A 144,179-nucleotide genomic window follows, 5' to 3' on the forward strand; every position below is an offset into this window, starting at 1 on the left:
TGTATTAAACACTCAAGCTGCAGGAAGGACTTAATTAATATAATTCTAATACTTCGCAGATTCAATTAAAATAATTTGAAAGTTAAAATTAATTTAAAATCTCAATCACAATTTAAGGATCTTTTCTGAAATATCCCACTTTTTACTAAATATTAATCCAAGAAGCAACCTTTTCTTTTTCCTGTTTTGCCCATAATATCCTCAGGAGTCCCAAAATAGTAAGGAAGCAAAATTGTAAATATAACATAAGTGAATGGCATTTTCCAAACATAAAAGATCGTATTTTCTACATATTGTACTACACAAACGAACTTTAAAATATAGTACAGTACAGTTCGTTCAAAGGTGTAACCTTTATTTATTTATTTTTAACCTAAATTCTCCATCTTTAATCAATTAAGTTCCATTTTTTTTAATTCTCTGGAAATAGAAAGATTCAATTCAATCAAAATGATGCATATGACCTTTTACTGGAGCCGGCAGGTAACTCTCCTCTTCAGCTCATGGCGGACCGATTCATGGCCGAGTTACGCGTTGACTCTTCTCGCTTGTGTTTTGGCTTCCGTTTTTTACCAGTATTTGGAGCACGTAAGGTACCGTGTAAGGCGATCTAGGAAGCCGGCGGGAGAACCGTTGTTGTCGCAGCCGAATCGAGCCGCAGGTAAGTGGTCGGCGAAGAAGATCGCCGGTGGGTTACTATTTGGGTTGAGTTCGGGTTTGGGTTATTTGTTGATGCTGGCGGTTATGTCGTTCAACGGAGGCGTGTTTTTGGCGATCGTGTTGGGGTTAACGATTGGGTTTTTGTGGTTGAGGAGTGAGGATGAAGATGAAATTGCTGGTGTTAATAGCACTTGTGCTTGTGCTTGAAGGAAATTGATTGATGATTTGAGTTTTTTTTTTGTTGTTTTCGGGGTTGGGGAATTTAGGGATTGAATTTGATGATTGTATGTGTTTATATGGAAACCACTGTAATTGTTTCAAGCATTATTCTGGGTTTTTCTTGAAATTGGTTTGTTTTTTTTGTTGGTTTATATATTTAGCTCATATTCTGCTTGATTTGATGATATAATTCAACCTGGAATTGAACTGTTAGTTATTCATGCCCAGTCACTTAGAATTGACAGAATTAAAGCAGAGATTGATTAGTTTTGGGGTTTAATTAAAATTTTTAAGGAGATTAATAATAATTTTTTAAAAAAAATCAGAGGATCTAATTAAATTTTTTACAAGGCTCAATTAAATAAGATCTAATTAAAATTTTCAAAACTTTGCAAGAAAGATATTAAATTTAAAAAATATTTGAAATATAATATAATATTTTTTTTTTTGCTTTTATATCGAATACTTAATTTGAGTAAGATATAAATTACATAATCCATGAAAAAGGTAAAATAAAATATATTATAAATTTTTAATAAAAGAAATTTTTTTCTCATTCTCTATTGTCAATAATTATCAACCAATCAAGATATCGATTCATTGATCTGACCAGTTTAATTAAATAAATCATTTTAAAAAGTCATAAAAGAATTGATTGAATTAATTAATTTAGCTCTGTTCAACCAGTCCGTGCTGGTTTGATGCATCCCTTCGGACCAATTCCTGATCTAACAGATTTGACCAACTGGTTCAAACAACCATATTGTTAATGATCTTACCGGAAAGCTATCTATTCCGCCTAGTGATGGTGGTGGAAGGGAAATAAGAAAAGTCTAGCATCGAAAAAAAGAGTTGTCGACCATGGGTGATGTAAACATAGATTCACAAGTGGCGGAATGCAGTTCCTTCAAAGATAAGTTGTTATAGTCATTCGGAATCCCTTATTTGGTCGATGAAGGAATGGAGGAAGAGAATCTCAATCCACTAGATGGAGATGTCCATTAATGGTTACATTGATGGAATTACTTCTATCAAAATTTTGAATCATATTCATCATCTAATTGAGCAGAGTATGGCATAAGTTGTGATCATTAAATTGTTCGGTAGGAGGACCGACTTTAGTATTCTTATGATAACTATACAAACCATATGAAAGACGTTAGCCAAATGGCATTTGATGGACTTAGAAAACAACGATTATTTACTCAAATCCCAATCCATGGAAGATTATACTAAAGTTCTTTCGGAGGGACCATGAGTGGTGCTTGGCTAATATTTAAAGTTCTAATTGTGGGGATCTTCCTTCCCGACACTACAAGATCATCTTAATGGAGTTATGGTTTGGACTCGCCTTCCGGTTCTTTCAGGAGCAATGTGCAAGAGAAGTATACTAAGAGCTGTGGGAGGTGCTATCGGAAAAGTAATGAATATAGATTACAATATTGGGCGTTTTGCTAGGATGGTGCGATGTATTCATTTAAAAAACCCTTTGATTTCTAAAATCATGGTTGATGATCAATTACAAAGGATAAAAAGACAGAGATTATCTTTTCTATAAAGGTTGATGAGTTTTGTATCTTGCATCAACAGTAGATTGAGGTTTGAAAGAGTCTTGGAATTAGTATCCCTCTTTTTCATAGAAGGGTCATGGAGGATACACATAATTTCTATATTGATAAAGTTCAACATCTTAATGAATGGGATGGAAGGATGCTATCTAAGAATAACCAGATAACACTCGCTAAACTGACACTATTATCTTATACCTAATTGCTTCATGCAATTTGCCTTGATTCTTATAGGGATTTTGTGATGAAATTAAAAAGAGTGCAAGTCTTCTTATTAAATTAAGATTTGATCTTATTACTAATACTGAAGTGAGATAAATGTTGCCAATTGATCAAGCATGGGGGGTGGACATGAGGCACCTTAAAGATCAAAACAAGTCTTCTTATTAAATTAAGATTTGATCTTATTACTAATACTGAAGCTTTTACGGTACAAGTGTTGAGGAATAAATATAATGTGCATAAGAATTTTGTGTGAGCATCGATTGTAGCAATTGCTCTTTTGTGTGGAGGTTACTTTTAAAATTATGTAGTTATCCGTCTTAGACTGAGTTACATTAAGTTGTTAGAGAAATGGTGGATGATCATGATAATTGGAAATGTGAGGCTTTTTAAAGAGCTCGACTGCAAGACATATATACTTCTGCACATAGCGGGTACATGTCCCTTAAAGGACACAACAGGGCAAGACACTTTACATATGGCATTCCCTACATGCAATTTTTCACTATTCAGTGCTCACAAAGCATTAGTACATGATATGAGGTCCACAAAAGACAAAATGTGGGCTAATGCTTGGAAATCTACCCTTTCACCAATGGATATTTTGCAGCCCAAACAATGACTCTGATTATTACAAATTACTCTCCCAAATATCTCCTTTTACATTCAATAAAACTCTTTAAACAATACCTAAAAGTGTCACAAAATTACCCAATAACATAGCAAACTACAAAAGATAAAGACACTCATTTACAAGTGTAGCACAAACAACCTATTTATAAGCCTCTTCAAGTGATCAACCAACAGTATTTTGATAGGCTTGAAACACTCATTTATAAGTTGATTTTGTCCCATTAATTATCTCTGAGTATTTATCACATAAAAGCCTTTATAAACAAATTCCCCAACAACTTCAAATCCTTTGAAAGATAAGTATAAAGATGGGTATCCACCAAGTTCAAATTCCTCTCCTTCCTCTTCAAGGCTAATCGAGTGGATGATGATCATATTTTAATTTACCACGAAATTTTCTTATCATTTGTTGTTAGCTAATGTTAAAACATAAGCCATTAAATGTCAAATATGCCAACACCAAAAACTTTGATTGTTCCAAACAACACGTCCTAACTGTTATTCGAATAAGGTAATCAAAGTTTCCAACAGGTTCCTCATAGATTATTAGCCACAGTTTCGCATGGGCGAGACACATCAATGTTGCCATCACAAAAAAAAAACACTACACCTAATATTACTAAATTATTAATAAATTTATATTTTGCTCATTCAACTTCAAAAAATTACAAAATGATCATTGAACTAATAGTGAGCTTTCATTTAACAATCGAAAGACTTAAACGTAAACTTTTAAATAATTCAATGACTATTTTGTAACTTTTTGAAATTAAATGACTAAAATATAAATTTATTGATAATTTAATGACCTTTAAGTGAAATTTAAAAAAAATACTAAAAAGTGCACCTCAAGAACCAAAACAACATGCATGAAAATATCCAAAGACATGGTGGATAAAACTGAACACCTAAACTTTATAAAATACAACAGGAATTTGTTTAGTTTTTTTTTTTTTTGGTCTTAATCCAAGACCACCCACACTAGATGCTGCAATGACGTGATGAAATTGAAGATGGCCAACAAATTTATTTCATAAGTCAGCCTTCTTAAAACACGTAGACATCCATTGTTAATCCAGAATTGCATGAAGCATGCTGCAGGCATATTTTGAGGTGAAGTTCTTGTATCAACGTACGTTTATATTTTTGTTAATTTGAAATTTATATATATTTTTAAGTTAAATTTAGTCATTAGGTTTTTTAATGAAAATGTTGATTAAAACATTAATTTTTTAACAATATTGGTGTGGCAGCCCACATGATGGTTTATGTGTACTTCATACTAGTATGATACTATTTGTCTTATATGTCACATCAACAAATAATTTTAAATTATATATTCAAAAATTCGAGATAAAAAAACTCAAAAATAATTAATATGAATTATACGTGGATTGCCGAATTCAACTTAAAAAAGAATAAGAGTATAATTTATTTTATGCCTTAATATTAATATCACATATGGTTATTTAAGCTTTTCTTGGTCTAAAATATGGGTTTATTTTTAGTATTTAGTATTATATAATTATTTATATTATATTAATTTTTACAAGATTAAATAAATTACATATTAGAAAATTTTCCAAAAAATTAAGAAGATCTAATTAAAATCTATTAAAATGATATAAAGTATTATAGAGTTTTGTAACTTGCAAATTAAAATTTAAAAATAGTAATAAAATTAAAAAATATATAATTTGATAAAATTTTCACAGCAAGATAAATGAATTTAGATCAAATCCATCTCCATCCAAACTTGATAATTTTATTAAAAAATTGTAATCCCTTAAAAACCCAATTTCTTTTAAAAAATTTATAGTATTATTAATGAATATAAAAATATATATTTTTAATAATTTTTAATCTAAGTTTTAAAATTTTTTAATAAATTAAATATAAACGAATTGGTTGGATCTGATTTTATATATATATATATATATATAAATCAGATTTAAATATAATAAAAAAATCAGATTTGAAAAAGAAGAAGAAAAAAACATTAACTTCTCTAATCATGAACTCATAATGAAGAAAAATGGGGTTTTGCTTGTCCATGAAGTTTAACATGTGTAGAAGTAGATTAAGACTGTATTTGTGAAGCAATCATTTGATTGTTAATTAATCACTAATTATCATTGATAAATGATGATTACGACCCACTAACTTACTGCAAATCAAATTATTAGTTCCATTAGTCAAGTCCAAATTCCCATCTTCGTTAACAAAAATTTGGCAACCAATTTTCAAATTTCAGCCCCTCCAAAAAATAATAAATAATTTTTTTAAAAATTAAGTCCTTTTCAATAAGATTCAAATTTAAATCAAGATATTGATGTATGTTTCTTTTTCTATTTTTTTTAATATATGGATATGATAATATTTAAATATATTTATGAACTTTTTAGGGTAAATTACGTCAATAGTCACTAAATTATGGGTAAGTTTCCGTTTTGATCACTTAACTAAAAAATGTTACAATTTGGTCATTAAACTATTCAAGAGTTTTTATTTAAATTACTAGGTTGTTAATTTTTTTTTTAAAGTTCTACCAACAAGATCCAAGCAACGATCGGTATGGTGGATTAGTACCCATCGATTAGTAGAAAAACATACCTTAGATCTAAGTCAATCTGACAGCCAGCGTCGGAGATCGGAGAGAAAAGATGTTTGAATTTTGGTTCGCAAATTTGTGACGTTTAAAGTTGTTTCATGACTTAATGACTTAAAGAAAAAAATTCGAATAATTCAATGACCAAACTGTAACATTTTTTTAATTAAATGACCAAAATGAAAATTTATTTAGTGATCTACTAATAATAAACAGAATAATAATTTTTTTAAAAAGAATGTGAAAATTTATTAATAAAAAAGAAATAGTTTAGAGGGTGGGCGGGTGAGTGGTTGTTGAAAATTCTAATATTCTTTTATTGTAACTGCAATTTTCTTTACTATTACTATGCTACTGCTGAAAATTTTCTCTCTTATATTCTTTTAAATTATTGGTTAGGTTTTTGTCTATTCTCAAGCTCTGAACAATTAATATGAAATTTACGTGTTAGGTTGTTTTGATTTTTTCTTCTTCTTTTTTATTAGTTGTATTAAATGTCCTATCACTTCAATTTTAAATTATTTTAATTGTGTATATTTATCAATAAATTCTTTTATCAATCTTATCATTAACTCCGGCATCTAATGGCAACTCAAATTTACGTGAAACATATTTAAAATACATGAATTAAATTGCAAACATGTTCGCACTTATTACTGGTTTGGATTTGACATGTTAAAAAAAAGGCTTATATAACATTTGGTTCCTGAACATGACATTTTTTTCTAATCTGGCACCTAAACTTTTTTGGCTAATTTGGTACTGAAATCATTTTTGGTCCAAGTTGGTACCTAAACTTGTTAATACAAATTACCCAAAACACTAGTGACGTTAAAAAATTCATGTTATGCTACAAAAATATCATCAGTATTAGAGAAAAATTGAGATATACTTAGCAAATTAATATAATAAGAGTTTTAAAATCCTAAAATACAAATTTCATTATGTTGAATTAATAAAATGAAATAAATACATTAAACTAAAAGTATTCGAGCATTTAAACAAAAAAAGGAATACCATATCATGTACCACATGTCGATCATAAATTAATTATTTTTGCTACCTCATAAAAAATAACATTGCTAATATATTGAAATAATTTGTATAAGTTCAGATACCAAATCTCACACACACAAAAGAAAATTAGATACCAAATTGTGAAAATAAGTCAAGATTACATACCAAATTAAGAAAAAAATGTCAAGTTCAAGTACCAAATTAGATAAAAGTGTCATATTCAAGTATCAAATGTTATATTAAGCCTAAAAAATAACCCTTCTAAGTTTTAATTACATTGTCTTCTTCTTTTTTGTTTTTTCAATATGTTATATTCAAGTGATTTAAACAATAGGTACACACGTGTTTACAATTTTATCCAGTGTCATGATATATCCAGAAAGATTTTCAAGGACTAAATTGATACGTATAGTAATAAAAGGACGTGATTGATACAATATTGATACTTCAAATATTCAATTAAAATATTTTAAAATTTATTAAACAATTTAAAATCTGGATGATAATTTTGAAGATGCTTGATACAATTAACTCGAATTCTTTGGAATCTTAGAAAAATGATTACCAAAGAACATTTGGTTTGTTTCAAAGTACCCTCTTCAGCTATTATTTTCAAAATACTAGATAAGTTGATGCTGTTTCAACTCAATTTTCTACTTGTGTTTTTCCTCTAGATGTTTTCCTTTGACAATATTTACAACCATATATATAGGTAAATTTCAACCAACTATATTATGTCTCAAATTCTCATATACTACATGGAGATTCGGCATTAGCTACCGAAGAAGGCGGCAACTTGATCCGATTTCTCCAACCACGAAGAGGCGAATCGTGTTCGTTTTCCCCTTTCTTGGCGAGAAATTCGTTGCTATCATCGGCTTCATTAGGCACCACATACACAAATGGTCCCACAAATTCATCTTCAAACCCTTGCACTGATTCCAAGACTATGACCACATCCCCCATTGTAGGCCTTGGTTTGGGGTAATGGCTCAAGCATTTGTAAGCCAATGCAGCCACTTTTTGAGCCCCTTTGTTGGAATATTGTCCCTCAAGCCTAGGGTCTATTACCCTGTCAAGCCTCTTAGGGTCCCTCAATAATGGCCTTGCCCATTCCACAAGGCTCTGCTCTCGACTCGGGCGGGTGTTATCCATCGATCGTTTCCCTGTTAATAGCTCCAAGAGAACGACCCCGAAGCTGTAAACATCACTCATTGTTGTCAAGTGGCCTGAAAATAGCATATGAAATTTTGGGTTAGGTACATCACATGGTTTTTGACTTTCCAACCAATAACATTTGATTCGGCTTACCGGTCATGATATACTCCGGCGCAGCATATCCTTGCGTGCCCATCACTCGGGTCGTTACGTGCGTTTCTCCCCCTTCTGGACCGTCTTTTGCTAACCCGAAATCCGATAACTTGCAATTATAATCCTGAAACCAACATTGTTCTCTCAGTAATTTCATCAAACACTTCAATAAAATATTAAGAACATTGAACTGAAACTTTTAAGTCCTTACAGAATCTAACAAAATGTTTGATGATTTAAAATCTCTATATATCACTGGTTTATCAGCTTCATGCAGGAAAGCTAATCCCTTTGCTGCTCCTAAAGCAATTTTCATCCTAGTTGACCATGGCAAAGTAGCTGAATACCCTGCAAATTGAACCAAAAAAATATATCAGAATATGCATATAGCCGATAAAATAACCATGGAGGACTCTGTACTAAGAGTCAAATTGTATTTTGCCTTCTCTATTTAAAAAAGGGACAAATTAGTCCCTGTGCTTCAGATAAAGAGAAAATTGCTCCTTCCTATTAAAAATTTCTATCCACTTGTACTGTCTTTTAGCAGAGAGGACAAAATATAATTGACTCCTAGTACATGAGCCTCCATGTTATGGAACGAACTTATAATCACGGTTACATACTTCTAAAAAGTTGATTCTCCAAGCTGCCTCTCGGCATATACTCGTAGACGAGAAGCCGGTTCTCGTCTTCATAACAATAACCAATCAATTTAACCAAATGAGGGTGCCTAAGTTGTCCAAGGAAGATAATTTCAGCCTGCAAATAAACACAAATTTTCAGCACATAATAAAACCATAAATGGAGACCAATAAGACTAAGAGGCCAAAAACTAACCAGCCATTCTCTATGACCTTGCAAGCCATCCAAATCAAGTGTTTTAACAGCTACAGGTTGAGCCTTTAAACCAGGTCTAAGCTTATCATCAACAAACCCTTTGTACACTGGTCCGAACCCTCCTTCACCAAGCAAGTTACACCGTGCAAAATTGTGGGTTATTAGCCTTAACTCGGCTAATGTGAAGACATAAAGATTTGAACCAAAGAATGATGTTGAGATCACAATGTGATATCCCACATCTTGGAACTGGCATGGTTCAATTCAATCTGTTCCCCCGAATCTGATAAGTCTTTGCTTTTGTAACAGCTTGGCATTAGTGATTTCCATGTGATCTTCTTCTTCACTGTCATTTTCTACTTTAAAACAAAAGAGAAAATTTTGGGTTTTCCTTTTTTTCTCAGGAAACAAACACAAACAGTCCCTTTTATCCAAGAAAATGAGGGAAAATTTTCCAGGGTGTTAAGGACTTTGGTGAAGGCTTATGGGACTCTTTATAGTACTTCCATTGATTCTTTCAGTTACCTACCACTCTCATATCCTACACGTATAAAAGTCTCCAATCATTTCTTTTTCTTTGGTCTAATTGTGTCTTCATCCCTGTACTCTTTATGCTTTTAAAATTTAATCCCTCTATTTTTAATTCCTCTACTTGTTTGATTTATAAATTAAAGTCCAATTGGGTTCTATCAAATTTGAATATAATTATACCTTTGAGTATTAAAATACAACATATTTAAATTCATTAAAGATTCGAGGACTATATATCAAAAGTAGGAAGAGTAGAGGGATCGGAGGCAGAATTAAATGTTTTTCCCACCTCATATCTTGGATTATAAACATTAAAGATTTGATGTTTATAATTTATATGAAAAATTAAAAGATAAATATATTCTGAATACAAAGCCTGTCTTCGTATGTTTCCGCACCAGAATACCTCTTGACATTCAACTTCAATTAAAAAGAAAAATTCTATTTTTTTTAATAATTAGGCCTCAATCAAAAATGTTTTCCAGAATTTAGAATGTATGCATGAATCTCAATTAAATAATACATCTCTTTTAATTTTAAGCTTTGTAAATCATTCTCAGGTACATTGAAAAAGAAGGTTAAAAAACGTCATTTTTCACTTTTGGGTCTCAAAAGTGGCACTGTAAAGAAAATGTAGTTTTTGTCTGCATGTTGTTGGGTAAAACTTATTCATCAATCTCAAATTTTAGTGAAGATGGAGGTTTCTGAAGTGGAAATCCATCCGGTATGAGTGAGATTGTTTTTTTGTTTTTTTAAATAAGTAAATTAGTTATTCTACATTAAACTAAAGAACAAATCGGTTTTTTTTGTTAAAAAATTCATCCATTTCTACTGTTAAAAATAGGGTTGACAGAATAATCTGACAATTACACGTGGCATGCCATATGTATATACTTCATATTGACATACAGGGACTAATTTTTAATAGTTAAAATGGATGAAAATTTTAACACAACAATTTGCTCTTTAATCTAACGTATAAAGACTAATTTGCCCATTTTATGAGGAAAAAGGACAAAATACAAGGACTTCCATGATACTTTTACTACACAGTTAAATGTATAGTTCTCCAAATCCTATTATGAATTATTAGTTTGAAAAAATAATCCAAAAATTCCGAACCTAATGTTTTCAAAAAAGCACATACAGTACTTTTGTGTTTACGAGCAAAAGTTTTAACTCAAGAAAATTGAAGATAATGAGAAAGATTTTTATATATACGCATAAATCGGTCAATAATATCATAATCGTGGGAACCAGCCCACATTGACTTACTAATGGGATGTCCTAACGTGTTACAAAATTTCACCTTAGACAATGATCCAATGACCGAAATAATTGGAATTATTGTATTCAATACCGGGCTCCAATTACCCAAATCTAAAATTACTAAAACACTAAATTCTAAACTTAAAATAATTTAAATTTGAATTAAGATAAATATGTATCATAATTAGATTTTTCCAATAATTGAGATTATTCATTCCATCCAACAAGTGTGTATATATATATATATATATATAATTATTCGTGTTTATTTCTTCATTTAATAATAATAACAATAAAGAATAAATAAATAAATTGATCGGTGCCTAAAACGTATTGGATTATGGTGACCAACCGGACAGGCAAGAAATTCCAAGAATATGATTATATCACACAATTGTTCCAAAATTAATTCTAGAACATTTTGACCATTTCATTATTCGCCTAATTAATTTTAAAACAAATCATGTAATTTAATTTATACAATAAAAGGGTCCTGTGACATGCATCAATGGGTTCATGTTGATAAACATAAAATTAAAATTATTGAATAAACATGTTTGACATGACTAACTTGTTTATTTAGCTAAGTACTTTGATTAATGCAAATTATTTCATGATCAATGGCATTGTTTGATTATAATAATAATGAGTTTAGTTTGATTAAAAAAAACCCAAATTAACAATGATGTATTATTAATATTATGCCACGTCATCTCTAAAAACTTAAAAATATATATATAATCTAATAAATACAATAAAATTATAAAAAGATTAAAAAAATTCGATGATGACGTGGTATACTTTTAGAGTTCCACATCAAACCTTAAAAGAATTTAAGTTTAGGGACCAAATTAAAAAAATTTGTCAAATTCAAAAGTTAATGTGAATAAAATAAATTAAAGGATCAAGAAAAAAAATACCAAATTTAAAGACTAATATTTTCAACACATGTTATCTTAATAATCCACTTGTAAAAAGTTACACTAATATTATATGTAAAGCCCAAAATCTGCCCGGGCCCATACTAGCAAAATAGACCCAAATAATAAAAACAAAAGCAGCCCATTTTCAGCCAATTTAAACCCAAAAACTACAAACCCAAATGCCAAATATTAATAAAAACCCTAGAGGCCCAAATGACCCAAAACTACACCAACTTTCAAACACAAAAAGAAACCCCAGCCGCATGTTGCTGCCACCTCTTGCGCACGCCCACCGCCGCTACTCGCCAATCGCTGGCTTCGCGTGTCCACGCGTCTGACACCATCTGCCGCTGCATGCTCTTCCTCCACTACCAGCACCTCCATGCCCTGCAAGATCAAGACAAAAAAACAGGATAGAATAATAGAAAAAGGATGTAAAAAGGGGTTATAAAACCCGAAATGAAGGACTGAACGGGGGGAACCTTTGAATATACAAAAATCGTATCAAACGAACATTGGAAATAAAAGAAAAAACACGAAAGGTTGATCTCTTATTCTACTTTCTTTATTTCCATTTCGTTTTTCATCTCTCTAATATTTCCTTTTTATTTTAACACGAATCTATTAAATAAGAGTAGCCATAAAATAAAAAGAAAAGGAAGAGAAGAACCTTACCGGAACCGCCTGTGGTTGCTTCGCGGGAGGTCTCTCCTCCATCGTCGGGGCTAAAAGAGGGGTGAGGGCCCTTTCTTTCGGTTCTTTTCGACTCAAGAAGGCTAGGCCTTCAAACTCTTTTGGAACAAGGCCGAATGGCCTATTCTTGTGCATTGCCGGCCACCGAGTATGGTGGTGGTGCGGCGGTCAGACGATGGCAGCGAGGATGGGTCTCGAAACCCTATCTGCAAGGGAGGAAAAATAGAGAAGGGAGAGAGAGAGTAGGAAGACTCTCTGTTTTTTTTTTGAAAGAAAATGAAGTTAAAAATGAAAAAATTTGGGGCTTTAATGGCCATGCAAAACATTGCCGTTTTGCACCCTCACACACACACCCCCACGCCCCAAAACGGCGCAGTCTAGGGGGAACCTGTGTGTTTTGAACCTTTGGGCTATTCGCTCCCATGGTCCCTTCAATTTTGGGCTTGTTTACCTCGGGCCCCTTTTATTATTTTATCTTTTCATAGATTTAACGGTTTAATTTTCTTTTGTTTTTTGATTAAGCCCTCGGTTCTCTGGTGCTTCGAAATTCGACATACATCTTCAGAGTTGGGGAATAATTGCATGTTTAACCCCTGTTCTTTCACGTGTGCCTTATTTTAGGCCCTGCGTCCCTTTTTATTTTATTTTAGATAGGACCCTTGATTTTAATCTTTTCTAATTCGATACTTAATCTTATAACATTAATCTTTTTATATTTTATTGATTTTTCATATACATATACTTTTATTTATTCATTTATCTTAAACAGTTTCACATGTTATTTATTTTAGATTTTATTAATTCTTTAAGCTGACTTATGTATTATGCATTTAAGATTGCTTTACAAATTCGTTTTACCTTAAACTTAGCCCTTTTTTAAGGAACTTGTCTCATTTCTATTTTAATGCTTTCATGTGTTGTTTGTTAACTTTCTACACGTTGTTTACTTTATATGTTTTTATATAAATTATTTATATTAAACTATTACATATTTTATATTCATATATAACTTTTAATTCAAGCTATTCTGTAGGTTATTCATTTTAAATTTTCTTTTATTTTTTGTAATACCTATTTTAATCCATTTATATATATATATGTATATATATGTATATATATCTATTCTTTTTTCTTTTATACATCATTCATTTGAAATTATTTTTACCGTAACTACCTTAAGTCGTGTTATTTATCATCCATTTTAAATCCTTTTTATTTATTTAAATGATTCTATTATTATTTATTTTAGGTTTGTTTGCATATGGTTTTTTTTACACTTTTGCATATATATATATATTTTTTGAAGGACAGAAATTATTCATATATATCATCTTTTTAATTTGCCTCGTGTATTACGGATTTTAAAATTCTTTTCTACATTATTTATTTTAAATTCATTTATTATCATTCTAAAGTTTGTTTACATTTTATTTGTTTTAATTTACTTTATATCTTCCTTATTTTTAAAGATTGTTATATATGATTAAATTCATTGGTTATTTGTCGATGTTATTATTTAAATGATGTATTGTCGTGATGTTTATTTTAATTTGTTTACTTGATAAATCCATGTATATTTGTTTCATGCTCATTGTTATCTTTTTTCATATCATCGCCTCACGAATCAAGCCTCGGTGCATTTATCCAATAAATCGTTTTTTAAATCCAAACAAATAATCAACGTTGTTTAAATATCGGATTCGCTATTATTCCAAAGCAAAAGTTTCTAAATAAGGCAATATTTCGCGTTTAGAAACTCGAGAAAACGTGCCCTAACGTGCTGGGTTTCAATTTCTCGTTTGACTAAATAGCCAAATATCCTCTTAAAGCTTCAAAGTATGGTTTCATTAAACTATAAGGTGATCTTGGTTCGATGGTTTAGAGTATCGGGTCCTAACGTGCTGGATGTGATATTCCTTAAGAACAAGAGAATCTTATATTTCAATTCACGTTATCAGAGTTTCTTTTAAGGATCGTATTTTTAAATTCTTTTCGAGTTTTTATTTTTGACATCAAGACACTAAGTAATCAACTAGGTACCAATTTTGGGCGTATCGAGGGTGCTAATCCTTCCTCGTGCGTAACCGACTCCCGAACTCATTTTTCTAAATTTCGTAGACCAAACTCATTGTTTTAATAAAATTAAATTGTTTATTAAAAACAGCTGCTTTTAAAGGTGACCCGATCACACCTCATCAAAAAATATTGGTGGCGACTCCTATTTTTCGTTTTATTTTCAAAATTCAAGTTGACCCCGTTTTCATCCAAAAAAATGGTGTCAACATTATATATTTTCTACTTAACATTAAATCCAAAAAAAGAAAAAAACATGTTTTTCTCATTTTATTTTTGAAAAAAAAAAGGTCAAAAGAAAAAATCGACCGACCAGCAACTACCTAAAAATTATTACATGATTAACACTCACTTTTACTAAAAACTATTGAATTATATTTATTAATAATATTTTTAGTAAATTTAATGTTAGGAGTCAAGTAATATTAGTTTAATTAGAATAAAGAATGGAACTCAAATCCTAAAATAAATAATAAACATTAGATAAGCTATACTAATAATACAATTTTTAAATAAAAATTTTAATTTTTTTTAAAGTTGTACATTAAGTTATCTGAATTTATGCAGTGAAAATTATTGCCCTAAAATTTCCTATTGGAATGGCAAACATTGTGTTGAAATAAATGTTAACATTAATATTAAGGTTAAAATACGTTATAAGTTTTGTATTTTTTGAAAATTTGAAATTTAGTTTATATATTTTTATTTTTATGAATTTAGTCTTTCTATTTTTTAAATTTTAAAATTCAAATCTAACTGTTAATACTATTATTTTTTTTTAAATTCAGGTTATTTCAATGTCATTTTTATTAATTACATTGTCACCAAGTGAATATTTTTTTTTATTTCAAAATGTCATACTTACAAATTTAACAAAAAAACTTAATAGTGCTAATAGTTGGCAGAGGCGAATCTTCATCAAGTCCCCCTAATTTTTTTAAAATTATTATTAAACCTTTGAAAAATTTTAAAAATTTCAATTAGGCTCTTCAATTTTATTTTTTTGTAAATTTTCGTAAAAACATCTAAAATTTTTTAGTCTTAATTAAACCGACCAACATTTTTGAAAAACCTCACTAAAACCCTCAAAATTTTTAAAAATTTTAGTTGAGCTTATTCAAATGCCAAGATTCATCACGTACAGTTGAACTTGAATTTTTTTAATTTAAAAAATAAAAACACTAAATTCCTGAAATTAAAGTACAAAAATTAATGGCATATTTTTAACATAATATTATGTTGAAATCAATGCTAATATTAATAAACAAAATAATTCCTCAGGAGCCAAGATGGAAGCGCCTGTTACCAAAGAGGAAAACAATAACACATTAACATGTTCTATTAAAAACTTTTTCTTCTTTTCTTTTTTAGTGGTTTCGTATTAGTTTAATAAAAAATCTGTAAGAGACATTGTTATAAAAATAACCACAAATTCTAAAATGATTAGTCTCTATGGATCGTAAGACGAACATGGAGGATATTTTGATTTAACCACAAAAAGAAAAACATTTGTTGCTATTGGTTAATATTAAGCATGAGACTTATTGATACTAAGTAGCAGCAAGGGAAGAGATAATAAGGAGAAGGTGATGGTATAAAGAAAGGTCGGTTCACCTAATCAAGCGAAGAGCCAAAAAAGTATAACGACGTAGAAAATGAGGCTATATGCTAAGGAAGACATAGGATGAGGGCTAGTAAGAGAGTCTAGGATTTGATCCCTTCTTCCTCGTTCTTCAGGGTATTTATAGGAGGTTATTTATCCATTTATGCCATGTCACTGACAATCTCGAGGTGATGGTGAATGTGTGGTCAACTAGGTGGATACATATTGATTGTCATCAAGCGCGATACTACTCGGACACTCTCCTTGTTGGGGATCACCACTGAAGCATAACAACCTTGTACTATCTTAACAAGGAGAATGTTAGAGCAACCTGTCACCTAGCCGATCACATGTTCACCCTCACTCTGAGATTGTCGGTGATGTGGCATAAATGGACAAAGAACCCCCCTTCCCCCAACACCTATAAATACGCCGAAGAATGAGGAAGAACGGATCGAATCCTGGATGCTCTTACTATCCCTCATCCTCTGTCATCCTCAACACATATAGCCTCATTCTCTACCTCCTTAATACTTTTTCAGCTCTCCGCCTAAGTAGATGAACCAACATCTTTCGCACCATCACCTTCTTTTCCTTATCTCTTCCCTAATTCAACAAGATTAATGATTGATTAATATTTAACATTAGATTAAGGATTGAGGTGAAAAAAAAACCATTTATACGTGTTTATTAAAAGTATCTCACTTATGTATGATAAACATTTATTATAGCAAAATTTTTGCATGACACGTTTTAAAAACCCTAAATTTTAGGACATGCGTTATTTCTTACACATCCCTTTCTTTTCTTAAAACAGAAAACTAATAACAGACTTTGCATAGCTAAATACTCTTTGTTATCTATTTCTTACAAAAGAAAAAAAAAATTTCTTTGTTATCGTTTTAAATTACATACAATATTTTTTAATATCGTTTTTTGTTTTGATATATCAGTAGACATGATTGAAGGCACATTATCGTTTTAAATTATTTATACATTTATATATATATATATTCTCTTATTATTATTTATCCCCAAAGATCGAAAGACACTATGGTTAGGTAGTTAGCTAAGGTTGTTGAGTTTCTAAATTCAGTGAATGGAGAGATTCAAAGAACATGTTTCATGTGTTAATCATTGAGATCTTGTTGTTGCTGCATGGGCAAGAAATGAATGTATGTCATGTTTTGTCTTGGCAGACTTATTTTGGTCTAATTCTTTTCTCAATCCTTGTATGTTTTGTACATTTGAAATTTAGTCCATTTACTTTTAATTTCAAGAATTTAGTTCCACTATTCTTTTGATTTAATAATGGAAATCCAATTGATAATGATGGCAAGGAACTTCATTAAAATAATTCATGTGGCATTTTGAAAATTAAAAAAAAATACATGATCAATATGGAAATATCTAATCTAGGGTTCAACACTATTTCAAAGAATTTGATTTTTTTTTCTTTTTTTTAGCTTTCATGAATTGCAGGACTTTAAATTGATGGTGTGAACTTTTTTTCAAGAATACCATATATAATCCAATTTAACAAAATCCTTTTGACGGAGTTATCAATCATACTTTAATTATTAAAGAGGAATTAAATTCATGAAATTAAAAGTAGGGGACTAAATTTTAAATGTACAATAAATATAATGACTGAGAGCATAATTAGACCTTAAATGAACAAATAAAAAAAAGTGTTCATTGTTCCTTATATGTCAAGCAAGACAAGCTGTCCTGCCTACCCAAAACTATTGCTAATTTGACCTACAATATCTCACTTGTGTGTTTTGGTGATTATATTTTTCTTATTTGACCTCTTTCCCCTACACACTATGTGACAAAATCAAAATGATAATGTATTTTTTATTTTTTTTTAAATAGGTTGACGAATTTTAGAAAATATGAAAAATTTTAATTTTTTAAAATATGGAGTTTCAATTTTAATTTTTTTAAATTATTAATAAATAGATGAAATAATATTTAAATATGATCCCTAAGTTTCTTTGGTTTACTTCATGCACGTTTTAACAAATATCTCACTAGTTTTCCTAAACGTAAGGATGTTGTCTTATTTTGAAAACTAATTAAAGCATTTAAACCAAATACACTTGCATTAGTGTTATGAAATTATACTACTCTAAAGATGTCCTTTTCGATTATAGAATTAATTGAGTTGATGAGTATTATATTATCATTTTAGTTTAATTTGAAGTTTTCTCGAATTAAATCAAGTGAAATAAAATTAAAATCGAATTGAGTAAAATTAGAAGAAGAAAAAACAGGTCAAATTAAATTATTGTTCACAATATGATTAATACCAAGAGCACATAAATTGAGACCAAAAACTATTTGAAAGCAAAATAAGAGGAAAAAAAACAATATTTTGCATCGTAAACTTAATTTGATAATTTGTTTGTTTAAGGCCTTAAATTTATCGTTTTGGATTTTAAATTTTAAATTTTATATGATTTTTAGAATTTTATTAAATTTTTAATATATTTTTTATTTTCTGTAATTTGTTATAAATATTTTGATTTTTTTTATAATTATCTCGAAAGGGACCAATTTGTTTATTTTCAAAATTTATAGAGACATAAGGGGTATTTACACTAATTTTTTATTCGAGTTATTCAAATTATTTGAGTTGTAAAATTCAACTCAACTCAAACTTAAAAACCAAATTACTTATTCGAGTTGATTCAAAAAAACCGAAGAACTAAATTCTATTAACTTGAAATTCAAAAAAATCGAGTCAATTTGAGTTTCGAAACTATTTTTTAATATTTTAATAAAAGAAAACTTGACTTGAATAAAATATTGAGTTAAACTCAATACCAACTCGACTTGAATAAAATATGATTACGATAAATGTTTTAATAAAAGAAAACTTGGAGTAGTATAAGTGTAGCGGATTAAGTTGTGACAAAGCTGAGTTTGACGAAGTTAGAGAATTAACAATCAAGGACAACTAAAAATTTAGTATTGGGAGTTAAGATAAATTTATAAAATTTCTAGTTTGACTAAAGGATAAAATATTTTAAATTAAATTATTAATTTTTATAAAGAATTAATGAAATTGTTTTTTTTTGAGAGACTAAAATTAAGGACAAAACTTCTCCCTCCCTTGATTAGAAAATAGCCATTGGGCTAAAGCCCAATAAATATGTAATTGGGCCTTCTCAAAAATTGATAAGTAAATTAGCAAAACATTAACAAAAGTCAAAAACAAACTTAATTGAATTTTGAGTTTAATTTAGATGATTCAATTTTTTTAATGGTATTTAACGAATTCGGTAAGATACAAAATAATAATATTATTAATATTAATATTACATTAATTTTTTTAGGAATAAATCAACTTTGATTTAATGTGTAATTTTATATAAAAAATTTAAATTTTTTTTTAATTTTAATATTTTATACATGAAATTTGAATTTAATAACTTTTTTTATTAAATAAATACCTCTAAAGTTTTTTTTAAAAGGTAAACTCATTAATTTATTCAATGAAACCATACAATTCAGAAAAAAAAATAGTAAACACTCGTCCTAAATGGTGAAGGATGAACTCTATCAACCCAACAAATGTTTTAGCCTCAACATCAATAGAACATTAAGATATGTTGACAATTGGCTTTATCACAACTCAAGCACTTCATATTTGGAGTGATTGCAAGCACTTAATACGATAAGAAAATCGACAAAAAAAAAATTAACCATTCACCAAACTAGAGAGGATGACAACAAAATCATCCCTAAAATTACTTGTAAAACTAAGATTACTAAAAAAAGTGTTATAAGAGCAAACAAAAGCTTCTAAAACTGAATATTTATTAAACAATAGAAAAAATAAACAAAAAAAATATAAAACTTTAAGACAACACGGGCCTAAATCGACACGTGAAATAATTTATTATTCCAAAATACTCTCAAAATATAAATAAATTATGTAGTTTTAAATTTTCTAAAATACTCTCAAAACCAGACAACAAGGGTCCAAATTGACAGCTGAATTCATTTATTATTCTGAAATCCTCTCGAAACCACTTAATTTTCCAATTTTGTTCCTCAAGTAGCTTTGAATCATTCAACATGTTCTTTCTCCATCGTCCATTACAGAGTCTCAGAGCATAATATTTTCCCTGAATCTATTAATAGTAATAATAATTAAAAAAAAACTCAAACTTCCATTTTGTATTTCGAATCTCTTGATATCGACGTGCAAGTTTTTTCCACGTAATTTCTGGGGGTTTTTTGTTTGCTTTGTTTCTGTAGTTGAATTGATCTTTTTCATGAAATTTTTATTTTCTAATTGTTTTTATCGCATTCTATTAATGTAATGTTAAGCTTGTTTTTTGATGATTAGCTTTATTTTACATCTTCATGACTACATTTTATTTTATTTTTGTTTTGTTTTAATTATAAGAAGGAAATAATTAGCTTTTCATTTGCATCGAATGATAACAATGGTTAATTGCAAGGATCAATTAATTTCTGAATAACTTTCAATATCATTTCAGTTCTTCTCATCAATTACTGTTTTTCTGTACTTATATGGATCATGAATTGAATATCAAATTTTCTTTGTAGGTACATTATATCAATTTGGGTGGTAAAATGGAACCCCCAATTTCCCTAGTTCAGGAAAAGGTAAAAAGGTTCCTGAATTAGGCATTTTGTTTTCGAAATGGGGGAAATAGTTGGTTGTTTTTCATGGATTTAGATGGAGAATCTACATGTATTTTTCCAATGGAGTCCTTTGTATCTAATGGTTTGGGAACTCATTTGTTTTCACATTTTAGTTCATTTGTTGATGGCTCTTTGTACTATTCTAGACACTTGTATTTACCTGGTAGTCTTGCATTTCGACAAGGATTTAGTTGCGTGTCGAAGTTCGCCGGTTCACTGCTTTTTGGTTCTCTAGTATGTCGACTTCCAATTTGAGTAGGGATATATTGGCTAATAATCAACATGGTTTGAAATCTGGAAGTTGTAAATCTTCAGCTCAGGTTAAGCACATTGCTTCTTATAAGAATAACCTTATGGGATTTCATTTCGCTTGCGAATCGAAAGGTCGATCTGCCACCACACATGTATCATTACACTTCTTCGGAGAAGCGGAAGTGCTCCGTTCGTTTCCTCTGCTTTCATTATCTGTTGCTCTTATACCGCCATTTGATAACTTGTAAGGTTCTTTTATCTTCCATATTGCATAGTCGTTTACCTTTCTGATCGTGTTGTGTAATCGCAGAGTTTGTCTATGATTAAACCATTTGGTTTATTGTGATCAGATGTTCAAAGGTACTACCTGTTCCTCGGGAAAACACGGATGTTCAAATGCAAGAACACAAGGATCGAAGGGCTTGTGAAGTTGGACATCAAGGATATGGTAGTCCATCTTTTCTAGATTTAAATTGGACACAACATGCTGTTGAGCCCCGAACCGGCATTGAGTTCCCAACAACATTGGACAACGTATTCGATAGACAGATTAATTCCAGTTTAGCTTCTGAGGTAAAACATTGTGCACTCACTGCTTATACACCTCTATCTGTTCGCCTTTATTCCTTTAGCAGCTTATTTATGTTTTGAATATTCACGATGTAGTTCGATATGCTTACACATACAACATTATTAGGCCAAACTTGAAAAGGGAACATCCGTCACTTCAAAATAATCCCACCTTTTTTTTAACATTGTTGGGGTGTTCGGGGGTTATTTTTCAGTAACAGTGTTTAATGCTCTCAGGTGCTTGTTGGTACCGGATCAATTGCCATAACGATAATCAAAATCAAGTCTCTAGAGGTGTATGCATTTGGTTTTTGTAAGTACTTGTTGATTTTGCATCGTTCCTCTTACCTTATTGTTATTAGTAATGTGGTTTTCCTAATGCTTCATTTACTCATGCTTGATTTTTCTTCTTCCCCTTATAGATATTCATCCATTCTCCGTATGCCAGAAACTGGGACCAAAGTATGCTTCTATTCCTGTGAATGAACCGAACAAACACAATGACTTTTATCAGGATCTTCTTAGGTACTTGAGAATTTTCATGCTGCTAGCAATTTATTTAGAAATTTTACTTACCACCAAATGCTAGTCGGGTATGAGTGGATGGACTTTAGTTTCTGTCTTCTGTTCTTGTTTTTGCAGACTTTCATGTCTTTTCTTGTCTATTTTCTTACAAATCTTTTCTTATATGAGTGTGCAGAGAGGACATTGGCATGACTGTTAGGCTAGTGGTTAACTGCAATGGGATGAAAGCCAGTGCAGTAAGAGAGTAAGTTCTTTTTCCCATCTATTACACCCTTGAAAATTTTGTCAACTTGATTGTCCCGATTGAACCATTCCTTTGAAACTGCGTCTGATGAGAGTCATACGCTTGATTAGGTGCTTGGCTCTTTTGGATAGGCTGCATTTTGGTTTTCTCATTAACTGGCTTAATTGTGTATGTTTCAGTGACTTTGAAAATTCCCTTCGTGCACGGTTAGTAAAGGTAAGTGGTCGAAGTTAGCAGGTCCCCTGCAGCTCTTGTTCATTTCTTCATTATCTGCTGAACTTGTGACAAAGTTCTTAACTTCTTGTAGACTAATCCCGATACCGATTATCATTGCCTAAGTACATTTGGCTCCTTATTCACTCAAGATATCGCATTGCCTGCGGTAACCCCCTGTATCTCTTTGTATGATTATGATCTAACCTAGCGGCAACTCTCTTTAACTCTGTTGCATATGCAGGGAACAGTGATCGACTTTCGGCGGACAGCTGACGGACAACTAGTTACCAAAAGTAAGTTCTCTCTCGTTTTGTGTATCCCTTCTGCAACAGTAACAGCTATTTTTAATCATACTACTATCTTTGGTTTTCTGTTCCATGCAAAATGAGTTTTAAAAAGTGATCCGACTCGTATCTTCTTTTTCTTTGTGAGGTACAAATTTGAAGTTTGTTGATTAGCTCTGTACCGTAGACATACACCTTATTGTGAAAGAAATATTTGTGCAGTTGGAGGTAACCACATTGGAGTGGTTCAAAGCAAGGATTTGTGCAGTAAGTAAATGTCTCTGTGTTAGAACTTTCATTACACTTATGAAGCGTGTCGATTAGTTCTATACCATAAACTATGATTTTAACAGCAAAAGCTCGAGATCCTAACCCTTGGTTTCCACTCCAGGGGCCTTCTTCGGTATGTACATCGGAGATGTCCCAGTATCGGAACAAGCTAAAGAAAACATTGGGCAAAATGTTGCAAACATTATAAGGAGATGCTGAGATGGCTCTGTTTACCACAGCCATTGTCTCAAAATCCTTTAAAATGAGCAAATAGCTACTACCATGAGCACAACGGGACAGTGAAAAATTCCGTGCGAACCACGCAATGGGTTTGCTCGAGAATTATACGAAACATATTCTTTGTAGCTTTTAGGATAATCATCAATTAGATATGTATATCCCCATTCTCTTCTTTATACACAGTCATGTTGTTATTATTAAGTTGCTAGCTTAAACCCGAAAGCTAGGTCGAAATTTATGACAGTTTAGATAAAAATATTAGGTTTGAGAGGGTTTAAGCAAAAAATTTAAATCCATTTAAAATATGGATCGGTTTTGAGCTCAAGCATGACTCCGTCTATTTTTGAAGTTTGTAATATATTATAGTGTGTTATATTATGTTACTTTCATATATTGTAATATTTATAACACGAGATTAAATTTATAGTAATGTATAATAATAAAATATAAACATATTAAAAAAATGTTAAAGTTGCTTGTTTAATAAATGAGAAAAATAAATTATTAAATATTAAATTAAAATAATATAAATACTTTTCAAAAAATAATGTGAGTTTATTTAAAATAGACTAGCGTTAATCATTTACAAATATTAGCGGGTTTTGATAAAATATTAGATTTATATTTAAGGTTGGGTTTAGACAAACATAATGTGTGTTATTATTACATATAAGTCTAGCCCGAACCCAATTCCACCCATGAATACCTCAAATCTAGATATTAACCCATAGAGGAGTTTCAAATCTACTTTACTTGCATTCTTTCATTAAAGTGTTAAACTATTTGGATTTTTATAATTTTGAAATTAACTTGTGTAGCAAATGTGTATGAATTGTACCATCTATTCATTCAAGTCTCAAAGTCATTCGATATTTCATTTTGAGAAGATTTTGGTCAAATTATTAGATCTATTAATCGAAGCCTAAGTCAATCTTTTAAATTTACTTTTTTATTTTATATTGGGTAAATTTATCTAAAATCACTAAATTATTAATAAGTTTATGTTTTGACTATTTTAACTTCAAAAAGTTACAAAATAGTTACTAAACTACTTGAAAGCTGAGTCAATGGGTTGTTGAAATCATTGTTATATGACATTCTCTATCCTTACACTAATCGAAAGCTCTTCTTCCCCTTTTCTTCCACAGATTATTTTTTTCATGAGACAGTTTTGAACATCACAAATTTGTGAATCAAAATCCAAGTAAATTTCTTATCCGATCTTCGACATTGATCGTCAAATCAACTTCGGTCTAAGATATATTCTTCTACTCGTTGATGAAGACTTGATCCACTATACGGATTGTCGAATCGTTGCTTAAAGCTCGCTAGCTAATTTTTTTTTTAACGGAACTCAACCCAATAATTTTAAAAAAATATATCCTAATAATTCAACGACTTAAATAATCGAATAATTCAATAAATATTTTTTAACTTTATAAAATAAAGTAATTAAAACATAAACTTACACCTCTTTATTTTTTATACAATATATAATTTAATTTATATGAAAATAAGTGATTTTGTTTCGCTCATATTATCCAAACTTTACCATTAATTTGCAACTAAAGTGATTTTTGGTTGAAGAGAGTGAAGCAAAAGGGTTTCAATGTCGGGAGACAAAAATAGACACTTTGATTGATTCCACCCACCACTTCGTGTTTTGTAAAGCAAACCACTGAATTTTTTTAAAAATATATAAAATAATTTAATTTAATTTAAATCATAGCTGTAAGGATTACGACACTTAGCTGTTAATGCTGTTGCTGTACTGTAATTAATTTCTATAATTAATTCAACCATTCTTTTATTAGGGAAAGAAAAGAGAAGAAAGTTACTTTACAGTTCACATATTTTTCATTTGGTTTAAATGGAAAATGTGGACGTGGATAAAAGACTACAGCGTTTTTAGAAGGTTTTCAAATGCAATTTTACCAATTTAGGATAAATCTTTTGTGGCTCAACATGGATTAACTCATTGCGAATATATAAATTTTAAGTACGGTTTATAACATGGTCTTATTTTGCTTTTAGTCCTTGTACTCTTTGTCATTTGAAACTTAGTCCTACTTTAACTTTCAAAATTTTTATTTTTATTTTAATAATTGAAGTCCAGTTGATAATATTGCCAAATTACTACCATTAAATTGAATTATACGGTATCTTTAAAATAATAATAAAATTAATATATAATATTACATACGTGGAGAGCGAATATACGTTTTTCTTCAAATTAAATGACTAAATTATCAAAATAAAAACTAAAAATTAAATTTTGAAATGTACCAAAAGCATAAGAAATAAATTATAATTAAAACATATGTTGAAGATTATTAAATTCAAAAAATAATAAGAATAAATAAATACAAAGTCTAATCAAATCACATTAAATGTCCACATAATAATACATTAATGTATATGTATTTGTTGTTTCCTCAAAGAGGGTTTCTCTTATTTTCTTTACACCATGTCCCTCTATTATCAGCAAAGGAGGTTTTCAACGGGCAGTATGGGTAAGTTTTTATGTTTTCACTAAGTTATTCGAAAATTTTTATTTAAATTATTATATTATTTAAAAGTTTTTATTTCAGTTATTGGGATGTTATTTTTTTAAGTTTTATTAGTGAGTTTTAAGTAACGATTTGGCGATTGGTACAATAGATCAATACCCATTGATGAGTAAGAGAATATATCTTAGATTTAAGTTAATTTAATGATTAGTGTTAGAGATAAAAGAAAAAAGTTGTTTGAAGAGAAAGAGAGCTTTCGATTGTTACAGTCAGTGCGAACAGAGAATACTATATAGCATCGATTTTAATAACCTGATGATTCAAATGAAAACTTTTGAATAGTTCAATGACTAATTTGTAAATATTTTTAGTTAAGTGACCAAAACGAAAACTTACCCGTAGTTTAGTGACTAATGGTGTAGTTTACCCTAAGAATTTTTAGTTGATCCAATTTTAATTGCTCTTAATTTAACTATATAAATATTAATATGTAAAAACTTTTAGTATTCTACTTTAGAGTAATCATTTGACATATCGCCTGAAATTTTCTAGACTCCACGAATGGGTTGAGAGTATGATAAGCGTTCAATTTACTTATATATTTATTTTTAATTTTTTACTATACCTTATAATACACTTGTAAAACCTTCAATTCACTTATTAAGGTCTTAAAAACTCTATAAACGATATATCAAATAATTTCCTTTTTACTTTATTACTTTCTTTTCTTTTTTGATCCTTTTTGTCAAACTCAATAGACAATGCCTAAAAGTATTCATAGTCCATTCTCGGCCTATAAATAGAAGGATAATGCGCTTCAGTACACTCAAACCCACGTCCTCATTCATTAACAATTATACTGATACCAATCGAATTAAAGACTCAATCATCTAACATTCTCTTATTTAACATGGAACAACCAAATAGTTTATATAATAAATATAGTGTTTTAAATACGTTTCATTTTATTTTTATTTTTTCATATTGTATTTGAATTATTATTATTATTATTATTATTATTATATTTTTATACGAAAAAGAGAATGTTTGATGTGGACAGAGATCCCTTAGTGGATAAGATGTTTGGTTGTATTTGATAATATATGAAGAAGATAACCTTTAAATTTTAAAGATAATGTTTGGGGATTTGGGAACTTATTTTATTTTTATTTTTTAAATATCAAAGGTGGCTGCTTCTATTCCTTTTGTCACCTATGAAGGGAAAATTTTCCCATAGGCCGATATTCATAATTACTACATTAATATTATATTTATACATATTAATGTTGATATGACATTTTCTAAAATAATTATTAATTACTTGATATTTATTGTTCAATTTAATATAAATATTTAATTAAAAACATATACTTTAGTATTCAAAGATAATAATATTAATTTTTAGTGTTTAATTTGAGTTATAGAGTTGATTTGATAAAATACATAATTAGCTAACAATATTAGACAAATTAAAATTAAACAAATTTACTATTAATACTAATTTTATTTTATTAACAAAATCATAAAAATTCAAACCTAATTATACGAGTAATTAACTTTCAATAAATCATTCTTAAAATTTAAATTAAATACTAAAAAATTAAGAATATCAAATGATATATTACGTCATAATAACTTATATATTTTGTTGATACAACATTTATTAAGAAATTGACTATTAATGCGCGTGACTATTACATTTTGTGAATAGGGTAAACGTACATCGACTGTGACTCATCACCACGTGACGGACAAAAGAATAAGACGTTAATGCAATTGATTTTAAACTTAACCGTCACCCGTCAGTGCCCGAAAAAATAATAATAAATTTTACCGTCTTCCTTTTTTTTTATAATTATTAATTACAAATTAAATTAGTATTAAACATATTGGCCGGTGCGTGCCTCAAGCAAGCCGCCTACTATAACTGAGTTCCAGCTGACTTTTTTCTTTATTTCTAGATAAATATATATTAATAATGCTTTATCAAAATTTTTAATTTAGCATTTATATGAAAATAAAAAATATCTTTTTAATTTGATTTTTCAATGATTTTGGTTAATTTCACAATAAAAATATTGTTGTTATACCCAAGTAAATTAATTTGTACTAATATTTTTTTTAGATATCATTTTCTTTTTACAAGAAAGACTCTACGTTAGCTCTCCCCTAAAAAGAAAACAAATATCGAATGATTAAAGAATGTCACGTGCTACACTCAAATTAACTCTAAGCAACATAAATGTTGCACATGGAGGCATTTCTTATATGACACAGGCTATTGGCGAAGGCCATTTTATTTGTATTTATTTGTCATTTGTACTTTTAATTTTTTAATAAATTTGTTTCATAAAATTAAATCGATATTGTTTGTATTTATCCTTAACAATTTTTGCATACAAAGCAAAATGTAAGCTAATTGGGTTCATTGAGTACTTAACATTTAACTAATATTAAGTTGAATTATGTGGTTAAATCGTAATGCGAGAAGACAACTTATATTAGTAGGTAATCTAAAAAGTTTGTAGTCTAATGAATTGAAATTGAGCAAATTGGTTAAGTGACTATTATGTCATCTATCAAATCAAATTAGGGAGATTATTTATTTTGAGTATCAAAATAGTTAACTCCCAAAAGACAGAGATAAAGATGTAATTGTTTATATTGACAATACATTAGATAGGACCCAAGTGAAATTAATCCTAAATTCATTTATGGAATAATTCACTTGTGACATTCATAATGCGACTTACCTTAATGTATTAAAAGCCTAAGTTCAAATAACTAAAGAACCAAAAGCTGATACGTTGTGTATACGACTTCTATATGACATAACTTCGTTTACAATAGTAAAATTCGTAGCCTAATTAAAGGTAAATTATATCCTCTCATTAACATTACATGATAGATGAAAAAGTGAAATAAGATGTAATAATTACCATGAGATACAATAAGATCACATTGGATGAACATATTTAACCCAAAGAGATAAAACATATATTGTAGGAATAACACACTTATGACAAGGTTATTTGTCAAGTATCTATAAGTTACTAGTCATGATACTTTAATTGAATGAATCCATAATCAAATGATATCGCACTTAATAGACGAAGAATCAAAACTTATCACAAATTATTTGAATCCTAATTATATGTCCAATTGATCCCTCCGTTAATTCAACATAACTCAAAACGAATTGCATGTAGAATTGATATTATGGAATGGATGAGAACGATGATTGAGAGAAATAGATCATATGTATCACTATCCACAGTGAATAAATTTTTTTACTGAATATAAAAAGAAAACTTTAAGGATTAAATTAAAATTTTAAAATAATTATTTAATTCATTTTAATTAATAAAAATAAGGACTAAAGGAATTATTAAGTATATCTAAACCAAATCCTTAAAGCAATTGATTGCAAAATGTTCTTATCAAAAAGGAAGATTAGACATAAGGGAGACAATCATCTTTTCTATATTCTTATCCAATCCCTTCCCCCCCCCCCCCCTTCCATACACAATAAATTAAATTAATTAAAAATTATTATTAAAAAAAAGGTTAAACGCGTGGTCCCACAAATATGGATAAGGCTCGCCATGCCCAAAGACCCTCATCATTGCCACGTCATATATATCCATATCCACCACCTTGTTTCTTAATACTATTCCACGTGGCACGCACATCACCAATAATCTTTCAATTAATGCAGTTTTTATTTATTTTGATTTTATCACTTTTTTTCCTTATATGTATATATCCTCAAATCTTTTTTATTAGATAAATAATTAATCAATAATTGAGATTTTGGTCTAATTTCGATTTTAGTCACGCTACTATGATGCAATTTGATTCTTAGATTTTTGTTTCACATAATTTGGTCCTTGTATTTTATAATCTTATTATTGGGTCCAAACCGATAACATTGTTCGTTTCTACCATTAAAATGATTATGTGAATATTATTATTCGATCACATGGTCAAGTCAAGATAAAGTAAAAATCCAATCTTCCATGCTGAATCAATAATAAATTTATATGTTAGTTGAATACTTAAGTTTGTTTTCAGAAAAATCACTTCATCGTTTTAATTTTAGCTACTAACAATGTCATCAGATTATGTTGAATCAGAATTTCAAAATTAATTTATGTATTCTAATTTGATCAACATTTTTCTCTATATTTTTTTTTGAATTTTGCAATTTAAACCCTAACTCAAACAATAGTAGTTAAATCTGTTAGGTTAAATATTATTATTAGTCTCGTACTATGCATAAGGTGCGAATTTGGTCTCTAATCTCCAATTTGATCATTTTCGATCCCTATGCTCTTTAAAATTTGAAATTTCAATCTTTGCTCAAACAGTAGTCGTTAAATCTATTAATTAAAATAGCGTAACTTTTTCTGTGAGTATTATGTAAAAATAGAACATTGACATGACATTATAAATGTGATAAGATGTTTGTTGTATAAGATTTTAGAGACAACATTATTTAGCTTGATGAACATAATGGTTATCGTCTTATCATGATTGAAGTCTCAAAAATTGGAAAGTATGATGGCTAAATCGATAACTTATAGAATTTGGCCTAAATTAAAATAGAGACTAAATCATTAAGTTCAGCATAGTACAGGGACTAAAACTAGAATAAAATCAAAATTCTTATATGTAGAAAAGCAAGGTTTGGTGCCAACTGCAGACATGGTATTCTGCACACGGAAACACCTGATGAAACCAGCCAATTTTTATTTTTATTTTCAATCGATATGTTTTAAAAAAAAGGAAATTTTTCTGACAATGAGTGGATGAGGATAAGAGTCCCCCACTTGCTTTAATTCAATTCATAAATCCATTTATATATATAATTAACAACAAACAAACAAATCCCCAAATCGAATCAACCCCCATCCCTTCATTCATTCATATCTGCTTTTCTTTACGTTTGTTCATTCGATTTTTTCTTTGGGTTTTCTTTCTTTTTGATCCTTTTGCTATTTTGGGTGGTGAAAGATTGAAGAATTTTGATCATGTCGATCGCGTTGGAACGGATAGAATCGGCGGGGTTCGGGCGGGTAATGAATTGCGCTTGCGATAGTTCTAAATTCGAATCGCCGCCGCCGGTTAAGGAAACGAAGCAGTTGTTATTGGCGGAGACGGCGGCGGTTGAAGAGGAGGAGGATGATTGGAGGGTTTCGTCGTCTACTACGACGTCGTCTTCGATCGGGAAGAACAGTGATGAGGTATCCGGAATATCATCGGACGGTGGTGATTGCGAGGAAAATGAAGTTCAAAGCTCTTATAATGGTCCTTTAGATATGATGAATTCCCTTGAGCAGGTCTTGCCTATGAGGTAAGAAAAACCAAAAACCAAAAATAAAAATCTTTCCTTTTGTTATAATTTATTGATTAATATGCTAAAAAAAATCTGGGTTTTCTTGCAGGAGAAGCATCTCGAGTTTCTACAATGGAAAATCAAAGTCTTACACGAGTTTGGTCGATGCATCATCAGCTTCCTCCATTAAAGACATAGCAAAACCTGAAAATGCTTATACTAGAAGAAGGAGAAATTTATTAGCAATCAATCATATATGGGATAAAAACAGGAGCAAAAAGTTCATTAGACCAATAAGTTCAAGTAAAAGCACATTAGCACTTGCTGTTGCAATGAGTGGTTCAGAGACTGATAGTTTTTCAAGCGCTGGTGAGGATTCTTCTTCAACTTCCAGTCCTAGGTTATTACTACCTCCATTACACCCACAAACGAAAATGGTTTCTTTGTATAATAACAGTATTAGTATTACCCCTTCTTCATCACCGTCGAGTGGTGGCCGGAATTTCTCTAACTGGCGGTCTTTTTCATTGGCTGATGTACGTGAATATAACTGACTGTTATAGTTTTACATGGAGTTTGATATACTTTTTATGATTGGCTCCTCCTTGTTAATCTTTATTTGATGGAAAAAAAAGAGAGAGAGAAGAAATTGTTGGCCTCCACAAGGATTTTTTTGTCAGTCTGTAGTTTTCATTTTTGAGATCATATGATGCTAATGAAGTGTTGATTTCATTTTCCTATTGGTAGCTAAGTTTTTTTGAATCAAAACTTTGATTTCTTGAAATTGATTTCCAATGTGTTTGATTTGTTAGCTATAAATCAATTGAACTAGATTTCATGAATTAACCTGTTAGCTTGTTGTATTTATACACAATGAAGCTTGTTTTTGAGTTCAGTGGCATGATTCATTTTAAAGTAGAGCACATTTGCCAATCAGAAGGAAAAGGAGCAAAAGTGGGTAAAAGATAATCATAGGAGTTAAATTGAATTTTATTTTATTTACTTGAAAAATAAATAAATTTTGTCTCTCTTTTAATTTAGTATTTTCACATATATCATTTTGAGGTGAAAAAATTTTTAATCTTAAAAATAAATGAAAATTTTAACCTTCTAAAGATTAATTTACTCAATTTTTTAGTAAAAAAGCATAATGTAATCTTTTTTTTCTTAGTACAAGAGCTACTAAAATCCTGGCAGCTACCATGTGAGATCTTCTAAATGCCATTTAAGTTTTAAACTTTTACCATGTGAAATCTTCTACATGTATTTGTTTTAATCCTTCATCAAACATATGATGACTTGTACCATAAACAAATTAAAGATGAGTAGTGAATACTACCGGCTTGATGGATCTTTAATTCACCATATTATTCTTTTGAGGTGCCAATCTGTAAAGGGAAAACCCTAGGCGGGTTAAGACATTACCTATGGGACAAAGGCACAAACCCCAACAAGGTTAATAAGATGGTGACATTAAAGCAAGTCGATGGCTACCTATTAAAAGACATGGAACTGATAAGGTCCAGTTAAGGAGGTAGAACACAGCTATGGGTTTATCAGTGCATTATTGCTGGTCACACATATAATGGGGTTTTATGCAGAGCTGAAAGCACCCAACACCTTTCCCCCACCATGCCAGAAACTTGGTTGTTAAATGCCAGAGGTCCCACTTTAGACAAAAAGCCAAAGATTACTACCATAATTTGATATAGTACAGTATACAACCATATGAATTTGTAGTACTATTACTAGCTAGCATCTTTGGGGTTGCTTTTTGCTATTTTTCTCTCTAAGCTGGAATAATTGATACCAGTCTACCAGAGTCTTTATACACAATTTCCCATCATCTTTTTCATCTTTCAATCATCTAATGCACATTCATGAAATATTTTAATTTTGATTTTAAATTTGACGACTTTGGACTTCCGTTCACTCACTGTTTCGAGATATAACCTCTCCGAAGTTGATGAAAAGTTGTGCATCTGAGGTACTCATAGATGGGCAATTGACTAAGTGTGGAGTCTTGAGATTTGCATACTCATCCATGTAAGAAGTGACCTTGGTAGATGGAAGTGGTGCCGGTGGGATTGTGGTTGGTTGCTTTGCTGGGGGTTCCAATGGCCTTAGGCTTCCTAGAACTCGTGTCACTTCATGCATTGTTGGTCGATCCGATGGGTGTCTCTTGGTGCATAGAAGGGCAAGCTGAAAAACTTTCTTAACAGCTCCAAGATCTTTGCAAGTTGCAGTGATCTCCGGATCAATGGTTTCCATGACGGCATCATTAGCAGCCTTCGACAGAATCTGTTAAGAATGTGATATCAATACAGTTTTTAAACTACTTCAAACCCGAATTATAGATGGATATAAAAACTTACCAGATGATGAAGACTGGATTCATTGTCTACAGGTTTCCTTCCAGTTAGTAACTCAAGTAGAACAATCCCATAGCTGTAAACGTCAGATTTCTCAGTCAGGCGAGAAGTGCGAGCATATTCAGGGTCTATATAACCAATGGTGCCCATTACGTATGTAGAAGTGTGAGACTTTGATATGCATAAGCTTTTAGCAATGCCAAAATCAGTAAGATGAGCCTCTAAATCCTTGTCCAACAAAATGTTTGATGACTTCACATCCCTGTGGATGATTCGTGGACTACAGTCATGATGTAAATACGCTAACCCTTGTGCAGCTCCAAGTGCAATCTTCAATCGAATGTCCCAACTGAGAACTTTCCTCTTGGTAGAAACTGCAAGAAAAGAACAAACTTGTAATTCATGACACGTAAATGAGCATAGAGAGAAGCTAAAGAAACACCAAAACATATTCTAACACATGGAACTGGTTTGTTCTTGGAAACAAACTTACCATGGAGGAGATCCCAGAGACTGCCATTTTCCATATAGTCATAGAAGAGAAGGTTCCGAGACGGGGAGAGAGAATACCCTTGAAGGCTGACCAGATTTCGGTGCTTAATACTCCCAATTGTCTCGAGTTCTGTCTCGAATTCCTTCAAGCATTGTGGATAATGAGAGTAAAGCCTCTTGATGGCAACTGGCCTGCAATTCTTAAGAACACATTTGTAGACCGTGCTTGATGCACCACTACCAATTATATACTTCTCACTCAGATTCTCAGTCACCCTCATAATGTCCTCGTATACATGAAGTGCCATATTCATGTGAAGGATCACCAATTTCGGTCTTGAGTAAGTAACTGCCGTCAAGAAGTCCATGAATCAATAACAAGGGCCATAAGTTTCAATAAGGTATCTTTAAGAAAAAGGAACAAAAACTGACTAACAGTTCGCAATAAGTATTTTTATGTACTATATGCTCCGAATCAAGAGGACTTCATAGGTTTACACATAAAGGAGAAGGCAAGGCACCTGGCTTATCCAGTGATCCATCTGGAAAAGGTGTAGGATTGTGCGGGCGACATGCTGCGATCAAGATCATTAAAAGAATCACAAGAGCACCAAGTGCAATGCCGAGGATTGCAGCTTTAGAGATTGAAACTGCATAGATAAGTGAGCACAACAAAATGAATAATCAACCAAAGATAACTGACAGATTAAACATGCCAAGAAAACATTGACCAACTACAATAGGGAATGGTAGTTGCCAAGAACTCCATGCATAGGAGCCAAAACAAACTATGAGGTGGTAGCTCATTGTTTTGATATCCGTTTTCTAGTTCTAATGCCTTTTCAGTTTCTAACTTTAACATCAGCCTTAAAGCTTATAGCCATTCATAGTATCAACGTATAAGATAAAAATACATCACTCTCTAAGGTAATCAATACCTCTCTCCGTGGGATGAGACCCGTGGCATGTAGAAGAAAGCCAATAGCCACAGAGCCCGGGATTTCCAATGAAACTGCAATGAGATGGCAGTTTGAACTCAGCTTTGCTTGCGAAAAAAGGTAGCAGCTAAATATAGCTTTTCAGTTCACGGATATTTGTTTAGAATGCAAACTAGCGAAATCTTACCTGTCTGGTGAGAATCTTGAAAAGTTATTGCTTGTGGGAATATCACCTGCAAGATTGTTATGGGATACATTCCTGCAATGTTTCAAGAAAAGTTAGGGGATTATATAATGCAACCCTAAACCGAAAATAAAGTACAAAATCTAGTGAACCGTCAACTCACAAGTTGGTAAGACTAATACAGTTGATTAGTGACATCAAATCTCCGGATAAATTATTGTTTTCTATTCTCCTGCATTATATAGAACCAGCAGCTTATAAACAAGAGCAAATATTCTATTCTAAGTCAAGACCATATAAGATATTTAGGCACATGAGGTGTTTTGCTAGAGCGTTAAGGTTTTGCGAAGGCCATAAAATTGGTAAAGACTAATACAGTTGATTAGTGACATCAAATCTCCGGATGAATTATTGTTTTCTATTCTCCTGCATTATATAGAACCAGCAGCTTATAAACAAGAGCAAATATTCTATTCTAAGTCAAGACCATATAAGATATTTAGGCATATGAGGTGTTTTGCTAGAGCGTTAAGGTTTTGCGAAGGCCATAAAATGCCACCATTTATTCCAACATGTTCTCATTAATACAGATACAATCAATGGAAGTGTTGTGTATGCCGGCATGTTCTTTCCAACACTTAAAATGTTCGGAATTGGTGCTGAAAAAGTAACTTACAATGAGTACAGGTCCTGAAGCTGTGCAAATTCCCGAGGAATAATGCCTGAGAGATGATTATTTGAAAGGTCTCTGCAATGTAGAAGCATAAGACAAGTACTACTTAAGGCTCTAACCTATTTCTATTTTCATGGCAGAAAAATCAAGATTTCTTACATTTCTAAAACGCTTCTTAGGTTACCAAATTCTGCTGGAATGACTCCGGTCAAATTATTTCTGCTTAAATTCCTACAAGAACAAATAAAGCAATGATAAAAACATTTGCTAATCACTTAAACTAGAAGGTTGTATATGATTTTCCCGATGTACTCACAGCTTCAGAAGGTGTTCCAAATCACCGAGAGATGAAGGAATGGAGCCACTAATTTTGTTGTTAGAAATGTCCCTAAAAACCAAACAACAAATAAGAACAAAAAAAAAATCAACAAAGAGGAAGACCTTATGGCACTTAATACTTACAATGTATCTAAATTCCCGATACGTGAAAGCTCAATTGCTATAAAACCCTTGATATCATTCGAGGAGAGATTCCTGAGATAAAAAAATTCATGATTAAAGCGATGATATTTCTAAGGTACATTATGCAAGATGCTTAGCATTTGAGTCACGCATTTTGGTATAACAAGGCCGAAGCTTACAAATAAGTCATACTCTCTAGCCTTTCAAAAGCAGGTGGAATGGTTCCATTCAACTTGTTTCCATGCACATTGCTGTCATCAAAATCAATCAATCGATAACTACCTTAAAACTGTTCAAATTTAAAAGAATAAAAATTATGGAAATGAGATCAATGCTTACAGGCTGTTGAGATTTGTACAGGAGCTAAGATTTTCAGGAATAGGCCCTTCAAGATGGTTGTTGGCAACATTTCTGCAAAAAGTTGTATCAGTGATTATGGCATAGCTTAACTTATACATTTGAACAACCAGTAGGACTAACATACAGATCAAACAGTTCCGTTAACGTCCCTAGCTCAGGTGGAATAAGTCCTGTAAGATAATTATCATTCAGCTCCCTGCACAAAGCAAACCGATGCTTGAGATGGCTGAAAATTGCTTTTATAGGTATCGACATAACCGATGTTTTATGTGGACAGTCGAGATATAGAGAAGAAGTTTGGCAGAGGCCACTTAGCACCGGAAATATGAAACATAAACAAAGAAAATTAATCTTACAAGTAGTGAAGCTTTGTCATATTTCCCAGCTCAGGAGGAATTGATCCAGACAGTTGGTTACCATGCAAATATCTACAGCATATGGTATATGGCCATCAAAACATTGTTCAAGAATAATACTAGCAGCTGTGTCATTATACTTTGCGTTCCATATTCTAAAACTTACAAGTTGCAATCAGGACTAACAAATGATATTGAAATATACATACAGTAAGTACCTACTTACAATTTTTCTGTGTAGGTCAGATTCCCTAAGATGGGAGGGATGGGTCCACTTAACTTGTTGCAGCTTAAATCCCTGGATAGTATACACAAGAAAACAACCATAGATAAGATTGATAACACGATGAAAAGAGAGAATTCAAATGATGGTTAAAGGCACTTACAATACAGCAAGTGCTTGCATAAGGCCAATAACAGATGGAATCTTCCCAGAAAGACGATTACCTTGCAAAGATCTAACCAGGAAATTGGATATAAAACTAAGTAGTTTGTAGGTACATTGTCATTAAAAAGGAAAAAAGAAGAGGGATTTTCAGGCACGTACAATGTAGCTACTTGCAAGAACCCAATATTGAAAGGAATTTCCCCGGTTAGCTGGTTGTACGACAAGTCCCTACCAATCACAAGAAAGGGATGTTTTTGGTTAACCAATATAGGCACTTTGAAAGCATTAAACCTCATTGAACTAAATGATGAGTACATACAAGACCTGGAAAGCCGTGCAGTTGCCTATATTCTGAGGGATGTTACCAGTTAAACTGTTGTTTCTCACATCACTGCGAACAATATTGAGTTTTAGTTAAAACCGGAAAAGAGTCTTACGTGTCAAAAGACAGAAAGTCAGTCATGAACAAGAAGAAGAAGAAGAAGAAGAATAGTAAGGAAACTTACAAGTACCACAAACCAGTTAGCTGGCACATGTCTGGAGAGAGTGTACCTACCAGATTGTTTCCTCGCAAACCACTACAAAGAGGAAGAAAAGATAGGAATTAAAAGCATCCAAGCTAAGAATTTATGAGAAGATATGATTAGATAGAAATAATAAATCGGACCGTCATACAGTGAAAGAAAAGGTGCAGTAACTATTGTACACTCACAGATACTGTAACACTTCGTTCCAATAGATAAGCCTTGGTATTTCTCCACTCAGTTTATTTTGTGATAGGTCCCTGGAAACAAATATCAGGGCAAGAAAATTCCATCAAAACATCAGGTGAATTATAAGGCAATATAAAGTAATAAGAAGAAAGAACTTACAGAACTTTCAAGTTTGGAATCTGCGACAATGTTGAAGGTATCGGTCCAATTAACTGATTGTTTTTCAGAACTCTGAACAGTCATTTAAAAGTTTCAAATTAGAAGAACTGAGCAAACTGAGAATTAGCAGTAACGCGATATATAGTGAGAAATGCTTCGAATTAACTTACAGGAATTCCAGTTGCCTCAGTTTCGATATTGAAAACGGTATGTCTCCATATAACTCATTAAAAGACAGGTCCCTAATAACTCCAACAAAACAATGTTCAGTTTAACTTACAAGATGCTTAACCAAACTTCAATTGAGCTCTGTTCTAGTAAACTACTTACAGGCTTTTCAATGATGAACAGTCACCAATCTCGTCCGGTATTTGACCAGACAAACGATTTCCTCTAAGGTCACTGATAATTAAAAAAGACACAACCTTTATCAGTCTCAATCAAATTTCATGCATAAGAGCAACTAATATACTTACAGTTTATATCAAATTTCTCATATTATAGAACAAAGATTGGATTTCAAAGAGAAAAGGCAATGAAAAATAAACAGTACATTGTAACAAGGTCCTTGAGCTTTCCAATAGCTGTTGAGATTTCCCCATCAAGATTTAAACCTGACAGGTTACTACAGTACCAGAAACCAAACAAAAAACAAGGATCAGCTTTTAAAAAAAAACTAAACATTTCTGGCAAAACCAAGAAAGAAAATATCTTACCATAAAGAATGTCAATGACCAACATAGGCTAACAAGTGAAAAGAGAAATGAATTATAGTATCAAAACTTACAGTGCAACGACATTGAAGGTGACATTGTCACAAGTGACCCCTCTCCAAACACAGTAATCTGAAGATGGTGTATCTGTCCAGTCATATAGAACATTGTCCACATCTTTAAAAGACTTCTTTATCTCCAACAGTGTTGTTCCTTTATTACATTACATAACATAGGCAAAAGCAAGAAATGTTGGTTTCATTGCAGAAAAAATTAAATTAAATACAAGGACAGACAACATAAACAATCAATCTAATGTTCAAAACCTTTTGGAAGAGAAAAAAACACCAAAAGATTGTTGCTTCAAGCATGAGCCTTAAGCGTTAGGAAACAAGCAGCAAATTTAATCTTTAAATTTTGAATAAGAAAAGTTTGACTTAACTAACCATTATTTTCTTGTATTTTCAGACCATCCAAACAAAACCAGAAAAGGAGACTTTTTTTTATATGAAAAAAGAAAAGAGATCACTTACCATCTTCAGAATCCACAAAAGCAAAACCCAAACAAAAGAGAGAAACCAAGAAGACAAACTCCAAATGAAATACCGATGTCATCATTTCACCTTAAGAGAACACAAAAACAAAACAACCTTAGTTTTTTCAAAACAAAACCACCCAAAAACACCATATCTGAGCCAGAGAGAGAGAAATAGAGGGAAATAAACCACTTTGAAAAAACCACAGAGGAGAAAACCTCTTCTTTTTGAACTCACCGACATGGAAAACGATGATGGAGAACCAAAAAACACACACAGAGAGGAAGAAAAAGCTTTATTTTTTTTCTTATGACACTTCACTGTTATAGTTGATCTTGTACCCTACTATTGTTATTATTTATTTTTTTCATTTTATGCAAAAAAAAATTTCTTTTACAAGGTAAAACGATAAGAAGAAGAAGAACAGCAAAGGACTGAGGGATTCTGGCTCGTTATATCACATCACTCTGCCACATTTCACACACCCTCTTTCTTCCCTATATACATTATACAGTTCCCTCCTAAAGGGAAAAAATACTTACAAACTGTTAAAAAAACACATGCACAGAGAGAGATAGAGAAAGAAAGAGTGAAGAAGAAGAATTATTTTCACATATAAAGTTAAAAAACTCTCTGCCATTTTGCTCTGCCATTTCCCCTGCATACTGCAAAAACACCCCATCTCTTTCTCTCCCTCTCTCTCTCTTATTATCTTTCTTTTAATTTTTTTCTCCATTTAAGGGAATAATAATAGACTAATTCATTCTTACATTATGAAACAAATCAAGGGGTTGTTTTAATTTTTTTTTTCTTATTTGTCATGTTTTCAAGATTAGTATCATTGGATCCGGTAGTAAAAATATCATTACTTTTAGTAAGATTTTTGAATTATTAATAAAAAACAATAATACATTTTTTAATAAAAACAATTTGTGTAAGAGTTAATTATATCTTGTCTTTTTTATTTAAAATTTTGAGTAAATTAATTTTTATATGTTTAATTAAAGAGCAAATTGATTCATCCGTTACTAATTTTATTTATTTTTACAGTTAAAAAATTAGTGTTTGTACATCAACTACATATTACATATTACTGTCAAGTTATTCTGCCAGCCACACAAGTTTTTAACGGTACAAATAGATGAAAATTTTAACAAAAAAAGACTAATATGCTATTTGAACGGATGTATAAAGATTAATTTGATTTTTTTTTAGTAAATGAGTAAAATGTAATCTAACTTCTACGGCTGAAATCTTCATGGTACTTTTACTTGAAAAATATCCGTTATGTTGAAGGATAATCAATATCTATACTATTAATAAATCTTTGATTGAGTTAATGTTACAAGTCAACCGGACATCAAGTTAATTAGAAAAATTACAATAATAACTTTTTTATATTTAAAATAAATTATATGATTTAAGGGTAATTTAGTATTTTAAATTTAAAATTAATTAAAAATATACATATAGTGGAATTTGGGCCATGTCAATTTCATTGAAAAAGCTTTAAAATGATCACTCAACCAGTGTTTTATTTTAAATTATTTATACATTTTAAATTTATTATGCACACTTTATTACCCCAATAATTGTATATTTATATTACTATTAATAAAATCTCTAAATGAGTTGGTATCATGAATCAATTGGACACCAACTCGGTTAGGAAAATTATAGAATAACCTTCTGTATTTAAAATAAATTATATTATTTGAGGATACTTTCGTCTCTTATTTACAAAAGAACAATAGGAAATATGTATATTGATTTTCTTAGTCTCATGTATTCATGTGTTTAAATTTTGCTTTACTTACAATTTAATATATTTTTTATTTTAATGTCGTATATATTTCATATGTTATTATCAATTAGTTTCAAAGCATACATCTTATTATTTGTTGTATGTTATCTCTAAACATACATCTGTGTTCTAAATATGTAGGTTCCACACACATACACATGTGATAAAGTTTCTAGTATTGTAATGTTATTATTTGAGTTGATGTCACAAGTAAACTCAACACTAGCTCAAGATTAATGATAATCTCATATTACGTGTGATAGAAATACTAGTTATTATAATAAAAATTGAAAGAAATATTATTATAATGATATTTTTATCTTTTCAAATTTTCATATAAAACAACGAAAAAGCTTTATTTAAAAATCGAATACCAAATCAATAAATTTATTTAAAAATCTCTTATAACTCTACCAAAAATCAATATATTTTAGATTTTGTTCGCTTGAGATTAAAATACGTGTAATTTAGTTGGTTTTTTTTAGTGTGATATTTGGTTTTTGTATATGTTGTTTGTGTAGGGAAGCGTGTACTATTTATAGTAAAACATATAGGGTTGTTTTTTATTTTATAATTTTAAATATCCTGTTTGGCAGTTACAAGTTACTTTCCGTTATTAACTGCTCTCCCGCCAAAGAATAATCGCCGTATTATTAGTTTAACTCGGCGTTTTTGACGATTACGAACCCTTTTTAGAAATCAAAATAGCGGATAACAATACAAATATATCATCCATGGTTTATTTAAGTATTAATTGCACAATTATGATTCACATTTTAAAATATTTTAATTAAGCATTTAAAGTACGACTGTCATACTAATTATTTTCTTTTAATCTAATTATTAGCTGATGCATTAAATTTTATGTAAAGCATACTTAAATTTTTTTATAATTTTTTTATACTTGTCATCATCTCAATTATTAAATAAATTTACCTTTGGATTTTAAAATTAAAATCAATCATAAGGGAATACAGAATCTTGAAAAAAAAGATTGAATTATTATATGGTAAGAAAAAAGAATAAATTAAGGGGCCACAAGAAAAGGCTAATCCGTACACTGAAGTAGGGAAGAAAATAGCTTAAAATTATTTTTAAATAAAAAACAAAATATTTTTTTATTATTTTTGTAAGTGGTTTTTTTAAACCTTGGGAAGGTCAATTGTCGCCTTCCCCTCACAATCTCTGACAGCTACCCCTTCTTCGCTTTGATGATGGAAGCGTCTGTTGGGTCCTACCTTTTACTGACACTTTTGACGCCGTCACCTCTTCTCTCTCTCACGCCGTTAACGTTTCTATTTTTACTGTAACTGTTTCCCTTTTACTGGCTTGGGTTTAGATTAGTTCTCTCCTGTCGTTGGTTTTCCTCTCTGTGTTTACTTGATTTTTTCTAATGAGATCTCCTTTTTTAAAAATAAATTATCGTGATGAAATAAAACAAAGATACTTTATGAAAACGCGTAATTGTGAATTCCTTCTTCTTTTTTTACTTCCATAACAAAAAGTTGTAATCATCAACTCGATTCCAAAAATACATGAATGCCTAACCAACCTATCAAAAATATTTTCGATCTTAGCATATCCATCTTCCTGCATAATGCAATGTGTTAGTAACTTGGCTGCTTCTCTTGTTACACCTCATGTTCGAACAATATCATGGTACTTGTCAAAGTTTTTGGAGTTGGCATGTTTGACTTTTTAACTACATGGCACTTGATTCTATTTTGTTAAGCAATAAGTGAGTAGCTAGAGACGTTTGAGATGAAATTAATTAAATTATCATTTATTCGAAGGAGATGATTGAGTATCTTTATTCTTATCTCATAGAAGAGTTTTTAAGGCGATATAATAAGCTGATTTATGAATAATTTTATTTAAATATTATTCAAGATAATCCATGTGATAAAATTCGGATTCAAAAAAGTTTGAATCCTTGATTGAGTCCTTTTTCATATGGTGACAATGTTGAAGGAATTAAAAGTTCAACTTTAACTAGGACTTTTTATCATCTTAGAAGATAAGCTGCTAATCAAATTTATTTTAAATGGGAGACTTATTTGCTAAGGGGTTTATTATATTTACTTCAACTAGGATTGAACTTATTGAAGGTTGTTGACCTATCCTAGTTTGACTTGGAGATGAAGTAATTTGAAGACTACTTATAGGATGTTGATTTCACGTAACAGGGTGTGCTTATTGTGGGTGATTTTCTTAAGAATTTGAAAGTAGATTATTGTGTATTCAAACCCCTCTTGTTCGGGAATATATTGGAGATTAATTATTAATTGAATTGTGAGGTTTTAAGGAGAGTGATTGTCACAATTTGAGTTTGACTTTAGGATTGCAATTATCCATTGTGAATGGATAAATTAGACTTAAACTAATAGTTGTACCAAATGAATTGTTGAACAAAATCATTCTCTGAGTTAATCTCCGCAGACAGACGTAGAGACACTCTATATGTTTTCAAACCCATATTCGTTGGGAAGATTGCTTTAGACCCAAAAATCAAATTGAAAAGTGTTTCACCAATGTGTGCGCGTGTGTGAAGTAGTTCAAAAAGGTTATAATATATTTGGAAACTCCTCTAGCCATGCAGATTGCCTAACCAATTTGTTGGTGGGGAGTTTTATTGAGCTATGAGCAAGAGAAATGTAAATTTTTTTTTGTAAATCTCTTTAAATTTTTGTCTGAGACTTTGTTCAATTTTCCACGATTAATAAGTGAACATTGTATCATCATACGATAGTTTTTTCAAACAAATTATCCATTCATATTTTTAGTGGTAATAGTTAGAGTTTCTACCTCCATCCATTTGGTGAAACACTTCATAATAATTACAGTGAATTTCTTTTATGTAAGAATGTTGGGAAAATGACCCAAAATGCCCATGACCCAAAATTTTCATTTCCCTACATAGCTAATCATTAATTGAAGAGGCTCAATTGGTTGGTGAGTGATCAGTTAACATTTTATACAAAAATATTAAGGACAACTTTATAGAACAAAGTAATAACAATTAGATCACATATTCAAGTGTACAAAGTTAAATAATTACAATTTCACTAAAATACACAAGAATTTTGTTTGAGGTACAAAGTTGGATATGGCAATTGATGATGGTTTACATGGCAAGCATGCTGAGAGACGCTTGATGTTGGAAAGAGGGAGAGAAATATTTATGAAAGTTTGAAAGAGAGAGAGAGAGGTTGCATGTCCCATGTACGAGTTTTTGAATTGCTTATATACAAGTTCTTTTTGTGGTTCTCATGCTGCCAGCTGTCTTCTATAGAGTAAGCTTGATGAGTCATGGTGTCCTTTAGACACGTGCCTTTGATGATTATGAATGATCATGTCTTCATAAGTTCGTCTGAATAAATCGTGATGGGACCAGGTAAAATTCAATAGCAAAAAAGGTGGTGAAGTACATCAATTATGTATAGAAAAATATGGCTCCTTAGCGAGATAGAGCTAGTGTGATGAGATACTTATGATTGTCAAGTTGAAAAACTATAGTGAAATATAATTCTAGCAAAGTATAACAAAGTTTATTGGAGAGAATCATCTAAAATTGGTGATATCAATTTAGTATTATTGACAAAGGATCCAATAATCACAAATACCACCCAACAAATTTATGGGAAGTTTTATACTTCTACTTGATCAGTTTGTTGAATTAAATGTTTAAAGAGGTCATGCATCTTTGAGAGGATACCTTGTTTCATAAAATAAATAACTTATTATAGATATCATAAAAATTTCCCACTTTCATAATTAAGTTGAAAAAGTTACTAAGAATTAAAATGGTAATAACTGCAGAGTTAGTTTGAAATATAAAATGTATATCTAACTCATTGTAACTTTAAAAACTCGACCAATCAAATTTCAAATGGATCAAGTTAAATGTAAGAATTTGAATTTTTTTTAAGTTGCAAAGGGTTAGATAAAACATGCCATGTCATATCGTATTAGTTTAATTAAGTTAATCTAATAAAATTAATAGTTTTTTTCATCTTTTATGATAATGAAAATATTGCTAGTTCCCCCCTAATGTTTAAGGACTTTTTTGATCATGTTAAAAAGTATAGGGATCAAAATGCACCACTTCTACAGTAGAAAGACATGTAAAATGCTTTATAATAAATGTTAATATAAAAATAAATTTAAAGGTTATGCGAAACTTATGCCTTATTTGATAACCAATTGAAACTTAATATTTTCATTAACTTAAAATTTTTAAATATATTTTATAATAAATATTAAAAATGATTTGATAGAATTTTTTCATAAAAATAATTGGAAAGTAGGTAAGAAGACCTATTTAGTGTCTCTTAGTTTCAAAATTAAACAAATTGATCCCTTTACAAAAACCAGAGCAATGTAATTAGTGTCAATTTTGAAAGTGTACAATTAAGGAAATTAATCACAATGTTATTGTCCTTTATCAATTGTACATTATTTTGATTGGTGTAACAATAGATTTAGCCCTTAATATTTAATTTGGTTTTAATTCTAAAAAAAAATATAGCAAATTTAGCCTCAATATTTACACAGATGTTGTAGGTTAAATTTGTTAAATCGAGACCACATTGGTAGAATGTCTAAAATTTAAGAGTTAAATTTATTATTATATCAATCAAACTTATGTACAATTAATGACGATACATTTATCTGTGATTAGTGTAAAAATAACGGTAATAATAAAATTAAATATTATAATGTTAAAAAAAACAACTAAACACATTGTATTAAAAATAAACACACATTCAAAACCATCTTAACATCATTAAATGATTTATGCCAATCTTTTCATAAATTATTGTAGTTATTTGTATACAATTAATGTTAACTTATAATTAATGTAAATTCAAATCATAACATACATGCACGACATATCAAATCTGAGTGGAAACGTGGCCTCGTGCCTATATGAGCTCCCCTTTTTTTTTTCTTTCTAAAAGCAAATTTTTAATAAGGGTGAATACAGGGTAAGTAGAGCTTTTTCTTCAAAATAAAAATAAAAATTGCACTTCTACCTTCGTATGATTAAATTATAAAGTAATATATTAAAATAAAAAATTATCTAGTCTCTTAAAAATAATAAAATTATAAATTAATATATTTTAAAATCTATATTTTGACATAAAAAATTATAATTCAATTTTAGTCTCGCTACAAAATTTTCTGGATTTGTCTCTGTTTCTTAAGTAATATATTGGATACGAGTCTTATGAATAGAAAAAATAATATCGAAAAACTTTATCCTTTATTTAAGAGTCCGATCTAATTTAATTTTAAATTTAATCGAGATTTAATATGACTATAGGATTAAAGTAAACTCACAAATACAATAATTCTCTCTATAACAGTCCCATTTGTCTATCCAATTTTTCCTATTATAAAGAGGTGGTTGTCACCTATAGGCTATATTGTTATAGGGAGATAATCGTTGTAAACTTATCATCGAATTCATATGGTGAATTTCTATCAAATAAAGAAAGTGAGAATTATGTTAAAAAAAAGAAGAAGAAGAAGAAAAAATGAGAATCAAAACAACAAAATTAAAAAACGTACGACAGGTGCATAGATTATTACTTTTATGCATCTTTAATTTTATATTATTTTATATGGTTAATTGTAAAGTTCATAAATCTAATAAATTCAATTAATCAATATGACTTATCAAATTAAATTAATTAATTTATGACGAGTTACAAAATTTAAGTAATCAATTTACAAGTTTACGATGATTCAAATTCATAGTAGAATATTTAATTAGAGAACTTAACAATTTATTGAATTAATATCTTAAATTCCACTAATTGAAGATTGTTTTCATTTAATAAAAATGTGATAAGTAGATTATTTTTCACGTGAAATTTAATCACTTTATTAAAATAATATTTTAATTAAGATAATTTTCATTTAAGAAATGATAATTAATAAGCTTACATATATGAAAAAAACTATAAATTCACTTAAAAATTTAGATAATATGTTGTTATGGAGAATTAATTTAATAAAAAATATACTTCATAACTATAAATATTATGGTTATAAGCAAAAAAAAAAGTTATAAAATATTAAAATAAAACATTTTACTGATTATAAAAAATAAAAGAAATGGATAGGAGAGTAAAGTAAATAAAGAGTGGAGCCAGCAATCACATGGAAAGCGTTTTTGCATGAAAGTCCTTCCAACAAAATAACTTCCCAATCACGTGCCCCTTTAATTAATGTATTTATTATTATTAGGGTTTACATTTTTATTTGGTTTTGTTTTTTGGGGTAGGCCATGACCTACTTTTTTCTTTCTTCATGACTCCCAATCTAATTCCAATTTTCAAAAAGAGTGGGGGAATATCCTGAAATCTGTTCCATGGATATAAAGCAAATTTCACTGTTTGGGACAGAAAATTTGTATTATGATGAAAAAGCTCCTGTTTTCTTGCTACTGTTTATGGGATATTGCTAGACACAAATAACACTGCTTCAACTATGAATCTCTTTATTTATTTATTTATTTACCTATATCAGTTTTCACCTGATTTCTGCCAGCTGGGTTAATACAGATAAAATCATTCGAATTCAAGTAAATTTTTTAATCTAGTCAAGTTTCTCCGAAAGGAAAAATCGTTTATACAGGCAATTCACAGATTAGTATAACGGTAAAATTATAGTTTGATCCCCACAAAATTTTATTTATTTTTACCTGCTAAAACAATTTTTTAAATTTGCCCTTGGTTATGTCAAGTTACTTGTTTGGATAATTTCAAATTTAAGTTGTTTCAAATTGGATCATTTTGAGTTTGAGGCAAGTTTCTTGGATTGAGTAAATCTCATATCCAAGTTTACGAGGTTTACTTATTTTGATTATTTTGAGTTCAAGTTATTAATTTTTGTTTGGTATTCTTCATGTCCGTTACACAATCCATCCATGTTCAGGGTTTATGTCTAACCATTCAAATCAATTCGGATTCAAATAATTTTGAGTTCAAGTTTACCTTCACTTTCAAGACTCAAACATTACACTCAATATTTGTTAAACTTTTTAAGATCAAATAAACCCAAATTAATGGGTTAAAATTTTAAGTTGGAGTTACAATGCAAGAATTAATAGCCATTAATGCTATAAAAGTAAATCGGCTGGGTGTGTTTTTTTTTTTTTTAATGTGGGGGCGGCTTGATAGGGATGAAACGAGAGAAAGATGTTTTCAATGGTATTAAAACTAGGTAGCAGCAACAGGGGTAGGGGGCAAAACCAATAGTGTGGCAGATAGCTTGATGAAAGATAAAAGAAAGGACCTGGAAAACTTACCAGAAGATAACGGAGCATTCTGTCCTCTAACTTAAATGGGATCCCATTATCTATTATGCAAATTGGCAACCAACATCATCATTCTCTGAATCAAAGCATCTATCTGTTTTGAAGCTAATTAAACCAAACAATTGCGTGATCAGTGGACTGCTGTGGGGGACTGGTTTTACAGGAACCAGTCAAGGTACATGCTATAAATGTTGTTTTTTTTCCAAAACTCTAGGCGAGGGATGTAAAGTTAGGATATGCCATCGACTTTTGATAATTATTGATTATTTATTCGGATTGTTAATGAGATTGGATATTCAACCAATTTATGTTGATGATACAAAATATTAAATAAAAAAAAGGAAAGAGAATGAGAAATTAATGTAAGTCCGATCAAGATTAAAAAATATTATTTCGATCACTCTACTTTAAGCATGCTCTTAAAATTTTAATTTATAAATCACGAATTTACTTGTTTACTTACCAAATAAATACACTGAAAAATGGTTCCTAATAGAACATATTAAAGTGCTGATTTATCAATCAATTACAATCCCACTAAGCTAGTTTTATAAAAAAAAAAAGGCTTACAAACATCCTTGTAAAGTTTAGAACAGATAAAAATTTATAAAATATGTCTTCAAGTCAATTTCCATAAATCAAGAGATCCGATTTGCTTGATTCGGCTCAAATGAATCTTCAAAATTTTGTTATTTCATAAGATCGATACTCAAATATGAGTTGACACACATTCACAAAATCATCTAAGTCATAGTTCAACTAATTTTGTTTAAAAGATTGCCAACTTCAAATAAGGCAAGTTACTTGACTTACATAGTGCCACCAAGTGTAGTTGACACTGCTCACATAATTGTGTCAACAATCTCTTCCAACAAGACTTCCATATATAGAGCTAAAATCCTGATTAGTCCAAATCTCATCAAATTGATTATCTTTTATATTATATACAAAGGTTTGAGATAAATCTTCATAAAGTTAACACATATATTCCAACCTCATCTCCAATTATGATCACGAGATTAGCTGCACAAAACCCTCAAAACAATGTAAGCAAATAACCAAAATATTTTGGTTAAATATCTCAACAAATAAGGGAAGTTATAAAACTTACGTAGTGTCAACTGCAATTGAAACTGCTTGTGACATTGCTCTCATAATTAACTCAACACAAAACCATAGCTCCAATCAATCAAATAGTTTTAAAAAGAATAGCATCGGATTGAAATCAACATTTAATGCTAAAGTTGATAGCTAAACCGATGGAAGGATACAATTGAAATAATACTTAGATTCAGTTGAAATGTTTTGAAGTTTAGAGACCAATTAAAATTGACCCATAATTTAGAGTCATTTAGTTAAACTAACTCAAATGCTTTATCACCTGGACTAAAAAATATGTATAGGATACTAATATGCTTAAATTTTCTTACTTATGTATTCATGACCAAATATGTATGATACAAATTTCAAGTACAATAACACAATATATTTTTTATTAACACCAAAACAATCACAATAATCAGAAAAAAAATGAGATACATGATTATTATGTAGAAATCCCTTTAAAGTAAAGGGTGAAAATCATACAAATTGAGAATCCACTCAAAAGCTCTGCTGTATTCAAAGTTTTTGCCATAAGATCACAAGCATATAACTCGAATAAAACTAACAATAAGTAATCTCAATCAAACAAAAAAGAAAAATTGAGAATATCACCAAAAATAAAATTAATTTTAAAATTGAATTCTCGAAACTATAATACAAGCATGAAAAATTCAATTGTACACAAGATCTTCAAATCTACTGGACATTGTAAAAAAAAACCTAAATTAATCAGAGTGGATCAGAATTCATCAAAATTGTTTGCTCCCACTTTTTTAAGTCCTACTCACTTTCTCTAAAACCCCCTTTTAAAATAAAATCTGTCCCACCTTTTTATTCAAACAAATAATAAGGATATTTATAATCTTTATCATAATGAGGATGTTTAAGACATCCTCACTCACGAGTCCGTTCTTCATCACTTAAAATCAAATGACACCCTTTGGTCCAATAAATGCCATGTAAGGTATGAGTTCAAGGCAAATGTTAAAATTTACTTGGCAGGTGAAGGCGCTCTTATTTCGGTGAATTCGTCATTTTCTTAAAACTTTCAGCAGAACCGAAAGACATCTGTCAATAGATAAAACCTAAAAATAAAATCGAACAAAGACACCCAAACTCAATACTAGACATATTGAAGGGTAGATTGACTCTCAACAAACAATACTTTGTAGAGTCAAAATCCCCTCAACAAAAAGTACATTCACTAAATTAGTTCTAGACAATCCCAAAAAGGACTGCTGTTGAGACGCAGTGCACACGGACAAGAAACTACCTGGAAAAAGAAAACTAGCTAGCATCACAAACTGATAGTAATAGCTTATTTTGCTCGATTATTTAGAGAAACTACAAATAAAACACATCATTCTGGAAGACAATTGTCTAAGAAAATTATGGCATCTAAGCGATTATCAGCAAGTGCTTCCAAAATGCAAATAAAACAAATCATTTTGAGTGCCAATCTAAGAAATTTTTTATAAATCTCAACATTTAATCATATTGTATCTTTTCTGCATTTTGGCTGCAGCCATTCTTACAAGAAAATCTTCCTCAAATGTGATTTGAAACTTTTAACAGGAAAAAGCAGAATTGAAAAACTTCTTAACCTGTTTCCTTCTTTCCAAGATGATATGAATTGTTTCTTTTAGTAGCAAGGGATCTCCATCAGGGCCAGCAATATCATCGAGCAAAACATCTCCAGCATCATACCTTGATATTGGAACAAGGAGAAAGATGAAAAAAAGTAAGCTAACACACAATCATCGGGATGTGAGGATGAAGTCATCGTCCTATTTATAAGCGACTAAAACAAAAAGCCACTAGGAAATGAGTGACAAACTAGTTCGGAGAAAAGGGAGGTTAAAGAAATACGTACAGTAGGTTGACATCTCAAGAATTGAGAAATTAAAACTTTATCCCTATATCTGTAATAAATTCTCAAATTATATTAAATTAAAATATATGGATACGATATTCAATTTGAAGATAATACAAGGATGAAACTGTAAAAAATTCTCAAATTATAATGTTTTTAATGAAAGTAAGGTCTTTTCAAATATTTAAAAATTATATAAATAATTCATTTCTTAATTTTTTTTTAAATCCACCGTTGTTCGGTGTAATGGTAATATTACGTTTAAAAAAAAAGAGAATATTGATTTAAACCTTAAAAATAATATCTCAAATTTAAAAGTAATAAAGAAGTACATATTTTAACTTATTTTTTTCTCCAAACATATATAGTAAGTCCAAACCAGCAAATAAGTTGGTGCCACGTGAGAGACAAAAAATCTCTCTTAAAAAAAAATCGTAATCCACAAAATCCACTTAAAATAAAAAAGGAGGGGAAAACGCTATCTTCTTTTTCATCATCACTCAAAGCAAAGCTTCTCTCAGTTACTCTACAAAAAGAAATGGCCGTCACCGAGCTTACTGAACAAACCCCCAAAGCAAAATCCCTAAATTCATTTCCTACATCTTTATTACTCTCTTCGGCATTTATTCAAACACCATTCGCACCTCCAATTTTGAAGCCATCAAAGCCCATTCTCGTGCCCGAAAATCTAATTCGTGACCTTCACCAGTCAATCGTTTCAACCGCCGATAACTTCTTGAATTCCCTCCAACAAAATCCGGTTTTCAAAAACATCATCTCATTGTCCACTGAATTCCAAAGCTTCTTCAATGAGGTAACCCATTTCTATCATCTGTCTATTTTGTTTATTTACAACTTCTAGTTGAATACTGATTTTAATTTCTACTCTCTTCTTTTTCGGCAGGTGAAAACTTGCAGAAACCAGTACGTGAAGATTATGAATTATTCTCCAGTTTCAAATCACAATTTCGCTGCGGTTTTGCCTGGTGATTCAGTGGCAGGGGTCGTGGTTGCTAACGGAATCCTAAATTTCTTAAACATTTACAACACGTTGTTAATCGTTAGGCTGGTTTTGACTTGGTTCCCTAACTCACCTCCAGCCATTGTTAGTCCCCTCAGGTATTTCTACTCCCTATAATCAAATTGGTAAAAAGACCTTTTCAGTCCTTTCAATTTCGAAATTTGGCAAATTAGTCCCTCTAAAAAATCAAAGCAATTTAATCCTGTTCATAACGTTTAATGTTTTTAGCGTTTAGTCATCAATTGTACATGATTTTGATTGGTATAATAATAAATTTAGCCTTTAATATTAACACATTTTGTCAATTTGGTCTTAATTTAACAAATTTATCCCGTAACATTTGTGTAAATATGTAAATGTTGAGATTGAATTTGTTAAATTTATTAAAATTAATGTTTATTATACCAATCAAAGTTATGTCCAATTGACAAAAAAATATTAATGCCATGCTTAACTATCCTTAATTGCTCACCTTTGAAATTATCAAGGAGTAAATTGCGGTTTTTTTTAAGAGGAACGCTCAATTTCGAATTGAAAGGGACCGGAGATATTTTTACCAATCAAATTTCAAATAAAATATTTTAATTTAAAGCTTTTTAACTTTGATTATTGATCAGTACTATATGTGATCCGTACCTGAACATATTCCGGGGGATAATTCCACCATTGGGAGGAACATTGGATCTATCTCCAATACTTGCATTTCTGGTTCTAAACGCATTTACTAGTACCGCCGCAGCACTCCCGGTGGAGCTTCCGGTGGCTGGACAACCTCTGAGAAGAGCTTCATCTCCTTCGTTCACTGCTTTAACCTCGTCGCAGAAGAAATGGATGAGACGACTCAACGAGAGCCGGTCCAAGAGCTCCAAATCGAATGCCACCATTTAAACTTAGCACTTCCTTTTGAATTAAATAAAGGTCCTTTAAACCTCTTACTCTGTATCAGTTTATCACTGGAAATTCTTTTGCCATAAAACTACTCAATTTTCCATTTTGTTTTTTTGTTTAATCATCTTGAAGGATCAAGGATATTTTGCAACTATGTTGCTCTCAACAAGTGACTTATATTTCATAGGTCAGGGGTTCAAATCCCACAAAGAGCGAGACGCTTTTGTCGCCTCTAGGTGGGTGGCCATACTTCTATATACGGTTGAGGCACCCCCTCCGTAAACCGTATACGGCTCTCTATGGAGGGGGAACAATACCTTACATTGTTGAGGGATCAAGTCACATCTTCAAGGACGACACTTTGAAAACTTTTCCTGGGGGAGCCGATCGCTCCCCACAATACTCTTCATTCTTTTTGAAGTAACCATGTTTGACACTTGTGTGTCCAACATACTATAAAAGCTTAAGAAAATCTAACCGTATTGGTGTTGGGTACTCACACCCGAGTCCAAGTAACATAGTTTTACAGCTGAGATGAAAATAGAAGAAAACCATATAGAATAAACAGAAATAGTCTCAACAATGGAGAAAAATTCTATCTCTTCAATTTAATTCATATCATGTGAACTATCCAAAACATTTCATTGAGCATTATACAGGTTTTGGATGATTGTGAATGTAATAGGACACCAAAAAGAAGTGAGATGTATGTATCTCTAAAGAGATTAGCTTGGTCTGGTGTATAGTAATTATTTTTGTAGGGTATGTTCTGATAGGGCTTTGAATGAATCAGTATTGCTTTTGTATATATGTCAATGAATGAAGCTGAAGCTAGCAAACTGAGGTTATTCAAGCTGGCACTAATTAGTGGAGACTATCGACCGGTGAATACCACAATGGAGCTTCTCGGGGTTCAAGCACGTTGAGAAATTCCGATAATGTTGCCATCTTCAGTCCAATGATCTGGACCTGGGGATTTGAATGCCCTTTTAGAAACACGTCGGTGATCTGCATTGAACTCAAAAAGGTCGATGATAAGAAGCGCGTTTTAATTTGCAGAAGCACAGAAATCTAGCATTAAACTATGGCAATCCTGCGGTGATAGGATGAGTTTTAGAGAGACAGTGAGAAAGTGTGGCAAGTTTACCTGTGTACATCCGAAGAGTTTTAGCAGCTTCAGTGATGAGCAACTATCTACAACCAACCCTAGTGCCTCATCGGTTAAATTCCGGCACCATGATAAGTCCAAACAGAACAATTTTCTCGAACATTTGGAAAGCGATATAGCAGTGTTCAGTCCCACCTGTTTCAAGTTGTTCAATGCGGTAAATGAATTGTTTACCAGTAACCACATGTTCATAATATGAAATACGAGAAGCTGAAGCGGTTCAAGAGATGGAACATGAATGTCAATGCAAGCATTTGCCTTTAAGCACAAAATAGTGAGTCATTCAATCAACAATCATTGCAAGATAATAGGTCCAAAAGCATAAGAAGGCAAGGCATATCTCACCAAGGCAATATTATTTAGGGAAAGTTCAGTTAGAGAACTTCCAGAGGCTTCCAAGAAGGCGGCAATAGCTTCATCGCTGTGGCACAAAATGAAATTCATCAATTGCAGGTATCGCTTCCCTCAAAGTTGAAACAAATATATCATTATTTACAGAGACTCGGAAATGAACAGATATAGAAAGAGAAGGAAACCTGAAACCATTGCGGCACAGTTTAAGCCTGTTAATTGATCGACAACCATTAGCGAGATATCTCATTGATAAATCCGTCAACTTCCGCAAGTAAGATAGGTCAATGGCGCATAATTTGGAACAATTTTTCCCCACAAATTTGAGAGATACATCAGTCAATTCCCTACATCAGAAAAACACTTTTTTGTTACTACATCCTATGATAGATATACCTCTGAATTAATTAGCTCTTGGAGAACTTACACACAACTAGCAAAAATTAGCTCTTTCATATTTTTGCCACATGCTTCGACCATTTTGATGACAAAGTCATCACAAACGGTCTGAATTCCAGCCATAGACAGCACTTCCAGACATTTAAGCTTCTTCAGTGCAGGCAATACAACCATGGCTTCTATATTATGACATTCATCTAAATAAAGCTCTCTTAAGGTGGATTCAAAGCAGTTAGCTAAATCATTGATGCCAGATGATGTGAGAAGGGAGCACTGGCTCAGATTTATTGACTGCAGAGCAGGTGCAGACAATGCGAGTGCATTTAGCCCTTGGTCCGTCAAGCGATATGCACCATTCAAAGACAAGGTAACTAAAGCAGGAAGACTTTTCGATGAATGAGCTAAGGTATCTTGTAGAACATAATCCGGTATACATGATCCACACAAGTCAAGCTGCAACACCTGCCTCCAGAGTCAGGTATAAATAAGTATCTCTCTCTCTAATATATATATGTATATATAGCGGAAGCAAGCAAAAGCTAAGTACTAATCTTTCAATTATAGCAACAGGACTTAAATGCAGGACAACAGGGTCAAATGATACCTCTAAGTCAATTGATCATCCGGCAATTTTGGATTCAAATTAAAAATGGTAAGAAATAGAACAAAATGTGTGAAAATTTACTTACAATCAAGTTTCTAGTATCACAGCAGCCAAATATCTTGGTGAATTCGTCTTCAGTGACTCGGGAGCAAGAAGTTGTAAAAAATGGGCATCCATTTTCCTAGAATTGGACACCGATCGACTAAGCTTGTGCCGCAGCATATCAGGAACATGGTTGAGTGATACAATTGCTTCGGCATTCTTCGCGAGAGCACACAAACTAAGGTCGAGCAACGAAGGAACCTCACGAGCCATAAAAGAGGTTCTTTTAACATTCTTAGGTACCCATTTGAACTCAGCTCCCAATCCTTCACTTGAAAACTTCTTCCTTCTTGAAGTTGAACTCGAAATTCGGGTTTTAATCACCTCCATTGCTATACTAAAAGGAGTTCCTAATTCTTCTTTATCATCATCATCAACAATAACACTCTTCGAAGCACCATCCTTAGTAGAAGAAGATTTTAAAAGGTCTCCTTCAGAATCAACTTCACGTGCAAGCCTTTGAGCAAAATCTTTAGCAATCTCATGCTGTCTTTTTGATTTCTCCTTTTTCAAGAATTCTTGAAAATCCTCCAATAAATCAGCCCTTTCATGGTTAACAGTGTTATCACGTGTTAAACCTTGAAATTCAATGTAATTTGGCTTCTCTTCTTCAACTGGTGAATCCAAAATCGAAACCCATTTCTCTGGGTCTATTTGCATCAAATCATGAAGAATCTCTTTTTCGTCTAATTCAATACCAAACCCATCTAATTTTGCTTTGCCTTTTTCTTGAACGGAAAATTTCCTCTTTTTACTTGAACTAACGATTTCAACATCTGGGTATCTTTCCTTTCCCTTCAAATCGACACCAAAAACAACACTTCCTGAGTTTGTGAAGTTTTCTGTTTCTTTCTCGGGAAACCCAATATCAAAAACAACATTGGGGCTCCTTTTCGTCTTTATACTAGAAGGACTAACGATTTCAACACTTGGGCTTCTTTCCTTTCTCTCCAAATCGACACCAAGAACAACACTTTGTGACTCGGTGAAATTTTCCGTTTGTTTCTCCGGAAACCCAAAATCAAACCCCCAAAACTCGTTCCCAAAATCAATTTCCTCAGGCGGCTGCAGATTAAGATCGAGACCTAAGAACGTTGCATGCTGATGCTGCTGCTGCCTATAAAAAACGACAGCTTCTTCTTCTTCCTCCTCTTCATTTCTTTCCTTATTCTTTCCTTCACTTTCTTCCAAATTCCCTTCATTTTCCCGAGAATCTGTTTTCTCGAAAAACCCTACATCACCCATCCCCACTTTCTCGTTCTTCTTCGATATTCGATATTCGATATTAAATGTTTTTAAAAAAAACCTAGTAACGAAAATCAAGCTCTTTAAGTAGCGCCCGCGAAAAAAATTTAACTGAAAATTTCGAGTTCCGTGCTAAGCCTAAACCTTAAGAAAGAGTGTGTTTTTAAGTTTCATCTTACAAGACTTGTTAATTAGGAACATAAATTTTTAGTTTTGTTTGTGTTGGGGTGATATGATGATGCCACGTGGAATTTGACTTTTGATCAAACGGTGGGTGTAAAAGTTATAGTCAATACTAGTGTGATAATGACTAGTGCTTTTCTGATGAAACTTGAAGCACATTATTTGATGGGGAAAGTTGTGAGAAGGTGAGACTACATTTTGTAGGAAAATGAGGCTTGAAAGATTATTGGAATTTGGATGTGAAAAGGGTCAAAAGTAGAATAAAATCCAATCAAATTAAAAGAGAATTGAAGATAAAAAGGTGAGGACTTTGTTGGAAAAAATAATTCCCTTTGGGTTTTTATAGGCCGAGATTGGAGTTGCTTGCTTTCGATATGTTCCAAGGTAGAAAAATTGTGTCGCACACTGCCTTGCCAAGTGGAGCATTCAAATTTTGAACGACTTCATTGTGTTTGTTGAACCACCTTATGGTGTCTCCCAGTCAATGCTATGCTACTTGAACACATATTCATTGGATCGAAAATTGATCAAGGTACCTATTTGGAAAGTGTTTTTAAACTTGTTAGATCGAGAATCGGTACAAACCGGTTAAAAAATTAGTTGAATCAACGGTCAAACTGGTTGAATCAAGATTTTTTAAAGTTTTTGAAATTTTTAATATTTTTTTAATTAAACCGGTTGGACCGGTAAATTGGAGGCATGAATAATTTGACCACCTGTCAAATTGCTCCCAATTGTTATCGGCAGATGCTCTTCGAATAGCATTTCCGAGATCAGTTACTAGTTAATTGTATAAAGTTTTTACTCTCTTATTTGATCGGGAAAAATGTTTCTTATAAACAAATTGAAATTTAAAAAAAAAATTGCATCAGCATTTTAACTAGAAAATTTAACGATTGTTTAAACTAACTAATAACATTATAAAAGAAGAGGGATTAAATTATATCAAATTAAAATATAAAAACAAAGGAGCATTTGCTTTTAAATAATCTCGCATTCTCGGGGGTAAGGTTAGATTTTGGGTAACATTCCCACATTTGGGTTCCAAATTTCACCTTGAGCTAGTAATCTTTCATTCCTAACAGTGTTAAGGTTCCATAATATAGAGGAGACATTTAGTTCACAGAATGTAAGATTACTTTTGATAATAGGATTACCGAAATGTAAGATTACTTAGTTGATGTGATCACGACCACATCATGTTACTGGGCCTCTAATTGGAGTCAGATCCAATCACCCAAATCGAATGGGCCGAGATTTTTTGGGCCGAGATGGGCTTTTGAAGCAACAAAAACACTTAACCAACCTTCTTTTAAATTAAAGGCGTTGGGCCTAAGGAGGCCAACCATGGATCGAGTCAACATAATTGGGCTCGAACTCATGTGAAGCTCAAATGCAAAATGAAACGAACCCAATTTCAATCTTTATATTATGGGATTCATTAATGTTCTATGTCCTAATGTGTGTTTGATAATAATTCATGCTTTTATATCCTGCTTTTATTATTGTCATGTTTATTTCTTGTCCAAGTATGTTAGTTGTGTCATTAGGACTATCATATGTTAAGTGTGTTTAATTATATTGTTGTGTCATGTTTTAAAGTGTTATATATGTTTGCGTAATTTGTTTATGTCACTTGTTTATGCATCAAAGTATCATGTTTTTAAGTGTTTGCAATTGTGTTCACGGCTTGAAAGTCATTTTTTGTTGACTAAATTGTTTTTTTATGAAATAAACGTAGTTTAAAAGTACTATTACATTTTGTAGATCATACGTTTCGTAAATTCTAAATTTAGACATAATATAGGGGGTAAAACTTGAATTTAACATTGTTAAATATGCATTAGGTTTGTTATATCTCTCCAAAAAATAGACACTGCCAAGCTTTAAAGGTATTGTTGACTCTGCATTGACCCTCTAAGCATAACCATTCGACCCACTTCAAATGGAACCTATCACTTGTGTTCATAAGAGAACGTTATCCTAAACACACTCAAGGAAACCATTTAAGCTTTATTACATTATACAAATAAAATCTCATAATACGTGGTCATGATTATCCATCCATTATGTGTTTAACGAAATTAAACTACGGGATTAATCCTTTTTATACCCTAGAGTTACTTTGAATATTTATATTTTCAATCAATCTGTCCTCTTATCATTATTTCGACTCTCAACCTCTACAAATGAACCGACTTCCACTACATCAATTTGATCTCCTCCCCTAAGATTAATGTTTATACAAGTCAGATGGCACTTATGAAATTGACCACTAAATTGAACTTTACAAGTTTCATCCTTATAGTGTTAAGCATGTTCTTTCTTCTTTTCTTTTTGTCGTTAATCACAACTGTTTTCAAGTTGATGTAACGTGTATCTAAAAATAGTTGATGTTACAAAATTACACGCATTTAATTTTTATATATTTATGAAATTTCATGACGTGTACTTTAATCTAAAATTAGAATATGAGATTTAATTAAATTGGTTTGTACAATTAGATATTCAATAGATTCTTGATTTGTTTCGCATCAATATTATTGTTAGTATAAAAACACGTAGTTTAAATTCGTAAAAACGCGATTTTTTTATTTAAAAGTTGAATAGAAATTATAAATAATTCAAAACATTACATAAAAATATTTAATAAATTTTAAATTTGAGTCTTTTTCATTTCTTAGCCGTCATGTTTTAGAAGAGGTTTTACCAAATCAAACTAATTACCAACTAGATTTGATTATGAATTAGGTAGTTCGTTTGGTTCAGAAGGTTTAGTTTGATTCAGGTCGGATTTAAATAGAGATTTTTATGTCTTAATTTAAATAATAAAATAATTTTAAATTTAAATTAATTATAAAAATACTAATAATATAAAAATATATTTTAATATTTTATTAAATTTTAATAGTAAATCAAATTTTTAGGCTGAGCAAGCTGGCTCGAAAAACGGGTCTAGGTTGAAAATGTTCTAGAATCAAGCTGCAACTCGGCTCGGCCCATATACAACTCTATTACCCATAAGTATTGGATCTAATGATTAAACACATTGTACTCCTAGAGAGAACACAAGTTTGACTCTGAACATGATATTATTGGAAGAAGTAATCATGAACCTTGAAAAAAAAATCTTTATGGACCGTAAAACAAATACCTTAATTATAAAAAATAAAAATCAAACTAATTTGTTATTCAACCATATAAATTGAGAGGAAAAAAAAGGAGAGAACTTATCAGGAACAATTTTTTAAGAATCGATAAAATCAATTTTGTTATGAATATTTTATTATTAAGTAGATGTCCATTAAGATCAAGATAAATTTAATGTACTTTAGGACTCTAATATTAATTAAAGGTAGAGTTTTATTTCATTTATATATCTTATGTCTATTAATATAGATTTTGGAGAAGCATTGTAAATATCTCTATTCATCAATAAAAATATGTACTTTTTTTGCTCTCTTATTTCTTGTTCTTTTACTTTATTATTTATGTCATAATATGTTATCAGTGCGACGCTTTTTTCCACACATTCCGTCATTATTTTTAACGCTTTCTTTATTTTCCCAATAAAAGGTGTATCTATATCTAGTATGTTTTCCCAATTCTTTATAGATTTTACTATTTGTAATAGTGTGCTTGTGATAATAACCAAAGTGATTACGATGATGCTAACTATCTTTATTTTTAGTTTTTTAAAAGTTTTTCAACGCTGCTCTAAAATAAAAAAAACCATACAAACAATTTTCTCTAACGCTATCATAACTTACAATTATGACTTCGTCAGTATTTGAATCAAACCCGAGGTAAGATCGGAATCAAAGGCTTAAAAAGGTTAAAATATGTTATACGTTTTTGGAATTTAGTCACCCACTTTTCAGATATCAAAATTCAGGTCTAATTTGTTAATGCTGCTATTTTTTTTTGTTGAATTAGTTGTGTGACATTTTTGAAATTAAGAAAAAAAATATTTACTTGGTAGCTATATAGCTAAAAAATAGTGCTGTAATAAACCTCAATTTAATAAAATAATTTTAATAGTATTAAATAGTTGGACCTGAATTTTAAAATTTAAAAAATAAAGGATTAAATTCCTAAAAATAAAAGTATAGAGAATAAATTTTAAATTTAATAAGAGTTCAGGGACTTAAATCATATTTTAACGTTTAAAAACTAGTGGCACCCATTTTTTTAAAAATTATTAAAAAACCTTGAAGTTAAGATTGTGATTTATGAATAACTTTTAAATATACATATATAAACTAACGGATAAGATTTTTTTTTTTGTGTCACTGTTTTTTTTTTCTCCGGACAAATCCACCGATGTTGTTGTGTCGGACCGGCCACAATTGGCGGCTACCCTTTCCTTCCCTTTCCTCCTCCAAACCTAAGCAATTCTCCATCAGGTCCGCCGTGTCACCACCGGAATGGCGGGAGAGCCGGCGGTCGGTTTCTCTATCTCTGTTTCTATCTCACTTGCTCCTTGCACCTAAACGTACGTTTCGTTGTTTTTCTTTTCTTTCATTGATGCATCTATCACTTTAAAAAGACTTAATTTCAAAGCTAAAATCATAGTTTATTTTCCAATGCAGATGCGATTGCAGGTAATTTCTTGGATAAATACGTGAAAAAGTAATCACTTACATCCTTTTGAATTTGTATTTTATACTCTGGGTTTTATTTATTTAATAATCAAATGATATGCAATTTAACAGGAAAAAGCTGGATCCGCTTGAGGTTTATGTGCCTGCTGTTATATTGACTCAATTACAAATTAAAGACCTAGGTAAGTCTTGAATTATGGTTTGATCCTTGATTTTTTGAAACGGGAATTTTCCATAATTAAACCTCATTCTTGCTCTACTTTACTTTATTCTTTTGCTGGATGAATGATTTTGTTTCTTGTTTCGAGTTTGAGATGAAGAACATAAGTAGAGGAGAGTTTGGTTCGATTAGAAGATTGAAAAATCGACTCAACCAATCGTCCTCATTAACCAAGCTAACTTAACATTGTCAGTTTGATCAATTAAGTAGATTATAACGATAACCAACCGGCTTAATCTATATAATCACCTATAAAATCGAATTCACCATCATAACCAACTTGCACACAGGTGAAGCAAGAAATTCACTCTAGGGGCCAAAATTTAATTATAATTTCTTGAAAGGGTCAAAATATAATTTTCCATTGGTTAAAATATGCCATAAGATTCCCTATACTCCTCAAAAATTTGAAATTTAGTCCCTCTACTTTTCAGATTTCAAAATTCAAGTTCAACGGTTAATAGTGTTAAAAGTATTTTGTTAAATTCAGATTCATTACATCATTTTTTTAGTTACATGGCTACCAAGCCAGTATTTTTTATTTCAAAATGTCATGCTAACAAATTTAACAAAAAAAAAACATTGTTAACGGTTGAATTTTGAAATCTGAAAAGTAGAGGGACTAAATTTCAAATTTTCAAAGCGTATAGAGACTTATGGCATATTTTAAAGATTAAACTATCATTTTTATTTTTATTTTTGAAGAGCTAGAATCAAATTATAAATATTTAGGGGACCAAGACCTGTTCTCGCCCCTAATACAGTTAAGTTGATTTGAACTAACGTTGCTCGGTCCTATTTTATTTTTAATGATGACCTATGTTTATCCTACAAAATGAATTCCCATTCCATTTATTATAAACCCCTTCCTTTTTCATTTTAAAATTCTTGAATATGTTGTGGTTTCATCAAATGAAGATTGAAGAATATTGTGAAACTTAGATTTATAATCATCTAACCATTGCAGAGAAAACGTTAGAAGTTGGTGATAAACCAGAATATGCAACCTGCAGATCCCTGCTACGTTCTGGTCCGGCTGCATCTCTTCGTGTAAATATACGAGCTGTAAGTCAAGTTGTTCAATCTTTTCTCGTTTCTTTGTTACATTAATTGTTGGCACATTCGAGAATTCGTTCCTACTCCTAACCGCATTCGTGTTTCGAAAAAGAAAAAGGATTTTTGCATTTTCTGAAACTATCAACTTGCTAAGGAAATTCTGTTCACCAGGGAATGGTGTATGACGGATGGGTTATGCTTGTTGGTAAACCATCTGCAGTTGCACTTCCATTCTATTTAGTTTATAGCAGCTATATCTATAACTTTCGAGGGTATTTTTTATACTTTTATATAAAATCCACACAATAGGTGAACATGAAGGGATTTGAACCCCAGACATCGTGATCTCTCTTCTTTCAACCTTACCATTTCAACCAAATTTAATCTAGTATATACATAGAAAAAAATTTCCTCAAGCAGATTTAAAATGATTTTTTTTTAGATTTCCAAATGGTAAAAGTATTATAGAGGTCCTTACTACAAGTCAGATTGCATTTTACCCCCTCTACTCAAAAAATCGGCAAACTAGTCCTTGTGCATTGGACCAAAGATCAAATTAATCATTCCTATTAAAAATTGCATATATTTGTACTGTTACAAATCGGTGTGTTTGACGAAATAGCTGACGTACAAGGACCAAATTTTTATAGTAGAAATGGATGGAAATTTTAACAGAATGACTAGTTTACTCTTTGATCTAACATATAAGGACTAATCTACCCATTTTTTAATAGAGGGGGCAAAATGCAACCTGACTCCTACTATATGAGCCTCTATAGTACTTTTACTATTTTCAAATATATCGTGTTATCATCTTAGCCTTGCCTGTGAATTTTTGCTTTCCACTGCCAATAAGGCCTTATGTCAAGGTTGAGCTCCTAAGAAACCTCAATGTCTAACATTCGAGTCCCATCACGTGTAAATATCACCTGTGAATCCTCTGCCAGGTTTATTTTGAGTTTAAGTCTCAATGTGTTAGCACTGTCTGAATATATTTCGGTTTTCAGTCTGATTGTGCTTTTTATTGATTTGTTTCTAGTTATATTTGAACATGAATTATTTGTGACTGTACTTGCAGTTATAACTCCTTCAATCTCCTTCAATATATATATATGCATATAACTCTGGAGTTGCTGAAGTATTGGGAATTTTGTTTGGAAGTTCAGGTGGCACAATATGCTTCTGATGCTGGAAATGGTGAAAACGCTTTCAAAGACGTGGATCAATGTCTCAGGTACTCTATTTAAGCAATGGATGAAAGTTTAAAACAATTGTGTTCAATTTATAAGATGCAAAGGCCATTTTGTTTAAGTAGATCAATTACAGGGTTCACTCACTGGCTGGACATTTGGGGATATTAAGTGCTTTGTTATGTCATAATTTGGCATAGGAAAAAATCATAACTAAACCAGATTTAATAAATTACCCTTACAAGTTTGGTCAAAATGTGATGCCAATCCTTGTTCTTTGGCAAAGTTTAAAATTTAGTTCATATAGTTGAAAAGTTAAAATTTATCCTATTACTTTTTTTATTTAAAAATTATAGTCCAACTATTGACATTGTTGGTATTTTCTGTCAAAATTTACTTACCATCAGATAGTCCATAATGATTTGTTTTTTAAGTTTATATGATTACATGAGTGTGTGTATGAAAAATTTTGACAAAACATACAAACAGTGTCAATTATTTGACTAGGACTATAATCTTTAAATAGAAAAAAAGGAAGATTTCATTTTTAACTTTTTGAAGTACAGGAGCAAAATCTCAGACAAGGACAAATAACATATTTTGACCTACAAGTATTTGATTTAAAAAAAACAAATTGATGCAATTGAGCTTTAGCTTAGTTGGTATTATTGTTGTTGCAACATACAAGAGGATGTGGGTAAGAATGCACTTAAGCGCATATTATCTTCTGATTTACAGATTTGTGGTGTTATTTGTAGAAGTACAAATGGTATAAAAAAAAAAAAGAAGAGCAAACTTATGAGTGCATTGTAACCTACTGTTATTGATTTAGAGCATTGGAGGAACTAGATTCCTTGTTTCTACATGCATCAAGAAATGAACCAGATGCTTCAGTAAAAGCCATGAAAGCAAAGATTGGTACTGCCCTCAATGCCCTCGACAGGTATTATTGCTTTACACTTTCCATATATGTATATATATCATTGTTGTCATGCATGGAACATGTAGATTAGGAGAGCAAAATTCATGTCCTTATAAGCTATTTCCGTTGGCAGCCTGCTTCAAACTGTTCCATCCGATGTATTAAATCAAGGCAAGGAAATTGCTGATGCTTATAGAGCCCCTGATGATGAAGAAATGAAGCAACCTGAGGAGTTAGACCCGGATCTGAAGCAATTGGAATCAATTCTATAATATCAACCCATCCCATAGGGGGGTTCACTTACTGTAATGCTAAAATAATTTTGTTATATTAATGAAGTCTTCTGAATTTATATGATGATATTGGATCAACAGACATGTAATTATATTAGATGATTAAAATATTAATAAGAAAGCATGTAAAACTAAGGATGAATCCAATGCCTCCCCAAATAAAATATTGAAATTATACTTTTGACCCCTTTTAACATAAGATTTCTAGCTTTAACTCTCACCCATTTATATTTTTATCTCGGCCCAACAAAATATTATTGACTTTGCCTTGATAAAATTAATTCATATAAGTATCCCAATTTGTCAATTTTTTTTATCTTTGAAGATCATATTTGATGCTTTTTTAAGTACTAGACTTAAATTAAAATACTCTACCACCAACAACCAATAACATAGTTATTTGGTATCCAAATTTTATTTATTTTTTACTGTTGAAATACTTTAGCACCAACTAATAACATAGTGACACATAACATAATGACACAACCTCATTTTGACATGTAAAAAAAATTTAAAAAGAAATTCAAAATTTATAAACAAAAATTACATGTCAAAATATAAAACTGCTGTCACCATACTATTAGTCATCAATGTCATATTAACATAATTTAACAGCGTTAGTAAAATACCTATTAAGTCCAAAAAAGTCCTTTTTTAAGAATTTCTCACATATACAAGTTAATTATGTGCTCTGCACTATAATTATCTTACTATAAACACTAATATCTCCAGAATAGTAATTGAATCTTAACCCAAAGAAAAAGGAAAACCAATATAGTGAATATAGAAATATTGGTAATAATTTATTACACTGTTACACAAGGACGCAAGTAGGTCAAGTACCTATATGTATATTTTTTTATATTTATATAAAATATTCAAAACAAACGGAGGAAAGGATGCTGACCATTTACATACAAACAGAGCCCTACCATAACAAAAATACCAAGCTGTTGCTGCCATTAATTGGAGGCAAATATCCACATCCCAAGTGAAATAAAAATTCTTTTTATCAGATTCTCATCATGCAGATGACAAGCTACTAAATATACGCTTCAAACTCGGACAAACTGCACGTAACCTCCCCATATTCATCGAGCAAATCTATCAGACACAAGAAAAATTCGTGAATATGATTTAAGCAAAGCAAGGTATAAGAAGTGAATACAGATGGGAGCAAAAATGGAGGGGGAACAAAAAGGAAAAAGAATGCTCTCACCTTTGGACAAAAGCGAACATCCAAAGTCTCCAGCATGCTACAATGTGATATAGCAGTTTCAACGGTTTCTTCCTCTATGTTGCAAGACTTCAAAACACCGATACACAAAATAAAACAGCACCATATGAGAAGCTTATCATTGTGACGAAATAAACAAATATAACAAAGAGACCTCACAAAAACCTTCAAAAAAAATATAATCATCTGCAAATTTGTACTAATGATAGAAAACCAACAGAGCAAAGAGGCAAAAAGGACCTAAAAGTTAAACCTCTATGGTTTTATAGACCGAGAATGCATACCTGAAGAGACAGACTGGTCAGTCTAGGACACCCAAGCTTCAAAATTTCCAAAGAGCAACAATTGCTGATTTATGAAAGAGGCAGAAAAATTGAGAAGAGTACCAGATAAAACAAAAACAGATAATAACCATGAAAGGAGTTGTATCAATACCTTAGGTAAAGAAAGGACAGACTGTAACAAGCAAGGTCAACTTCCTTTAAATTGACTGACAAAGAAAGATTTAGGGATGATAAGTGGAAACAACGTGCAGCTGGTGGGATGAGCACCTTCCTGATATTTGGACAACCTACGCAATTGAGGTTCTGCAGTAAACGATTTGGTTGCTCAATTGACTCATTCACGTTCTCAAAAGGAAACATGCTAGATCCGTTAAGTGATTCAAATCCACCACCAGTAGAACCCCAATTTAGGTCATGCATATTTATGCATCCATTCAAGCTCACATGGGTAAGATGCGTGCAATAAGCAAGAAGCTCCTCTATGGCAGACTGGCACAGGGTACCATATGACAAGTCCAAATCCCGGAGTTCTTGTAAAGCACCTTCCTTGTAAAGGGGCTCCAATGATGAGTCTGCCAGATACTTGCATGCTTGTAATTTTAACACCTACAATAAAGGAAAAGTGAGCCAAAGAACATAGCAGTAAATCATGAAAACACTGGAAGCTTGATTGAGACAATTTACAAGAATCTGAAAATTTTCTTAAACTTGCTCGCATCTTTTTTTTTCCGGCAAAGTTGAAACAAGCTTTACTAGTAGAAAAAGAAGCAACACAATGCGTGTTATGGGAGAAAACTCTCCTCCTAAGTAAATATAATGGCATTAGAATTTAGATCAAAATACAAAATCACTAAGAGCACAAACCAACATGACACACATATTGTGGTGGGGGTGATAATAGTTCACAGTTCAAATCGGTTTGGAAAAAGATTGCAGTTGCCTTGTAGTATTCTGGTTCTTAAAAAAAGAACCGAATTCCAATTATTTGGATCAGTTTGGTTCATCGGTTTTTAAAATCTTTCTAAAAAATTCCTATATACTTTTGAAGTTATTTTCACTAATTTATGTATAAAATATTTATTTTTATATTATACAAAAACTATAAAAAATAAAAATTATAAATAAAATAAAATAAAATAATATTTATTTTTATATTATACAAAAACCATAAAAAAGTAAAAATAAAAATTATAAATAAAATAAAATAAAATAATATTTATTTTTATACTATAAAAATCAAATTTAATAAAACCGAACCAAACACTATGATACAAATAGTTTTTTCAGTTTTTTTTTCCCAACCCTATATTGTGGAGTACAATGAACTTAACATGAATAAACCAATGTGTTGTACGGTTAATCAATGTTTATATAACAAGGATTTTAAAGTTACCTTGAGCTGCAAACAAGACTCAAAAACTGGCTGCAAATTCGTCAAAAAGGTGTAAGACAAATCAAGTGTCGTTAAATTTGGAAGCCAGCGCAAAGAGAAAAGACCATCAGAACCAATAGATGGGCAAGACATCAATATTAGTGACTCAATAAGAGGGCAGGAAGCAGTGGTTGCAGATAAGCAATCATCCTTGAGTTGGCTGCATATAAAGTTAAATAGAAGCGTCAGCCATGGGTCAAACCAAAGAATCATAAGGATGCACAATTGCAACAAACCTGCAAAAGGATGCATCAAGAGATGTCAATAGAGGACAATTTATTGATGCTTCAGATAATACACCACATCCTTTCAACTCAAGAGACACCATACATGGAGCATCAATTCTGAGCGTGTTCAATTTGGGGCATATTCCAAGATTAAGTGACCGAAGAGCAGCCTAAAAGGAGCAAAATGAATCAGCTTTTAAATTTTCATAACAGCATGGAATTATGCGAATCAAATAGTCGATAATACATAAGCAAATTAATATCAGCAGAAGTGTGCTACAGTCACTCTAAACTTACAGGACAAAATGATCCTTCTTCGAGATGATCACACCCATCTAAGCAGATTTTCTCAAGACAAGGACATGCAAGATCTAGAGTAGTAATAGCACGACACCCAACCAGAGAAAGACTGACTAAAGATGTACTGGACAACTGCACTGCTGTCAAGCTCTGGGCGACAAGGAAACAAGAAATATTTGTCAGAAAGCACAACAAAACAACATGCAACAATGCAGGACCAAGGAGCTATATTTATTTAGTAGCAACAAAAGGTAGGTACGCAATTGATGCAGACCAGAATTAAGACAGATAAATCTATGGTCCCATTTGAAGTTATCAATCAGCTGATAAAGCTAATCTCATAGATCTCTATCACCCAATCCTCGAATGTCCTATATAAAAGGGCTTTCTACATACACATGCATAACTGAGACAATGGTTTAGCATACAGAAAAAGCCTATTCACAAACCTCGCAGTTATCCAGAACCAATGATTTTAGCATAGGGCAACCACCCCCATCACTAAATACATTAAATATGGAATTTGTCAAAGATGCACAATCTGTAAGGTCAACTTCTTGCAAACATTGACATTGCAGTGCCAACATCGTCAAATTCTCCTGCTTCTGCAATGCTAGTTTCTGCATTTTAATAAATCAACAGCACAAAATTTTTTATCAGCAACCAAGACAGCAACAACAGACCAAATCATCAAAAAAACATACTTGAAGTGAATTTGAACTGATGCTAATGCGATGGAGAGCAGTGCAATTGGACACCATTACAGATGATAGCATGGAACATTGTACATTCAAGTCAGCAAATCTGCATGGGCAAAATTATAAATCATTATAAACCCCAAAAAGAGAAGAGGCACAAAAAAAAAAGCAAATAATCCATCCAAAAGCAAGAGTCGAGGAGATCCTTTCGGGTTTGGCAAGAAAAAGGGGGGAATAAAATGAAATAACAGTATACTTTCGACAGTGAACCAATCGAATTTTCTGCAAACGAGGAAGATCCAGTGACACTGACGTTAACATGTGGCAATTATCAAGCTCCAACTCCTGCAACAGGCAACAGAATCAGCATGTTCAGCTAAAGTTTTTAGCAAGACCTCAAATATCCAGGTAATAGCAATCTATACAAGGGAAAAAAAACTCAAACCTCCAACATATAACTATGAGCTATTGCTGCCATTGAGGCTGATGTGATACCCTCGCAGTTGTCAAGCTTAAGAACTGTTAACATTGGCAGTCTTACAGACTTCAACAAAGAAAAAAGTAAATGCATCAAAATACACCTTAACCAAAAGAGTAGACCTCATTAGAACTAAATTAATCATTGGCAAGAAACCAACCTCGAGTGATATGTTAGGACAATAGGAAGAATTCAATACATGGAGATTAGCGCAACTGTGAGCTATCTCACGCAATGTTTCATCACTAACACAAGAACAATTTGACATGTCTAAAGATTCTAACTGGGGGCAAGAAGTCACTGCCGAACGAATAGCTGCATCTGTAAGTTTGTGGCATGCGCTTATGTCAAGCAGATTTAAAAGAGGGCAATTCAGGGCCACCTGTGCCATATTACTACGTTTCAAAGACAATCTTTTTAGTTGTGGGCACCTGCAAAAGTTTCAGACTTTAGCATAAGGATAAGCACATTGACGCTAAAACAAAAGTTAATATTCAAATGAAGCTTTTGAACCTGATAGATATTCGCATCACACGGCATTTTGTTACTTTCAGATCACACAGTCGATCATGGTTAATAGGTATTTCTTGAACACCATTGCCAAGAATAGCATCATTCACATCCAAACTCCGTAACATACTACACTCTACCAACGCATGGAAAAAAACATCTCCTAGTTGCCCTCTTCCCAATGTTAAAGCCTCGATATTTCTACCATCCAGAACACTCACATGAATAACAGCAAGCTCAACATATTCATTTGGTTAGAAGAATAAAATAAATATGATGAGAAAATATTACCGTAAAGATGAGACAGCTCTCATAACAAGCAGGTGCATATTAGGAGTGCCACTGAGATTCACTTCAGTAGCATTTGGATACCGTTGACACATGTCCTCAACTGAGAAACAAAATGCAAAGTTATAGCAGTTATGAATCCAACTATATTACTAACAATGGACAATTGCCTTACAAAAATGATTACATGCATGTATCTTCTTGCCTAGGAACCAGCATTGTAGAAGGCAATCTCAACATATATAAAGATAAAAGGACTGCTTCTATATAGTTGCATGCTTGCTTAATTCTTTTCATTAACATCCTAAGCCATTTAGACTATCTTTCTCATTATGACAGCTAATTTCTATTATCTTTTTGGAGTTCTCTTTTTCAACCAAATGAAGAACTACGCAAAGATATTAAGCAAATACAGGACTCACATTGTTCAAGAGATATATTCCTGTTTTCAAAATTCAAACACCTCCAGAAATCCTCATGAGCACTAGCTGCTCGCCACTGCCTACAAACCATAGCAGCATGACAAAGATTACAATGGTCCAAGAATGAGAACACCTGAAAAAAGGAAAACAAAAGACAAGGTTCAACACAGTGGAACAATGTGAAAAATTATAGCAACTAGAAAAGAAACGAAATAGTTCAAGCTATCTACCATATGCAATAAATCATCAGTCAGATCCATTCGTATTTCGAAATCTTCCGCCCTCAAACCACCCTCATGTTTCTCATCTATCCCACCATTTCCATCAAAAGGATGCCCATCGCTCCCATCATTCAAAATGAAATTATGATCAAATAACCCATTATTAGATGAATTCGAAGAGCCTTGGCTAATGTTATAATCTCTCCCTGTCGAAGGGCAAGACGTGTTCTCACTGCAGTCAAAACGTTGCAGAATAAGTATGACAAAAGAATTCTAGAATTTATTTATTAAATTTGTGTAGCTTTCAAGTTGACTCACTGAAAACCGGAGTACACTTTGGCTCGCTTATGGTACGAATCGTGGTTGTCACAATCTTCAACGGCAGTAGAAGCGGAGGCGCTAGTCTCACCTTCGGAAACACGCGAGCACCAGTTCAAAGGGCGCCACGTAGCATCGTCCCAGCTCCCATCGCATCTCATGGTGGAGACCATTTCTTCAAACAACAACGACCTTTCTTCCCCTTGTCTTCGCATGTCTAGGGTTAAGGAAAATTGAGCCGCCGCGGCGGCGGAGACAGGGGCTTCTTCCTCTTCCCCTTCTTCTCGTTCCTCGCGCTCGTCGTCGTCGTCGCCATTCACGATATTCCCCTCAAAACCGTCGACATTTGCTAAAAAACCTTCCTTCATGTTTCCTCCCGGTCGATTACCTTCCTCTTCGTCGTCGATAAACCATAGGCAGCACCAAATCCTCATACACCCGGAGGTCAAAAACCAAACCCCTCACCAAAACAACAAGAAAAAAATATATATATGAAAACCTAGCTCACGATCCTCCACATTCCATCCCCCCCAAGAACACGAAAAAAATAACCCTAAATTTTAAAGAAAACAAAAGAAAAGCTCCGGCCTTTGAGGAACCCTAAGGGGGAAAAATCGGCTTGAAACTTCAATCTTTTTCATCAATTGAAAGAACAATCGATCGATACATACAAATAAACAAATATATCGAGAGAAATTGAAAGTTTTAGAGGTAGAGAGGGAGGGACATGACCGGATCTGATCGGATCTTAAGAGCTCATAGTTGTTAAAGAAAGGAACTTTTTTTTTTTTGAGCGAAGCTTGAAAAAATAAAAATAAAAATAGACCGGCGCTGATGGGTTGAAAATAATCCGAGGGAATTCGTGCTTTTATTGAGGGAAGGAAAAAAATCACTACTTTTTTCATTTTCTTTGTTTCTTTCTTTCATTTTCTTTTGGCTAAAATCTATAAAAGGTCCTTGTATTAAATGTTTTTATTGGATTTAATGTCTCTATTATTTTTTTTTTGAAATATTTTTCCTGTTCATTACATCAAATAAATTGAAATGGATTTTTTTATAAACATATCACAGTTTAAGAAAATTATTTAGCTAAATTAATTGAATAAATTTAATATTAAAACTGAAAATAAAAATAGAAGTATTAAATTATAATAGAGGGACTAAATCTACTAAAATATATCATACAGGGACTTTTTATCAATTTGACATTTCTTTTCCCTCTTTTCTGGTAGGGCAGCCTTTCTTTCCGTTACGTGTTAAACGACACCGTTCGACAAACTTTATTAGAAAAAACACATGATGGTTAGAGATCATTGTAAAATCCGAAAAAGAAAAAATTTACAGAGAAAATATGTATTACTGAATGAATTATGTGTAATTATTATATAAAATAAATAAATTTTAATAATTTATACTTGATATAATGATGGTATTTTTTAAAATTATATTTTGTGAGATAAAAAATGGAGGCTTTAATAGTAAAACTATCGTTGAATTATAGTCCGGTTCTCAAATTGGTCTTTTTCTTTTTGTCGTAATTAGTCCCTAAGGTTTCATTCTTTATGTGTTTTGGCCCCTGAACTGCAACTCCTTTAGAAGAATCTATGTGGCACTTTGTCCAAATGAAATCGTGAATTCTTGTTCTTCTGCCTGTCACCCTCTCCCCAGCAACCCAAATGAGGTTCTTATAGCTGAATGATATATTGCAAGCAATTCATGGGGAGATGCTGACAAGCAAGAGAAGTTTAGTAAGACTTTTGCAATAGAGTCTTTGTTGTATAAGTTAAACAGTGCAGCCAATTGACTCTTAACTCAATTGACATCGGCATTATTATTAATGTAGGAGGATGTGGGTTCGAGTGCGCTGAAGCGCGTTATCTCTCATATTTATGGTGAGATGAGGAAGGAAAAGAAAAAGAAAAGGTCCTTATGAGAAGGAAGAGAGGAAGAAGAAGAAGAAAATTAAAAATTATATTAAATTTAACTAAAAAAATTCATGTGTTGCGATTTTATTGTCCTGATGTGTTACAATGATTATTTTTAACAAAATTAGAAGTTAGGGACCAAAACACGTGACGAAAGAAAACATTACGGATTACTTATGACAAAAGAAAGGTAAGGGCCAATAAGAGAATCGAGGTTTAATTCACGAGTCAATTTTAACGTTAAAGTAAAAAATTTACCATATATGTATTATTTTTAGTATAATGGTAATTTAATCTTTAATGTTTACGCATTTATCATTTTGGTCCTAATTCTTATTTTTATCACTTTCCGAAAAACTTGATGAAATGTATTTTTTTCACTAATATATAGGTTATTCATAAATTCTTTAATAAAATATTTGTTTTTCCATCTATAACTTATAATATATATTTTAACTAATAAAACCATTTATTATATTAATTAGAATTATTATTTAATTTATAGTTGAAAGTATAACTTCATAAAATAATTTTGTTAAATTAATATTTTTATGGTAAATAAAATTTTATTTCGCGTTAAAAGTTTCAATTTGGTACTGACCTTAAAAATAATCTATTTATTGTTGTAAGTAAAAACAATTCAAACTTAAACAAAATTTATACACAATTTTTTTAGGCAAATAAACTTTTAATTTGTATTAATTAAATAACCAAACTGATAATTTGTATTAATCCCAACATACCTTTCTTCATTATCTATCTTTGAAACCTCAATAAACTCGAAACATACTTAAAAGAACAACCATAAACATACATAATCCCTTCACAAAAGATATTTATAAACATCTCTTGATTGTGATATCAAAATAACCTTCAACTCGTCCAAGCATGGACAAATATACCAAGTACCATGATACATATGAAACTAGCATATTTATGTATGTAGACATCCTAAGTGTAGATGATAGCTACTATCATACTCTTGAAAGTATTGATGATAGTGTGATGTCCTAGGCTGAGTGGAGCTTCAAGACTCCCAATGAGTCGATATCTACGAGCAAAAACAATAATCCATGAGTATACTTAATAAGTCCAAATGAGAATTATTTGAGGGATTCCATTGGACAAATATGAATATAAAAAAAAGTAACATACAAACAATTCTAAAGACTTAGATGACAGGCAATGTCAATTTATACAAAACCATATAGAAATTCATAAACAATGGGGTATTAAACATTATTAAATCTAATTCATAATCTTGTAAGTTTAGTTTTTTTCCAAATTAGATATGGTTATACAAATCTCATCTTTATTAACATTTTAAATATTTTTCTTCTTTTTTTGGCTCTTCATAACGTTAGTGAAACGAGACTCAGGCACTTGAAAATTTCACCCAACACAATTAAATATGTACATAAGTATATTACTATACATACATTTTCACCTCACACAACCAAGATATAATACTAAGAATGCTCCAACCAATACCACCAATGTTTTCAAAATAAAATGTCCCCATGGCCCACATAGAAAGGTAGCATAACAAAGCTCCAAATCGATTCAACCAAAATTCTCAAAAAATAACGTGCTTTACTTTCGATACTTTGCTTATCTCTTTCGCTTCTATATATATGAAAACACACGAATTTATTAAGACTAAATCTAAGTTATCAACTCCATGACAATTAATCTTAAACAATTTTTAATTATTATAAGACAATTTAATCTAATTCTATATGTAAAATAATATTAATTTAATCTTAATCCTAACTTAAATAATTATAAATCAAATTCAATCAGTATCCTTGAAAGTAAAACTAAAAACATCAAATTAAAATTATATATTAAACAAAAATTAAAAACATAAAATTATTATCAACTTCACATCATAACATGACTTAGCACTAAAATTTTAAACAACCTATATATATATATATATATATGTATATATGTAAAATTTATCAATACAATAAGTCATCTTTAAAGTTAAATCAAGCCTACATAAATTTAAACTAAATGAATTCTAAATCTTTTAACTCCACCAAATACAATTAATATCCATGTCCATTTAATAAAGGCATAAACTAGTGAACTAACATGTATTAGGTAGTAGTTAATTAAGGGATAATCCAACACCTAGCAGCAATGAAATTGAAGCAATGGGCAACAACATTGAAGCAAACCACGTCTATTAATTGAAGTAGCAAGACCCAAGGAATTTGACAAGATAGAGCAAGGATGAGAAGTGGCACAATTGAAGCAAAAATTGGCTACGAGGAGACACCAAGCAATAGCAAAAATAACAGCAAATTGATGGAAGAAGGTAACAAAATATGGGATGATGGAGGTATAAGCTTTTAAGGGATATTGGTCGACAATGGAATTGAAGAATCGGGCAACAATTTAATAAAGCAATAGGTGGAAGAAGATGACACAGCTTTGTGGGCGAAATCATAGCATCAAATGGAAGCAATAATGGATCAAGAATAGCAACGACAACTCGAAACTAATTGGTGTGATCAACTAAGAGAAAAAAAGAACAAAGAAAAAAGGAAAGGTTAACTTCAATTTAATCCTTAAAATAAAGTTTAAATTCAATTCAGTCACGAATTTAAGCTAAATATTCAAATTTGATGTAATCCATAAAAATACTAAAAATCTAAATTTTATTCTTTAATTTGAAATTTTAAGAATAATTTATTTGACCTATATTGATGAATAAATGATGTAACTTATTCGAAAATTTTATCGAATTTATCTCGGATTGACACGAAATCTGATATTGAAATTTCGAGGCATTACAAATCGGATCATCTTTCATCACTCTAATGTCAACTTCATATTCTTGGAAAAATACAACATAAATCTATGATATTGCACTTTTTCTTTCTCCTATGGATCTTCTTAACGAAATTAGTTATTGAGATCGTAAAGTTTATTCTTTTGGAATAAATTCTAGTACTTGATTGGAAAGTTTAATGATATTGTCTTGAGCTAGAGTTGTTGCTTGAACAATATCAGGTATAGTAGATTTTTTTTTTTATCATTGTTAATAGCAATTAGAAGGATGTGTTGAGGAAACATCAATGTGTTCATCTTCAAAAACAATATACTTAATTCTCTCAAACTCCTTAAAATTGATGAATATTATCTTTTATTTTATAAGAGTAATTTTGTAAAGTAACTTTCCCGATATTTTAATCAATACTTTCAATGTATATCAAATATTGTAAAGTAACTTTTTCTGCAAAAACATTCCCATCAATCACATTCTAAAAAATTTTATTCAAACGCCTCCTTAATCTTTCAATTAAAAAAAAGGTTAAAATATACTCGATGTCCTCGTACTCTTCGTACATTTGGAATTTAGTTCTCTTACCATTTTTTAGAGAATTTAGTCACTTTTTTATTTAAAAATGTAGATCTAATTGTTGACATTATTAAAAGTCATATGTTAAATTCAAGTTCATTGCAATATCATTGGTTTTTTCTTTTTCGTTATATGGCTACCAAATGATTTTTTTCATATCAAAATGTCACATCAGCGAGTTTAATAGAATTAATTATTTTACTTAAATTTTAAAATTTGAAAAGTTGAATGAGTTAAATTCCTCAAAAATAAAATAGAAAGAGTACGAATATTATTTAAATAACTGAAAATTCTAGTAAATAAAAGAATTATCTAACCTTTTATTTCTTTAAATATTAGTTATTTTAAATAAAAATTATATGTAAAAATATTTATATATTTTCATCTAACATATTCTAGTAATAAATAAGTGGATTATCTGTTTGCATTAAAATTTCATCAGCAGAATTAAGGTTCATTGTTACAAGCCTACATACACTGCCCTCCAAATCCAATAATTTTGCTCATGCAATGAAAAACATTAAATAACATAAACCACATTTATTTTACATTTTTACTTTTTACTTTTATCATCAGATTGGTCAAAAGTTAATAACCATATGCACTACAATGATTATTATGTTTTTAAGCATTTGATCAACATTAATGTTTATCATTCTTATCTAGGATTAATAATCTTATTAAATGTATAATATAATTATTCAAACTTGGTTAAAATATGCCTATAGTCCTTGTACTTTTTGAATATTAGGAATTTAATCTCTATACTTGTATTTTCAAGAATTTAGTCCATCTACTTTTTAAATTTCAAAATTCAAGTTAATTACAAACATCTTTTTCTGATTACATGGCTACCAAAAATGTAGGTTTTTTTTTTGTTAATTCAAAATGTTACAACAACAAATTTTACAAAAAAAAAACAAAGAATCAACCGTACTAACAGTTTGACCTAATTTTTTGAAAATTAAAAAATAAAAGGATTAAATTCTTAATTTTTGAAAAGTTTATAGGCACATTTTAACCTTATTTAAATCTCACAATACTGTGGGTGATAAAAAATCCTCATGCCTCATACTTAATTCATAAAAAAAGGGGTAAATTTACATATAAAAATTTTAAATTATTGGTGATTTTTAGGGAAATTTACATTTATTCATATAAGTTACAAATCTTTAATTTCATCGAATTAAACCATTAAAATTTTTAACTTTTATGTAAGTTACAAAATTTTTAACTGATAAAATTACATCACTAAAAAAATTATTATTAATAAATTAAGCCATTTAAATTGACGTTGTTATGTAATTCTAACAGAAGAACTAAAAATGTCTATATAAATGTCCAATAATTTTTAAAAATTATTATTTTTTGTCATAATCGGGGTATCTACTATCAGTAGCAGTGACTAAACCCTTCATTGCGGATATTCTCCAAAGAGATAAATAGCTGACCAAGAAATGTGCTTCATTCCTATAAGTAAAATTAATTAATGTATGCCCGAACAACCAACGCAACTCAAACTTAGGCCACACCTAAAGCGGTGAACACCCTTAACCATCAGGTTATCACATGAGTTCCTTATTATTATTTTTATTTTTTGAGGGGAAGTGTTTTCATGGAGTGGATCGTTATTTTTTTGTGGTGAATGGTGACCTTCCCCATTTTAAAAAATATACCTTTATTTTTAAAAAAAAATTAATTAGGCACCAATATTTTTTAAATGATTTTTATGTAATTTTCACTAAATTAACTCGTGAAACTAAACTTAAAAGCAATTGTTAAACCTTATTTTTTAAAAACTAAAATATTTTCATGCCCGTTTTATATAGTACATGAAGATTAGACTTTTCAGTGTTTATGGCTTTTCCTTTTAATAATATGAGCTCCTCATGGGTTGTGTAATGTTTATTATTTTATTTGAATATATAATGAATTGTTTTTAATAAATAAATGATGTTAGTAGAGATAAAACTTTTTTTTAAATCTATTTATTTTTATATCTGGTTTTATAAAATAATTAACCAAATATATAGTGAAATATAAGAATGGGAAGGTTTTGGAAGGATTTTATTACCTATGAATCCATATGATGATTATATACGCAAATTAACATGATTATGTTTTAAATTTTGTGAAATTCTGAGGATGAACTAAATTATTATGCCGTCTCATACATTTTTATGTGATTAGAAAGGAATATGATTTATAATTTCATAAAAGTATGTTTTTTATGATTCAATTTACTATTTTTTTTTCAATTAAAATTATATTGAGTTCATACTATTACTAGAAAAGATGGATTTTATTTTAGGTAAGATTACACCATTAGTCACTGAATTATAGGTAAATTTTCGTTTTGGTCATTTAATTAAAAAATTTTGTAATTTGGTCACTAACATTTTCAAAATTTTTTTTTTGTTACCCGACTATTAAGTGGCACTTTTTTAAGTTTTTATACTTTCTATTAATTTGACCCTAATATATAGAAAATTTTAAAATTAAAAGTTAAATAAATGTATACAAATATTTAAAAATAGATAATGTGAGAGAAAATTAGGGAAACTTGTTTTTAAACCCTCTAAATTTCTTTAAAAAACATAGAAAATATTTGGTTATCTGTTTTTTACTTCTTCTATTTCGTGACATAACTTTTTCGTTATAAGAAAAGAAAAAAATCAAAATATAATTTCTTTTTACAATTTGGGTTTTGAAAAAAAAAATTGTGGTATATTTTATATGTTTGGCTAAAAAAATGGCATCAAAGTCTATTTTATAAGTCTCTGTAATATCAATTACGGATGTTCTTCAGGGGCCTGAATTTTGACTTAAAGATATTATTAATTTGGTTTCAAGAAACATTGAGGAAACATGTAATTGTCTAACTTTTTATTTATTTATTTTGTTTTTAACTTGTTATTGGATTCTATTGAATGATAATTTTCTTTATTTCCCATACATGTTAGTTTTCCAACAACAAGGGCGAAGCCAAAATTTAATTTTTAGGGGGGCAAAATTAAGTTGTAGATTTTTATGATAGTAAAATGCAATTTCACCATTTTTATGATCAGGGTCAAATTAAAATAAAATATAAGTATTAAATATTAAATTTGTTATTATACCAATTAAAAGGTGTTACTTAAGTGACAAAAAAAATCTAAAACATTAATGATTAAATTGTAACTTTTTTAATAACCTATATCTTTACAATTTTAAAATAATTAAATCAAATTTTTATCATTTAGAGAAACAAAGTTCAAATTTACCATTATTAATTTAAATTTGTATACATTATAAAGGGACTAAAAAAGAAATTTTCCATTTAGTGGGTTGAGCCCCTACCAGCTCCTATTCAACAATCAACAACAACATTTTGAAGATTTTATTTTTCTAGATCTTTTATATAGAATTTTTTATTTTTAAATTATTTTGAGTTTTTAATAATTTTTATATATGATCAGGATCAAATTAAAATAAAATGTAAAAAATAAAAATTAAATTTATTATTATACCAATTAAAAAGTGTTACTTAACATAGTGACAAAAAAAATCTAAATTTATTAATGTTTAAATTGTAACTCTTTTTTTTTTGTTGAGAAACTATGTGGATTTCCGATTGGAATTCCTATGAAATTTTTTATCATAGGGGTATGGAAATTATGTATTTAAGTTTAAAAATAATATATATTAAATATAAAAAAATGTATGATTTGAAATTTATAATAATATTATATTTATAATATGTACAAAATTAAAATAAAAAATTAATTTAAATTACGAGTAAAAAAATTTAAATAGGTAAATACATCAAATTAATAATTTTAATTGCGTTATAATTATTTATAATGGTATTGTCATTTCTCTTCATAAAAAATCTAGAAAAATAAAATCTTCAAAATGTTGTTGTTGATTGTTGAATAAGAGCTGGTAGGGGCCCAACCCCCTAAATGGAAAATTTCTTTTTTAGTCCTTTTATAATTTATACAAATTTAAATTAATAATGGTAAATTTGAACTTTGTTTCTCCAAATGATAAAAAGTTGACTTAATCATTTAAAAGTTATAAAGATATAGGTTATTAAAAAAAGTTACAATTTAATCATTAATGTTTTAGATTTTTTTTGTCACTCAGTAACACATTTTAATTGGTATAATAACAATTTTAATTTTTAATTTTTATATTATTAAAATGAAAAAAATTAGTTTAAATTATGAGTAAAAAGAAATTTAAATAGGTAAATACATCAAATTAATAATTTTAATTGCATTATAATTATATATAATGATATTGTCATTTCTCTACAACACGTCAAAATGGTATCATATTGGTGAAAGGAAAATTCAATATTGAGTTGACTTGTGACACAGACTCAATTATTATGAGAGCACATTTGTCTTTTTAAATAAAATTAATAAAAATGTACAAATATTAAAATTTGAACTCATGCCATTAGAAACAATGAAACCTTAATTTTGCCATTACAACTAAATCTTTATTTTCACTTGTTTTGTACATTTTAATATCGAATCTCATCACATGCAAGGGTTTTATCGGTTTTATTAAAAATATAAAAAAAAACAAAAGTACCGTTGTAATAATATAAATTATTTAAAAAATGAAAGTACATTTTAGTAATTTCTCGGGTTAAAATGGTGTTTGGTTGACTCGAGACATTAACTCGGCCAGGGGTTTAAATAAAATAGTATAGATACAAACAACGTGGATGAAAAAGTTTGTCTAATAATATTAAAAGATACAAAAATAAATAAAACTTTAATTGAAATGGTAAAGGTAAAGTTTTGTAAATGTTGATGGCACAGGTTTAAATCCTGTCATGTAAAAGATTTTTATTGATTTTATTAAAAATATAAAAAGATACTTACCTTATCATTTTTGTTGTTGCCAATCTTTTGAACCAAAACAATTAGCAGTGATTTTGTTGATATCATGGAAGTATGTTAGCTCATATTTGATGATAGAACTTTGGAAGATACAAATAGAAGAAGAAATGATTGTCAAGATTCTTGGATTAGTGGATGATGCTAAATTGGAGTATATCAAGAATATTTCAGCATTTATCATTGTATTTATTAGGATACTTGTAAAGCTCTTTTTAAAGTTACTTTGGTGAAATTTTGATTGTGATTGATAGGTATCTTAGCAAGTCTTAAACTCTTATATAAAAGGTTTTTGTAAGTAAAAAGTGTGAGAGCCAGTACTTATATCTTGTTCAATGATGAACTTATTTGAGAGTGCATATTTGTAAGTAAAACTTAATCGAGTCACCTAATCTTACAAACGAAATTTTCAGGGGAAAACTTAGCGTAGATATCTTAGTACGAACTGCATGTACTTGCTTGGGAAAGGAGTTGTGAGCTTTAGCCGATAGGGAAAGAAGCATACTCTTGAAGGGTTTGGGGATTGGTTAAAATTTTATCCTGAGCGAGGCTCCGCGAACGTAAGACCGTTTTGTATGAACCGCGTAAACAAAGATTGATAGTGTCTTTTTTTTATTTATTGCAGCCTATTTTCATTCTATCTACAATTACAACGAATGTTAAGTTAAGTCAATTTATCATATCTACAGACTAAATATTTTTTAAATAATAATCAAGTGATCTAACTTTTAGTAGCCAAAATATATAACTCATTCTTACGATTAGTGAGAATCCTTAATAAACAATCAAGTGTTATAAATATTTAAAAAAAAAGATGCATAATATTTTTAAAAAAAATTACATTATCAGTATATCAAATACTAATACTTAAATAAAATAAATAATTTGATTTAAAAAACTAAAAAGTTCAAATATCCTAAATTGAAAAAATGAAAAATAATAGATTTATCAAAAAAAATCCAAGTAATCCAAAATTTTAATTAAAAAAAATAAGGGTTTTTGTTTATAATAGTACAAAACTACAAACCAGCTATTGAATCGAAGGAAACAAAGAGAAAAGACAATGACATCAAAGCTCCACGCTTGGTTGGGATGAGTAGAAAAGAATCCTAGTACTCCCCAAACACCCTAACTCATCACTTTGGCCACCTCTCTCTCACATCATGCTTTCAAAAATTAAGTTCCCCATTTTGGAAACACTTGATGCATCACTACCCAATTTATTATTTCTTTCTTTCCTAATTTCATAAATATGTTCCCTCCTATTTTTGTTCTAATCTTTTCTCTAATAATTATAATAACAAAAATATCTTAACCATTAGATCAAAATAATCGATTCTAAGTCTTAGATTCTGTATTTATCTTACCTTATTACAATAAAACCAACAACACCCAATCTTTTCATTCTTTTTTCTTTCCACTCCAATTTTGTTCTAAAAAAAATTTAAAAATAAAGATTATCCAAATTTTTTTCACACTAAAATTTTAAATACACGGTAAAAAGAAAAAAATGAAGGGAAAGATCGGGTGTTGTTGGTTTTATTTTAATAAGGTAAGATGAATATAAAATCTAAGGCTTAGAACCATTTATTCTGATCTAATAGTTGCCACAGATCATTTTGATTCTCATTTTAAAAATTCCCATTATAATTGCCACAGATCTTCTCTCCCTTTTTTAAAAATTTTAAGATTTTATATTGCTTAACAAAAAACAACAATTTTATCCATTATAATTGCCACAGATCTTCTCTCCCTTTTTTAAAAATTTTAAGATTTTATATTGCTTAACAAAAAACAACAATTTTATTTTATGAACTTGACTCACAATAACTTTGCACATGGAAACTTATTTAGATTCTAAAAAAAAAATGCTATATTGTTTAGGATTGGTAAAAAATGGTATCAACCTCGCAAGTGCCTTATATGCTATATGGCAGAGGTTCAAACTTTACCAAATGTAAATATCCATATTTCTTTGATAGGTAATTTAGCGCTACGCATGGTTTATTCTAACAGGGTGTTCTTACTTTATTAAACTCGTAGCCTTAGCCACTCCACTCTTTATAAAGTTGGAAGACAAAATCTCATCCCAATAAGACTTCTTTCGAAGGAGTTAGTCTCCCCTTAACAAAAAAAGCGATATTGTCCATGGTTGGTGTTTTGTCTCTCTACCCTAATGAGAACTTGAATGCTTAAGGCTGCTTAAAGAGGCAACAGGTTCAACAAAGTGAGAGCGTCTTATCAAGTTTTTTAAAAAGTGGATTATACGTGACACACGGCCACCTATCAAATAAATATGGGCATATGTGCTTGGTAGATTTTGAGCTCGTGCTCTGCAATATAAAGGGCACTTGTGAGCAACTATGCTATCACAACTTGTGTTGGTGAGATGCTCTCACTCTACTGAACTCACCGCCTCTTCAGAAAGCCTTAGACACTTAGACTCTCGATAAGGTTGGGAGACAAAACCTAAATTAGGAGCAATACAGAGCCGTTGAGAGGTTTGTCAGCTTCGTGCAAATAACACTTCAAATATTTCTTATAAGGAGTGGACATCCCCTAAATAAATTTAATTACAATAAACTTATCAAATAGGAATAAAAATATAATTATCTATAAAAAAATCCACTAATTTAGTTATATATATATATATATGATGATGATGATGAATTCTAGTTATCGTTAATTAACGTGTTAAAACAACTTAGATAATTAAGCATGATTAGTAGGAAACAATTGGTTTTCTATGGCCACCTGATGTGGTGACATGTGGGTCCCAATAGTTATAATCAACGGTGGAAAAAAGATATGGAAGAGATCCGGGCACAATGTTTGATTTTTTGCTCTTCCTAAATGGCCGACCACTTACTATCCCATTCAAAAAATGTGGAAAATTATTACATTTTCTTAAATTTACAATTGGCATCATCAAAAAACTTTATTTTAAATATAATTAAAAAAATACTTTAAAAGGAAATTACAAGTTGAAAGAATTTTTAAAGGTTCTTAAAAATAATTTTTATATAATGATTAAATTATGATACAAATAACTTTACATATTAGTTTTTGTTATAAGACTAATTTATGTTAGTTGTAATTATATTTTTATATCTTTTTGGTCTTTCGATTATAAAAAATTATTATTTAATTTTATCTTTTTTTATCACTATCGTAAAAATGGAAATGCCCAAAAATCTAAAATAATCGGGTGACCAAAAAAACAATTAAATAGTTGAATGACTAATTATAACTTTCCATAATTAGGTGACTAAGAAAAGAAAAGACAAACATAATTGAATGACTATTAGTACAATTTACCCTTATTATAAATATATGTACATAATTCTCTGAACCCCGTTAATTTATGAGAATGAATAGTGCAAGAGTAAAGTGAATGTTTCAATCAAGCAATTAAACCTTAATTTGTTTGTACTTAATTAAATTTAAGAAAGCCCTTCAATTATTTAAATATATTTTTATTGCAATTGTAACTTGTACAAACTTATATTATCCAATTATGAAGCCAGAAGTTGAACTGCATTTTCCTTTTTCTATTAAAAAAAAGGGAATTCAGTCTTTATATGTTAAATCAAATAGCAAATTGGTCCTTTTATTAAAAATTCCATTCATTCCTCCTGTTAAAAACTTGTCCCTGTACATCAACATGAGCTACGCATGACACGTACGTGTTATTGTCCAATTATTCTGTTAGCCATGTCAGTTTTTAACAGTGTAAATGGATGAAATTTTTAACAAAAAGGACCAATTTACTCTTTGATCAAATGTACAACAACAAATTTGCCTATTTTTTTTTAAGTAGAGTGAGCAAAATGCGACCTTACTCTTAATATAAGGACGTCAATAATACTTTTACCGGATTTTGTAAATTATTTATTTCCAAGATGGCCTTAATTTTAACCAAGTATAAAATGGGCCTAACCCTTGTTTGGTATTACTATTTTTTCCCTTTTTTAAAGAAGTTGAGTCCAAGCAATGAGGTAGGTCCAATCCCATACACAAAGCAACAATATTTTTGAGTTTTGAGCTTTTTCTCATTGTGGGCTTCTAATTACATTTATAATGAATTTTATTTTTTTAATAAAAACAAATTTATGACCTAATAATTATTTAAAACCGTATTACAATTACTTAATAACGTCTTGATCCAATAACAACCATTATTTTCTATAAAAAACGAAGACTTGAATTCAAATCTTTTGTCACTCCACCAATGACAAAATGTTTGAAGCCATTCTATGTATGAATATACATAGTGGCAATACTGAATTTAAATTCTTTAGATTTCAAAAATAAAAATAAAAATTTAAAGGTTAAAATATGTCCTTATACTTTATATAAAATTGAAATTTAGTTTCTATACTTTTATTTTTAGGAATTTGGTCAATCTGTTTTTCAAATTTAAAAATTTAAGTCCAACTATTAACATTGTTAATGTTTTTTTTGTTAATTTTGTTGGTGTGACATTTTGAAATAATAAAAAAAACTCAATTAGTAATAATACAACTAAAAAATGATGTTGTAATGAACTTAAATTTAACAAAATAATCTTAACACTATTAATAGTTAGACCTAAATTTTAGAATATGCTTTTTTGTTGGATGCACTGGGTTGTTAATAAAATATTTTATTTTCTGGTGAAGATAGCATTATTTTATGTGAATCACATTGAATGAGGTTGATCTATAAACAGTTTTCCCCAAATTTATTTTGTGATACCACATTTGATCTCACTAATGAAGATGAATGACGTTAAGAAGTGTGCACGGAATAAGCTTATTGAAATCTAATTTATCCTTTACTTTGGTATTCGTATAATTTACCTTATTTTGATTGTTTTAATAAAAATTATCTTTTCCTTAAGAAAAGAAAAAAAGAAATCAACATGTATTTAATAAATTTTATATATAATTATTTTTATCACTCTAACTATAATTATTGTTGAGTAAATTGAAAATAATATTTTCACATAAAATATATTTTTACTCGTATATTTGTCAGTGGGAGAGAAAAATTAAGAAAGTTGGTTTAAAAATTCTATGATAGGAAGTTTATGTTTTGGTCATTTAAAATGATTACTGAACAGTTTATAAGTTTTTATTTAAGTTACAAAACATTTAAAATTGTCGTTGTATGGCATTCTCTGTTCCCACTGCTTGATCAATCGAAAGCTCTTATTTCTATCTCTTCTACATTTCATTTTTTTTATGAAACAACTTTGAATGTTTGAATATGCGAACCAAAATTCAAATAATGTTCTTGTTCGATCTTCCATACTAATTGCCAAATCAACTTGGATCTAAGATATGTTCTTCTACTCATCAATGGGTATTAATCCACTCTACCGATCGTCAAATTGTCGTTTGGAGCTGACTAATTGTACTTAAAAAAAATTAAACCGCACACTAACATTTTATAACCTTTTAAAATTAAATATCAAAATATAAACTTATTAATAATTTAACGACGTAGTTTATCTTTTTATATATTCTATATAAATATATAAAAAAAACCCAAACTCATAAAATTTCAATTGAATTACCTTCAAACTTATAGTAATTATATATTATAATAAGAAACTAAATTCCCAAAGGAAGAGTATAGGAATATACTGAATGAAATGTCAAAAGGGAAGGAGATGAGTGTGGGACAGGACGACAACTTACTGTACCCGATTCACGTGCACATCAATTCCATGTTGTCTCTAATTTCTGCACTCTAACACGTGTCACCTTTTCTGTTCTTAATTCCAAAATACTACGGTTCTTTTGGGTCCCACTATACCTTTGTCTCGTAATATTGGATTTTTTATATGAATTATTTTATTAAATCATTCAATTATGAAAATTATTAAAATATTTTTATATTTACAATTTAAGCTATATATATCTTAAAGTATTTTATTTTTTTATTTAATAAATCAACAAAAATTTAATAAGAATAAAATATGTATAATTAAAGTATTAATGAATTTTTTATATTTTTAATAAATATATTTATTATATACTTTTTTTCACGAGTGTTCTCTAAACCCTAAAACTATAAATCTAGTTAAATATATATGTTAGATTGCAATTCAACGTGAGTAAAAAGTTATGTTAGAATTATGTGACCCAAATTCTAAGAGATTGCTTGCAAGTCAAGTTAAACAAAAATATATTTTCTTTCTAGAAGATTTAGTATTTATTAGTATAATATATTTAGCATTTATTAGTATAGTTTATTTGACTTACTAATTTAGCCTATAAATAGGCTCCTTTACAATCTTAGAATTAAGAGACACCCATTAGATTAGAACTCATAACACATTCAGAGAATTTTGTGTTTACGTTTGAGGGTTCTTTGTTTTTCGGGTTTTCGGGGTTTAGTTTTTATCTCCATCTTTTGTACTCTTCATTCTTTTGCCATTATAGTAAAATTATCTTTGCCCGTGGTTTTTTATCCTCTTTTGAGGGGTTTTTCCACGTTAAATTTGTGTGTTCATCTTCTCAATTTCTTCTACTATTTTTACTTGTTCGTTGCTTATTCGAGACGATCCTAACAAGTTATATAATATAACTTAGAAAAAATACAACATAAAAGAGGTTTTAATTAAGATGGTAAAATTAAGATATAAAAAGTTACGATGTTTTAGGTTTAAATCTTATTAAATGCTTGTACTTTTTTTTAAGATTTTATATAAAAAATGTAAAAATGTCCTTATAATAATATTTTTTCTTTTAATTTTGTAATTGAGTTGAGACCAATCTGTAAGTAACATAAATTTAGCAAGACACTTAAATAATAGTATAGATATTTTGAGTTTCTCTTATTTTTTATAGTGATATAAAATCTCGATTACTTTTGATAAATTAGATCAAGCGTTGAATTTTTATACAATATTATTTTATTACACTCCATGATATGAATGAAAATTATTTATATAAAAATATATTTAAAAATAAGGTCTTGGTTTAAATATATTTAGAAGTGTTCATAGGTTTGGTCGAGTTTTTGTCAGATTCAGGCATGATATTAACATATTTTAGGCTTACTAAGGTCGGCCTGACCCGAAATATGGGTCTAAATATTGTCTAAGCCCGCCCATATTTGTAAATAGCTAACTCAAGTCCGTTTTAGGTCCGTCCATATTATTTTTAACAAAATTTAAAAATATATTTATATTAATTTTAAGTTAATATTTAATAAATTTATATTTTTTATTAAATGTTTATATACAGTCATCTTAACATTTTTAAATGTATATATTGTAGTAGTGTTATATACTACTATAGATTTGTTTACATTTTGTTAAAAGAAAGAAGCTGGACAGAGAAAAAACCAACCAATTAAACAATAGCATCAATGTTCATCCCTACACTATTTTGCAAGAGAATCGAAGCCATATCCTCTAGTGCATGATTGGAAACATACGTCCTTATGAGGTGATTTGTTGCTATCATTATCAACAATCCTATTTGCAAACCGAGAAGTGTGTTGCAACTTGATTTCTTCAAATTTTATGTTGTAAATTACATAACATATATAAATAACATAATATAAAATATTACAAACTTACAAAAGTAGGTTGGGTTAAATCGTGCTGAGCTTGAGATCTTGAGTTTAGAATATTCAAGTTTAAGTTTGACCCATATTTTAAACAAGTCTACTTTATTGTCTAATCTCATTTTTCAGATCTATTTTTTTTCTTAAACCCTCTAAAATTTTAGACAAACTTTTAAACTCGAACTAATAAGCTACTCAAATATCACCGGCCGCTATATGTGATCAAAACACTGCTATATTAGACGATAATATTAGCGGCTTTCTGGGCAGCATTTTTGATAGTGTCCCTAAGTTTTTTTTCGGCTTTTATAAACGCCGCTAAAGGTGAAAAAAACCCCCGCTATATCATTGATTTCCTGTAATGTAACTCGTAGAGAAAGATGACTAGGGTAGGACTATGAAGTAGTGACCAAAACTAAGACTTTGCATAATCACCCACTACTTGAAATTTGACCAAATAGTAATTATTTTCCAAATGCATTAATTGAATGGTACTTGACGGTTTTCATAGGGTATAAACCTTGTTCTTTCTTCCCTATTATTATTAGTCGGATCCACCACCTATTGATGGAGCTGAACCACCCCACGTCACTTGAGAGAGATTATGTTAACTCATGTTTTTTTTAATAATTTTATTATAAATTTTGATTATATTTATTTTTTTGACATAATATTTAAAATTATTCATCATTCCTCTTCGTTTTATGAATAATGCGTTTTAATGTACACAAAATTACGTCCTCAAATATTAAATTTATTTTTAAATATTAAAAATTACTTATTTATTTTTGGATAAACCGAAACCCTAGACCACTTCTAGAAATATCTAATGTTATAAATTATAATCCCATTCCCATAAAACAGCTGCTCTTTTTTTCCTTTAAAAAAATCAGTGTTTAATTCAACATTTCTATGAAGAAAGACTCTCGTTTGGTTACTTCTTGCATTAATGTTCTTCAATAAACATTAAAAAAAAAACCCCTTCAAAAGAAATGCATCCCATCAAATATGGTGCCCATCATCACCATCATCATCATCATCTACAACAACAGCAATTCATGGAGGATGATGATGCTTCTTCATCCGCTTCAATTTTCTTCATTTCCAATCCTCATAATCACCAACAACAACCTGTTTTCCCTTACCCTTTACATTCTCAACAACATAATAAACAACATGAAAATCCAGTTACCCATCAGCTTTTCCACCATCAGTTTCAACCATTTCAACACCCAGAATCTGTTCATCATCATAATCAACAACAACCCTTTTTGGCTGTTAATTTCAAGTTGGGTCTTAACGAAAACAGTGGGAAAAAAGAGGCTGCTTTACCTTTGAATCCTCAGCAAAACGGTGCTACTTTTCTCCATGGAAATGAGCAACAGCAACAACATTCCCTTTTCTTGCCCCGTTGTTTGCCTCCTCAAGAAGATTCTCCCATCAAAGAACCCTTTTGGTAATTTATAAAGATTGCTGTTTTTTTATTCTTTTCTTTTCAAAGTTGATTTCTTTGTCACCCATGTGTTTGTTAAAATGTTACCAGGAAGCCCTTAAACAGATTAGATAATAGGCAGTGTAGTGCAGATGGAGCTAAAATGGTAGAGGGGACTAAGTACAACAAAGTTTTGCAACAACCTGGTCAATCTACAAGTGTGAGAAGCAGGAATTTGGATAGCAAATATGGACTGTTTGGTGAGCTTGAAGCAATTTATGGACTTGGAAAGCGTGGAGAAGCTGCTCAAGCTGGTTCAGGGTCTGCTCTCACAGGCGAGAATTCACCTGCAAATGTTGGTCCTTCCATGAACTTAACTAAGTTTCAAGAGCATGATGTAGTAGGTGCCAATGGTGGGGGTGGTAATGTTGTTGCTACTGGGGTTGATCATGGATCCGAAGCTTCTATTGGGAAAGAAGCTTCATTAAGGAAGGTTCAAAAGAAGAAGAGGAAGATGAAAATGAAGGAGCAATTGAGTTCAATGGTGGTGGCTTTCGAGAGCTTGGTGAAGCAAGTGACTGATCATCAAGAGTGTCTCCATAAAAGGTTCTTGGAATTTATTGAAAGAATGGATAAAGAAAGGTCAGTGAAAGAAGAATCATGGAGGCAACAAGAGGCTGAAAAACGCAATAGGGAAGCCGTTGCAAGGGCACATGAACAAGCTTTAGCTTCAAGTAGAGAAGCTCTTATAGTTTCCTATTTGGAGAAAATTACAGGTGAAAGCATCAATCTTCCAGGAAAGACTCCATTGTTACAGCAACCTGGAAATGCAATGGAACCCTTTAATGGAGTGAAAGTTGATAACAGTAGCAGGTGGCCTATAGCTGAGGTTGAGGCCTTGATTCAAGTGAGATGTGACTTAGAATCAAAGTTTCGAGAACCTGGATTAAAAGGACCTGTTTGGGAACAAGTGAGCTCTTTGATGTCTTCCTTTGGTTATCAAAGAAGTGCCAAAAAATGCAAAGAAAAGTGGGAAAACATCAACAAGTATTTCAGGAAAAGCAAAGAAAATGGTAAGAAACGTTCTCAACAATCTAAAACATGCAGTTATTTTGATCAATTGGGTCAGCTTTACTCAAGAATACCCATTACTTGTCCCACTTCACCAACACCTTTGATTAACAGTGACATTGAGGTACAAAAGCAAGGTGATTCAGACTTTTTAGAAGCCTATATTCCTGAGAGAGACCTTGTCACTGCACAAGTAAACATTAGTGGGAACCTTAAAGATTCTGGAATGAACATCCCAAAATTGGATTTTGATGGCATAGTTGGTGAGAATGTAGCGCAAGGAAGCAAGGTAAAGTACAATGAAAGCCATGAAAGTGAGCTAGATGGTGATGATAATGACAGTGATAAGGGAGAATGAGAATTGTGGTCAAATGGTAAAAACCAGTCAGCTACAAGGTAAGTATCTTTTCCATATGATGGTGCGTTTAGTTCCACAATGTTGCCATCAACTATGGGTTTGAACTAAAATTTCATTACAAACTGACTGTCTATAAGGAATTAGGATATGAATTTAGTACTTTCAGATTCAGTCCATATAAAATAGTTGATGAAATAAAGTGAATGGGGACATCTGAACTTTTCTTGATGTGTTAGCCATTGCTTTTTCTCTTTTTCTTTGTTTTTTTTTGCTTTTGTATCATCTGCTTATGGACCATGGGTAGTTTTTGTCTAAAGATTTTGTTTCAAAATTTGAACCTCAATCTTTTGTCTCCCTCTTCTCTTCATAATAATAATGTCGTTGCGTTGGCTGCTATGATGAATCTATTTTTGTCCAAGTTGAATTATTTGTTGGAAGTTTGTGCTTGTATGATACTAATGAAACAGATAGAATATATATATATATATATATAATATAAACTGGAGAAACAACACTTCTCAATATATACTTGCAAATAAAGTTAGCATTTGTATATGTCATTCTAATAGCACGGGTGCATTTTTTTTTGTCTTTCTACTTTCAAATTGTGCAAAAAGGTTTTTTTTAAAAAATGAGTAAAATGGTCAATTTTTTAAAGTAGAAAGAAAAACTGATAATTTTGAGAGGAGGAATTATTTAAATAAGGAGTGCCCTTGTAGCTTAAAAAATTAGAACAATTTCATTTAATTGATAAATAGGACATGAAATTGAATCATGTTAAATACAAAATGATACGTAATGACATACGATTCAATTAAAAATTGGTCATTGTATTTTAAAATGAGGTATATGTGATACATGTATAATTGTTTAGTTATTTTGTTATCCAAGCGAGTTTCTAATAATAGAAACGAATAAAATTTTCAATTGAAAGAATTAATTTACTATTTGATCTAATGTATAGAAATTAATTTACTTATTTTTTTGAGAAAAAAATAAAATACAATATAACTTCTAATACACGAATACGGATTTTGATGATACGTTTACCCATAAAACCTATACAACACTTTCATTAAAGAAGATGCTAAGCCAGCATGTCATTAATATTGTATTTGATGTAGATGGTATAGTTTTGTTTAGGGGTGAAAGAGAAAGCATATAATGAAATTTCTCCGAAGAACAGTGCATGCAAATGGAAAGTACGTGTGTGTGTGGGGCCCATTTTCTGCATGGCATGGGACAAGACGACACACAGAAGAGAAATGATATGAGAATGGTGGGGGGTTTCCTTCACTCTTCCATTATAGAGTTGAAAATGAAATATCTGAAAAAACTGAGTACGTATATATATATTGATTTTAATGAACAGATGAGAGATGACATCAACGTTGTAAGAAGAGCATGCACGAACGGTTGTGACCCGATTCTCACATGGCTGCCTGCATCTGATATTTTATTTTTCCAGCAGACCACTCCACTTGTTTTTCTGCAATCTTCTTTCATTGCTTTTTCCTTTCCATTGCTTTGTATCCAGCAGCAATTAAACTCATACAGCCTTCAACAGCCAATAATTTTCTTTTTGGGTTTATCAAAATTTTGGCTTTTTCAATTTTCAATATATATTTTTGTTATTTTAATGTATATTACTATTATTATTGAATTCAAAAGATATAAAAACATTATTTATATTTTTCCTTACACAAAAAGAGAGAGGTTAGAGTTGGGTAAAATTGAACTTCAACTAGGTTCGCTTACCCAAATTTTGTTTTAGTTTTTTAGTGGATTATAGGACAAAACTAAACGTGATTAGTGCGATTCATACCCAATTCGTACTTACGGCAATGAATACATCAGCGAGGTTGAATTTTTAAGTCGAAATGAATATAATAATGAAACTCCAATCTTTTGTAATTTTTTATGTATCAAAATTTGTAATTGTGCCTATAATTTATGAATCTAATTTTTTTAGAGTTCATTTTTGTGTTTGTTTTCATATTTAATTAACATTAATAAGATATTTTGGATCTTATGTTATTTCCGGTTTCATCATATTGGGCTTACTATTTTTGGGTTTGTAGTTTTTCTAGGTTTAGATTTTTTTATCATTTCAGGTTTGAACTCTCAAGACTAATAATTGAGTTTTGGGAAAACTATATTTTAGTCTAATTTCAAGTGATTATGGATTTAAACTCCTTCAATTACAATACAATTTTTATTTTTGAAAAAAAATAGGTATAATAATTTATTTGGGCCTCCAATTTTATAAAAAATTTCATTTTAGCCTTCTATATATTTATTTTTAGCCTTTTTTAGCTATTGAACTTGCAGTTTTTGTCAAATTACCTCAAAATGAATGGAAAAGTAAACGTTTGTTAAATTTATTGAGGTTGCATCCACATGAAAATCCGTGTCAACAATTAATTAATTTTTAGAATTTAAAAAATTCAAAAAATTATTTTTTAAAAAAATTATAAAATTATTTTTTAATTTAAAAAAATAATTAATTGCTAACGTGGCATACATGTGGCAATCCACATGTATACTACGCCTCAAAAATCAATTATGTCTTTTTTTTATTATCTAATTGAACCTTTGAATTGACAATTTGTAACAAGTAGTGTTTTTCACTAACAGAAACATTAACACAATTAATTCCTACTAATATGATCATTAAGAGATGCATAATCAACTCTAATAATTCACATACAAAAACGCACTATTTTATCTTATATGTCAAATTAAGAAATATATAAAAATTCCAAAAGATAGTGTATAGTATTTAAATCTAACGTGGAAAGCACAACATCATACACCAATTTCGTTTCACGCTTCCACCACTTTGCATATAGATTTGTTTGTTGCAGCTTTACTAGAAATCATTACAGGTAAGTAGGACATATTCCATCTAACTTAAATCTGTTTAAAATATTAAATATTGAGTCAAGAGTGATCTAATCTCCCACAATTATCAACCACCAAACTACAAATGTCATAGTTTGATTAATCTTGGGATGGGATCAAATCTAGTGATGGTAACGACGCTGAATGGGGTAAAGTGTGTCGGATTATTGCATGCCCCAAACTTGATTATATGTTCTATTCTCACGTCTTAATTTTTAACTTGTTACAAATTTGAAAATTAAGTGTATATTTGATACTAATTCGGTTAAGAGTTTAAATTTTTTTGAAATTGTGATTAGTTCATTTAAAAAAATATATTTTGGCATCCCTTCGCATTGAATTTTTTACGTTATTTTTTTATTTTTAATATTAAATTTTGTTAGAGTTGTGTGACACAAATTTTAGAGATTGCTTGTAAGTTAAGTTAAACAAAATATATCTTCTTTCTAGAATATTTAGTATTTATGAGTATAATATATTTAGCATTTATTAGCATAATATATTTGACTTTTATTAGAATTAGGTTTTTTTCAACCTATAAAAAGATGTAGTCGAAACTCCTCTTGTAATAATTCGAATTTTGACATAGTAAATTTTCTTCTCCTCTGCCCGTGGTTTTTCCCCGAAAGGGTTTCCACGCAAAAATCTGTGTTCTTTATTTTTATTTCTCTTTTCTTTGCGATATATTGTCATTACCGACGTTCTATTTTCACAAATTGGTATCTGAGCTTCCAGGTTGTTCATCTCGATCACGGTAGTGACGTCTTTGAAGTATGAAATTCCGCTGTTGGATTGCAACACCAGATTTACGTTGTGGCAGATTAAGATGCAAGCAGTTTTCGCACAGATGGATCTGGATGATGCCCTGCTAGGGATAGATAAGATGCCTTCGACATTAACAGATGAAGAGAATAAGCGTAAGGATCGAAAGGAGTTAGTACAATTACATCTGTATTTGTCTAATGAAATTTTATAGGATGTGATGAATGAGAAGATCGTCATTGCATTATGGAAGAAGCCGAAACAAATATATATGTCAAAAACTCTAACCAGCAAGTTGCATAAGAAGTAGCGTCTTTATGCTCATCGTTTGGAGGAAGGTGCACCTGTGCACGAACACTGTTTAAAGAAATTCTCTCAAACTTGGAGGCCATAGAGGTTTAGTATGATAAGGAAGATCTAGGGTTGATTCTACTTTGTTCGTTGCCCCCGTCTTATTCAACCTTTGGAGACACGATTTTATATAGCCGCGAGTCTCTCACAATTGATGAGGTTTATGATTCTTTGCCCTCGTATGATAAGATGAAGCATCTTATGGTTAAACCCGACTCTAAGGAAGAGAGTTTCATTGTTCGTGGGAGATAAGAACAGAATGCTAATGATAATCGTGGAAGGACATAGGAACTGAATCCTCGCGGTAAATCTAAGGGTAGATCGAAGTCTTCAAACAAAGGTAAAACTTATAACTTTTGCAAGAAGAAAAGACACATTAAATCTTAGAGCTATAAGCTACAGAGCAAGATCAAAAGAGAGGCTCAAAATCAAAAGGGAAACAACCAGAAAATTCCAGTGAAGCTGATGTTGTAGAAGACTACAATAATGGTGAACTTCTAGTCACTTTTGTCAATAATTATTCGTGTAAAATTGCAGGTGTTGGAACGATTAAAGTTAAGATATTTGACGGAGTTGTCAGAACACTTAGTGATGTGCGACATGTTCCTGAATTAAAGAGAAATTTAATTTCGTTGAGTACTCTTGATTCAAAAGGGTACAGAGACACAGCTAAAAGTGAGGTTTTGAAGATTTCCAAAGGTTCCCTTGTTGTGATGAAAGGGCAGAGAAAAACTGTCAAGTTATATGTTTTGCAAGGTTTTACTATTACTGGTGATACAGTTGTTGCTTCCTCTTCATTTTCAGATGATGATATTACTAAACTTTGGCATATGCGCCTAGGGCATGTGAGTGAGAACGGCATGACAGAATTGAGCAAAAGAGGACTTCTTGATGGGCAAGGAATTTGCAAACTAAAGTTCTGTGAGCACTGTGTTTTTGGAAAGCAAAAGAGAGTTTGATTCACTAGAGGAATCCATAACACGAAGGGAACGTTTGAGTATATTCATTCTGATCTGTTAGGGTCATCTAGAGTGCCTTCGAGAGGTGGAGCTAATTATATGCTAACTTTTATTGATGATTTTTCCAGAAAAGTTTGGCGTTCTTCCTGAAACAGAAAAGCGATGTGTTTTCCACATTTAAGTCTTGGAAAACTATGATTGCAAAATAGACGAGAAAACAAATAAAATACCTCCGCACAGACAATGACGTCGAGTTCTGTTCTGACGAGTTTAATAAATTGTGCAAGTTAGAAGGGATTGTGAGACACTTGACAGTTCGTCATACTCCATAGCAAAACAGCGTTGTAGAACGAATGAATAGAACGATCATGGAGAAGGTTCGATGTATGTTGTCAAATGCCAACTTACCAAAGTCGTTTTAGGCCGAAGCAGCCTGTGTTTTTTCTAGGTTTTTTGGGATATTTGTATGTTAAGGTTTAGTGTTTATGGATTTATGGGGTTTGAAAAAATAAATTAAGGATTAAGGTTTTTAAAAAAATAAATTAGGGTTTATTGTTTTTTTTCAAAAACCTTAAACCTTAATTTATTTTTCCAAAAACCATAATCCCTAACATACAAATATCCCAAAAAACTCTAGAAAAAACACGGGCAAAAAACCTCCCTCGAGGAAACGTTTTTGCCATGTTAGCAAAAGCGCTTCCTCGAAGGAGCTTTTTTCTGCAGTTTCTTCTTAAAATGCGCCTACGTGGAAGTGATTTGTGTTATTTGACCCATTCCGGTAAATAATGTTTTAAGTGGCCCATTTCATTAAATAATGTTGCAAATGAGTCTTTTTAAGTAAAATAGTCAAAAAATTATCTGTTAAATCTATACTATTCATACAATTATAGATTTAGTTTGTTTTCTCTAATTGGATCATTCTAAGCCTCTATACTTATTGAATTATGAAATTTTAGTTTTAACGCAAATAACAGTTGTTAATTCATTGACTGGATTTTTAGTGAGTAATATGTGAAAATAATAAGTTGATTTGACATTATACATATGATAATATATTTGGCGTATCCGATTTTGGATAGTAGAACTTTACTTAATGAATTTAACAATTATTGTTTGGTGAGGACTTAAATTTTAAAATTTAAAAAGTATAAGAACTAAAAATAACTTTTTTCAAGCATAGAGACTAATAGCATAATTTAACCAATTAGTAAACCTCCAAGAACCTCCAAGATCCAAGGATTGCCCAACCAAGACACACCTTTTAATAAAATAAACCATATAAAATAAAAATTTTAAAGTCCAAACTAAACCATATAAAATAAAAATTTTAAAGTCCAAATTAAAAGCAGTCCAATTACAAGATTACAAGCCCAAAAAAAAAACCCTAATGGCCTAGGCCCGATAGGCTAGACTAAGTTTTCAGTAAAATCAAGAAACCCTAGCTCTCCAATGCCGCTGCCCTCTACGTGAACGGGCACGTCGCCCGAGGCCTGACGCGCCTTTGCTGTCGTTTCACCAAAATGGCAAGAGCAGGCTTTTTGCCCCGTCTTTGACTCTCCAAGGATACCTGCAAAAGAATGAAAAAAGGACAGATGCAAGCGCAAACACGCAAAGAAGTAGAAATAATAAAGAAAATACAAAAGAATAGTAACATGCAGTGTTGTAAATCAGGTATAAAAGCTATAACAGCTACCATGTATTGTTTACGAAAAAAGAAGAAGAAGAAATCAATCGAAAAAAATAGAAAATACAAAGTTTCAAAAGGTTTTTTACCATGTATTGTTTGCTGACATGGCAAAAACGCTTCCTCGATGGAGCTTTTTTGCCTGTGTCTTTTCTAGGGTTTTTTTGGGATATTTTTATGTTAGGGTTTAGGGTTTATGATTTATGGTTTTTGAGAAAATAAATTAAGGTTTAAGTTTTTTTTAAAATAAATTAGGGTTTAAGGTTTATTGTTTATTTTTTTTTCAAAAACCTCAAACCTAATTTATTGTTCCAAAAACCCTAAACCCTAACATACAAATAACCCAAAAAACTCTAGAAAAAACACGGGCAAAAAAGCTCCATCGAGGAAGCGCTTTGCCATGTTAGCAAAAGCGCTTCCTCAAGGGAGCTTTTTTCTGCAATTTTCCCTTAAAACGCACCTACGTGGAAGCCTTTTGTGTTTTTGGCCTATTCGAGTAAATAATGTTTTAAGTGACCCATTTCTTTAAATAATGTTAGAAATGGGTCTTTTTTAGTAAAATAGTCAAAAAATTATCTGTTAAATCAATTATAGATTTAGTCCATTTTCTCTAATTGGGTCATTCTAAGTCTCTATACTTATTGAATTATGAAATTTCAGTTTTAACGCAAATAACAGTCGTTAATTCATTGACTGGATTTTTAGTGAGTAATATGTGAAAATAATAAGTTAACTTGACATTATACATATGATAATATATTTTGTGTATCCGATTTTGGATAGTAGAACTTTACTTAATAAATTTAATAATTATTGTTTGGTAATGACTGGAATTTTAAAATTTAGAAAGTATAGGAACTAAAAATAATTTTTCTAAACACTGAGACTAATAGCAGAATTTAACCAATTATTAAACCTCCAACAACCTCTAAGATCCAAGGATTGCCCAACCACGAGACACCTTTTAATATAGATATTCTATTTTTTTATTGGAAGCATTTTATTTAAGTTTATAAATATTAATATAATATAAAAAATGTAATATTCAAAGTGGGTGAAGCTAGAGTTAGATTTTCTTCAAGATAAAATTTTCTTAAGGACAATGATTTTTTTGGTCATTCAATTTTATAGAAAATGTTATTTTAGTCTTTCATTTAATTTTTCGTCTCTTTTAATCCTTAAACTTACGGTGTTTGTCAAATCATCCAAAAATGGATGGAAAAATTAATGTCTATTAACTTTACTGATGTGATATACATGTGGATTACCATGTAGACATCATGATAGTAATTAATTAATTTTTTAAAATTTTAAAAATGTCAAAAAATAAAAATTATAAAAAATTATTAAAAATATAAAATAATATTTTATTATTTTTTTAGAAAAATATTATTTGCTAGCGTGATAGACACACGGACTACTGCATTAGTAAAGTTAACAGACATTAATTTTTCTATTTATTTTAAGGTGATTTAACAAATAATACAAATTCAAAATTTAAAAATGATGAAAATTAATTGGATGGTTAAAAATTACTTTTTTTTTTCTTGTAAAGTTGGAGGGTCAATTATTATGCCTTTTGAATAAAATGGAGTGATATCACTCTATCATGTTGCCATTTTTAGTTACCTTTTGCAATGTCGTCTGTCCTCATGATTACGTGGACAAAACTCTTTTTTATTTTAAATTAATTTCTAAATTTAGTAATTGTTTTTATATTAGGCTTAAATCTTTTTTCTAAGTTAACATTTGAACTTGGTAGTTTTTTTTATATTGGGATTTGATTTTTTTAATTTAAAAATATCAAAAAATAAAAATTATTAAAAATATAAAAAATATTATTTGCTAATACTACAAACACGTGGACTGTCGCGTTTGCAAATTTAACAACCATTAATTTTTCCATCCATTTTAAGATGATTTAATAAATAATACAAATTTAAAGGTTAAAAGAGTTGAAAATTAATTGGAGGGTTAAAATGACTTTTCTTTTATAAAGTTGGAGGGCCAATTATTATACCTTTTAAATAAAACCGAGTGATACCACTCCATCCCATTGCCATTGCTAACAACATTTCGCTATATGGTCTATCCTCATGATTACGTGGATAGAACTCTTGTTTTCTTTAAACTTAATCTTTAAACTTAATAATTATTTTTATATTAGCCTTGAATTTTTTTTAAATTAATATTTGAACTCGATTGAATTTTTTTTATTTAAGTTGATCTCTAGTATCTCCTTAAAAAAGTTTAATATCTAATAGATGAACCATTATCAAATTTAAAGAACAATTAAAAAAAAAAGAACAGGTTCAATGTAAAAACAACTTTTTTAACATGAGGACTAATGTGAAAACAAGTATAAAATTTAAGGAAACCTTAATAAGAAAAATCATTGCCAATGATGGTTATCCTCATGATGACAGCCGAGAAAGTTGATTGTATGGATTGTAACATAATGACTTGCTTTGGCATAGAATGTATTTTTAAAATATTATAAGCCTTTTAACTTTATATTGAAAATAATTATATTTGGCTTTGTCATTCTATATGCCTTTTCTTTTGTGTATGACATCAGCATCTACTAATTTGGAATTTAATTTGAAAGCTATATTTTAGTTCGGACGTTTTTGAGATATAAATGCTTTTTCTTGTATGGATTATATTTCAATGGAAATTTGATGAGTTGATCCACCTATATGTTTTGCTTTTACTATTATATAGAGAGTTACTTCACGTATTACTTGACGTAAAATAGATGTTGAATTTATTTGTTTCTTTTGTTGAATCTTTTTCAAAGCTTGATTAATCTATTTTAAAAATATTATAAACCTTTAAAATAATTTTCCTTTCTAAATGAAAATACTCATACTCTCTCATTCATATAAACCAAGCAGATTTTTTGGCTGTATCACTATTAACCGTATGTTTGGTTACTAAAACTGATTAATTTCAGGAGAGTTAGACAATAAATTGATTAAACTCCATAATGTTTTACTAAATCTCTATTATGTTGTTAGAATTAAGTGACCTGAATCCTTATTTAAATAAAATAAAAATAAAGTAAAATCTATATAAAACTACACTTCTTTTATTTTATTTTAGAATAAGGTTTTTTAAACCTTATTAAACTCCATCTATTTGATATTGATTACAATAAGGTGTTTCAATCTTATTACACTCCTATTAGAATATAGTTTTACAAGCCTATAAATAGACATAGTTTACTCCTCTTGTAATCATTCGAATTCGACATAGTGAATTTTCTTCTCATTTGCCCGTGACAAAATCACCATGATCTAATTTTCTTATCTTACCTCATTCTCTCTCACTTCAAATGTTGAAATTAGATCTTCCATAGTATTTCAGTAGCAATTTTTGAAAGATAACTTTGCCCACATATCCTGAAGCTCATCAGCTATCAACGAAATTCTAAAAAAACAAGCATATGCTAACATAAATTTTGCTTTTAACTTAGTATTCAACAATACCTCTTCAACTATTTTCTTTATTCCTCGACTTTTGTTACACTGTTTTCACTCTGGTCCTTGATCACATATCTAGTGTATACTTTTTAATATAAGCTTCCGGTCCTATATAAAACAAATTTGGTAACTAAATATCCAAATTTCTAAGAGTATCTCGTGAGATATTTTGGTATCTATAACAAATATTAGTATCACGTTAGAAAATTTGGTATTTCTCGGTTAGAAATATTGGCTGGTTGACCAAAATTGACTGGCATTAATAGACAAAAAATCATTAAAAATCTAAAAAAAATTATAAAAATTAATCATAAATATTTGTAAAAATTGTTAAAATTTATTTAAAACACTAAAAATTGTAAATTTTTAAAAATTTAAAATTATTAAAATAAAAAATTGTAAAAATATTAAAAAAGTGTTCTCATGGGCTTATATTATTTATTTGGGCTGGTGGTTTTTAATTTTTGTTTTTAGTTTATTTACTATTTGTAAAAAAAAAAACCATGGGAGTAGGTGCTTGAATTAAGTATATATTTTTACAACTTTTTTAGTTTCTAAAACTTTTTAAATATATTTTTAATTATATATTCTTAAATTATTTAAAAAAGTTGTTGAAAAATTATAAAAATGTAAAAAGTATTAAAAATATATTTAAAAATTGTAAAATTATTAAAAGTTATAAAAAATATATAATTTTTTACAAGTCGTAAATAAAGCAAAACGAAAACAAAAACCCACCAACTCAACATGAATAATATAAGCTCTTGAAAGTACTTTTGAATCATTTTTACAATTTTTAAAAAATTTTAATAACTTTTACATTTAAAAAAATCATTTTTAGTAAATTTTTACAAATTTTTAATAAATTTTACAATTTTCTATAAATTTTAATAATTTTTCCAACTTTTTAATAATATATGTTGTTAAATTTCTAATGATTTTTTGAGCAGTCAACCCATTAGAAATTCTAGTATCACTTAGAAATTTAGATATCGTGTTAGAAATATCAGTACCGCTTAGAAATATTGATAGTATTGGTATTTTTTTTTTGTATGTATTAAAAATTTTGGTATTACTTAGAAATTTGGATATCATGTGAGAAATATTGATATTCATTATAAATTTTGATATCATATTAGAAGTATTGATATGATGTCACGTTATAAAATTTGATATTGTATTAAAAATTTTAGTATGGCGTTAGAAATTTGAAAATATTGATATCGGTGGTATCGAATTAGAAATTTTAATATTAACTTCTAAATAGTTTATTTGATTGAATGTTTTCTTAAGTTGTTCTTTAGCATGCAGCAGAACTTCCCAGAACTGGGGGTAACTTCCTTCAAACCCAATCATTCTTAAAGAGGTAGATTGATGATTGTGTTAGGTTGCATGTGGGTCGGAAAGTTTTCATGATTAGAATTTGTGAAGTTCATCCCATTGTTAGGTTCAATTGATGTGACTGGTCCAGCCATTCGATTCGAGCTATAAAATGTTATAACGATAAAATTTTGACATCGTTTACAATTTAATATAAAATAATTAAATAATTTATTTGTAATTATTTTCCATGTTATTCAATTAAAACAGAACTTAATTTGAGCTTACAGAACATTTAAAACATATCAAGAACAATTCTGAATTAAAATAATTTTTTTATAAAAAATTTGAGTAAAAAGTGAAAACAAGAGTCACACGGCTTAATGACCAAGCCATGTGACAGAGCTTATCCGTGTGGCTTAAGAACACAGCCGTATGACCTTGAATTACATGAGCACGATTTGACCACACGATTATATTCTTGAACCACACGAGCTGAAGAATCTAATTGAAATATTTTAACATTTTCAAAATTTTGGAGTAGAGATAATTAAAATTTTCAGAAACTGAGGGGCCAAAACCTTCGAGGCTCCAACAAGTATCCGCCTTTGCCAAGCTCTTCAAAGTACTACTCCTTTTTAATCTCCTCATCCACCATACACAAAGTGAATATCTCTTTCTCTTTCTTCATAACCTATATTTGTAATAACATCAAGGTTCAAATACACTATTAGTCCTTGTATTTTAATGAAATTCAAATTTAGTTATTATGCTTAACAAGTTAAAAATTAAATTCTCTAGCTAATTTTTTTATTTAAAAATTTCAACATCGTAAATATTTTTCGTCCAAATTTTCCAACATGCAATTTTGATTAGATTGTTTACATATGGTGAATGGAATAAACATAAGTTGACAAATTTTGATAAAAACTACCAACAACAATAATAATTAGACTAAAATTTCTAAAATGAAAATATAGGAAAATCGAGTTCTTAACTTTTAAAATATAGGAATTAAATCTTAAATTCTATACAACAAACATGACGTATATCCATAAATAAAATAAAATAAAATAAAATAAAATATATTGGTATGTTATTAAGAAGAACATGTTTTAAATCCGTAGAAATTTTAGGATTTTTTTAAAGAATAAATCTATGAGAAGAAATAAATATTATATTTTAGTAAATTATTTATATTTATATTTATATTTATATAAAGTGTTTTAAATCGATGTCACGAGTTAATTTAACACCAACTCAGTTAAAAAATTACTTCAAAGGTCTCTTTTAATAAAGAATTTAGGTATAAATATGCCAAGGATCTTTGTACTCTTCTAGAATTTAAAATTTAGTCTTCTATTTAATTTTGAAACATTAAGTCCCTATTCTTTTTTTTATTTATTTAAAAATCTTAGTCCCTCCATCAAATTTGTTGTTAGAATTGATGATGTGGTTCTTATAAGAAAGATAAAATAACTCTTTAACATAAATAAAGATAAGAACTCTATCTCAAAATTAAAGTATAAAGACTAAATTTAAATTTTCAAAAGAGTTCAAAGACCTTTGATATGCTTAAACAAATAACATAATACTAATAAATGGTGTTTTCATCTTTTACTATTTTTATATGAACTATTTAAATAAAACAACTAAAAATACAATACCTAAAAGTTTAATCGAAACCTAAAGAAATTTTAGGCATAAGCACTTCATCATTTCACTTATAACTCAATTATTTTTTTTTGTAAATAAAATTTTGATACCATGTTTTTCTTTCACCCACGTCATGGGTGTGACAAAATCTTGATATATTTAAACAACTGATTGAGTTAGTGTCACATGTTATGGATAAGAATCAGTTAGTTCAAAGCAGTTAGTTAGTATTAGTTAGCAGTTACCGTTAACAATTAATAAATCTATGTATTAAATACTCAGTTGTAATTGCACTTTTGGTATGCATTCAATAAATCTTGACATTGTATCAAGAGCCATGGTATAAGTTTTTTTTTCTCTTCTGTCTTCCTCTTCTTGCTGTTGTTCATGGCTACAGATGGTTTTGACACTCCTCGACATTCCAGCAATTCTGGTGCTGCAGTACATCCATCAGATTCTGGAGTTCTTCCATCATCTAGAGTTCATTACTTCTTCAAGCATGATACAATTAAACTTAGTGAACATAATTTTCTTTTGTGGAAACATCAATTGATGTTAATCTTGGAAGGGTATGGTTTCGAGGGATTTGTTTTAGGCACCACGCTTCCTCCTTCGGCGTTCATAACTAGTTCTGATGCCAACAGGTAGCGAATCCGGCATTTCTGGTTCATAACAAGCAGGATAAGTTTCTTGCCTCATGGCTTTTATCCACAATTTATGATGAAATATTAGTTCATTTAACAGCAGCTAGGACCAGCTCTGAAATTTGGATGGCTATTGACAGACGCCTTGGTGCCAAATCGAATATCAAGCTTTCCAGCATCCGGCATGCATTATATTCAATCACGAAAGCAGATCTTTCTGTTAAAGATTATCTTTCCAAAGTCAAGAGTCTAAGTGACAGTTTGACAGCGGCTAGGAGCTTTGTTTCTGAACAAGAACAGGTCAGTGTTATCGTGGCTGGTCTTCCCATTGAGTTTGAGTCCATTCGTGTTTTTGCTTCTGCTACACTTATGAGCCTGGAGGTGGTTACTAAAATGCTTCTTGATTTTGAAGCACGGCAGTTGGCTTTGTTAACTGATGCGCCTCTGCAAGCTAATATAGTGTCTAGTTCGCAGCATGATGTCCTAACAACTTGAGGTTCAGTTCTGACTCTCGACGTGGTACTAGTTGTGAACATAAGGGTCATACTCGTGGATGGTCTTGTGGACGCACTCGTGGCTCAGGTTGAGGGTGGTCTCGTTCCAAACCATAGTGTCAATTATGCGAAAAGATAGGACATTTGGTGTAAACGTGTTATCATCGATTTGATGAACATTATTCTGGTCCTGGCTCGAGTTCTTCTGTCTCAGTCAACTATTATAGTTGCGGTGATGCCTCTTTGTCTTGTTGTTCATCACAAAATTGCTATAGTTCGCATTCTCCATCTTCAGTGACTACTCGAACGTGATACCCCGATTCTAGGGCCACTAATCATATTACACCAAACATGGCTGGACTTCAAAACGCTTCTACTTACACATGTACCAGTAAAGTCTCAATGGGTAATGGTGAGCCTGTTTCCATTTCTAATGTAGGCTATTCGACCTTGGTGACTGGTTCTCGTTTGTTACACCTCCGAAATGTTCTACATATTTCAGACGTGTGTAAAAATTTAATCTCAGTAGGGCAATTTGCTCGTGGTAATGCGGTTTATTTTGAAATGCATCCTCTTTTGTGTTTTGTGATGGACATTCGGACAGGGAGGATTCTGCTGGAGGGTCGCATACATGATGGTCTGTATCGGTTTGACTTTTCTAGACTCACTTCCAAGATGGGTTCTTCTCCTCAAAGTCTTGGTTCTCCTCTTCTTTACAATGTTCAGTCTTCCTCTTCTGTTTTATTTTGGCACGACAGGCTTGGCCATCCATGTTCTGCTACACTTGCTTGTGTCTTGAAGTCGTGCGGTGTTTCGTTCAAACATGACAGTCTGCAGTTCGTGTACGCTCCTTGTAAGCTCGGCAAGTCTCACAAGCTTCCTTTCAAGCATTCACAAACAGTGTATTCATCCCCATTTGAGTTAGTAACATCTGATGTGTGGGGGCCTTCTTGTAACACCCCCTAACCCCAAATCGTCACCGGAACAGGGTTACGAGGCATTATCGAACATATCAAACAATTTACAAATAATTCTTAAATAAATAACCAACATATTAAAATAAATCATAAATTCATATAAATTTTACTAATTGATTTCATTCATTTTTTTCTAAAAATTTCGGCAGCATTTTTGCTTATTTTTACATAAAACCCCCTGCAAAATTTCAAAACATAACCAACCAAATTCCACTATTTCAATCAAGGCATTTATATACTTAAATCTTACTTGACATATTGACATAACAACTTAATTAATAAAAATCCTATTATCATTTCTAATTAACTCATAAAACTAATCAAGTCATTTCAATTCGATACCAATGCCATAAAGGACTTCTACCATTTTAGTAATATAATCATCAAAACACATGATATCTTACTTTATAACAAAACTATATAACATACCAAAATAACTATTATAATTCTTATGTACATGCCACTTTCATTTAATGAAGAAAACATCACCGAAATCTCTATGCAGGAGTCGAGATTGACCTGGATACTGAACCGAGACTCAGACCCCTTTTTCAACCTGCGCACGGAAACAACCGTACGCTGAGTATTTTATACTCAATGGTATTACCATAATTCAAATTATAATAGCAATAAAGAATTATAATTACCAAGCATGTAACTATCTGATTTCTTGAATATCAATTAATTCATGAACTTTCATTATTTAACAATAACAATACAATTTTTAGCTATTCTTCAATCTCAATCACATATCATATGTAGCAATTTCAATCACTACATAAACATTAAATTCATTCCTTTCATTTTCAAAATCAATCTCAATCTGCAAATTTTAATTCTTCTTATATTCAATACCACAATCGATCAAATTCATTTGATTTTCTCATTTCAATTATTCACCCTATTAACAATCTCGACCTTGACGGATACACAGATTCTAACCCAAACACACCAATACGGCACATTGTGCTTAAAACGGTACATAGTACCTGATCAGTATACAACACATAAGTGCCTGAAACGACACAAGAGGTGCTTGATATGACCCATAAAGTGCCTGAGATACGGCACATAAAGTGCCTGATAGGCAAAGCCGATAAATCCCGTACTCTTCCAAATCCTATGGCATGCCAACTATATCTGACTTAGCCCGACTAGTTAATAGGGTATTCAAATTCTCAATTCACTTTCATTTCCAATTCAAGATCACTTTTCCACTTTCTAATCAATTAACAATTTAATACAAATACATATTTCAAATAATCACATATAATCATATTTCAATTCAATTCAAACCACTTTTCAATCAATACACAATTCACATTTTCACACATATTCATAAATTAATTCACTTTATTTAATTCATATTTTAAATTCATTTTTCAATCAAATTCAAATCACTAATACTTTTTAATCAATATACATTTCAAATACTCACATATTTCCATCATTCAATTCAATTTGATTCAATTCAAGTCACTATTATCATTTCAATTGCTTACCTAATTTTACTTACCATGCATTTTAATTAAAATATAACAATTAATAATAAATAGATTTGAATTATAGTAATACAAAACCGAATTTGCTCGATTATTCCTCAATAACCTTCTCCTTTCCTTTGTGTGCCGATGCCTCGAGTTCCTTGTTAGTTACGAAAATAATAATAATTTACACTATTAATTACAACATTAATTTATAATAATAATAATAGAATTTTTATCTAATTTAACTTTAATTCTAATTTAATCCTAACTAAATTTATTTACTTTTCTAATTTAATTCACACTCTATTTCTATTCAAATTTTATCTAAACTCAAATTTAACTACCAAATTTTTAGCATATTTCACTAATTTCGAATTTTCCTCAATTTAGTCCCTACAACATAAAACTTATAGCTTACTTCACAATTTAATCTTTTTATCAATTCTAACTAGAAATTCTATCAAATAAACCCTCAATTCCATCATTTATTCAACATAAACCCTACTAAAAAATCTATTAACTTTCAAATTTTCAACTTAAATCCAAGAGTATTTAACTCTAGGATTCCAAAAACATCAAATTTATGAGAAAAAGACTTGATTTAGCTTACCTATTAAACTTCAAGCTTCAAAATCTCAATTTTCTCCCTTTCTTTTCTTTCCCTTTTTCTTCCCCTGTTTTCGTCTCTTTCTCTGTTTCGTTTCTGTTCTTCTCTTGTTTCTTTGTCTTTTTATTTTACTTACTTTACTTTATTTCTTTTATTTTAACTAATAATATATTATATAAAAAAATTTTACTTATTATTTAAGCATATATTTATTTTTATTACAAGTGTACCTATATAATTATTAATATTACACTTGTCTTTAATCTTTACCATACATTTGTCATCTATTTATTTTATTTAATATAATATAATATAATATAAAAATCTAAGATTTTTATCACTTATGCCGCCCCATTTCTTGTTAATGGCTTAATTGCCATTTTAATCCTTTTTATTTTCTATTAATCTATAATTCAACTTTTACCCCTAGTTCAATTTAGTCTTTTTTTCCTAATTTCTCTTAATTAAACTAAATTCACCCAATTAATACATAATTAAGCACTCAACTAAACTCATAATTACTTCAATTTTTTTATGACTCAGTTTACTAAGACGGAGGCCCGATAATGTACTTTTTCGTTGCTTGTAAATTTTGGGTCATTACACTTTTCAAGTGCCTTCCAATGGTTTTTTCTACTATGTTTCATTTGTAGATATGTATAGCAGATATACATGGCTATATTTTCTTAAATAAAAAATGGATGTGTTTCAATGTTTTCTTAATTTTCACAAAATGGTGCAAGTTCAATTTGGAATGTCTATTAAAATGGTGCAGGCAGATTGGGGTGGTGAATATCGATCACGGTCAAAAGTTTTCTCTTGACTGGAAATTCAGCATCGAATTATGTGTCCCTACACCTCGGAGCAGAACAGGGTTGTTGAATAGAGACATCACCATGTAGTTGAAATGGGACTCACGCTACTCGCTCGAGCATTCATGCCTTTAGAACATTGGTCTTCGACGTTTTCTCATGTTGTGCACCTTATCAACAGGTTACCAACACCTGTGTTACAAAAATAAACTCCATATGAGAGGCTATACAAGGATCAACCTGATTACTCTCAGCTTAAAGTGTTTGAGAGTACCTGCTATCCATACCTGAGATCGTTTCAGCAGCATAAACTTCAGTTCCGTTCTCAACAGTGTATTTTTCTTGGGGTGTGTTCTAATCAGAAGGGCTACAAATGTCTGGCTGTTGATGGTAGAATTTTTGTGTCAAGACATGTCTCGTTTGATGAGACACGGTTTCCATTTCAACATGGGTTTTCTAGGTCAACAGTGGTGGCTCAGGACTGATTTTGTCATCAACAGTCTTCCGTGCTTATAGTTGACTCTCCTGTTCATGTTGCTTCTAACAGGTCTATGTCATTTGGAGCTCATCTTGAAGTCATGCCTACACGGCCCTCGCATAGTCCACATTCTTCTACTCTTATACCTTCATCAGATGAGTTAATTTTTGAGGGTCCCTCACCAGCTTCAAATGTGCCAACTTCTAGTGTACAGGTATCTCCTGTTAACCATCATCCGATGTGCATTCGCTCAAAAAATGGTATTTTCAAGCCGAAGCTTTTCACCACGGTGTTGGCTGACAAAGAACCGTCTAATATCATGGAGGCTTTTTAGAGTCCAGCTTGGACTGTAGCTGCACAAGCTGAAAATGACGCGTTGATAGCTAACAACACGTGGGATCTTGTTGTGCTACCTGAAGGTCATCGGGTCGTTGGGTGTAAATGGATTTTTAAAGTAAAGAGGCATGCAAATGGATCCATAGCTCGCTACAAGGGGCGGCTAGTAGTTAAAGGATATTTACAAAAGGCTGGTGTTGATTTTTGGCAGACTTTAGTCTTGTGGTTAAGCCAAGAACAATCTGAACTGTCTTAGCTCTTGTGGTGTCTCGTGGCTGGTCTCTTCGTCAAGTTGACATTAATAATGCATTTTTAAATGGGGACTTGCATGAGGAAATTTACATGACGCAACCACCAGGCTTTGAGCAACAGTCTAAGGATGGTCGCCCCTTGTTTATAGGTTGCGAAAGACTCTTCATGGTCTCAAACAAGCCCCTTGTGCCTGGTTTCATAAGCTGAGGGAGTTCTTGCTAGTTGCAACATTGATCCCTTCTAAAGACGACAGCTCTTTTTTCATTCGACGATCAGGAGCACAGCTTATCTATGTATTAGTCTATGTTGATGATATCATCATCACGAGCACTGACTCTATTGCTATTGATAGGTTTGTCAAAGACTTGGATATTCATTTCTCTTTGAAAGATTTAGGACGGTTGAACTATTTTCTTGGGATTGAAGTCACATCAATTTCACATGGTGTCTCCTTGAGTCAGAAGAAATACATTTTGGAGTTACTTCAAAAAGCTTCCATAGACAAGTCCAAGGCTTCTCCTACTCCAATGATGACAATTTGTCGAATGTCTGATCATGAAGGGACTTCGTTGGAAGATGAACACTTGTTCAGGAGCATTGTCGGTGCCGTACAATATGTGGTCATAACAAGACCAGACATTACTTTCTCGGTTAACAAGGTGTGCCAGTATATGCACAAACCCTTAGATGTTCATTTCAAGGCTGTCAAACGCATTCTAAGGTACCTACAAGGAACACTTGATTACGGGTTACAGTTTACTCGTCACTCAAAGCTTATTCTTGAAGCATATTTAGATACAAGTTGGGGTTCCGATGTTAACAATCGTCGGTCTACCTCTAGCTTTTGTGTTTTTCTTGGAGGAAACTTAATCTCTTGGAGCTCCAAGAAGCAACAAGTGGTGTAATACCCCAAAATTTTTTACAGTAAGATATTATCTTTGATATAATAAATAAGGAAATAAAATGAAAAAAAGGGAAATTTTGGAGCTATGTCAACATTGGGAAGTATATTATGACATATTAGTTTAAGAAAGGATTAAATCGCAAAAGTGAGAAAAGTTTTGTTGCCCAAGAGTGAATACTAAAAATTTGAGGGGTTAAAGTGTAAATATGAAAAAGTTAAAGGACCAATGGTGTAAATATTTTAAGAGTGGAATAATCTAAAAACTAAGCAAAATGGATGGATTAGGACCAAATTAAAAAATGTGAAGAATTTTGAGGACTAAATTACAATTTTACCAAATTAAATGATGACTCAATGATGGAATTTTAAAAGATTATAAAGGGCAAAATGGTCAATTAGAAAGAAAGAATTCTAGAAGGTAATGATGATGTTGGTGATATTTTTAATTAATTAATTAGATAAATGTTATTTAATTAATAATTTATTAAGATTTTTAGTATTATTTTATTATTAAATGATTAATATAAAAGGGAGGAAAGATGAAGAGAATTCATCATCTTTCCCATGCACCAACGTGAGAAGAAGAAGAAAGAAAGAAAGTTTTCTTTTCTTTACAATTTGGTCCTTTTTACCAAAAATTCACCATTTTCACTTAGAATTCAAAGAAATTTCCAGAACCACCACGAGAGAAAATTGATAAGGAGACTATGGGGAGCTAGAATATCAAGTTAGATTCAAGAAATAGAGGCTGGAGGAGAGAGAAAATCAAGCTAAAGATTGAAATCAATAGAGCAAGGTAAGAATATCAAGATTTCAATATATTTTTGAGTTTGATATTATTTAAAAAGTATGAAATTGATGTTAATGTAGGATTTTATTATATAAGGTTCTATGTTCTTGATATGTTAGTGAAGAAAAATAAGAGAAAGTGATGGGAAATACTATAGAGAAAGGGAATAAGGGTGTTATAAATTTAGTAATCAACATTTTGCACTAAAACAGTTTTGGACAGCAGCAGTAGGATAACTTTGAAAAATCACCATAAATCATGGAAATCGAATTATAGGATGAGAAAAATATGGAATTAAATACTATTGAGTCTAGTTTCTCATAGAAGAAACGGTGTAAGTAATGGAATTGTAAATCATGAGATATAATGAGTTTTGTGAGACAATGTCAGAATGAATTCGGGTTTCCCTGTTCTGAATTTGGAAAATCATAAAAAATTGAATAAAAATAATTAGGGGTTAAAATTTACATGATTAAAATCCTTAATGAGTCTATTTTTAATATAAAAAACGAGAACATCATCCAAATCCCGTAAGATGAGATAATTAATTTTTAGTGAAGAAGGGTCGAAACTGTCAGACAGCAGAACAGGGATGACTTTAAAGAATAAACTGTACTTATTGGATAAACTAAAAATTCTGAAAATTTTATGGTAAGAAGATATGTGAGTCTAGTTTGGGAAAAATTAGTGGATCTTAATTTAGAGTTCCATAACTCAAGATAAGAATAATTTAGTGATTATTACTCAAGTGGACAGCTTTGAATGAATATATAAATAAATGGTGAAATTATAGATAATGTCATATATAAGCATGTTATATACATTAAGGAGGTGGAATGAAGAGGAGGAGGAAAATGTATGATTATTCAACTAGCATGAGTTTTCATTAAAAATGGTCAATTTACCTGTTTTAGGTTCAGGAACTAAATTGAACAAATGTGAAACTTTAAGGGTAAATTTGTTTACCTGTTTTAGGCTCAGGGACTAAATTTACCTGTTTTAGGTTCAGGGACCAAATTACATGAAATGAATTGTTTTATTATTTAAATTAGTAAATTGAATGATATATTAATTTAGATCAAGATTGGGTGGAAATTCGAGAAAAATAGAAATTTTCCAAAATGTCTCTGCAATTTTACTATTTCTGCAATTTAGCCTGGTAAGTTCGTGTGAACTATATTTTGTATAATTTTAATAGAAGTGAATGCTATTTGGTAATAAATATTATATATATGTGTGTTTTATTATTGGAATTGAATTATTATTGGTAATAGGTATAATTATTATATGTTTTGAAATGATTATCGGAAGCTCGATTGGGTTGGAAGCTTGTTGGAGATATATCACATTATCCATTGGTTCTATTGGTAATTTTGGATGATTTGATTCTGGTTATAATGACTTGTATAAGTTAAATTGGTTAATGATTGCTCATAAATGTTTTAATTTTGATTGGTTATAAATATGAATGCTTGATGAAATGAAATGTCTGAAAATTAATTTATAAACTCCGGTAATGCTCTATAACCCTATTCTGGAGAAGGATACGGGTTACGAGTGTTACAAGTGGTGTCAAGATCCACTGCGGAAGCTGAGTATCGAACCTTGGCTCATGTCACTGCTGAAATAACTTGGATTCGATCGCTATTGACTGAACTAGGTGTGTCACTTGCAAGTAAAGATCTGGTTTGGTGTGACAGCTTAGTTGCCATTGCTATAGCAAACAATCCAGTCATGCATTCCAAGTTTAAACACGTGGAGCTAGACTTGTTCTTTGTAAGAGAAAAGGTGGTGGACGGTTCACTGCAAGTTGGTCATGTTTCTGGGCAAGATCAGATTGCTGATATATTGACCAAGCCCTTGGCTGTAGGGTTATTTGACAAATTTAGGAAGAAACTCGGAGTGGTCTCCATAGGAGGGGATATTATGCAGAAGCAAGGAACGTCGAGAAGTAGGAGCCATGTTATGGATAAGAATCAGTTAGTTCAAAGCAGTTAGTTAATTAATATTTGTTAGCAGTTATCGTTAGCAATTAATAAACCTAGGTATTAAATACTCAATTGTTATTGCACTTTTAGTATGCATTCAATAAATCTTGACATCAAATATCAGGGTCTCAACTCGATTGAGCAATTACTGAAAATCTTTTCTTTTATGAAATATCACATATTAATATGAATGTATTTTTGTCATGAGTTGGTGTGAACTATTAACTTGGTCCTAACTCAATTGAGTAATTGTTGAAAAACCTTCATTTATAAAAATTGTGGCACCCGTGTGATATTACAAACTTTTAAAATGAAAAAAAATTGTTTAAGCCCGCAATACCCATGTATCTTTAAAAAACTACTAAAAGAATTAAATAAGTTAGAGGTTCTTATACTATTTTTAATTTAAGGTGGGTTTGGTTGGGCGGTATGTTTACTTGTGGTTAATATAAAAATAGCGGTGGCAGTAAGATTAAATACTGTAGTGATATTATAATGTGAGACAAAAAGTAAGCTAAACGCACCGTATCCCACCGCCCATCTAAACTCACTTTTAAAATTTTAAGAAATTGAATTTGTATATATTTTTTAATTTTAAAATTTTAATCTCTGTGAATTTTACAATTAAAGTTATTAATGTAACGATTATAAAAAAATAAATTAATCTTTTTATCCTGTTTTTATCAATTTAATCTTATTCTTTAAAAGCAAATAAAAATTAAGTTGTCTTTTTTATTTTTCTCTTTCCATTTTGGGTTGGAGAGATGAGATTAATAATTAAGATTGAACTTGATGTGACATAGTCATTAATGGTGTTGGGATGATGCTACTTGAGTATTTGGGGTGACGTGGGCTCCAATACTAAGGCATAAAAAAATATTTTAAATTTAAGAAAATAAATTAATTTTACAGAGTGTATAAAAATATGTACAGTTAAGCACGTTTTTCTTTTAACGGTCAAATTTTCGATACAATTGACAGTTAGACGCCCTTCCAAAATTAATCTATTTTTTTTTAAATTTCAAAAAAATCAACTTATTTTTAACATATATTCCTAATTCAAAATTAAAAGCCAATGATTTAACTCGATAAAAAAATAATCTTAAATAATAATAATAATTTTATTAGTAAAGGTTGTTTTCCACATTCCAACATCGACTATCATTGTTACTTAAACTCTTGATCTTTTGGGTTTTTTATTAAATTATTATAAAAAAATAATCAAAATATTATAACTTTTTTTATTTATCAAAATATTATAATTTTTTATTTATTAAAATATACCAAAAATAAAAAATAAAAAACCTGCAAAAAAGAAAACCTGTGGCGGCACCAATGGTGCTAAAGGACTAAAATGTAATTATCTGCAGTTTCAAGGACTTGACATGCAAATTTACTATTTTAAATTTTGAAAGTGAATTGCTGTGCGTGTGGGGCTCACTAAAGTTGAAATGTGGCTAATTGACTTCTAAGTCCTCATTATTTATTATTTTCTTTTTATTCCCCTTTAACTCATTTTTTTATTTAATAAATAAGCCCTCAACCTATTTTTGTAGTTAAATAAGCTCTTAATCTATGATTTTTACTCATAAAAGTCCTTTATTTTATTATTAAAGTAAATATATTTTACCTAAAGTAAAGCTATTTAAAAAAGTATAAACTAATTCGCATTTTATGTATTATTTTGGTAATTTGATGAGAATAGTTTATTTAAAAAATTTACTAAATTTGATGAGAATAGTTTATAATTATAATTTATTTTTTCTATTTGGGTTACATTTATGGGTGATCAGTTTTATTATTATTTTTAATTCTTCAATAAGGCTTGCCTGGTATTTCTATTAAATTTTTTAATTAAATCTAATATTAGTTAAGTGATAATTAAGATACTTGGAATTCTAATTAAGTAATAACTCTATTTTAATTTAATAAACTATTCTCATCAAATTACTTAAAAACTCTATTTTAATTTAATAAACTATTCTCATCAAATTACCAAAATAGAGTTTATTAAATTAGAGTTTATTAAATGAGAATCGTTTATTAAATTAAAATAGAGTTATTACTTAATTAGAATTCTAAGTATCTTAATTATCACTTAACTAATTAGAATTTATTACTTAATTAAAATAAGGAGGGCTTAGAAGACAATTAGCTACATTTTAATTTTAGTGCGCCCACACGCACAGCGCCATAATTCACTTTCAAAATTCAAAATGGTAAATTTGCATGTCAGGTCCTTGAAACTGCAGATAGTTACATTTTAGTTCTTTAGCATCATTGGTGCCGCCAATCTCTTTGGCACCTTTGCTGCAGCCACAGGTTTTTCTTTTTTGCAGGTTTTTGTTTTCTATTTTTTTGGTATGTTTTGGTAAATAAAAAAATTATAATATTTTGATTATTTTTTTTATTTTTTTATAATAATTTTTTGCTTCTAAAAATTTATATACACAAATTTCTAACGTTATTCCAATATACCGAAATTTTGAACGTTTTAGTTTCTTCTTCGAGCCCACCGTAGATTTCTAAAAACCTACAAACAAAATTTCAGATTTCAGCTTTTAAATAATCACATCTCAATTGCTTTGCAGCGGTCTGATTGTCGAGTTTACCGACACTACTAACTTGTTTTATTAGAAAAAGGATTATAATATTTTGATGGAAAAACTCTGCCAAGAAATGGTTAATCAAGAGCTTGATAAGCTTTTGATAATTGTTTAGAGAAAAGCAACTTGCTCGGAATAAGAGCCACTCAATGCATTATCAATATGCTTTTATCACACAACAAAATCACGTGAGAGTGGTCCAAATGCAATCAGATAAAAATAGATAATTCACATTGCAATTTACTTCCTTTAAGTATATTAGGTTAAAATGTAAAATAATGTTTTTATTAAAAATACTTACTAATTATATATCAGCATAATGTATAAATAAAATATTACAAGGTATTATTTAATTATTTTATTAAAAATATCTAGTTTTAATAATAAAAATGGATATAGCAAAGATGCAAGACATAAAGTTAAACCCATCTCTTTCTCTCATTTCAACATGAAGTTGATTTCATTTTCGGGGCCCCCATACCTAGGAGGCCGAGAGCCGCCCTAAACTTTGAAAACAAATTCACTCTTAATTTTACTCTATATATGTATTCCATGTTAATGTTTTCATAAAGTTTAATTTTCTATCTTTTGGTTATAATATTTATTCCAAAGTTAAGATATGATTGAGATTCTACCATGCCAAACATGCTTGTAAAAAGGCCCTAAATTAACAAATGATTTGGGACTTCATCGTGTGTGCCACTTGCCATTCACTGTGCAACATATCATACTCCTATAGACTATGCTTTACTCATTTTGCCATGCTACTTCATTACGTATTATTATTTTTATCATAATCTAGGTGATAATGATTAATCATACAATGTATTTTATTTTCATAAGTAGAGATTAAATCTTTAATCATAAGATTAACAGATGAAGTCAACAATTAATATACAACCTCTCTAAAGAATATTTAGATATTCTTTTCTCAAAAAAAAACTTATTAAAATTTTAAAAATCTTATTAGACGCGATAACTTAGTGCAATTCACCACCGTGTATGTATATATATGTGTGTATACATATATACATGCACACAGAAAGACTATGGGCTATAAAAGGGGAAAGGTCCTCTTCCATTAAAATGGTTTTAAGGTAGAGGGAGAGAGAGACAAAAGAGCGATATGGGGAGGAGTCCATCTTGCCCCAAGGAAGGACTCAACAAAGGAGCTTGGACTGCATTGGAGGATAAATTACTTGCATCATATATTAAAGCTCATGGGGAAGGCAAATGGAGCGACCTCTCCAGGAGAGCTGGTATATATATATAAAACCCCAAAGTGAAATTATTGTAATTAAGCTTTTCAATTGATGCCTTTTGATGGTTTATTATCCCCCAAAATGAAGGTTTGAAAAGATGTGGCAAAAGTTGCAGACTTAGATGGCTGAATTATCTTAGACCAGATATCAAAAGAGGCAACATCTCCCGTGATGAAGAAGAACTCATTATCAGACTCCATAATCTTCTTGGAAACAGGTTGTTAATCTCTCTCTCCCCTTCTTTTTTACAATGGGAATCGAAATTAAGAGGTACTGAGTTCCTTACTGCTCATTGTGTGATGCTGTGCAGGTGGTCGTTAATAGCTGGAAGGTTACCGGGGCGAACAGATAACGAAATCAAGAACTACTGGAACACTGTTTTGAGAAAGAGAGCCAAAGGTCAAGCATCCATTGGAACTCCTCCAAGCAAATCTACACATAAAATGCTATCAACCGAGTCTGGAGACTGTGAACCCTTGCGTTCGCCCCGGGCTACGAAAGCAAAAATCAAAGTGATTCTAACTAAAGCCACTAGGTCCAGCAGCAAGGTCAGGATCCCAACACAGCTACCTGCAGCTCAACATACTGATAAGCTTCGAGATGGTCAGCTTAACTCAACAAATAATAATCAAGAAATGAGTGGAAATATTGCAACAGTGGAAGCTCACAATGGAACCCAAGTGCTTGATTCGTTGTACAGTGATGGTGGCGGCACAGATTTGTTAAATGAGCAGCTAAAGGAAAGGGATGTTGAATTTGAGGAGAACCCTATGCAACCCTTAGCCTTTGATGAGGCAATGTTTAAGAATTGGACCGTAAATCCTTGTCTTAATGGCAATGACGCCATGGATTTTGATTCTTTGGCCCTTTTGCTCGAGACGGATGAATTTAGCTTTTGTAGGAATATCAATTTCCAAACATAGGGTGGAAATTAATCAATATTGGTTGTATCTATTCTTAGAGAAAATACTGCTACTTTGCTTGTTGAAAGCTGCATATAATAAACTCATCAACGAGTATGGTTAATCCTGACCTTGATGTTTTTAGAATTCTTCATCCATTTGATCTTTGGAAGTTTTTGTTTTTAACTTAAGCGAATCACGCGTTTCTGAATTTGTCTTTATATCATACGGAGCCGACATTTATCCAAGATGATGGGGTGCTAAGTCAATAATTGCTTTTGCATTTGAGTTTTTTTTTGAACTTTTTGATGTAATTAGATTTTGTATTTAATTAAGGTGATTAAGATGAATGTATTTAGGAAGTAGTCATTTAATTAAGATGTATGAATGTATTAGATCAAAGAGCCATGTTACTGTATGTATGTACGAAATTTAAAGTTATTTAGAACATCTGGTAAAAGTATCATGGAGGCTCCTGTATTAAGAGTTAGATTGCATTTTACTTTTTCTACTCAAAAAAATAAATAAGTTAGTCCCTGTACATTAAATTCAAGGGCAAATTAATCCTTTCTATTAAAAATTTCATTTATTGATGTGTCATGTGTATCTCATGCTAATGTAAATAGACGAAATTTTTAACAAAATGGCTAATTTACTCTTTGATTTAATATACAGTGGCTAATTTACTAATTTTTTAGTAAAAAGAGCAAAATAAAATCCGACTCCTAATACAGGGATCTGCATAATACTTTTACCTGAAACATCTATATAAAAGATTGTAAGTAATGAAGTCATAGTGCGAAAGAAAGCTAGAAGTATATATAAATTTAATATTCCATTTTCACATCAACTTAGATTTTCTCCAACAATTATCTAATGTATTTTTAGAATTCGAGGACATCAAAAGATCGAATTTTGGTGTCCATAGGATTGAGTTTTTGCTAATTGTTTGATATGGTGTATTTTTGCTTCGTGGTGTTTGATTGAGGTTGCGTTGGTTTTACCTTTTGTGATGTATCTTTGGGAATTGTACTGGATTGACAGTGTTTGTCACTTTTATTTTAATATAATAAACGTTTTACCCAGAAAAAAAACTGATTGATATACCATGCTTTAAGATTCGATTAAAAATTTAATTTTTAAATCTTTAATTCGATTAAAAATAAAACCTCCTTGAAAAATATAAGATTAGTAGATAGCAATAAGTAAGGGTTGTATTCACGTAGACTAATGGTAATTTTATTTCTTTAATAAAAATAAGATAAGGGGGTTTAAAATTTAAAACTAAAATTAAACAGTGTGATTTTGATGGAATTTGATATTATATTATTTCTGAATTATTATTCTTTGTTAAAAATGATACATGATCATTGAAAGGGAAAAGAAAGGCTAGAGTGGACGACAAGTGACGCGAGCTTTTGGTTTGTATCTCTATGACCCGAGACTATTCTAGTTATTGCATATTAATGACATTTTGCATTATATAATATTGAAGTGAGTTCTTAATGGTTATTGAGTTGAAATGCTATGACTGAAATTGAATATCGAGACAGGGACTAAATTGAATAGAATAGAAAGTTGTATGACTTAACTGATATAGGAAATTGGTTTGAAATTGAGTTGTATTTTGTTATGTTATATGATAAAATAATGAACTGATTCTGAATTCAGAATGATGAGATGTGAATTGAACTATGTTATGAAATTGGAAATTGGTTATTCTATTAATTGTATTGGTCTATACTTTTATTTATCCAATGATGCACTTACATATCAGTATATTTTCTTCAGTATATCGTATGATGCACTTACATGCCATTATATTTGCTTCGGTATATACTGGCATTGAAGACTAAATGTTTTACTATACTAATTAGAAAAAGGCCACATCATCATTTCCATTAACCCTTTAACTGAGAGTAACCAAAACATTAATAATCTAAAACGTTAATGATGAAATTGAAAGTTTTTAGTTTAGTGACTAAAACAGAAACACACTAATAGTTTGGTGACTAATTGTATAGTTTACCCTTTTTTTAAGTTGGGCTTGACAACCATATTAACTTTTTTACTTAATAGAAAATTGTTGAATATAATAAGTAGATAACATATGTTGAAACTATTAAGTTGATTTTATTTTTCAAAGTCTTATTTTTGAAATAAATTATTTCCTCATTTCATTAAAAATTAAAAATTAAAATATTATGTTTAACTTTTATCAAAAGCAAAATAAATAATATCATATTAATAAGAATAAAATTATGAAATAATGAATTTTCAAAAATAAAGATTTATTCAGCTCTTAATTTTATATCAAACAATTTTGTAATATAAAAATAGTATTTAATTTTTTTAGTTTATCAAATATACCCTTAATTAATTAAGACTTTTCATATTCAAGTATCAATTAGGTTAAAAAAGTTTTAAGTACTAAAAATATAAATTATCCAATTTAAATGTGAATGTATATTAATAATTATTTTTTATTATAGAAAAAAAAAACTTTATCCCCTGTTTCAAACTTGTGGACTTAAACTTTTGTATTTGGCTTCAAAAGTTCACACATATTATGAATCTTTATTTGTCTATAAAATCCAGTCATTGACTCTGTCACTATACTAATATAGCACGTGTTTGACTGATTCTTACGACTCTCTTGTGGCAATAATGGCATGTGGTGGGGTTTTTTTTTTTTTTTTGTCTTACACTCGATTTTATTTAAAAGTTTTAATATTAAAATCTAATTTTGAAAAAATAAAATCTCAAATTTGAAAAGTAAATTTGGGTGCAATGCGTTTAGTTTATTTTTTATCTCACGTTACAATATTACATCTCACCGCCATCATTATTTTTATATTAATCACAGGTAAATACACAGTCAATTCAAACCATCCTACGTTTATTCCCTTAAAAATGTTACACTTTTTATTATATTAGTATTCATAAAATTATTATAAACAAAAATCTTAATTTTTAGACATGGTGTCTCGAAACGTCCCCCTGCAACACAATCTTTTCATAAAGTGTAGATCGGCCTATTCGAGATTTAATTTGGATTTTCCTTTTTGATAAAATAATAATCTGTTTAAATTTTAAAACATGGGAGCCTCCCCCATGTGAAGATAAAATATGCTTGAAACACTGAACACAAAACACAAACATGTCATATTGGTCCAGCCCAAAACACACAATGCAATCAATGCCTTTGACAGCATTTAATTGGCGAAAGACTCGAAGAATCTCCCAATCTTTTTAATTTAAATAGTTTTTTTTTTATCAATTTTCGAAATTAGAAAATTTTACTCTTTGATTTCTAATTTTTAATTTTTGAATTTGATGGTAGGATGATTAAGGGTGGAGTTTAGATAGGCAGTGCGTTTACCTGCGGTTGGTATAAAAATAGCGGTAGCGGTGAGATTAGATATTGTAGCGTGATACAAAAAATAAACTAAACACATCACACCACACTCAATCGACCATCCAAATCATTTTATCTACCCTTTCCATTTTTACTTTGTAATGTCTTCGAAGCTCTAGAATATCAGCTAATTTGAGAAGATATTTTTACGGAGTCAGGCAATTTTGGGTTGAATTATCTTCTTATAAATCGTAAAGATTTATGTTACTTAAAAATTTATTTAAGATATTTAAGTAATAAGACTTGTAAAACTAAATATTTAATTGCGAGAATATAATAGTCATAATAAACAGGTAGTTGATTGCATCCCGCGCATCAAGAGCCACTCACTCCTTGGTTTGGATCCTATAGATGATAGAATTTGGTTCCAAGTGTTCGATATTTCACGAACATTCTTCTTGTAATTATCACCTTTGTACACAAACTCAGATTGAGCCAACCCTTGAGTTGTCGGTATGAACTGTCTCGATCTATACTGTCTCAATACAAGTAGATGGTGTATCCAATAGCTCCCCATATCCCGAGTAGAGGGACCCAATCGAAATCTCCACATCGTACAAAATCTCATCAAGGATCATTCAGGGAGCCCTCCATTCAATGTCTTCTTCTTGGAGACATTGGAGAATTGTCATCCATTTTTCCTCCAAAATGTCATCTTGCCTTGGAGTAGCTACGAGTTCTTTCAACGGAGAGTAGTTCTTAGAGAATACTCGTTAAAAGACATTTTCTACCTTCCAAAAGTGGCTGTGAAACCAAACTAGCAAGAGTTGTGCATATTCGATAAATCTTCATTCACCCGCTCTACAGCATGCACTCAAAGATCTGAAAGTTTCGGCCAAAATTACTAGGACAGGAGTGACCCTTTTGTCAAGCCGGTCAAATAGATCTGAAACTACATCATCTATGTGTCCTAGTGCTTTGGGGAAGATGACCAACCCGTAAATACTCAAGGCGAAGACATCGACCTTTTTCTTCGTATCTGGATGTGCCAAGATCAAATCCCGCAAACTTTTCCAATGGATGCATTTACTATCTCCTTTTTGTTTAATCCGGGCCGCAACCCATTGCTCACTCATCCCCGTAATACTAATTAGCTTCTTTAAGAAAGTCGAGACGTTGGCGGCTTTAGAATAAGCTTTGTCGTCTTGGATTCTCGGGCAACGGAGCAGAGCTGTGTACTCTTCTAAGGTGGGCACCAAAGCTACCTTCCCAAAAGTGAAGCAGTTATATGAAAGATTCCAATATTAGGTGAGAGCTCGAAATAAGTGCTTATCTACTTTGACATCGAGTAAATAACTACAGTAAAATAAGTGCTTGGTTGCGTCACTCCATTGGTCTCATACTTCTTTCAACTCTTGGAGATTATTCTGAGTCACACTGATGCGAGTGAAATCTCATAATTCTGACATGTATCCCTCTGTTAGGCTGTCATATTTCTCTTATTGTGTCTTCTTAGACCATATCCGGACGGCCTCATTGTCTTCCACTTTATCAAGAAATCCCTTTTCCATTACAAGTTATTCTATTTAGCAACTGAACGTGAATCAACACCCTTTTTTATGATGAAAATGCAATGCAATGCAATCACAGTCAAACAAAACAAAACAAGTCAGTACATTTTATAGAAAACTAGAATTTAAAACAAGCATGAAATAATAAATAGAGCACCTATTCGGGTGACCATTAGGAGTTTGGTGTGGTTCTACCTAGGGTAGGCTTTTAGGGTTCATTATATGTGGTTCGATTCTAAAGTAAGGGTACTTGAACCAATAGATTCCTCGATCCTCACCTATTATAGGCTCATACGGACCGAGTTTAGTTCAAGGGAATACACAAAAAGAGACTTTTAAATCAATAAAACAAGATATATTAGATCGCTATACAACCCAAGATATCCAAAACATGAAAGATAAAATGCAATAAAAGGATCGTAAATTTAAACTAAATCATCAATTTTAGGCGAAAAGACCAAAAAGTAATCAACTCGTGGTTTGACTCTCTTATGATGAAATTTTCCCAGTGGAGTCGCCAAGCTATCGAAACCTTTTTTTAAAATTGACTTTTGAAATCGAATTTTGGTTTTAAAACAAATGAAAATGGGAGTCGCCACCAATCCTTTTTATTTAGGTGTGATCGAATCACCTCGTAATTCAATCATTTTAATAAAAGTTTAAATTTACTAAAACGATGATTCTTGGTCTACACAATCCAGAAAACGGGTTCGGGAGTCGGTTACGCACGAGGAAGGATTAGAACCCTCGTTACGCCCAAAATTAGTACCTAGTTGATTACTCAAGGTCCTAGTATCGAAAATTAAAAATTTGAAGAGAATTTAAAACGCGACCCCACTTTGCATCATGTTATTTTTAATTAAAATCACTTGAGTAAATCAAAATGTATGTAAAAGACTCTCTTATCTTAAGGTAACAAAAGGTCATATCTCGTAAGTTAGGATACGACATCTCGAATCCTCGAAAATAAGCTTGCCCTTTATTTAAATTACTATTTAATTCTCATATGTTTTAATTTTAAAAGGAATATTCGATTATCTAGGTTTAAAAAGAAAGTCGAACCCCGTAAGTGTAACACCCCCTACCCGTTTCCGTCGCCGGAATAGGATACGAGGCATTACCAGATTTTATTGATTTTTTTTCAATATAACCCATTTATAAACATCAAATCTTCCCTGCAAATTTTAAACCGAGACCAATCCGACACAATCAATCCATTTCAATATATTTTCAAGATAGATTTATAATATTCATAAGATAATCTCATCACATACCAAAACTAAAATTTGTTAGCCATACCAATGGCTAACTATACATTCATTTCACATTAACATATACTTTACTAGCTTATACATGCCATTGATTTCCAAAATAAAGTTTCTTTATATACCGAGATCTTGAGGTTGATAGTGTGATGCGTCTCCGACCAAATCCGACCTCTGAGCTCTTAACACTACAGAACAGGGGAAAAAGAAACAGGATAAGCACTTTGTGCTTAGTAAGCTCATGTAATAAGAATTATACTTACCTAATATTTTCAATACAACGCAATAAATATTCATACATCCATTCAATACATTATTCCCCTATCATGCACAAACTCAACATTCAAATTAGTCCAATAATTTCTATGTATCAATAATTTATACCATGATTGATGAGCTCATCAATTCCATGATTTCCATTTCCTTGTTATTTTTCCATATTTATCCCGTTGAATTTCTCGAAATTTCGATAGATTTTCAGAGGTACACCTAAGTGTACAAATCCGGGTCCGTCAATTCATATTCATGTGCGCACATTTCCATTTCAGAGAGCACACTCCCGCGAACCTCATCCTTACAGCGGGATTACCAGTCCAGGCTAAGTCCCCTGTAATATAAACTCATAGAGTATTGTCGGGATTACCAGTCCAGGCTAAATCCCCTGCAACGACAATTACTCTAATGAGCTTGGATCTGAATTACCAGTCCAGGCAAAATTCAGACCCCAATTTGGATTACTCGTCCGGGCTAAATCCATTTTCCACATATTCTTCGGGAGGGCTATATCGGGATAGGATCACCCGTCCGGGCTAGATCCTTTTTACCGTCAATTCCTTTTCAGAGATCCATCGAATTTTCCTTTCATTCAACCGGGATTTATTTTCTCTTTTCATCAAGAATATCAATAATTCATCATGAATATCAATACTTCATCAATTATCATACAATAAACATCCAAATCATATTCACATCAATAACAAACATTTCAAGCATTTATGAATATAATTCAGATTTACACGAACTTACCTCGACACTTGTTCGTAACCAAAATCTACTAATCCCAAACTTTTTCTTTTCCTCGATCTTGCTTCGTATTTGAATTTTCCAGATCTAAATAAATAAAATTAATCATTAATCTAATACTTTTCATGTTCATATGTAACATTCTCTATAATTCTATTATTATTTGTAGTGCATTCAAAGCTGCCTCACTGAGTCACAGTCACTAAATTATTTATATCTTGAGCTACGGAACTCAAAATTAAGATCCGTTAATTTTACCTGAAACTAGACTCACATATATTCTTACCATAAAATTTTCAGAATTTTTGGTGTAGCCAAAAAGTACAGTTTATTCTTTAAAGTTTCACCTGTTTCACTGTTCGACAGTTCTGACCCTTCTTCACTAAAAATTAATTATCTCATTGTACAGAATTTGGATGATGTTTCCATTTGTTTCTTCTGAAAATAGACTAATTAAGGATTCTAACCATATAAATTATAACTTATATTCATTTTTTTACAATTTTTAATGATTTTCCAAAGTCAGAACAGGGGAACCTGAATTCATTCTGACCTTGTCTCACAAAATCTATTATATCTCATGATTTACAATTCCATTGCTTACACTATTTCTTCTATATGAAACTAGACTCAATAAGCTTTAATACCATATTTTTTTCATCCTCTAATTCGATTTCTAAAATTTATGGTGATTTTTCAAAGTTAGAGTACTGCTGCTGTCCAAAACTGTTTTAGTGTATGATGTTAATTACCATTTTTCCCTAAACTTTCAATAAATGATAATTTCATCCCTGCTCAATTAACCTCTCAATTGAGCTAATTCTTCTCAATTAACACTTTATCCCATCACTTTAAACTACTTTATAACCTTTGTAAATCAGAATTTCAGCACTAGACTTTGATTCCAAACATTTTCATAATTAGGTCCTACAAAACATTTCTATTGAAATTACCTAATAAAATCATCTCACAAACAAGTTAAAACTTCAATTTCATGCTATTTCATCATAAACTTCCAGCACATATTCATAGCAACTTTCAACTTCATCCATAAAATCAAAAACTAATGAATTTAGTAATAGGACCTAGTTGTAAAAGTCTTAGAAACACAAAAATTACAAGAAAAAGGCAAGGATTAACTCACTTGGTGCAAAAATTATGAAAAACCAGCTTGAAGAAACCCTTATGACGTTTTTGGCTGATGAGAATGCAGAAAAATAAAGAGAAATCTAGATAATGCCAATTTAGTCCTAACTTTTAAAGCAAATTTTGCAATATTCCAATTTTTCCCTTAATTCTTCAATTCTCCTGATTTTGGGTTATTTTCAATTTATGTCCCTCCTCATTTAACAATTGGGCTATTTAATCCTTCTAGTAACTTTTACACCTTTTTCAATTTAGTCCTTTTCACTTAATTGACTACCCAAACATTAAAATTTTCTAACGAAATTTTAATACCATATTACTAACACTTCATAAATATTTATAAAAATATTTTTGACTCAGTTTTACGAGATCAAAGTCTCGATATCTTATTTTTACTCAATTTCTTCTATAATTTCTTTTTCTAGCTAACCACTAAATCGGTAAAATTTTTCTATCGATATTTTCATACGATTTTTCATATCATATCAATATTCATGCAAAAATATTAAAATAAATTTCTCTTTAAATCGGATTTGTGGTTACGAAACCACTATTCCGATAACCTTGAATTTGGGCCATTACAATAAGTTAGGGCACAACCTTTTCGAATCTCTAAAAACGGTACATTGCCTTAATTTGGAAATTTTCCTTTTTATGCATCGAGTAAAAAAGTTAATGTAACATTTAAAATGATATATATTTAGTTTATTTGGGTATGGTATAAAAACGGACAAATACGTTTAAATACAACACTTGACAAAAATACTAGCACAATAAAGTAATATAGTAACGAGTAAAAAAAGGAACATATGACATTAAAATGATATGTAAGTAAATTAATCAATAAAATAAAAACGAACATACTATGCTAATGAATGATGATAATACAACAATAATGATAGTAAAATAACAATTTAATAATGATAATAGCAATAATTATACTAGTCAACCTTATAATATTAACATGAATAATAATAATAATAAAGAATAATGTGTAATACGATGAAAATATAAACATCATGAAAACAAGACAAGGGCAAAGAAATAATAATTAAATAAATAATAATAATAATGAAAAATTGGAATTAAAATAAAATAAAGGGCATAAATTGTAAAAAAAACAATAATTAAAGAAATAATAATAATAATGAAAAATTCAAATTAAATAAATAAAGGATAAAATTGGAATTAAAATAAAATTAAGGGCATAAATTGTAAAAATTAAATAGATAAATAAGTAAATAACGAAAATAAAAATTATAAAAGATTTAAATTAAATAAACCGAGGAATAAATTAGAATTTAGAATGAAATTAAACGCATAAATTTAAATAAAATAAGTAAATAAAATACTAAAATAAAAATAAAAAAATAAAAAAGACACTAAATGGTCGAAGGACTGAAATAAAAAAAACTTAAATGGATAAATTAAAAAAGAAAAGGCTGGAAAACACCAAAAAAACCCCGTTTTGAGCACTTCGACTTCCAGAGTCTGAATCTGGGTGAATATTACCCAAAAATCCTTCAAAAACTGAATGAAACTCCAAAAACTTTCGGTTTTTTCTTTTGGGTTTCAAAAGCCCTAAAAATCACCAAATCCTCCATCCACGGTGGCGGAGTACAAATGTTCAGTAAGTTTTTTTGAAACATTTCTCTATTTTTTATGCATTTTTATAAAATATATATAAAAAAATAAAATAAGTAATAAAATCACCTTAAATATAAGTATCTGATTTTATTTTTTTGATTGCTTCTTTCTTTTATCTGTTTTTCGATTGCCTTTTTTTTCTTTCTTTTCGAAAAAAAGGCCCCCTTACATCTGTTTTTTCTTAGGCTTTTATAGCTGATTACATATTATTTTTTATTCTTTCTACTATTTTGTACTACTACTTGCGTGTGTTGCTTCTTCTTCTTGCAGGCGACGGTGGCAGAGGAGTGGTTGATGGTAGCAGAGGCTAGGAGCAGTGGCAGCATTAGGCTAGGGTGCGGCTAGGGTTTTCTGTTTCTGTTTAGGTTTTGGGCCTGTTGGGCTGCTAGGGTTTTTTTTATTATTTGGGCCTACTTTTTTTTTTGTAATTGAGCTACCCTTGTAATTTGGACTTGGACGGTTGTTTATTATTTATTATTTTTATTTTGGTTTTATTTATTATTTATTTTTTGTATTTGGGTTTCTGTTTGGGTCTGGACGAAATTGGCCCATTACAGTTGATGAAGTGCATTACCATCAATTCTTTAATTAACATTTCATATTGCTTTCTCACTTTTCTCTCGTTGCTAGATACTAACAATCAATAGCTATCCAACCTAATTTTATGTTGGCTTAGGGGCGTAAAAAGCCCTTAAACTTTTTTAAAAAAAGTAATTAAGTCTGTGTTTTGTTTTTTTGTACTCATATGGGTACTTGAACTTTCAAAATGCATAAAAAAGCCTTCAAACTTTTTCAAAAAAGCAATTAAGCCCTACTTTTTTTTTTTTGCACTCAATTGGGTACTTGAATTTTCAAAATACATCAAAAAAACCCTCAAATTTTTTCAAAAAAAAACAATTAAGCCCCTGCTTTTATTAAAAATTATAAAAAATTATAAAAAATTTAAAATAAATAAAATTTATATATATTATTAAATTTTAATAAAAAATTCAAATATTAAAATTTTATTAAAAATTAAAAAAATTGTAAAAAATATAAAAAATGTAAAATTTTATAAAAAATGTAAAAAATTATAAAATATATAGAAATATAAAAAAAAATATGAAATGTTAGAAAGCCGTAAGAAAATTATACAAAATGTAAAGAAATATAAATTTCGTAAAAAGATTATAAAAATTATCATACCAAAAGGAACATTTTATAATTTTTCTATAACTTCTATTAATTTTTATTTTTTTATCATTTTTCGCCACATGTTACGCTGTGTTGCGACACATGATGACTTTAATTGAAAAAAATTAGGAGTTGTTAATTTTTTTATGGTTTTTACAAAATTTTACAATTTTTATAAAAACATTTTCTAATTTTTATTGAAATTTAATAATTTTGCTAAAATTTATTATTTATTATAATTTTTTTTCTAATTTTTAATAAGAGCAAGGGCTTAATTGCATTTTTGAAAATTTTTTGAGTCTTTTTTATGTATTTTAAAAGTTTAAGTTCCCAATTCAGTAAAAAAATACAGGGTATTAATTGTTTTTTTTTTTAAAATTGAGGGCCTTTTTTTATACATTTTGAAAGTTGAATTACTAAATTGAGTGTTAAAAAAAGAAAGACTTTAATTGCTTTTTTTTTTAATTGAGGACATTTTACACCCCTTAAATCTTTTATGTTTTTTTTTTTGGTCTTAAAAATGATATTTCTGAACATCATATCTAATACCAGGATAACAAGAACAAATAAACTTGCCTAATGAGGTTCACAGCGATGATATGGCGAACCACACAATTATTAGGTGTTAGTTTGACTGCAACTTGAGGTGTTAGTTTCTCGTTCTTTTATCTTGGTGGGGATATAAAACGGGGAATAGTCCTCTTCCATTTTTATGGATTTGTATAAACAAAGGGAGAGAGTGGGAGAAATTAGAAGTATGGGGAAGAGTTCATGTTGCTCCAAAGAAGGACTTAAAAAAGGAGCTTGGACTGATTGGGAAGATAAAATACTTGCATCATATATTAATGTTCATGGGGAAGGCAAATGGAGAAACCTCCCCAAGAGAGCTGGTATCTATATAAGACCCCAAAGTGAAATTATTGTAATTAAGCTTTTCACTTCATGCCTTTTGATCGTTTATCTCCGAAAATGCAGGTTTGAAAAGATGTTGCAGAAGTTGCAGACTTAGATGGGTGAATTATCTTAGACCAGACATCAAAAGAGGCAACATCTCCCATGATGAAGAAGAACTCATTATCAGACTCCATAATCTTCTTGGGAACAGGTTTCTAATCTCTCTCTCTCTCATTTATTATTTTTTCATCCCGACTCCGACTTTTAATAAACCCAAGATCTTGTTTAATGGGTATAAAGCTTTTTACCACTCGTTATTTGATGTTGGTAGATGGTCTTTAATAGCCGGAAGGCTACCGGGGCGAACAGACAATGAAATCAAGAACTATTGGAATTCTACTTTGAGCAAGAGAACCAAAGCTCAAGCATCCATTAAATATCCTCGTTCAAGTAATTTTACACATAAAACGATACCAATCGAGTCTAAACTCAAGGAATCATCGAAAAGATCAGCGATTCAGACTAAAGCCATTGGGTGTAGCAGCAAGGTCATGGTCCCAACACAGCCACCTACAAGTCAAGGTATTGATAAGCTTCGAGATGGTAAACTTTACTCAACAAATAATAGTCAAGAAATGGGTGGTGACATTGCAACAGTTGAAGCTCATAATGGAACTCAAGTGCTTGATTCGTTGAACAGTGATGGCGGCTCGGTTTTGTTGAGCTTTGAAATCAATGAACTGCGGAAAGCAAGCGATGGAAATTTCGAGGAGAACCGTATGCAGCTGTTACCCTTTGATGAGGCAATGTTTGAGGATTGGACCACGTACCCTTATCTTAATGACAATGCCGCCACAGGTTGGGACTCTTTGGCCTTTCTGATTGACACTAACGACTGGCCATGATGGTGAAATAAGAAATTCTGCAGTATTAGTTTCCAAAACTATGGCGAATTTATTATTCATTGGCTGCATCTTAAATTAAGTATGCTACTTTGCTTGTTACGAGCTATTATTGAATAATAAACTCATCAGCGAGTAGTGTCGCTAGACTTTATCATTCCCTACCATTTTGTCGAAGCCTACTTTAGATAAGAAATATTAAATTTAAATTTGACTCAATTCGATCAATTCTTATTATTATTTTAGATTGTTTATATAAAAATAAATTTAAAAAACATAATACATCAGATGCACTAAAAACATCAAAATAAATATTCCACAACAAATTAAAAATACATTAAAAAAAGTTTTTATATTTAAATAACACTAATATAGTTACAACTTAGCAAGTAAATACCTCTAAAAGAGTAGCAAAATTAACAATAAAAAATAGTTATATAATATCCAAAAAATAACAAAAAATAGTAGCAATATAATAGTAAAATATAGCAAAACAACAACATACCAACAACAAAACAACAACAAACAACAATAGGGAAAATTTGTTAAATTCGACCCGAGTTGAAAAGTTTGACCCTAGCCCCGACCCATTTAGAAAATGAATTTTATTTTTTTGTCTAAATTTATTTTTTGAGCCTAAATTTTTACCTAAACTCTCAAACTTTTCGAATAAACCTTTAGACTTAAACAAGTGATCCAACCCATCATTAGGTGTAAATATGATTAATGCTGACCTTGATGCTTTTAATATTGTTCATCCTTTTGCTCTTTAAAAGTTTTTGTTTTTAACTCAAGCGAAAGACACGTGTGTTTAAATCCATTTCCATCTCAAATCTAAGCCCATATTTATTTAAGTTGATGGATAGATAATAGTATGTGTAAAATAATAAAATGTCGGTAATGACAATATATCGTAAAAAAAAAGAGAAATAAAAATAAAGAACACACAGGTCTTTACGTGGAAACCCTTTCGGGAAAAAAAAACCACGGGTAGAGAAGAAGAAAATTTACTATGTCGAATTCGAATGACTACAAGATGAGTAGACGTCTATTTATAGGCTTGTAAAACCATATTCTAATAGGAGTGTAGTAAGATTGAAACATCTTATTCTAATCAATATCACATAGATGAAGTTTAATAAGGTTTAAAATACCTTATTCTAAAATAAAATAAAAAGAAGTGTAGTTCTATATGGATTTTACTTTAAAAAGAAGTGTAGTTCTATATGGATTTTACTTTTATTTTATTTTACCACTGTATTTTATTTAAATAAGGATTCGGGTCACTTAATTCTAACAATCTCCACCTTGACACAAATTCTCAGTGAACAAGTTCTTCATTGCGAACTCTCAACGAACAAGTTCTTCATTGCGAACTCTCAACGAACAAGTTCTCCACCTCTTCCATAAAACCCCTTAAGGGTTTAACTTCAACAATAAACACCAACCAAGTCTAAGCAATGCTCAAACTTGGTTATAAGAAGCGACTTAGTCATCATATCTGTAGGATTTTCATGAGTACTAATTTTGCTCACAATAATATCACCACGACCAATAATCTCACGAAAAAAATGATACTGAACATCAATGTGTTTTATTCTCTCATGATACATTTGATCTTTTGTAAGAAAGATGGCACTCTAACTGTCACAAAATACTGTACTGATTTGAAGGTATTCATTGAGTTCACTAAAAAGTCCTTCAACCAAATAGCTTCTTTACAAGCTTCAGTAATCGCAATGTACTCAGCTTCAGTGGTAGACAAAGCAACTGTGGTTTGCAAAGTGACTTTCCAATTGATTGACAACCTCCAATTGTAAATATATAACCTGTAAAAGATCTTCTTCTATCAAGGTTTCTAGCACAATCAACATCAAATCTTTCATCTCAAATTTTTCACTTAGTTGGGCTTTAACCTTTCTTATCTCTCATTTATCTTTCGTTGCTATCAACATATCACCAACATAAAGGAGTATATACACAAAAGAACCGTCACTGTTTTTCTTAAAGTAAACACAACTGTCAAAGCTACTTCTTTTGAAATCATGAGAAGTTATAAATGAATCAAACTTCTTGTACCACAATCCTGGTGACTATTTCAAATCGTAAAGAGACTTTTTCAGTAAGCAAACATAGTCCTCTTTTTCTGAGACTGTAAAACCCTCTGTTTGTTGCATGTAAATATTCTCCTCAAGTTCTACATGCAAAAATGCAGTTTTTACATGTAACTGCTCAAGCTCCAAATCATGCATGACCATAATACCAAGCAAAGTTCGAATATAACTATGCTTCACAACTGTGGAGAACACATCAGTGAAGTCCATTCCTGGAATTTGATTGTAACCCTTTGCAACAAGTGATAACACTCTAGAATAACGTATTTTTATGTATTAATTATGTATTTATTCTGAGTATGATCCTGCTAATTTGAGCTATTTATGATATTTTATCTCATAGGGACTAAATTTGAGGCAAAAGCAAAAGCAAAATTAAGGGCCAAAAGCGTGAATTTAGAGATAAAATAGGCTAATGTGCGACACAAGGAAAAGTTGGTGCCAAAAGTACAAGTATGGAGGACACAAGGGTTGAAATGCCAAAAAAAGAGATTTTATTCTATTAAATTCTATTTTAATTATATTAGAATAATTAATATTGAGATAATTATTAAGGATTATTTTTAGGATTTTATTTTATCTTTATTTATCTTCAATTAAATGTATTTATCTTTTAGGAATTTAAGTAGGATTAGACTATCTTCCTTAGCACTATAAATAAGGGGTGAAGTGACTCAAAAGGGGATCCCATCTTTTTCTTGTAAACACTCTCTCCACAAAAATCTAGGCTTTTGTTCTTTTCGTATTTCTTTTCAATAAAATCTTTATTTTTATTTTATTTATTTTCTTTTCTACCACAACCATGAGCCACTAAACCCATCTAGCCGAAGGTTGTCAAAAATCCCCAAAAGGGTTCATGAGGCTTAGAATCCGTACTTAGCCTCCTCGCTGAGTATTCATTGTTTCTCCGCACTACGGGGCTGACGCTTCCATCCATGTCCCTAAAGAAGTAAGCTTTTCAACGTATGCAAAGGCGGCCGCTTTGTATGTTTTGGGAAGGTTGTACAGTCAGTTCGTTAGCTTACTGCGTCAGAGGTTGGCAAGCCCAAGAGACAAAATGGCTTGGGATTCACCATTGAGAAGTGTTGATCGAGCATAAGACGATCCCACAGAAGCGACTGTTGGTTAGAGTCAGATTCCACCACATTGTAAGTCTAAATCATTGGAGCTGGTAGTCGTAGGCGTCTTCTTCCACTATAACTGGCTTATTCGGTTTGGGAATGATCATCTAAAAGTTGAGGATTGAACCTAAGACGGAACGAGATAACTGGAGGCTGGAATCTCCCATAAGAATTTCCTTTCTCTCAACTCTATTTTTAATTGCTTTAATTTTCGATTCAATATTCTTAATTCTGTTTTTATTTTATTATTCGTTTCCAGATCCAACCCTTTAATTCTGTTATTGTTTTTATTTTTTTTCAGGAACGTAGGTTGTCTTGGGCAAGACTCTACCCAGGATTCTACAAAACAATATATTGTGCAAATCCAGTCCCTGAGGACTTGACCCTACTTCCCTTTTACTATTCTTTTTCATTATTTATTAGGGATAGGATATTTTTAGTGCTTTCAATGACCGCATCAACAAGCCTTGCTTTATATCTGGGTTCTTCAACTCCTAGAGTCCCTTCTTTCTTTTTAAACACCCATTTAAAACGAACAACCTTTTTACCTTTAAGAAGTTTCACAAGATCCAGTGTTTTGTTTTTATGGAGTGATCCCATCTCTTGTTGCATAGCAAACATCTACTTTTTTAGTCTTCACAGCTAACCGCCTCAGAATAACTAAATGACTCTTAGTTTGCATCTATATCTTTAGTCACATTTTAAGCATAAGTAACTAGATCAACCTCGACATACTTCTTTGGAGGTTTAATTTCTCTTCTAGTTCTATTTTTTGATATAAAGTATTGTGGGGAAGAAGCAACTCTATTTTGAATTTTTGTACTGGCTTGAGGAGTCGACCCTGTTGTAGATTCTGGATTAATCTGATGCTCCACCTGCTTTTGATTTTCTTTACTGGAAGAGTATTTAAGAGATAAGTTAGGTAGCATAGCAGTTTCATAAAAAACATCTCTGCTAATCACAACTTTTCTATTTTCAGGACACCATAACTTATACACTTTTACACCAGCTTTATAACCAAGAAAAATACATTTAATGGATCTTAGTTCCAATTTTTCATTATCAACATGAACATAAGCAGGACACCCAAAGATCTTTAAATCAGAATAGTCAACAGGATTACCAGACCATAACTCTTGTGGAGTCTTTTTCTCAATGGCAACAGATGGAGATTGGTTGATAAAAAAATATGCAGTAGAGGCTACTTCAGCCCAAAACGACTTTGGTAAGTTGGCATTTGACAACATACATCGAACCTTTTCCATGATCATTCTGTTCATTTGTTCTGTAACGCCGTTTTGCTGTAGAGTATGACGAACTGTCAAGTGTCTCACGATCCTTTCTGACTTGCACAGTTTATTAAACTCATCAGAACAGAACTCTAAGCCATTGTCTGTGCGGAGGTATTTTATTTGTTTTCCCAACTATTTTTCAATCATAGTTTTCCAAGACTTAAATGTGAAAAACACATCGTTTTTCTAATTCTAAAAGAACACCCAAACTTTTTTAGAAAAATCATTAATGAAAGTTAGCATATAAATAGCTCCACTTCTCAAATGTACTCTGGATGGCCCCCACAGATCAGAATGAATATACTCTAACATTCCCTTCATGTTATGATTTCCATTGGTGAATCGAACTCTCTTTTGTTTCCCAAAACTGCAGTGCTCACAAAACTTCAGCTTGTAAATTCCTTGCCCATCGATGAGTCCTCTTTTGCTCAATTCTGCCATGTCATTCTCACTCATATACCCTGGGCACATATGCCAAAGTTTAGTAATATCATCATCTAATAAGGAAGAGGAAATGACAACTATATCACTAGTAACAGTAGAACTCTGTAGAACATATAACTTGACAGTCTTTCTCTGCCATTTCATCACAATGAGGGAGCCTTTAGAAATCTTCAAAACCCCACTTTCAGCTGTGTATTTGTACCCTTTTAAATAAAGAGTACTCAACGAAATTAAATTTCTCTTCAATTCTGAAATATGTCGTATGTCACTTAGTGTTCTAACAACTCCATCAAATATCGTAACTTTAATTGTTCCAACACCTGTGATTTTACACGAAGTATTATTTCCCATCAAAATAACACCTTCAGACAGTATTTTGTAAGTCGTAAACCAATCCCGATTAAGACTCATGTGAAATGTTCAGCCTGAATTAATGATCCACTCCTCGCTCACTTTAGAATTGTTGACAGAAGCGACTAGAAGTTCACCATCACTGTCGTCTTCTACAACATCAGCTTCACCGAAATTTTCTGGTTGTTTTCTCTTTTGATTCGCAGCCTCCCCTTTTGATATTGTTTTGTAGCTTATAGAACTCAGATTTAATGTGTCTTTCGTCTTGTAGAAGTTATAAGTTTTACCTTTGTTTGAAGACTTCGACCTACCCTTAGATTTACCGTAAGGATTCCGTTCATGTATCCTTCTACGATCATCATCAGCATTCCGATCTTGTATCCCACGAACAATGAGACTCTCTCCCTGAGAGTTAGTTTTAACCACAAGATGCTTTATCTTATCATACGAGGTTAAAAAATCATAAACCTCAATAATTGTGAGAGACTTGCGACTACATAAAATCATGTCTCTAAAGGTTGAATAAGACGGGGCAACGAACAAAGTAGAATCAACCCTAGATCTTCCTTATCATACTGAACCTCCATGGCCTCCAAGTTTGAGAGAATTTATTTAAACACTGTTAAGTGTTCGTGCACAGACTCACCTTTCTCCAAACGATGAGCATAAAGTCGCTGCTTCATATGCAGCTTGCTGGTTGGAGTTCTCGACATACATATTTGTTTTAACCTCTTCCATAATCCAGCAGCGGTCTTCTTCTTCATCACATCCTGTAAAATTTCGTTAGATAAATGCAGATGTAACTCTGTTAACGCTTTTTGATCCTTGCGCTTCTTCTCTTCCTCCGTCAATGTCGAAGGCATCTTATCTACCCCTAGCAGGGCTTCCTCTAAGTCAATCTATGACAGAACTGCCTGCATCTTTATCTGCCACAACGTGAATCTAGTGTTGTAATCCAACAGCAAAATTTCATACTTCGAAGACGCCATTACCGTGATTGAAATGAACAACTTAGAAGCTCGGATACTAATTTGTAAAAAAATAGAATGTCGATAATGATAATACATCACAAAGAAAAGAGAAATAAAAATAAAAAACACAGATTTTTAAGTGGAAACCCTTTCGGGAAAAAAACCACGGGTAGAGGAGAAAAAAATTCACTATGTCGAATTAGAATGATTACAAGAGGAGTAGACTATGCCTATTTATAAGCTTGTAAAACCATATTCTAATAGGAGTGTGGTAAGATTGAAACAACTTATTCTAATCAATATCAAATAGATGGAGTTTAATAAGGTTTTAAAAACCATATTCTAAAATAAAATAAAAGAAGTGTAGTTCTATATGGATTTTACTTTTATTTTATTTCACCACTGTATTTTATTTAAATAAGGATTCGAGTCACTTAATTCTAACAACATGAGAGAGACTTATTAAAACGTTATGAAGTTTAATCAATTTATTGTCTAACTCTCTTGAAATTAATCACTTTTAATAACCTAACATGTTGTTAATAGTTTGCAGGTAACATATATAAAGTATACAAAATATATATAAATATATATAATTTAGGTAGTTGAGTCATTCTTACACAAAATTAAGAGTTATAATGAATGGAGGAAAATAATTTGTATTTGAAAAATGGCTAATCCAAAAGCAAGTGCTATTTCCAAAGCATCATTGATGTCATTTTTTTTACAACCAAGCATAATTGGCTCTTCAAAGTCTAATTTTAATTCTAGATAAGTGTTGTTGAAGTATCTGCTGATCTCCCATGGACAACCTATCCAGATTACTCATTGTCGATCATAAAGGGAAATATAATCAGGCGCGGAATTAAATTTTAACTTTTACAATAATAAAAATATAATTTCATCATTTAAATAATTTATATATTTATAATTTTTAAAAGATTAAATTAATTTTTTTATTATTTTAAGGGGTTAAAATATAATTTTATATTTACTAATTTAAAACTTTAAAAATTTAAAAAATGCCATCCTGACTACGCTGCTGACAATAACATCAAATATTTTTGTATTTTCTAGTTTTGAACAATACAATTACTAAGCCGAAAAAGGTAAATAGAAAAAGCATTGCAAAACTACAAAATACAGAAATATTTAATTTCTATTTTGCTTGGACAGGGAAGCTGTTTATTAAAAAAAATACAGCCAAAAAATCTGTTTGGTTTATACGAAGGAGAGAGTGAGTATTTTCATTTAGAAAGGAAAATCATTTTAAAGGTTTATAATATTTTTAAAAAAAATTAATCAAGTTTTGAAAAAGATTCAACAGAAGATAAAAATAAATTTAGCATCTGTTTTACGTCAAACAACTCTTGATATAACAGTAAAAGCAAGACGAATAGGTGAATCAACTCATCAAATTTCCATTAAAATAAAATTCACACAAGAAAAAGTATTTACCATTTATTGATTATTAGAGGCATCTCAAAATCATCCGAATCAAAATATAATTTTTAAATTAAATTCCAAATTAGTGGATATGCCATACACAAAAAGAAAAGACTAATAGAATGACAAAGATAAATAGAAGTTTTGCATATTTTCATTAGGATAATTATTTTCAATATAAAGTTAAAAGGTTTATAATATTTTTAAAATAGATTCTATGCCAAAGCAAGTTCAAGCTTATAAAAGAAATCCGTACAATCAACTTTCTCGGCTGTCATCATGAGGATAACCATCATCGGCAATGATTTTTCTTATAAGGTTTTTTCACATTAAACCTTATGTTAAAAAAAAGTTGTTTTGACATTCAACCTGTTCTTTATTATTATTATTATTTCAATTGTTCTTTAAATTTGATAATTGATCATCTATTAGATATTAAACTTTTTTAAGGAGATATTAGAGATAAACTTAAATAAAAAAATTCAAGGCTAATATGAAAATAATTATTAACTTTAAAGAAAACAAGAGTTCTATCCACGTAATCATGAGGATAGACCATATAGCGAAAGGTTGTTAGCAATGGTAATGGGATGGATTGGTATTACTCGGTTTTATTCAAAAGGTATAATAATTGGCCCTCCGACTCTATAAAAAAAAGTCATTTTAACCCTCTAATTAATTTTCACCTCTTTTAGTCTTTGAATTTGTATTATTTGTTAAATCATCTTAAAATACATGGAAAAATGAATGGTTGTTAAATTTGCAAACGCGACAGTCCACGTGTTTGTCGCGTTAGCAAATCATATATTTTTATATTTTTAATAATTTTTATTTTTTGATATTTTTAAATTTAAAAAAATCAAATCTCAATATAAAAAAAACTACCAAATTCAAATGTTAACTTATAAAAAAGATTTAAGCCTAACATAAAAACAATTACTAAATTTAGAAATTAAATTAAAATAAAAAAAGTTTTGTCCACGTAATCATGAGGATAGAGGACCTTGCAAAAGGTTACTAGAAATGGCAACATGATAGAGTGGTATCATTCCATTTTAATCAAAAGGCATAATAATAGACCCTCCAACTTTACAAAAAATAATAATAATAATTTGAACCCTCCAATTAATTTTCATCTATTTTAACTTTTGAATTTGTATTATTTGTTAAATCACCTTAAAATGGATGGAAAAATTAATGTCTGTTAACTTTATTAATGCGGTAGTCCACTTGTCTATCACACTAGCAAATAATTTTTTTTTAAAAACTAATAAAATATTATTTTATATTTTTATATTATTTAATATTTTTTATTTTTTTGACATTTTAAAATTTTAAAAAATTAATTAATTATTGTCGTGACATCTACATGATAGACTAAAATAACCTTTCCTATAAAATTGAAGGACCAAATAAATCATTGTGCTTAAGAAAATTTTATCTGGAAGAAAATCTAACTCTAGCTTCACCCACTTTGAATATTACTTTTTTTATATTATATTAATATTTATATATTTAAATAAAATGCTTCCAATAAAAAATATAATATTTATATTAGAAGGTGTCTATTGGTTGGGCAATCCTTGGATCTTGGAGGTTTAATAATTGGTTAAATTCTACTATTAGTCTCTGTGTTTGGAAAAGTTATTTTTAGTTCCTATACTTTCTAAATTTTAAAATTTGAGTCCTCACCAAACAATAATTATTAAATTCATTAAGTAAAGTTCTATTATCCAAAATCGGATACACCAAATATATTATCATATGTATAATGTCAAGTCAACTTATTATTTTCACATATTACTCACTAAAAATCCAATCAATGAGTTAACGACTGTTATTTGCGTTAAAATTGAAATTTCATAATTTAATAAGTATAGAGACTTAGAATGACCTAATTAGAGAAGAAAAACTAAATCTCTAATTGTATGAATAGTATAGATTTAACAGATAATTTTTTGACTATTTTACTAAAAAAGACCCATTTCCAACATTATTTACAGAAATGGGCCACTTAAAACATTATTTACCAGAATGGGACAAAAAAAACAAAACGCTTTCACGTAGGCGCATTTTAAGAGGAAATTGCAGAAAAAAGCTCTATCGAGGAAGCACTTTTGCTAACATGGCAAAGCGCTTCCTCGAGGGAGCTTTTTTGCCTGTGTTTTTTCTAGAGTTTTTTGGGATATTTGTATGTTATGGTTTAGGGTTTTTGGAATAATAAATTGAGGTTTGAGGTTTTTGAAAAAAAAGCAATAAACCTTAAACCCTAATTTATTTTAAAAAAATTTTAAACCCTAATTTATTTTCCCAAAAATCATAAACCATAAAACCCTAAACCCTAACATACAAATATCCCAAAAAACCCTAGAAAAAACACAGGCAAAAAAGCTCCATTGAGGAAGCGCTTTTGCCATGTCAGCAAACAATACATGGTAAAAAACCTTTTAAAACTTTGTATTATCTATTTTTTTTCAATTGCTTTCTTCTTCTTCTTTTTTCCGTAAACAATACATGGTAGCTGTTATGGCTTTTATAGCCGATTTACAACACTGCATGTTACTATTCTTTTGTATTTTCTTTACTATTTCTACTGTTTTGAGTGTTTGCGCTTGCATTTGTCATTTTTTCATTCTTTTGCAGGTATCCTTGGAGAGTCAATGACGGGGCAAAAAGCTTGCTCTTGCCATTTTGGTGAAACGGCAGCAAATGAGCGTCAGGCCTCGGGCGGTGTGCCCGTTCACGTGGAGAGCAGCGGCGCTGGAGG

The 144,179-nt window shown here is 30.5% G+C and overlaps 12 protein-coding genes and 1 long non-coding RNA gene across 20 annotated transcripts; 8 read left to right on the forward strand and 5 right to left on the reverse strand.

The window, feature by feature from the left end:
* The first annotated feature begins 222 nt into the window (after positions 1-222).
* Positions 223-1,006, forward strand: LOC121219231 (copper transporter 5.1). Its single transcript, XM_041097020.1, has one exon. It carries the CDS (start codon positions 451-453, stop codon positions 865-867), a length of 417 nt encoding a protein of 138 aa, XP_040952954.1. The 5' UTR covers positions 223-450; the 3' UTR covers positions 868-1,006.
* A 6,375-nt stretch (positions 1,007-7,381) lies between these two features.
* LOC107929853 (serine/threonine-protein kinase RIPK) lies at positions 7,382-9,537 on the reverse strand. Its single transcript, XM_016861377.2, is given in 6 exon segments — positions 7,382-8,156; positions 8,239-8,362; positions 8,450-8,586; positions 8,862-8,997; positions 9,076-9,299; positions 9,302-9,537. Coding segments are annotated over 6 exon segments (1,230 nt in total). The 5' UTR covers positions 9,429-9,537; the 3' UTR covers positions 7,382-7,674.
* Positions 9,538-20,247: 10,710 nt separating this feature from the next.
* Positions 20,248-23,832, forward strand: LOC121219232 (fatty-acid-binding protein 2). Of its 3 annotated transcripts, XM_041097022.1 has the most exons (11): positions 20,248-20,400; positions 20,755-21,349; positions 21,456-21,678; positions 21,913-21,988; positions 22,098-22,200; positions 22,376-22,444; positions 22,555-22,660; positions 22,752-22,826; positions 22,902-22,953; positions 23,167-23,211; positions 23,336-23,832. In XM_041097022.1, the coding sequence occupies exons 2-11, from the start codon at positions 21,090-21,092 to the stop codon at positions 23,431-23,433; spliced, it is 1,107 nt and encodes a 368-aa protein (XP_040952956.1). In that variant the 5' UTR covers positions 20,248-20,400; positions 20,755-21,089; the 3' UTR covers positions 23,434-23,832. The 3 variants fall into 3 exon arrangements, with proteins under 3 accessions (XP_040952956.1, XP_040952955.1, XP_040952957.1); XM_041097021.1 differs by lacking the exon at positions 20,248-20,400 and having other exon boundaries at positions 20,433-21,349; XM_041097023.1 differs by lacking the exon at positions 20,248-20,400 and having other exon boundaries at positions 20,437-21,349; positions 22,624-22,660.
* A 6,936-nt stretch (positions 23,833-30,768) lies between these two features.
* On the forward strand, positions 30,769-32,040 carry LOC107929919 (uncharacterized). Its single transcript, XM_016861457.2, has 2 exons — positions 30,769-31,320; positions 31,412-32,040. The coding sequence occupies exons 1-2, from the start codon at positions 30,998-31,000 to the stop codon at positions 31,854-31,856; spliced, it is 768 nt and encodes a 255-aa protein (XP_016716946.2). The 5' UTR covers positions 30,769-30,997; the 3' UTR covers positions 31,857-32,040.
* Positions 32,041-32,972: 932 nt separating this feature from the next.
* Positions 32,973-40,375, reverse strand: LOC121219233 (LRR receptor-like serine/threonine-protein kinase ERECTA). Of its 4 annotated transcripts, none has more exons than XM_041097024.1 (28): positions 40,262-40,375; positions 39,646-39,735; positions 39,187-39,325; positions 38,953-39,024; positions 38,730-38,801; positions 38,570-38,641; positions 38,400-38,471; positions 38,240-38,311; positions 38,034-38,105; positions 37,847-37,918; positions 37,687-37,755; positions 37,526-37,597; positions 37,366-37,437; positions 37,140-37,211; positions 36,908-36,979; positions 36,763-36,834; positions 36,603-36,674; positions 36,424-36,495; positions 36,278-36,349; positions 36,121-36,192; positions 35,965-36,036; positions 35,452-35,520; positions 35,292-35,363; positions 35,105-35,178; positions 34,688-34,816; positions 34,168-34,515; positions 33,678-34,048; positions 32,973-33,603 (listed from the first exon to the last, which is right to left on the reverse strand). In XM_041097024.1, exons 1-28 carry the CDS (start codon positions 40,299-40,301, stop codon positions 33,232-33,234), a joined length of 2,997 nt encoding a protein of 998 aa, XP_040952958.1. In that variant the 5' UTR covers positions 40,302-40,375; the 3' UTR covers positions 32,973-33,231. The 4 variants fall into 4 exon arrangements, with proteins under 4 accessions (XP_040952958.1, XP_040952961.1, XP_040952959.1 ...); XM_041097027.1 differs by lacking the exon at positions 40,262-40,375 and adding an exon at positions 40,191-40,239; XM_041097025.1 differs by lacking the exon at positions 40,262-40,375 and adding an exon at positions 39,867-40,168.
* Positions 40,376-50,503: 10,128 nt separating this feature from the next.
* LOC121219234 (uncharacterized) lies at positions 50,504-51,780 on the reverse strand. The gene is made up of 2 exons (XR_005915883.1): positions 51,488-51,780; positions 50,504-51,156 (listed from the first exon to the last, which is right to left on the reverse strand). It is a non-coding gene; the product is annotated as an uncharacterized lncRNA (long non-coding RNA).
* A 350-nt stretch (positions 51,781-52,130) lies between these two features.
* LOC107929939 (ylmG homolog protein 2, chloroplastic) lies at positions 52,131-53,768 on the forward strand. Its single transcript, XM_016861484.2, has 3 exons — positions 52,131-52,570; positions 52,661-52,875; positions 53,395-53,768. Exons 1-3 carry the CDS (start codon positions 52,295-52,297, stop codon positions 53,663-53,665), a joined length of 762 nt encoding a protein of 253 aa, XP_016716973.2. The 5' UTR covers positions 52,131-52,294; the 3' UTR covers positions 53,666-53,768.
* Positions 53,769-54,248: 480 nt separating this feature from the next.
* On the reverse strand, positions 54,249-57,712 carry LOC107929937 (uncharacterized). The gene is given in 7 exon segments (XM_016861483.2): positions 54,249-54,673; positions 54,813-54,968; positions 55,179-55,254; positions 55,370-55,531; positions 55,612-56,045; positions 56,273-56,340; positions 56,343-57,712. Coding segments are annotated over 7 exon segments (2,232 nt in total). The 5' UTR covers positions 57,535-57,712; the 3' UTR covers positions 54,249-54,529.
* A 4,202-nt stretch (positions 57,713-61,914) lies between these two features.
* Positions 61,915-66,144, forward strand: LOC121219236 (uncharacterized). The gene is made up of 7 exons (XM_041097029.1): positions 61,915-62,212; positions 62,310-62,349; positions 62,433-62,503; positions 63,509-63,606; positions 64,764-64,831; positions 65,620-65,730; positions 65,843-66,144. Exons 1-7 carry the CDS (start codon positions 62,041-62,043, stop codon positions 65,979-65,981), a joined length of 699 nt encoding a protein of 232 aa, XP_040952963.1. The 5' UTR covers positions 61,915-62,040; the 3' UTR covers positions 65,982-66,144.
* A 619-nt stretch (positions 66,145-66,763) lies between these two features.
* Positions 66,764-73,272, reverse strand: LOC121219235 (F-box/LRR-repeat protein 15). Its single transcript, XM_041097028.1, has 17 exons — positions 72,418-73,272; positions 72,109-72,331; positions 71,879-72,011; positions 71,460-71,559; positions 71,172-71,369; positions 70,819-71,089; positions 70,626-70,724; positions 70,437-70,525; positions 70,187-70,286; positions 69,932-70,102; positions 69,480-69,632; positions 69,192-69,352; positions 68,917-69,115; positions 67,675-68,129; positions 67,524-67,587; positions 67,222-67,308; positions 66,764-67,106 (listed from the first exon to the last, which is right to left on the reverse strand). The coding sequence occupies exons 1-17, from the start codon at positions 72,849-72,851 to the stop codon at positions 67,026-67,028; spliced, it is 3,018 nt and encodes a 1,005-aa protein (XP_040952962.1). The 5' UTR covers positions 72,852-73,272; the 3' UTR covers positions 66,764-67,025.
* Positions 73,273-91,002: 17,730 nt separating this feature from the next.
* On the forward strand, positions 91,003-93,430 carry LOC107929965 (trihelix transcription factor GTL1). Of its 2 annotated transcripts, XM_016861518.2 has the most exons (3): positions 91,035-91,629; positions 91,717-92,678; positions 92,791-93,351. In XM_016861518.2, exons 1-3 carry the CDS (start codon positions 91,166-91,168, stop codon positions 92,829-92,831), a joined length of 1,467 nt encoding a protein of 488 aa, XP_016717007.2. In that variant the 5' UTR covers positions 91,035-91,165; the 3' UTR covers positions 92,832-93,351. The 2 variants fall into 2 exon arrangements, with proteins under 2 accessions (XP_016717006.2, XP_016717007.2); XM_016861517.2 differs by having other exon boundaries at positions 91,003-91,629; positions 91,717-93,430.
* Positions 93,431-119,499: 26,069 nt separating this feature from the next.
* LOC121219237 (transcription factor MYB123) lies at positions 119,500-120,824 on the forward strand. Of its 2 annotated transcripts, XM_041097031.1 has the most exons (4): positions 119,500-119,789; positions 119,880-120,009; positions 120,103-120,230; positions 120,357-120,824. In XM_041097031.1, exons 1-4 carry the CDS (start codon positions 119,657-119,659, stop codon positions 120,713-120,715), a joined length of 750 nt encoding a protein of 249 aa, XP_040952965.1. In that variant the 5' UTR covers positions 119,500-119,656; the 3' UTR covers positions 120,716-120,824. The 2 variants fall into 2 exon arrangements, with proteins under 2 accessions (XP_040952965.1, XP_040952964.1); XM_041097030.1 differs by having other exon boundaries at positions 119,506-119,789; positions 120,103-120,824.
* An 11,562-nt stretch (positions 120,825-132,386) lies between these two features.
* On the forward strand, positions 132,387-133,846 carry LOC107941298 (transcription factor MYB123). Its single transcript, XM_016874856.2, has 3 exons — positions 132,387-132,767; positions 132,853-132,982; positions 133,103-133,846. The coding sequence occupies exons 1-3, from the start codon at positions 132,590-132,592 to the stop codon at positions 133,674-133,676; spliced, it is 882 nt and encodes a 293-aa protein (XP_016730345.1). The 5' UTR covers positions 132,387-132,589; the 3' UTR covers positions 133,677-133,846.
* Positions 133,847-144,179: the final 10,333 nt, after the last annotated feature.

The sequence above is a fragment of the Gossypium hirsutum genome, chromosome D07 (genome assembly GCF_007990345.1).
Source record: "Gossypium hirsutum isolate 1008001.06 chromosome D07, Gossypium_hirsutum_v2.1, whole genome shotgun sequence".
NCBI lineage: Eukaryota > Viridiplantae > Streptophyta > Magnoliopsida > Malvales > Malvaceae > Gossypium > Gossypium hirsutum.

What these genes read in the sequence shown, in the direction of transcription:
- LOC121219231 (XM_041097020.1), top strand. Translation starts at nt 451, where the DNA reads ATGATGCATATGACCTTTTACTGGAGCCGGCAGGTAACTCTCCTCTTC.
- LOC121219232 (XM_041097022.1), top strand. Translation starts at nt 21,090, where the DNA reads ATGTCGACTTCCAATTTGAGTAGGGATATATTGGCTAATAATCAACAT. An exon ending in AAAGCCAGTGCAGTAAGAGA is followed by an intron (nt 22,445 to 22,554) that starts GTAAGTTCTTTT and finishes ACGCTTGATTAG; the next exon opens with GTGCTTGGCTCTTTTGGATA. An exon ending in AAGATATCGCATTGCCTGCG is followed by an intron (nt 22,827 to 22,901) that starts GTAACCCCCTGT and finishes TTGCATATGCAG; the next exon opens with GGAACAGTGATCGACTTTCG.
- LOC107929919 (XM_016861457.2), top strand. Translation starts at nt 30,998, where the DNA reads ATGTCGATCGCGTTGGAACGGATAGAATCGGCGGGGTTCGGGCGGGTA. An exon ending in GAGCAGGTCTTGCCTATGAG is followed by an intron (nt 31,321 to 31,411) that starts GTAAGAAAAACC and finishes GTTTTCTTGCAG; the next exon opens with GAGAAGCATCTCGAGTTTCT.
- LOC121219233 (XM_041097024.1), bottom strand. Translation starts at nt 40,301, where the DNA reads ATGGCAGAGCAAAATGGCAGAGAGTTTTTTAACTTTATAT. An exon ending in AGAGTTTTTTAACTTTATAT is followed by an intron (nt 39,736 to 40,261) that starts GTGAAAATAATT and finishes TGTTCTCTTAAG; the next exon opens with GTGAAATGATGACATCGGTA. An exon ending in AATCCAGTCTTCATCATCTG is followed by an intron (nt 33,604 to 33,677) that starts GTAAGTTTTTAT and finishes CATTCTTAACAG; the next exon opens with ATTCTGTCGAAGGCTGCTAA.
- LOC107929939 (XM_016861484.2), top strand. Translation starts at nt 52,295, where the DNA reads ATGGCCGTCACCGAGCTTACTGAACAAACCCCCAAAGCAAAATCCCTA. An exon ending in TCCAAAGCTTCTTCAATGAG is followed by an intron (nt 52,571 to 52,660) that starts GTAACCCATTTC and finishes CTTTTTCGGCAG; the next exon opens with GTGAAAACTTGCAGAAACCA. An exon ending in GCCATTGTTAGTCCCCTCAG is followed by an intron (nt 52,876 to 53,394) that starts GTATTTCTACTC and finishes ATTATTGATCAG; the next exon opens with TACTATATGTGATCCGTACC.
- LOC121219236 (XM_041097029.1), top strand. Translation starts at nt 62,041, where the DNA reads ATGTTGTTGTGTCGGACCGGCCACAATTGGCGGCTACCCTTTCCTTCC. An exon ending in ATTACAAATTAAAGACCTAG is followed by an intron (nt 62,504 to 63,508) that starts GTAAGTCTTGAA and finishes TAACCATTGCAG; the next exon opens with AGAAAACGTTAGAAGTTGGT. An exon ending in TTCGTGTAAATATACGAGCT is followed by an intron (nt 63,607 to 64,763) that starts GTAAGTCAAGTT and finishes TTGGAAGTTCAG; the next exon opens with GTGGCACAATATGCTTCTGA.
- LOC121219235 (XM_041097028.1), bottom strand. Translation starts at nt 72,851, where the DNA reads ATGAGGATTTGGTGCTGCCTATGGTTTATCGACGACGAAGAGGAAGGT. An exon ending in GAATATATCTCTTGAACAAT is followed by an intron (nt 71,560 to 71,878) that starts GTGAGTCCTGTA and finishes TTTGTTTCTCAG; the next exon opens with TTGAGGACATGTGTCAACGG. An exon ending in TGGTTCTGGATAACTGCGAG is followed by an intron (nt 69,633 to 69,931) that starts GTTTGTGAATAG and finishes CTTGTCGCCCAG; the next exon opens with AGCTTGACAGCAGTGCAGTT.
- LOC107929965 (XM_016861517.2), top strand. Translation starts at nt 91,166, where the DNA reads ATGCATCCCATCAAATATGGTGCCCATCATCACCATCATCATCATCAT. An exon ending in CCCATCAAAGAACCCTTTTG is followed by an intron (nt 91,630 to 91,716) that starts GTAATTTATAAA and finishes AAATGTTACCAG; the next exon opens with GAAGCCCTTAAACAGATTAG.
- LOC121219237 (XM_041097030.1), top strand. Translation starts at nt 119,657, where the DNA reads ATGGGGAGGAGTCCATCTTGCCCCAAGGAAGGACTCAACAAAGGAGCT. An exon ending in CGACCTCTCCAGGAGAGCTG is followed by an intron (nt 119,790 to 119,879) that starts GTATATATATAT and finishes CCCAAAATGAAG; the next exon opens with GTTTGAAAAGATGTGGCAAA. An exon ending in CATAATCTTCTTGGAAACAG is followed by an intron (nt 120,010 to 120,102) that starts GTTGTTAATCTC and finishes GATGCTGTGCAG; the next exon opens with GTGGTCGTTAATAGCTGGAA.
- LOC107941298 (XM_016874856.2), top strand. Translation starts at nt 132,590, where the DNA reads ATGGATTTGTATAAACAAAGGGAGAGAGTGGGAGAAATTAGAAGTATG. An exon ending in AAACCTCCCCAAGAGAGCTG is followed by an intron (nt 132,768 to 132,852) that starts GTATCTATATAA and finishes CCGAAAATGCAG; the next exon opens with GTTTGAAAAGATGTTGCAGA. An exon ending in CATAATCTTCTTGGGAACAG is followed by an intron (nt 132,983 to 133,102) that starts GTTTCTAATCTC and finishes TGATGTTGGTAG; the next exon opens with ATGGTCTTTAATAGCCGGAA.